The 119,851-nt window shown below is 39.5% G+C and overlaps 3 protein-coding genes across 7 annotated transcripts; 2 read left to right on the top strand and 1 right to left on the bottom strand.

The window, feature by feature from the left end:
- Positions 1 to 18,474: 18,474 nt before the first annotated feature.
- Positions 18,475 to 60,468, bottom strand: LOC131237380 (uncharacterized). Its single transcript, XM_058235103.1, has 4 exons — positions 60,206 to 60,468; positions 38,133 to 38,297; positions 22,277 to 22,761; positions 18,475 to 18,974 (listed from the first exon to the last, which is right to left on the bottom strand). Exons 1-4 carry the CDS (start codon positions 60,453 to 60,455, stop codon positions 18,603 to 18,605), a joined length of 1,272 nt encoding a protein of 423 aa, XP_058091086.1. The 5' UTR covers positions 60,456 to 60,468; the 3' UTR covers positions 18,475 to 18,602.
- A 3,153-nt stretch (positions 60,469 to 63,621) lies between these two features.
- On the top strand, positions 63,622 to 80,823 carry LOC131237350 (protein DETOXIFICATION 45, chloroplastic-like). Of its 5 annotated transcripts, none has more exons than XM_058235081.1 (14): positions 63,622 to 64,045; positions 65,739 to 65,872; positions 66,185 to 66,328; positions 66,471 to 66,649; positions 67,354 to 67,489; positions 68,541 to 68,637; positions 69,601 to 69,701; positions 72,731 to 72,894; positions 74,664 to 74,735; positions 74,921 to 75,037; positions 75,227 to 75,322; positions 75,428 to 75,549; positions 77,836 to 77,890; positions 80,677 to 80,823. In XM_058235081.1, exons 1-14 carry the CDS (start codon positions 63,684 to 63,686, stop codon positions 80,713 to 80,715), a joined length of 1,818 nt encoding a protein of 605 aa, XP_058091064.1. In that variant the 5' UTR covers positions 63,622 to 63,683; the 3' UTR covers positions 80,716 to 80,823. The 5 variants fall into 5 exon arrangements, with proteins under 5 accessions (XP_058091064.1, XP_058091056.1, XP_058091048.1 ...); XM_058235073.1 differs by having other exon boundaries at positions 80,674 to 80,823; XM_058235065.1 differs by having other exon boundaries at positions 80,657 to 80,823.
- Positions 80,824 to 90,040: 9,217 nt separating this feature from the next.
- On the top strand, positions 90,041 to 98,305 carry LOC131237344 (receptor-like serine/threonine-protein kinase SD1-7). Its single transcript, XM_058235053.1, has 7 exons — positions 90,041 to 91,503; positions 92,495 to 92,623; positions 93,859 to 94,055; positions 95,671 to 95,881; positions 96,333 to 96,570; positions 96,673 to 96,823; positions 97,257 to 98,305. The coding sequence occupies exons 1-7, from the start codon at positions 90,066 to 90,068 to the stop codon at positions 97,551 to 97,553; spliced, it is 2,661 nt and encodes an 886-aa protein (XP_058091036.1). The 5' UTR covers positions 90,041 to 90,065; the 3' UTR covers positions 97,554 to 98,305.
- Positions 98,306 to 119,851: the final 21,546 nt, after the last annotated feature.

The raw sequence follows: 119,851 nt of genomic DNA, 5'->3' as shown, positions 1-119,851 counted from the left end.
AAATCCTAGGATTGGCTGGGCGTGCCAAACAGAGTGGGTGATCTGATCGCAATCCCATGGATCTTAAGACAATCCACTGACAACACCATCATTACCTTTAAATCCCATCCAATCCACCCTAATCCGTTGGAATTTGCCTGGGACGTGTTTGGTTCCAGGGATTGGAAGGGATGGGAAGGTTTAATCCCCAAACAGACTGGATATAGCAATCCAGGGATAGAGCAATCCCATGGATCTCAAGACAATCCACTGACAACACCTTCATTACCTAGAAATCCAACCTAGTACCGTTCAATCCCTTCCAATCCACCCGGCCAAACGGGCCCTAAGGGGTTTACGTGACCACACATATTTCCAAACAATGGTTATTAATGGAGGAGTTATTTGATACACTGGCAGCGTCTTGACTTACAGGCACCTAGAAATTTTACACGTGTCATATATTAACTCAAGTTAAACCGACCAAATGGTCAAAACCACTGCTTCTCACAATTAATCCAAAAATCTGAACGATGCAATCATTTGATTCGTTAACATTTGTTTGTTGAAATAGAACCGTTCGATTTAAATGTACACCAATCTGACGGTTAGATTATCTAATAATCTTAAACTTTGGTTTAGGATGCATCTGATATGGGAACCATGATTTGTACAGTTTTATTAGACTTATATGGCAGTTATGTAATTTCTTTCTAAGTGCCTGTGTATCATCTGTGATACACGTCCGAGTATCAGAGTTTTCACTTTTCAGCGATCGAAAGTGGATTTTCCTTGAATCTGCGAGTTTTTGGTAAAGATCGCCACGTCATGCTGGCGGAGCGCTCTTCTCCACCGAAAGTGTCTGAAATTCCGAATTCAGCATAGTAAGTGGTCGTAATCTCCGGCTGACGTCATGAATACGTCATCGGAGAGCGTGTCTCCGTCGACACGTGGTCCCGGCCCGCTTCTGGCGCCGCTTGCCTTCCCGTGCCCCGAGCCGTCCGATTTCCTCGCTGCCACGTGTCGAAAGCCAATTCGGAGTTTTGGACCCTGATTTCGCAAGAACCCGAGGGGTTGACTCGTCAACCCCCAGATTGGGAATCGTCGAATCGAGTGAAATCGGGAGTAACAGACGGCCCTGATTCTCCGATCGAGGGAGCCCAGGAATGAAATGAGGGAAGGTAAGGGACAGCAAAAACGGACGCTTCAAGGGAGTGGAGGTCTGGTAAACCCTCACACTCCTCTCTACACGCACACCTACACGCAGGCGTACGTGCCAACTTGGGCCTCACACGCATCATCCAAACCGTTCATCATGCAGGCCAACCCATCTTTATGGTCTAAACCATGAGCAGCAGTCCACATGAAAAGATAGACATGGCTTAAGAGCCAGATCATCAAAACAGCAGTACAGGTTTGATGAGTTACTCATATGCCACACACGTGGTAGAAGGTTGCACGTGCGCCTGCGTGTGAAGGTGTGCGTGTTGGGTTAGTGTCTTGTGTGGACTTGGCAAAACTCCGAGGAAGAGTAGGAAGGGTGCCCCCAAGTTGGGTGCCTTGTGCTTGGTGCTCTCTCTCTCTTAAGTAAGGTGGGGTTGGAATGTCTACATGAGAATGTGTGTATTTGTGTGAGAAGAGGGAGACACATTGATAAATGTGTATATCTATCCCTTTGACCATAGACCCAAATGAAGGGATTTGAATTCTCTTCAAAGGAATGAATAAAAAACAATCTCTCTCTCTCTCTCTCTCTCTCTCTCTCTCTCTCTCTCTCTCTCTCTCTCTGCCTTTCTACCCTGTCTCCCATAATCCCATCTCTCTCCTGTTCATTACTCATTAATTAAAAATCTTCATTGTCCATTTCATACCATTAATTTAAAACTGTCACCTCCATCCTTACGATTCCCTCTATCTTAGTGTAGTGCTCTCTTTTGTTTATGTAATCCGCGTGCTCTCTCTCTCTCTCTCTCTCTCTCTGTATATCAGTGTGTACATGCAAGAAAAATTATATATAATGGAATATTACCCCACGATATATAAGAAACTCCCTTAAATAAATTAACCACTACTGTACCCAAATTAATTAATCAAAGGGAATTCACTATCACATGTGTAATTTATTCCATGATATCTTTAGAAGTCATCTTCATTACAAGGTGGAAATATTGATACTCCAGCGGAGTGTGATGCTTCATACACATGCAGTCAAGAAATTGCACATTGGCATACTTTAACCCAAATCAGACCATCTGAGTTGTGGGTCCCACTTTAGACATGTTAATTAGTCAAAGTTTAAACTGAGTCGACGTCCAATCGGATTGATTCATAGCTTGAATTTTTATGTTTCCTAGGGAATGTTCAAGTTGGCCTACTATTTTTTGAGCAATGATTAAATTTTATTTGGTTGATGTATTTAATTTTCATAGAAAAGCTAGTAAAAATTTAGATTTCTTTTAAATTCTCTAAGTTTTAGGAGGAAAAGCTGGGGAATAAATTCTTGAGGAATGTAAAAACCAAAAAACAAAACTAGGTTTGAATTAAACATGTCTTTTGTGAAAATGAGGAAATTATTAAGCCAAGAAATATAAAAACCAGCAATTCGATGTAGTACCCATGACCTATTATATCATTGGGTCCCAAGATTTGGAAGTTTTAATTTAGAACCATGTGTACAATTTCAAGTACATGCATATGAAGCATCACACTTACCCAGTCTCAAATTATTCCCAATAAAAAGAAACTAGCACCAGTTCAATCCACCTTAATAAAAGCCTAGCTGGTTAATAAACCTCCTTCCTGGGTTATGACCTGGGATTGTCTTTCCGCGGGCATTTGATGAGGGATTGGCCTGGAAATCCCACAAAAAATCTAGGTCAATGGAAGGTGTATTATATAACATTCAAATACACACACACACACACCAGTGTATATATTTGTGTACATGCCTAAATGTGTGATTGCGTTCATGCACACATGTCTGAACACAAGCCCACATGTGTGCAACTGAGCTTGTACTGCCCCTTCATAGTGGAATGCCGGCGGGCACTCACGCAGCAAATACCAATGCGGCGCCTCTGCTGCAGTGACGCGTGGCCTAGAAATCAACGGAACGAAGGAAAAGCATGGCATGTTGACAAGAATACCAGTACGATCGACATCCCAACCCTAGATTCCGGCATTTTTGTCAATGAAAAGAAAATGAACTTTATCAAGATAACATTCTTTTAATGAATCAAAGCTTTTTGATGGTCCTTGATCTCAAATCTCCCTGAGAATGTACTTTGGAATCCAATGCTAATACTGATTGGTTAACATGGAAAAAACCTTATTAAAATGCATAAAGCAACCATTGGCCGCTTCATTAGGGAGGTATCTTGGATGAGGGTGACATTATAGCATGTCGAAGATTACTTTAAGAGCTTTAGATTGGTTTTTAATAATTATATATATGGACGTTTAATAGCTGTTTAGCATCCAAATCAACGTAAAAGTATTCATTATCACATGCAACTGTTGCTTCTTTCATGTGTTGGAAATCTTGTTCCATGGTAACAGAAGGAAGTGACTTTTGAGACTTTTAAAAGGCTGGTGGTGTTTTCTTGCAAAGTTCGTAATTATTATAGCAAGTCATGTTTATGGTATTTGTTTAGCTTAAACCTGCCCATAGAAAGCTCTACTTCCAATTCATGCAATCATGGAATTGCATGTTTCTATTTCTATTGGTTGTTTACACCACATGAGTTCTTCGTGGTCAAGCTTTGTATTAATTAATATAATATCTCTATCCTATATTTTCGAACTTAAAAAAAAAAAAAAAAAAAAAAAACTATGTGTGGAAATTATCCAATGTAATGTGGGGCCCACCATGATTTTGGTCAGATGCACTCCGACCAAGGGTCACCCTCCGTTTTTCCATGGGCCAAAAAATCAGGCTGATCCATGACTCAAGTAGGATAGAAAGTAAGAAATAGTTAAAGAAGAAAGCCCGCCTAGTGTATATACGGTGTACGGTCTAACCCATGCATATGATACATTTAGGGCAGATGTATCATATCCGTGGGTTGGATGGCATGTGCATGACAGGGTAGCCTTCCCATTTTGCAACATTGGTGGGAGTCTTCCTTGGATTGTGGTCTACCTCACTGACCATTCGGGTTGATTTTTGGGCCCAAATCTAAAAAAGTGATGGAAACTATAATGATCGGAGTGGATCTGATCAAAACATCACAATGGTCTCCACAAAAATTATTTTCGCCATATTTGGGGTGAAAAGGTTTGGATTGAATTATTTACCTTTCATCCTTTTTTTTTAATCCTAATGATGATGATGAAAACATTTGTTGTGGGCCTCACTGTGATGTGTTGATCATATCCAGTCCGACCGTTGAATTTGGCATTGGGCTTAAAATTCAGCTAGATACAACACCCACGTGGGACACACTGCAGGGAATAATTAATAGGGTAAGCTCGCCGTTGGTTGCCAATGGGTCCACCCGTATTTCGAAATGGCCTGATCTTCCTGGCGTAATGGGCAGATGCTTCAAATGAATGGGTGAATTGATTGGATCACACCAACATATCATGGTGTACTGTTGTCCATGAAACCAACGGCAGGTGTCCCTTCTCAAATTTTTTCTTGTGATGTGGCCCATTTGAGTCATGTATCAACGTGATTTTTGCGTCCATGGTCAAATGAGGGCTGATTCATCTAATGGTTGGAGTAGATTTCATGAATCCATCATTGTGAGGCCCACAGATGATTTAATGTAAATGTTTTCACCATAGCTGCAATGAAAATGTTTGCATTGAATAACTTCCCGTATGTGTGGGGGGATCAGGAATTCTTTGCCTCCAGATGTCCGTGACTCGATGTCATTCCAAAAATGTGGCCCACATGATAGATAAGATCAGAATGGTCAATTTAGTATTTCCAATGGTGAATGGACCATGGTCCAAATTAAAATCATAATATTTGGTAGATTGCAGCCCTTTAATATTTGATGGCTTAGAAACAAATACCAAAAGGCAAAAATCACCAACGGTTCGGATTAAGTGTGGAAAGCTGCATTTATTAGATAATATAGGCATTTCACAACTTGGTTAGGGGCCAATCAACAGTTAAAACCGACGGTACGCCTAGTTCAGATCATCATACACCTACCACCTACTGTGCCTCCCAAAGCATGCAATCTGCGCCATTTATATATTTGTATAGGTACGTATGATGCATGCAAGTAGGTGAATGTAGGGAATAATTACAATCTAATACCAAGAACGGTATTGTCAGTCATCCTCAATGTGAATGATGATGTCGTTATGAAAGAAATAAAAGATTTAAAAAACAAAGAAAGCTTTGAAGATGTTTGTTTGAGGGGGGAAAAAAAAAAGAAGAGGAAAGAAATGTAACTTTGAAAAAAATCATGAGTATCAACTTCTGTAATTATTCTAAGTATTTAGTATTATTTAATCTAAAATTAACTTTTCAGACAAACCTCTTAATTTATTCTTCTTTTATAAAGAAAATACAACCAAGATGAGTGTGATCCGTGCCACAAAGTGAGCATGTGTGCAATGAGACAGGTGTGGACACACATGGGTGCATGCATACACATACACATGATAAAGAGGAGAAAAACTTTGATACTCTGGTAGAGCATGGTGGATAATATGCAGGCACTTAAAAAATTATCTGAAAATTGCATAGAACAAGTGATTCAAATGAAACCCTTCAAAATTTGGGTACTAGTTTAGATGTATCATGAAACAAACCATTTGGTAATCTGATTATCAGATTGGTACATTTAGAAGGCGTTTGGAATCGTTACTGAAGATAAGTTATTCATGTCTTAAAAAACTTATTTTGATTTCTACTTTTTAAACTGAAGTGATTAAGTAACTTTAAATAAAAAAAGTCTCTTATAATTAATTATAACCCAAACTTATATCTAAAATAAGTTATTTATGTACTGCTGTAAGCAGAAAAAGTAACTTATTTGGTAGTATCCTTCATGTATGCGTCCCCTTTTCAGCAGTTGCATTCCAGTGGGCCTAGTAGTTTTATTGAGCAGGGCAGAAAAGTGTCTATATGGTATCAAATAACTCCTATGAGAAAAAAAATTCTCTCTTTACCTATACAATCGAGCCCCATCCACACGTGTAGTACCACGTGTAAAGCATCCAATAAGGAGGAAGTACTTGAACTTTACTGTTCTACCAACATAGCCATGCATGCGAGTAGCTATCAAGCCTGCCACTATCAATCTTGCATCAGTGAAACGATCTAGTGGACCAAGTGCATGGAAACCTTCCATGCACCTAGTTGCATTTGGGTTAGTTGGTGTCCATATCACTAATCTGGACTGTCCATTAGGTCCAGTTCATTCTTCATAGTCTGCCTTTAATATATATATATATATATATATATATATATACTGATTGGATGATCAATCCATACAGTCAGTAGCATTAAAAAATGGATGGACATGATCATAGGTAGGTATGGGTCAATCACAGACATTTAGGACCATCTGATCGCTTTGATTTTTGCAGAGAGTGTAAGAAGAGTGGACTGAACATAATGGATGGTCCAGATAGATGAGATGCATGTGAAAGGGTCCATATGCAAGTGGGTGCATGGGGAAGTTTCCATAAACTAAGCCCACTAGATGATGCTATGATAGCGTACCATGTTCTCCACTTCATGAAGTCACAGTACACCAACATCCTCAGAGAGAAATCTCTATCAGTCGTTTGAAGTTAGAACCAAACTATTCATAGAGCCCACTGAGCCAAAAATCTTCTGGGAAATCGGTTTCTACAGAGATTGGATGGTGATGTTCTTTTTAAGTTGATGAATTTTGGTTGTGTGGAGGGAGATCATTGTCTTTGGCTTTTCTCTACTCCTCAAGATAACACATGGATGTATGCAAACGTGGCCTCTGAACGTGCACACTTTCTCATCCTACACCCCCCCCTTTTTTTTCCCTTTCGCTTTCATGGATAATGATCTATTAAAGCCTTTGATTTCTAGGGTAGGCTACAATGTAGGCTTTCCACCATACCTTCAATGGTGGTGATTCATCCACCATACACGTGGCATATGTTTATGTCAATCCGAACTATCCAAATCATGTGCCTCATCGTGTGTGAGGCATACTGTAAAAATTGCACCTATCAGATGATCATAACCCTCTAAAATCACCGATCGAGTTTGGATGGGTGAAAATCTTCTTTTTAACTGTTCATTTTATGCTTTCAAATTAGACCGTAGGATCATCCAATCAGCATGTTTTATGTAATTTGCTCCACTGACACTATAGCCCACAATTTAGATGGTCTAGATTAATGCAAATGCAAACGACATGATTAATACATGAATTACTACTATTTAGAAATGATAGAAAGCACACAAAATATTCTAGTCATTGAAATTTAGAAAGAGATGGGAGCCTTACTTTGATGGGGCTTGGACACCTTTTCTTCTATTGGGTCATTTTAGGTGTGTTGGTACAGTGTCTCTATCCACATACTGTTTGTACACTCATGTCGGTCAAGTGCCCTTAAGTTAGGGGCACTATTCATGTCTTTGTAATAAATCTAAACCTGTATAGAAGAATCTAGAGTCATTCATGTCTCAGAATATATTTTTTTTCCATGTCTAGCAATCAACAAGGCTGGAAAAACAGCTAGACTAGAGTTTGATTCCATGGTTTATCCGAGTAGGGTTAAGTACTAATGATGATAGAGATGTGCCCATGGTTCCAAAGGCCTTATGGTGGCTGATTTTATTATTATTATTTTATTTATTTACAGTGGCTCATCTAAAGCGTTTACTACATATCAAATCCTCTGCAGTGTTACGTGACATTATGATCGGGATGTGTGTGTGGACGCACGTGTACACACGCACGGATGGGAGGTTATCATCATACAGTTAGTACTTAGTGGATAACTTTCAACCTGTCGTGTGCATGCTACATTTAACCTGTCCAATAGGTCAGTCACACCAATGGAATCACTTTATGTAAAAATCAGTCCCATCAACTCATCAGTAGGCCACACCATAGAAAACAACGCATAGTTACCGATAAACAACAAAATACAAGTGTGGTTCACCTCATGAGTAGATGGGACTAATTTTTATACAAGGTGAGCTGAGTCTAAATAATTGAGTGGGTTAGATGTCGCATGAAGGGTAGAAGTTATCTATTGGATGAATGGTAATGTATTATCTAACAGGCTAGGCACGGGGTTTCTATGGAGCTCACGGGAATATATTGGGCAAGGGTGGAGCTAGGCACACTCACATCATAAACAAGTCAGGCTTGATTTTCCTGACTCCGGTAGGAGAATATATTACGGCTATATATTTGCTAGTATAATACCATGTTAAATAATAAGTTGATTTAAAAGCTTGAGCCATTAAAAAATGGTGTATCAATGTATATCAAAAGACTTTAATAGGTAATCTCCGTACATTTCTCCTTGGTAGACAATACATTTCACTAAGGTCATGGTTTTGATTGCCCATATGTAAGATGTGTGTGTAAAAAGATGATTAGGAATGAGACCTATCTGTACGTGTGTGTACACACTATACAATTAAGATTTGCCTTACTGTTATGTGTGCCGGACATCCACAACTGCTTATACATGCGTCAACATATTAGACCTAGAGCACAAAATCCAGCCTAAGCCATGACTAAGTGCATCACGCCTAAGGAGGCAAGTGACAGTGGGATGCCCGTTCTAGGTTTGTGTGTGAGCCAACCGGCCCATTGTGTGCATCCCACCTAAATGGGGTTCCGCTAAATTTCAGGCCATTCCGGAACTTAGGTGGGACCCACCAAGTAATTTTGAATGTTTTAGGTATGATTTTTCCTTATTCCAAATGGTGTGGCCCACATGAGTTCTAGATATATGAATTACTTTTAAGAGAAGAACCAACACATCCATGATTCAGATGTCATATACAAGTCAAGTTGGAGCCCATAGAGCTCAACCTTAAAGGTCGTCCTTATAGTAGCATTTCTCCTTTTCCTCTTTTTCCCCATACATACATATATATTCTCAATGGTTTGAGTGCACCCCATGAGTATCCAAACCTGCCTGACATGGGCTGTATGGCCTATGGGTGCAGCTTAAAAGGGTGTGAGTGTAGGCATGGGTATTTTTTTAGCCTATTAATGAATATACCAAATGTGGGTATACCTCAACCCATACCCAAACCTCATATATATGTGTGTGTGTGTGTGTGTGTGTGTGTGAATTCCACTTACTAAAATGGTGAACCATTTAGATTAAATCTATCAACCATCTTACATAGACATGTGCCCACAGAGGTTGTGAAAGAACCTTCGGACCAGTGTATAATTTATAAAGCTTATCAAAGGCCCTAATATAAATTTAATTACATACCTAATTAAGAGTGATAATTTTGATATTTTGGCCATGTATGATAGTTGCCATGCAAGCACTCAAAATTGTATGCATGACAAATAATATCTCAAATTACACTGAGTACATTGTGGAAATCATTGTAGTTGAGTAATTAATAGTCCCAACTGCAAATTAGTTGAACAACTTAATCTAACCTTTCGTTTGTGGACACTTGGTTGTTGAAATAGGAACATCAAATATTTTTCAATTTTGTTGCCTCAAAAACTTTCACGAATCCGATAAACAATAATTCTATTTCATGAATGGCTAATTACACACACACACACACACACACACACACACACACAGAGGCATGATCCCCTCTAAAAATCCAGGTAGCCGCCTATCGTAAACTGCTGATAAACAATAATTAAACATGCTTAACTTTTGGTTTCCATATCTAATGTTGGCCCCAAAATTTGGAAATCTTATATTTTATTTACTTGTACTCCAATTAATTACACAATTTTACTGTGGTATTTTCTACCTTTTAATCATGTGATGAATCGAAAAGAACATGAAGAATCATTGATATCTTTAAATTGATCAATAGCATGCATCCTATATTTATTTATTTTTAATGAAAAAATCGTAGGTTATATATATATATATAAAATTTTAATCTCTACTATAAAAATATAATCTAGTGAGTTAATGGTGTATTTGTGTGTACGTTTTTTTTTTTTTTTCTAAATCTTAAATCATAAATGGTACCACGACACCTTTGAGGGTACAAGTACGGGTGTCCTCTTCAAATTGACATGAGTGTGGGTGTAGCTTTAGGTGCGGTACCCATTAGTAGGTATGGGAATGGGTACCCCTACACCTAGCAAGAACTTGGTGCATTGGCAATCCTATTAACTTTTGCTATTGGATGGAAGATGTTATATTGGCCGGTTGAACATGACTTTCAAATTTTCACTGCCCTACCTATATTCCATCATTCCACAATACAAAATTTCAAAAGCGTGTTTAAAAATGCATGTTAAGATTCCCGCCCATTTTGGCTGCATTGTTACTACGTACGTGCATTATGCAAGCATGTGAACTTTTCCAAATTTTCTTTAAATAGTTGTTTAAGCCCATGTAGGGTTTCTTCCTTTGCCTTGGTTGATAGACAAACAACAGGCGAAAATAAAAGGTCCATGGTTAGATACATTCCTAATTGGAAAACTCTACACATGGTTTAAGGAATGCACCCTAGTGTGAAAGTTTAACTAGGATTTGCTATCCTTGTTCTGGCTATGTGGAGAAACGCCACTGACAACATCTAGAAAATGAAAAAGAGAAAAAGTGCATGGTCTCCTACATTTGTAGTGGCAAATTGGAAAAAGTTGTATAGATTCGTACACGCATGGCCTAAGGAGTGAACCATCGTGCTACACCTAAAACTGCCCGTTTCTTTCTTTGGTTTTGATTGTGGGAAAAGCTACTACTGACAACACCACAAAATAAAGGTGCATTGTCCTCACATTTGGAGGCCGTTTGCTTTTTAAAGTCCTTTAGGACAAACCCATTCTATAAATTGGTTTACTTGCATGAAAAAAGTTATTAACCTAGCTACTTTGTTTAAATGGGGCTTACTTATTTATGTGTCATGGCTAATCTTTACTTTAAGTGGGGTCCACCATGTTGATGAGATGCTACAAAAATCAGGCATGTCTAATTATTCTATGCGTCATACAATAGAAAATAATTGACAACCATCGAAAATCATGTTGGACATAGGCCTGTGGGGTTCATTGGGCAATCACTAGTGGGTGGGTCCCATGAGATATGCCCTCCTTTTTATTAATCATTTTCCTTTCTTCGTTAAATTTCAAATTCATTTTTGAATGAAGATTTAGATATGGAGATAGGTATAAAACCGGATAATTTCTGACCTCATCCAAACTCTTTATCCTTTCCTGTAAATAGAGAGGGCTATTTTGTGAATAAGATATTAAGTAACAAGAGAAAAGTGAGAGATTGATATTTATCTATTTAGTTTATCCTTGGGATGATCTAAGCCATAAATTGTAATCCGAGGTCATCTATACCGTAGAATCAGAAGGGTGATTAGACTCATCTGCTCCAATAGTGGTTAGGCGGACCGTTAGATCTGGACTGTTCATCTTCAACTTTGTGGAGGTCACATATCATGTAAACCATCAGATCTTGAGGGCTCGTTCTTCTGCATAGACTTTCAAATCCTAACTTCAAGCCATAGTTAGTATAATTGTTAGATCAACCTAATTTTTTGGCCATCCAATTTTCACAATGAGGCAACCCTTCTTTATATAGGTTGGATGCCATACACATAGATGTTGAGCACCATGAGCGACTCTGGTATTAAGCTTCCTCTACAGTAGAGTAGCGGCCTTGTATTTGAAGTAGAAAGTTTGAAAATATACATAAGAGTAATTGAGGGATGGTCTAAAGAGTGCACACTACTGTGAACTAGGGTTTTGTTTCCTGCTGTTAGGATATTGGGGAAGTGCATACTTTTCTATATTTGAGGTTGAAAACTGGAAATCTTTGGCCTTTTGTAGTTAACAGTAAATTTATATTAGAGATTGATTTCTAATACATACGGAATTCGTGTTAATAATAATTTTGTATTAGAAATCTAATATAAAATTACTATTAACTAGAATGAGATGAAGAAACTTCGAAGGCATCTACCAAGAATAGTCTGAGAGATTTTCCATACAAATGGTACAAGGAATGCACCCTAAGGGGTATATCCAAAAAGTAGACTTTGGATATTTTGGGTTGGTTTGGTGGAAAACAAAATCACATAGTTTCATATTTAGATGTGAATTGGAAAAGTTGCAGAGATTTATATAGAATGCACCGGAGATAGAGGACTCCACTTGGACCTGGACATGTAGTACACAAGCTAGCCTGGAATATCCGAGACATCAGAGCCATGCATGGGGTGGGTCCGACTGTGCAGATGACTTGTCACAAACTCAGGCAGGTCCATTAATCAGATGTTTCAACCCTGCATGAAAACAATGGCCGGTGTAGAAAACATGATAATGGTCCACATTCAACTAGTTGTTAGCTGATCTGATTTTTCGAGTCAGATCATCTTGACAGTGGAACCACCTTATGCTTTGGGTGATGTCCTACTCATGTTTCATGTTGGCACGTGTTCCCACATGTGTAAATGTGCATGATGGGCTAGCAAATATCACCAACAAATGGGCAGCTCCACACACAAAAATTCACTTTTATAGTAAATGGGTTTCTTTAATTGATCAATAAAAACAACTCCATCAATACAAAATGTATTTTAACTGGATTGGATTGGAGAAGGTAGAGGAGATAGACTTAATCTCATTTCTTCATTAACTACACTCAATTACAAAAGAAAAAAAAATGATTAAGAAAAAGAAAATTAGATTTAGGTAGAATTAATTTTCATGTTTATTTCTATTTTATCTTTAATGCAATCAATGTCAACCTGTCAATCAACAAGTCGTACTACTTTTTAAGCGATTATTATCGTCTTGCGATGCTACTTTCAATTAGTTAGGGTTTCCAACTACTTGATGTAACACGAAAAAAACCCAGCACTAATGCAACATCCAATCAGAGTGAGAGCAGTGCTAGGATGGGTGACCTATTGGCAAGTATTCATGATGACAATAAAATATCTGTCGATCACAAAAAGTACACCTAGCCAAAAACAGGCTCAGCATTTCATTTTGTTCCTCTAATTTTAGACCATGGGGTCAATGGAAAAAAAATAAAATTAAAAAGACCCGGTTGATTAGACACATTGGCTGATGACCACAGAATTCTGAGTGGGCTCTAGCAGGCTGCTTGTCGGCAAGCATTCAAAGACCTGGCATCGCGAAGTGACGGTCCAAAACACTTGGACACATTAGAGCACATTGATTATGTTTGGTAATGATGATAGATAAGGTTAACTTAAAAGGTTGGGCAGCTTGAAATGATGGTCTTAAAAGGTGGGATGGAATTGAGTTTGTGGTTTTCAGGTCTCCATTAGCGAAGATTCCCACTTATGGTGGTTTTGGGTTTTCCATAATCAAACACTAAAGATGCTCTATCAAGTGTGGAAGTAAGGAGTTCTTGACCAATCCTATATGGATGGTCACATAAGGGGGGCCTTTCGGCCCGTCGTTTCCTGTCGTGGGTTCGGCATGCGTGTGGGCCACTGATGTGTGGCCCACCACTTGACTACAAGTACTCACAAAGTATCATTCCTTTTAGTAGATGATTGTGGTCATATGGAGGAGGCAGTTTTCAGCATACTTTTCAAAGTGATTTCATTGCTTTTTCTTTCTTTCCTTTGTTTGGGAATGAGAGAGGGGGGGCCATCTGAGAAGGTGGCCAGCACATTTATGTAGGGGTTGAGAAAAACATCAGGCATTAGGATATGTGCTTGTTGAGGAGTGTGATGAATACTCGCGCATGTGAGGTAAGTGGCAGGTCTTGCACAAGTCAATGAGATCTGGACCATCTATCAGGTGGGGGCTGCTGTTAGTATATGCTGACTCAGAAATCAAATATGTCCACTCATCTGATGGGCCACGCTTCCATTGATCATTCTCTTCTAACTGACCCTTCTTTTGATACATGTATAGATCACTTGATGATGACCAGAGTGGCCTGATTTTTGGGGCCGACAGTTTCTACTGTTGGGGATTGTCTCATGGACAGAATGGATCTTGTGAACATGTGCCACGATGGTGTCTATGTGGAGGGGCGAGTAAGTTCAGATGGGTAGTCTTTCGAGTACCCCAAGCACAGGATTTGAATGTGTCATTGCCTTACATGGGGATATGATGACCACAGATTCCAATAGAAACAGTTAGGTGGGCTAGAGGGGGAGGGTGTGGACCCTGGTCCTATGGAGGAAACGCTGGCTTGTCTAGATAGTGCTTGAGAAGATGGGATAGGGGGGGATGGGCCTTTGATTTTTTTGTTTTTTTGTTTTTTTTTTTACCTGGATGAGAGAGAGAGAGAGAGAGAGAGAGAGAGAGAGAGAGAGAGAGAGAGAGAGAGAGAGAGAGAGAGAATGCAAGGGGTGGTTTTTGGGTTGGGTCCCCCTTATATATATATATATATATATATATACTACTGTAAATGCATGTATGTCGTGTCCCCCTCCCATTGACCCAATTGGAATGGAAGGGAGATGGTATGATTGTGTCTGTGTAGTATTCTTATGTCCCCCCTCTCAATCTCATAAAATGGAAGAGTGTGTGGGGGCACAGGCCTTTGAGTATGACACCCCCTCAACACATGAATAATTACTTCTAGAGAGAGAGAGAGAGAAAGAGAGTATGCAGTTGTATCCATGTCCACCCACAAGTGTACATACTTACATGTGTAGATGCATGTGTAAACATTGCACACATATATATATATATATATATATATATATATATATATAGAGAGAGAGAGAGAGAGAGAGAGAGAGAGAGAGAGAGAGAGAGAGAAACGACAGTCACGTGTATGGTCGTGTCCATGCACACCCACAAGTAAACATGGTTACAAATGTGGATGCATATATGTAAACATTGCATGTATATGTTGTCACATGCTTGTATGAACTTCAGAATAAGTATTACATTTCCTACTCTAATGTGCATATGTCCACACCCATTTGTTTACATGTTTGGATGTGTGTTGGATACATGTATGTTAGTACAGTATATCTTTCAATTTATTTAATTTTAAAACATCCAACAAAATTGAAACGACACAGAGAAGACTAGCATAACTCTATATAAAAATAAAACATGCCTAGATTTTGAAATATGCCAACGTATGGTTTTGAGCTTACAAATCATTGCGACGGTGCTCCTGCATTCCATCCACCTACCTAAATATAGAAAGAATATTATAGGGAAATGCCGGCATCTGCCCGTTCGCATGTTAAGCTAATGTGCTTGCACTGAAATTCATGTGTATGTGCACGTGTTTTTGTCTCTGTAGAAGCATGCATTCGCATGCAAGGGCTCTTTCTTGCTGGTACACTCGTGCAATTGTAGTATATAAATCCATACGTGGGAAATTTAATAGTAATCTTTCTTAGCTTAAGAACTTCGAATCTGCTTAAAAAGCTAAAGGTGATAGCCACTCATTCCCACTCCACCAACATGTGCCAACATGGCACCTGTGCGTGAGATCCTATTCGTTCATCAGCTGGGGCATGTTGAATAATTTCTGTGGTCTGAAGACCAGGCTGGCTGAGTCATTGGGTGGGTCACACTTGCACATAAACTGGATAATTTAAAAGGAGTAATTAGGACATTATACACATTTAATACATAAGTGGCCCACCCAATGAACGGAACAGCCTGATTTTCGGGCTAGTGAGCATGCTCAGTGGGGCCCACCTAATGTTCATTGCCATGGTCCAAAGATCAGGCTGGTTGAATCATTGGGTGGGTCACACTTGCATATAAACTGAACAATTAAGGGGTAAGGACATTATACATTTAATACGTGTGTGTGGCCCACCCAATGCATGGAATGGCCTGATTTTCGGGCTAGTGAACATGCCTGCTGGGGTCCACTGTAAGACTCTTATCAGGCGGGCCACACATGATCATGGGTTTAAATTTGATCGTTGGAATATGGAGATTGAGCGATTCAATTGCCCCACTACAGTTGTAATCATTGTAAATAGGTTTGGGGCAGGACGCTTGAACCGCAGTCCCTATACACGGTTATTAGGCCTGATGTTCATTGCCATGGTCTGAAGATCAGGCTGTTTGAGTAATTTGGTGGGTCACACTTGCACATAAACTGTACAATTAAAAAGGAGTAATTAAGGACATTATAAACATTTAATACATATGTGGCCCATCCATTGAACAGAACGGCCTGATTTTCAGGCTAGTCAACATTCCCAGTGGGGCCCACCTGATCAATATCACGTGTGACGGTGAATACAACACGCAATCGTGCTCCTGCAAGTAGCTATGCATGGTCTGCCTGAAAAAGCCACTGAAACAATAGCACGGGCGAAATGCCATGTCATGGACTACTGATGACCGTCGGCTGTACTACATGTGGGCCGATATTTTTAAGCTACAATAAGTGACTGTACTTTGCGTATCCTCTTAAAAGTGGAATGAAGACAATCACATGGAAAGAAAAGCTAAATCAAGAAAGTGAAACATATAAACATATGGTCCCATGGCCATTAAAATGGTGGTTATAAATTGGGAGTATCTAGACATGCATGTGAACTGTCATTGCCTCAACATTCTGCCACATGTCAGAATGTGATTGGCCACTTGATCGAGATTAAGCTCCCTTATCCTTTGGTGTTAAGACAGCCATCATTGAAGGAAGCAATCCTACTAAGTACCACTTTGGTCTTCAGGTTGAAGGGTAGTACTGATGGGTCTTGTCACATTCATCTCTAGGGTGACATTGCTAGACGTTCTTCTTTCTGGAAATGACCGATTTGCCCATGGATATTCAGCTAGGTTGGCTGCATTTTTTGAAAATGACATGGTTAAATCAGTCATTTAGCTCTCATTTGAAATTCTAGTTCTTAACTGCCATTAAGCATGCATGTGATGAATTTTATAGAGCATCTTTACTATATCTATATCTACGTCTATTTATCAACGTACGCGGGGAAAGGTATTATGAGGTCACCCACACGGGAGCTTCGCATGAGGTCCAGCTCTGTGGACCCCACTGTGATGTGGGTCCCCTCTAAGTTACAGGATGTTACAAAAATCAGCCGTATCCGGAACTCAATTGGGCCACACAATCTGAAACCATGTGAAATCATGCTGTAATGCAAGCAGCCAGGGGAGTTAGACTCTCCTCATGTATGACATTCATGTTCAGCTGGCCACAGCATCCAATTTATGGGATGCATCATGGATGGGTTTATATCACTAAAATCATACTAATCAAGCAATCCTAACCATGCAATTGGTGGCTATCAACTGGATGGGTAAAAAGTGAAATGATGAGTGGTCCTACTTCCAAGGGCAAACTAAGATGGCTAAAATATGATGTTTTCTTGAAGTTCTTAGTTTATGCTCATTCCACAATTCGGTCGGCGGCAATTCGTATGGCCTGGATTAGACAAACAATGACAAGTGTTCAGCCACTTGTAAAATGGTGACTCATTCTAAGAATTTAGCTCACCAAAAGAAAACTACTTTTTAAGTTAACTATAGCTTCCCTCTCATACAAAGGTGTTGAATCCATGTGCCCAATATCATTTAGTCAATGGTAAATCTAGATCTGAAAAACATTGCAAATGCATCACCTCTATATCCGAAAACATTGCAAATGCATCACCATTACAATATGACCAACCGCTCGACATCCCGGTGGATGGAAAATTGGTTAAAAATTACTGGATGACTACTTAGAACCAGTTCTGTATATTTTCCTGTACCATTGCTCCAAGCTTTTCAAGGTCCAAACATTGGCAATAGATGGTTATGAATTTCCAACTTAATATCATGCTGCCATCCACACCCCTGTACCATTGCTCCAAGCTTTTCAAGGTCCAAACATTGGTAATAGATGGTTATGAATTTCCAAGTTAATATCATGCTGCCATGCACACCCAAGTCATCAACGGCCCAAATCCATTACCACGTACATAAATCAAGGGTTACATAGTGCTAATTAGTGTAACTTGCATTTTCTTTTTCTTCCAATTTCCATTAAAGAAAATAAGAAATTAGACAGCAAGTCTGAATAACTTGGCCAGTCGTGTGTTATGTAAGCTGCTGTCATGCGTCGTAGATTTTATTGAAAACTGGCTGCACTGGGCGAGTGACTCTGCTCGAGTCATGCAAGTCACGTCAAGTCAGCCGAGTTATCGAGTAGACTCGAAAGGTCTTCCCAAGTCATGGCCAGGTCACTGCCAGAACTGAACCTCCTGACTGACTCTGTCGAGTTTGGAGTCATTGAGTTTTAGAACTATGCTTTCAAAACCCATGTGGGCACCCTGTATATTGGGCCATTGCCATTTTAGCAACTTGCCAAATAGAGCCTCTCTCTCTCTCAAAATTCTAATTTGGTACATTCGATCACAGCATATTTCACTGATCTAAAATTGAGTACTTAAGCTTAACTAATGCACACATCACTAGATGGGTCCCACAAAAAACAGGTCTCTGATCTTCTACTCAAATACGCAGATCAGTGATAAAAGCAAGGTGCAGAAGATGATATTATTCAAACACAGAAACAACACCGTTCCAACTGCATGAAGCTATCACATTAGGCATGGTGGGATGGAAAGCAACATCTATACATGCCTGCTCATATGCCTTTATTTTCCAAACAAGCTCTGCAGATCTATAGCTATATAAATATAAATACCCATCAGAGGAACCTGAGGCAAGCTTCTCACCATCCAAGCTGAAATTGCATTTGATGGCGAAGCCGGATACACTATGTTTCTCATACCTCTTGTATTTGTCTAACTTGAATGGTGGCCTTGACGAGAAAATTGCAATGTAGTTTCCGTTTGACTGTGCAACGAAACATGATTCGATTGGATGGTACCTAATACATGGACAGGTATAGGCCTCCACGTAAACCTGATAATAACATAGGGAAACATAAGCGCTGCAAGTTATATTCTACATTATAGAAAGCAAAAGAAATATGATTCCATTTAGAATCTAGTGGTTCTTCGATTCTATTCTTTTGGTTAGTACTGATCTTTGATACTGGAAAAGACCATGTTTGAGTTATACTATGATCACGAGAGATGCACTATCAATTACTCAAAATAATTGGATTGCAATAATTCAATTCAATGAAGAGTAAATATCCAATGTGGATGACAGGTTAACCCATGCCAATCATAATAAGAGATTACTGCCATTTCAAATTCAACTTGAAATGCACAAAACTGCAATGACAGGTTCGGTTGCATCATGAAATAAAATAGCAAATTGCGTCTTTCATATGTAATGCAATTCAATTCAATTCATATACAGAAGAAAACAAAAACATCATACTGCCATAACACTGGAGATCTACAGATTAAAAAAGAGAAATCTTACGATTGAAAGCGACAATACCTGCACCAGCAAACCATCTTGTCTGGTCCTTTATTTTCTTTTCTTTTTTTGGTTGAGAAAAGCTCGACAATTTGCAATGAGTTGAGTAAAAATGACAAGAAAATGAAAGCCACTAAGCCAAGACAGCAACTTTTTTTTTAGGGAAAGAAAGAATTGTCACTGGCATACAATCAAATCTAACGACAATTTTGTGGGCCTCACATGGGGAGCAACAACTAAGACTGAAAACGATGGATGTCACTAAGTCCATGATATTCATTGCCAACTGGAACGATTCTGTATTCTGATAAATAATTACCCAATGAAGCTATACTGATAAAATTACAATGGGAAATACTATTAGGCTGCTTGCATCAGACAAGTTCTATGCAACTTGCTGCTGCAAGCATGTACAGCTACTGGGACTGTTGATTTGATGGGCCGCTGTTTGGATATGAAATATCTTGAAAAGTAAAAGGGGATTGGACTGTGGGAAGATGGTAGCAAAATCAGATCAGTGGCCTGCAAAATGAACAGTTAGCTCAGAGCAACAGTTCAAATTCAACCAGCAAAACTCACAACTGGATGGTCAGAATGTACAATCAATGCGATTTTTGGAATGTAGCCCATTCATGTGGTGGTTCACGATATCAACAGTTCCACCACTGCAAATGTTTGTCACATGTAGTCATGTACTGAGAAGGGATCTCCATAAACTATAATGCAAGCCGCACAACAACAGTTTACAATGATAATATGCAAGTATGCAAGATCTGAAACTGGGGGGGGCGCGGGGGTGATACATGTACCAAATTGGCATTTAGGACATCAGATCCATGCATTAGGCAGGCCCCATCTTGTAGATGACCTGGCCCAAAAATCAGGCCGGTTCATGTAATAGACAAGCACGTGCATACAGTGAATATTTACCAGTGTCCACTAGTGTTGTCAAAATCCTACAATACAATTTGAGTCAAATCTTAAGCAAAACAATTTGAATGCCACATTCGAATCCTATGATTTACGATTCAAATCCCGATTTACTATTCAAATTATACTTGTTTTCTTTTATTTTAAGCTTCACTTGGCTTTCATTTTATGTTTTTAGATTGGTGGGGGCTTTAAGAATCATTTAGAAAGAAAAAAAAAAAAGAATCATTAGAAGAGGTAAATTATTTTATTTGGTTCTTTATAAGAGATTATATATATATATATATATATATATATATATATATATATATATATATATATATATATATATATATATATATATATATATACAACGTTAAATCATAGAGCCTTTTTTTTTTTTCCTTATGATTTCTTACTTCTTAATTGGTCGAAATACCAAAATGATATATGACTTATCTAGGATATTTTTATGGATGGTTACAATCATGTTGACTCATATGCATTGTGGAACGATGGTTAGAAATCAAAAAATATTTTTTCCTCGATCTACAGAATCAAATACCACTTTTCCAATGCAATTCTACATTCAAGAAAGGTAACAAGAACATAAATTATTAAAGGATCCTTGCATGTTTTTTCAGAAAAAAAATTCTTGAAAGACTGAAAAAAAAAAAAAAAAAAAAAATTTATTATGATTTATGATACGAACATAAGAATCATTTCATTTTTAAGTAATAACATGTCATGATAGTGTTGACATTTTTAATTTTTCGGATTTATTTATATTTTGCACATTTTTTAAGAAAATCATTAAAAAAATCTTATGATTTATGATACAATTTGCAAATCGATACGATCAAACCCCTATTATGATTTGTGATATGATAACAATTTTGACAACAATGGCGTCCACTTCTTTTATAAAAGTGGTTTCATACACGTGTGGCCTGTCTGATGAGTGGGACTAGACTGATTTCATGAACATGTAATCTACATGAAGGCCCACCTAATTCATGGGCCTGTCTCCCACACACGTCCAGCCAACTGTAGAGGTGCAGGTTGGCTTAGAAAGCTCATATATGGAAAGGCACATATAACTGCTGCTAGTATAAGTGGTTGATAGTAAAGTACCAAGAAGTGGCACTAACTATTTGATGCTTTGATAAGGATGCCAATTCTTCATACGAGCTTTGTCGGCAAGGTTCGCATCCAAAGGCCCAGCCAATTAACTAGTCCCTTCCAATGTTAACTAATCACCAACCTCCCTACATTTTCCATTCTGAATTGCATGATCCTGCTTATGGGCCATTTGCAATCTGGATCAGTATTTTTACTGATTCAAATAACAGTTCTATGCTCTTAGTATTAGGATTTATACAATGGCATGCATATAATATAACACCACATGTGTAGGATGTATAATAATGATATTCATATTTTCATATATACAAATTACAGAAGCAATTCATATGTAAAACTACATTGCAAACACTTAATGCATTGGAGAGACCTACATGATCCTAACCCTAGTGTAGTGCATCACATACTCGTTCCTGTACACCACATATTTGAGTGACCCACCATCCAGGTAAACTTGGTCCCTTTACCCACCATGTGATGATCCATACCATTCATCTATACAGTAGCACAGTATAGCCAACACGCCAAAGTTCTCATTGATCAGTGATCTTTGTGATACAGAGGAAGGTGAGTTAAAAACTGCTTTATGGACCACCTTTTCTAACTTCATATGGGGAGCTATATATTTAGTGAGGTTTTTGCCATTGGGCACATTGAGGGTGGGAACTTGTATAACAATGATCTAGATCATTACATAGTGAGGCAGAAAGCAATATAGATAGCCTTTTTCCTCTTAAGACTGTCTGCTGGGAAACGAGGGAGAACTTGATTGAATCTCTTACCTGGTTTGATAGAGGAACCTGTCGTTGCACATCCCAAACAATGATGGAATTTTCACTGACATTGCCTTTGGAGACATCACTAGATGAGATGAAATGCTTGGCATCGACACTAAATTCAACATCAAGAATGGGGCCGAGACCTCGGAGATATTCCTGTACCACCTTGCCAACTCTTATATCCCAGAGTCTCAAAAATCCCTTGGACCCTCCTGAAAGGAAGAGATTTGAATTGCCTGGATGAAATCTAACCGCTCCCACAGTTTGATCCTCCTTGAAAAGTTGCATTTCTATTGCCTTCTCAACATCAACTAGCCTCGATGAGCAGTCATACCCACAGGAAAGCAAAGATAAGCCTTGCTGTGACCACCTAAGATCCTTGACTGCTGCATTGTGGAAGGTGAAAATACGTGCTTTCTTCTGACCTTTGCTCCACACATTCCATATGCAGACATTTTGATCCATACTGGCAGATGCAAGAAGATAGGCTGCAAGACTGATTCTGTTAGAAGGCTAAAATTAAGAGATCATAATCATAATCAAGTTACAATATTTTTAAAAAAAGAGAAAAAAAAAAAAAAAAACGCACCAATGATTGCTTTATCCACTCATGTATTTTTAAAAAGTTAAGATGCTTCTCTCATGATAGCTAGATTTTTTTTTTATTTTTTTAAAATTAAATTATATATATATATATTATTTTAAATGCAAAAGATTGTAGGTGAACTGTGTGTCTCACAGTTTCCATTGTTTCCCAAACCCTGCTAACAAGACCCACACATTTAGACTTGCCAGGAGTCTCATCACCCATGCATACCAACCTTGCACATATGTTCAAAACCCCAAGCAGCTCATCATGTGGGCCCCCACCATGTGGATTCCGGGGCTCGATAGTGAAGCCAGTTCCACAATAAGGTGGGCAATGCACTCAGATTCAAGACCTTGGCTATAGTTTAAAGTATGAACAATTCTCTCTTGGTGGTTAATGAATAGAAGAAAGCAGTGAATAATGAGCAGTATCAAATGTCATAAAATGCAAATTTATTGTTCGTGCTGTGATATGGTTAGCATCACAACAAAGCTTAATGCTTCAAGGATAGGCACTCAGGTACACTTACCGAGAAATTTTAACATTTAGGTGCTCTTACCTGGATTTTTAACCTGAAAAGTGGGCATTTTCCCTCATGAACAGGCATTTTGTTGCTGCTACCAAGAATTTTAACTTGCAAAGAGGACAAAATGCCCCGAGGATAAGCACCAGGGTACCCTTAATGAGATTTTTAACTTTAAAAATAGGGCAAACTGCCTCAAGGATAGGCATTTCAGCGCAATTACTGAAATTTTTAATTGGCAAAATGCCTCAAGGGTGTCCTTACCAAAACTTTTAACATGAAAAGTCAGCAAAATACCACAAGAACAGGATTTAGGATCTAGAAAAGAAGGAAAAATGCAACAAGGATTGTCATTTAGGTGCCTCATATGGATTGTTTTACTTGAAAAGTGGTCAAAATGCTGCAGGGATAGGCATCTAAGCTCCCTCACAAAGATTTTTAACAGAAGTGGGCACAGTGCCTCAACAAATGGCTATTCATGTGGGGCACCTTTATGATACCTTTCCCTTGCAAGGATAGCCAGTGCCGTCAACCATTACGATACCGGTCATAACAGTTGTTATGGCCCTCGTAACGGCCTCTTTTTTTATTAAAAGAACAAACTCATAAAACATGTATTTGCCTCGTAACATTGAAAAAAAATAAAAATAAAAAATAAAAAAATAAAAAAAATGAAAAACCAGTATTTGCCCCGTAACAGACCATTACAAGGCTGTTATGACCTTTATAGGGGGGGTGTAACAGGTTGTTAACGGTGGTTACGGGTCATTTTTTCCATAACGGTTGTTACAGCCGTTACGACCCCGTAACGTGTAATGGTTGCCACCGTTACCTTTACATAACGACCTTTATGGCCCTGTAATGGCCTTTATGGCACACCATGGTGCCCCTACCTAGATTTTCAGCTTTAAAAGAAAGAAAATTACTTAAAGGATAAGCTTTTAAACACCATTACCAACATTTTTATCTTGGAAAAGTAGGCAAAATGCCTTGAGGATAGAAATTTAGGTGCCTTTACAGCCATTTTCAACTTAAGACATTGGCAAAATGCCTTGATTGGAATTTAGGTGTCCTTACAAATATTTTCAACTTGAGAAGTGGGCAAAATCTCTCAAAGATAGGCATTTAAGTGCACTTATCTGGATTTTCAACTTAAAATGTGGGCAAAATGGTTCAAGGATAAGCATTTAGATGCGCTCTCCTTGATTTTTTTAAATTGAGAATTGGGCAAAATCCCTCATGGATTGGTGTTTGGGTGCACACACCTAGGTTTTTATTGTGAAAAGCTTAGGAACCACTACCTGGATTTTTAACTTGAAAAGTGGGGAAATTGCCTTAAAGATAAGCATTTAGGTGCCCTTGTGGAGATTTTTAAAATGAAAAGTGAGAAAAATGCCACAAAGGTGGGCTTGTAGGTTCCATCACCCCGATCTATCTAATAAAGTGGGGAAATGCCTCAAGGATAGACTTTAAGGTAGGGCTGCAACTTGGGTTCGGTTTCACCCAAATCGAGTTCGACTCAAATTGTCAAGGTCCTCGAGTTGGGTTTGGGTTGGAAAACACTAACCCAATTTGAATTTGGGTTGACCACAGTGTTTGCGGTATCGATAACATCGGCCAATATTATCAATATCGCAGCTCCGTGAAACAAAACCCCTGTGGAGTATAAAAAATCCCATGTATCGTTAAATGTATCGCACGAAATCGCAGATATCGTGATATATCGCTACTTTTTTTTTGGTACTTTTCCTGTGTATCAATGATATCCATCGATATTAACAAATATCATTGATACCGTCCGGGAGTGTAGGGCTATATTGAGGAAAAAGAAACTTGATTTCTCGTCATTTTCCTTCTTTCTTCCCTCTTCTAAAAACCTCTAGGGTGGATTTCAGTCCATCTTCTTGAATCTTTTGTGAGAAATAAAGTTTTCAAGCCAAAATCAAGATCAAGGTGGATTTAGGGCAAGTTTTGATTCAGTTAAAAATATTAGGGTGAAAAGTTATTTATTTTTTAAATAAAAATATCAGGTAAAAAAACCTATTATGTGCACTTGTTTTTTGTGATGTTATGATTTAAAAATGTGTATTAATGTCTTTTTTAAGAATCCCTAAAGTTTCATTTAAAAACTCAACCAATTTCCCAATGTTTCCCAAAAAGTACAATAAATTTTGTGATACAAACAATATATTCCATGCGATAACTAACATGTATCTGTATTCGTATCCCAAGGGTGCAATACTAATACGATAAACACCGGCTAACCAAATTCGGGAAGGTTGAGAAATTCCACACAAGGTAAAAGGTCCCTTTTTTTGCAGCCATGAGCAACGTGTTCCGTAACGGTAACGGTGCCCATAACGGCCACCACTGTTACCTTTACGATACGGGGCATAATGACTGTTACGGTCCCCCTTTTTTTTTATTTTTTTTTATTTATTGAAAAAACCCTTGAAAAACATGTATCTGCCCCATAATGTTGATTAAAAAGTATGAAAAACCTATCTATGTCCTATAATAAACCATTACGGGGCTATTATGGCCTCTATAGGGGATGTAACGTGTCGTTAACAACAATTATAGGTCATTTTTTTTCCATAACGGCTGTTATGGCCATTACGACCCCGTAACCGGTAACGGTTGCCACCGCTACCTTTACGTAACGGCCTTTACGGCACACCATGGCCATGAGGGGTTTGAAATTGCTACTAGGTGGTTCGAATGATAAGCCACACTCCCAAGGGTTGTTCCTCAATCATCTCTTCTTTTTCTTTTTTTCTTTTTTTTTCTCCCTTTTCACCTTTATTTTTCTCTTTTAGCTTTAAATTTAAATATATTCCATTATTGCTTTAGGGGAAAAAAAAGAAAAAAAAGAAAAGAAAAGAAGAAGTGAGTAAATTACTCAAGATAGGCATTTAAGTGCCCTTGAATTTTTTATTTTTAAAAAAAACTTCAATAGTAGGAAAATTTTCACAAGCATAGTCATTTAGGTACCCTCACCTGTATTTTTAATGTAAAAAGTAGGTAAAATGCCTCTAGGCATTTAGGTGCCCAATAATTTTAACTTAAGAAGTGGGCAAAATGCCTTAATGATAAGTGCTTGCATATTGTTGCCAAGATTTTTAACTTGAAAAGTAGGTGTAAGGGGTCAGCAATTAGGTTACCTTACCTGAACCTCCAACTTGAAATGTGGGCGAAATTCCTCAAGTATAAGGATTTATGTGCCCTTAGATTTTTAACTTGAAAAAGTCAACAAAATGTACTAAGGATACACATCAAAGTTTCCACACCTAGATTTTTGTCTAGAAAAGAGGGGGAAATGTTGCATGGACAGCTATTAAGGTGCCCACACCATGATATATGTCATTAAAAGTGGACAAAATACCTCTAGTACAAGCATTTACATGCCCTTATATTGTTTTTTTTTTTTTTTTTTGAAAGATGAATATTATTGCGGCCAAACAGCCAAAAGGAAACCAAAAACTATACAAAAAGGAGAAGCACAAAGAAATTACAAACCCACCCCCAAACTAGACAGACTCATCCAAAGAAGGAAACAGAAACTACAAGGACCCCACCCAACAAAAAATAAAATAAAAAATGCTTTAGATCCAAAATCAAACCCTCCCTGCAACACTAAACCAAGAAGATACCACTCTTGGATAGACCGAATGACCCTCTTAAGAACTTGTAAGGCATCGTTACTAATATTGTTGAAAATTTGATTGTTCCTCTCTAGCCAAATATACCACAAAATTGCCAGCAAAGCCATTCTCCTTCTTCGCTTTCCAAATCTTCCACCAAAGTCCTTGTGCCAAGCATCGAACGAGGCATCGACTGAACCCCAACACCACCAATAAGAGATTGGCTTCCTTAAAAATACTAGACCAAACAATCCTGGCAAAAATGCAATGCAGGAACAAGTGATTGACATCCCCAGCTACTTGGAGACATAGCAAGCAAGCATCCAGAAGAATTGTGTTGTGCTTCGATAAGTTGTCTAAAGTCAAAATAATGTTTCCGCAAGCGAACTAGGCAAAGGCAGTGATCTTCGAAGGCATCCTATATCTCCAAATCACAAAGGTATGCATTACAACTTTGGTGCAGGACAACTAATCACTTACTCCAAAAGCTCGAACTAATAGAGCATGACAAATCAATCCCTTTATCTCATAGCTCAGGCCCCACATCCCATGGGTTAGGTCCTCCCTCGTGGGCTCCACATCACATGGGTTCTGCCTCACACAGGCCACTCACCCCGAGTGTGCCCCTGCATCCCACAAGCCACCCCACTTGAGCCCGGTGTGATAATGCCCTTGCATTAACCTTCAAAGTGAACCTTCTTCACCAAGTGTGAGTACAACACCCTAACTGAGAAGGCTCCCAACTTTTCGAATCTCCAGCTCAAAACAATAGCCACATCCAAGGACAAGTGCACTCCCTATAATCGAGAAAACAAGGAAATAAGTTGGTCGAAGTAATTCTTCCTTGAGTTCCTCCGACAGGGGATGGACCATCCACCTCTAGAGGACCAGAAATTCGCCACCAAGGCATTACCATTAGAGGAGATAGCAATGAGAGCAGTAAACAAATACCTCAACAGTAATTCCTCAAGCAAAACATCATCCCAGAACGATACTCTTGTACATTACTCACAACAAAACCCAGACCCTCCACATCCGGGGCCACTCTAGATATGCCTTTCCAAAGGAAAGAGGATCTATATTCTAATAATCCTTTCCCTTGTTACTTCGAAAGGATTATTAGAACTCGTGGTCTTCTCAAACAACGACATCATTCTGAACCTCCATCCTTCTTGAACAGATTAGTATTCTTCTTTTCATTATAGATAGCCTTTCAAGCTATAGTCATCCAAGAAGGATATGACATTGATCCATTGGAATGATAGTGTAGAGCTTGCTTTTCAAGGAGCATTTTCTAGTGGAATATGACAAAATGCAATGCCAAGTTGGATGTTCTTAACAAGTTAGAAAGTAACCTAAATTTGACAATTTCGTCACCATCTTATCCAAGATGAAATTTTTACAAAATTTTCCACCGATTATCATTTCGATGACTATTGTGCATCTAGTTTAAATATATCAACTTGTGAATCCATGGTATTTGCGACATATCTGATGCGGACACCAGGCCATTCAAAGTATATCAATGCAGGAGGCATGCGTCACCCGTGTCAATGTGGTTGGATGATGGATACGGGTCGGGTCTCTAGAGGTTGAAGACCTTACATGTGTTCGTGACATGTGTAAGTTGCTTATAGGAGACACTTAGACCGTTGGATCGTGAGGATGGTGTGATTGGACTGTTGGATCGTCACGGCCCACCTTCATTACACCACCTTCACGGCACTATCATCAGAGGCCATTAGGCATTTTCAATTTGCATTTAGTTTATGAACATTTGACTTATTTAAGTTTTGAGACAGTTTGTGCACAATTTTGTGCGAATTTCTTTTTTTTTTTGAAACTTTTTTTAGTAGGGGTATTTTGGTAATTTCATATAATTACGAATTTATAAGGGTTGCCCTAAACCCATAGCATGTGATGTTATGTTTATGAAAGGAAAAAAAGAGAGCTTTTTACTTATGATGATCTCGTCTTCGACTTCCAGTGATTGGAAGAGGGCGTGAGGCCCAGGTAAACGATTTCTCATCCCCTACTTCTTTCTCCTTCTCTCTTTTCTTAAGGTACTCTTTTCTTTAACCCCATTCTCTTCCTTTTCTCTTAGAATATTTAGATTTAGAAGCCAAAGCTTTTTTTTTTAAAATTATTATTTGTCTAAATCATTAGATCTCAAAAGCTTTTCATCCCCCCATAAAACCCATCACCCAAATCTAAATTTGAAGAACCACCATTTTTTTTCCTAAAATTTCCAGATTTCCCAATTCAGGAAATTCCTATTTTTCTAGATTAGAAAATCCACTTGGATCGTTAGACGGACCTATTGCAAGATGAAAGTTCTATCTTTCGCCGGATCCAACTAAATTCAGATTTTAAGATTCAATACTTCGTGTTTGTGATGGATGGCCCTAATCAATGCTATATTAACCTTATTTTTTTCTTGTGTTTATGATGTATAAAGCAGGCTGATATTTATTTGTTTTTTAAGATTGCATGAATCTGCCCCTTTCAAATACCATGCTCATTTAAGGTTGGATTAGGCCGTCCTACATCAATTTTGGTATCAAAGCTTAGGTTCTTGCATTGGATCGTCTTAGATCGAGTTATCAAGAGTCTAGATTTTATTTTTTTTTAGGGTTTCATGCATCGCATATAGAGTCTAGATCTGAAAATTTTAGACTTGCAAAAAAAAAAAAAAAAAAAAAGTCTAGATCTGAATTTTTCCACATTTGCATCATTTTAAAAGTTAGGATCGTCGGTGTCCATAGTCTTGTGTCAAAACAATCTCCTAGAGTCGTGTTTTAGGAAACCTAAGTTGAGTCTTATTGTGTATGCCCACTCGGACTGGTAGAGGATTTGGTCTACGCCCAATTTTTAATATGGAACAGTTAACTGAGATGATGAACACGATCAACTAATGTTTGGCAGCCATTGAGGCACAATCTAGGAACACAAATACCCGTATGGATCAGATAGAAGCATCCCTAAGAGAAATCTCTGACATTGGAGGGGATGAACAGTCTCAGTAGAGGGAGTAGTTGAGGAATGAGTAGGAAATCTTGGTAGAGGTCGTGGGGCACGTGGCTGAGGGGTAGGATGTGGAGGGGCGCGAAATCCGCAGCCCGTTGTCAAGTATCAAGACCGTTATGATGTCGATGAGAGGGTCTCAAAGAGTGTTAAAGTAGATGCTCCTAGTTTTGATGGGCGTCTTGACCCAAAAGCATTCCTTGATTGGTTAGCGGATATGGACCATTATTTCGAATGGTACGAGATGTCTGAGAACCGATAGATGTGGTTTGCGAAAATGAAACTTGTGGGTCAAGCTAAATTGTTTTGGACAAATACGGAGCGTAGGATCGAGAGATCAGGAGGTGTCCCAGTCGCACATTGGGTAAAGATAGAGTTATTAAAGGAAAAATATCTTCCCCTCTCTTACCGTCAAAAGCTCCTAGATCAGTGGTAAGCATTACGCCAAGGATCTATGTCGGTTGCAGATTACATCACAAAATTTGAGTATATAATGCGGTGTGATATTCAGGAGGATCCCTTAGTGGCGCTGGCGCGTTTCAAGGTGGGTCTTCGCATGGATTTGCAGCGTAAGCTTATGACCCATGCGGTGAGTGACTTGGATCAGGCTTACCAAGTTGTACAGGAGTTAGAGCTTTACCTAAAGTCTCCTGTCACGAGGCGCTTTGAGTCCCAAGACTCTACTGTTAGATCTGGTTTTCAGGGAACCAAACCTAACATTGGAAGTCAGCCTAGGGCGCAGGCTAGTGCACCACCTAAGCCTAAGAATTATAAGGGCAAAGGTGTCCTTAGTGCCAATCCTGGCAGTGGTACTCACTTGAGATATTATGAGTGCGGAGGTACAGGTCATTTCGCATACCACTGCATGGCAAAGACTCGCGGGAAAGCCCTAGTCATAGACGAGTCAAATGAAAATGCGGATGACACGGGTGATTATGAAGTTGAGGAATATCACCCACAGATAGGCACTAGTGATTATGAAGAAGAAGAACCAGATACTGCACTACTAGCTGTAGTTAGATGTGCTTTGGTGCAGGCCAAGGAGAGTGATGATTGGCGCAGAAGCACAATTTTCTACACGTTTATCAAGAGCGATGACAAAAATTACAAAGTCATTGTGGATAGTGGTAGTTGCACCAACGTGGTCTCAGCTAGCACAGTTACTCGTTTGGGTTTGAAGCCCATCCCTCACCCTCAGCCCTACAAGGTTTCTTGGGTTGACACGTCTTCTATGCCTGTGTCCCAGCAGTGTTTAGACCCCATCTAAATTGGTTCATATAAAGACATGTTGTGGTGTGATGTTTTACCTATGAATGTAGGTCACATCATTCTAGGGAGGCCGTGGTTATACAATAGAGATGTCACGATTTTTGGTCGCTCGAACGTGTGTACATTCACGCATGAGGGCAAGAAAATCAAGATTAATCCGTTACCACCCAAGAGCCACATGGACAAGGCTAGGGGTGTGAAAACGAGTGAGTCAAGGAAGGATGTGAGGAAATCTATTCTGAAGTCTCTACATATCATAAATGCAAAAGAGTTTGAGAAAGAGACAGAGGATGATTCGACGGTGTACGCCCTAATGGCTAGGGAAGTTACACCAGACGTTCATGTAAAGTTATCCCCTGAGGTGACTTCGGTTCTTGAGGAGTATAGTGATGTATTCCCTGAGGATTTATTGGATGCGCTTCCACCTATGCGGGACATCTAGCATGCCATTGATTTCGTCCCGGGGTCTACTTTACCGAACCTTCCTCATTACAGGATGAATCCTGCAGAGCATGCAGAGTTGTATAGACAGGTAAATGAGCTCCTGCAAAAAGGTTTCATTCGTGAGACCATGAGTCTGTATGCCGTACCAACGCTATTAACACCAAAGAAAGATGGTACGTGGCAGATGTGTGTGGACAGTAGGGCCATTAATAAGATCACAATCAAGTATCGGTTTCCAATACCGAGGCTTGATGATATGTTAGACATGATGGCCAGATCCACCATTTTTTCCAAGATAGACCTCAAGAGCGGGCATCACCAGATACGCATACGCCCTGGAGATGAGTGAAAGACAGCCTTCAAGACGAAGGATGGGTTGTACGAGTGGTTGGTCATGCCCTTTGGCTTGACTAACGCACCTAATACTTTTATACGTGTGATGACCCAGGTTTTAAGACTCTTTATGGGGAAGTTCTTAGTGGTTTATTTTGATGACATACTTATATATAGTACCACTAAAGAGCTGCATCTCGACCACTTGAGGCAGGTTTGTAGTGTCCTGAGGGCGGAGAGGTTATGTGCTAACCTCAAGAAATGTTCGTTCTTGTCTGATAGGGTTGTCTTCTTAGGGTTCATAGTGTCGTCTATAGGGATGCGAGCAGATCCAGAAAAAGTCAAGGCCATAGTTGACTGGCCTGTACCGCGGAACATACATGAAGTGAGAAGCTTTCATGGCTTAGCCACATTTTATCGTCAGTTTATTCAAGGGTTTAGCACTATTATGGCTCCCATTACTGATTGCATTAAAAAGGGAGAGTTCATATGGTCTAAGGCTGCAGCTAAGGCATTCAAAGATATTAAGGGTAAGATGATAGAAGCTCCCGTCATGCGTCTTCCGGATTTTTCTAAAGTCTTTGAAGTAGCGTGTGATGCTTCGGCGTAGGTATAGGAGGAGTACTAAGCCAAGAGGGTCATCCAGTTGCCTATTTCAGTGAGAAACTGAATAAGGCAAAACAAAAGTATTCCACCTATGACAAAGAATTTTATGCGGTTGTGCAGTCGCTACGTTATTGGCGTCATTATCTTCTACCGCAAGAATTTGTTTTGTTTTCTAATCACGAGGCTTTGAGGTATTTGAATTCCCAAAAGAAGCTTAACCCAAGGCATGCCAAGTGGGCAGCGTTTCTTCAGGAATATTCATTTGTTCTGAAACATAAAGCCGAGATCGAGAACAAACCAGCCGATGCCCTTAGTAGGAGAGTGACATTGCTCAACTCCTTAAGTGTAGAAGTTGTCGGGTTTGAGCAATTGAAAGACGAGTATCCCATGTGTCCAGATTTTGGGGGAACATACATGTCACTCTTAGGTGCCCAGCATAGTTCGGGTGAGTTCGTGCTGAAAGATGGTTTCCTTTTCAAAGGAGACCGACTTTGTATTCCCCGCACTTCCCTCCAAGATTTCCTTGTTTGGGAGCTTCATGCTGGAGGTATTGCTGGCTATTTTGGTCGAGATAAGACCATTGTTGAGGGTCAAATATTGCATATCAGGCCCAGTTGTTGCCTAGATTTATGAACATGGTACCGTTTAATAGCCCTTTTTAATCATGTTTTTGTTGCAAGGTGGAATTGCGAGCTGGGACTGGATCGGGATGCTAAAAGCATGGAATTAATGTTCAGAATGCACCAGGGCAAGGGACGGACTCCAGGGGACCAAGATCAACGGAATTTCACACCAGGGGTCCGCGAAAATTGAGAAACTGAAGCTCAAGCGGCCTGAAAGTCAGCCAAAATGCAAGATCACTGGGTTTCCATCATCTGTTTGGCTCAAAAATTCATACATGGCCTAAGGACCATAAATTAACCATACACGTCAAATTTCAGCCGTTGGATCGTTGTGGACGTGGCCTAACGTTCATATTAACCCATGAATCATCAACCTGGGGCCCACTGGATCTCTGGATATGCTTCCAACTTGGGCTCAACCCCTTAAATTAGCTGAAAGAACGGATGGACAGATTAGATTTCTCAAAACATCATGGTGGGAGCCACTTACATAGAGTGCGTGTGCTCAGCACACGTGCACTGGAGGTGCGCCGGATTGAGGAGCCCAGTCAAAGTCGGTTTTGACCGACTTCCTTCTCCAAAACGGAAACTGCCGTTACAGCAAGATCTCCTGTCATCGTCGGTTGACGCTGTGGGCCCCACCCATTGTCCAAATAAAGAATCCAAGCCATTCATCGGATCCATAACGACCCGCTCACCAAGTCCTAGGCGACAAAATTCCAATATACAGCGGATATTGATCTCTAGCTGCCCAAACGTGTGACGGACGGCTGAATGAAATCACCCCTGGACCGCACCGATTTTTATCCAAAAATAGTGAGTCCCGCCTGTTTTTTCGAGCTGATACGAATAGACGGAGTGGATCTTTCAAAACACCAATAAAGTGGGCCCCACCAAGCGTCAGCGCGTGCTCTGTTACGGGCGTCCATGAAAACCGGACGCTGCTCGGCTTTCTCGGGCCATTATACGTCCATGGTGGTGGTCGGACGCATGATCCAGACCGTCCAATATATCTGGGCAATGATCTAAACCAAGGTGTAGGTGAGATTGCTCAGTATCACGACAGGGATCGCGCTCCATCTTGCTGGACGTTGAGACAGTCGCTGCACAATTCACTTGGTGGACCACCTCAGCTGCCGGCCAAAACGGTCAATCTCAGACCGAAATCTCGCCATTAAGCCGATGGACGGTGTTGATTCCTCATGCAACACTGATCATGGGCCCCACCAACAACGAAGCTCGGTGCGCAAGCCTGGCTTGCGCACGCTGCTGCATAAGAAGTCCCACCAACAACAGCAACATCAAACGGATTTCTCTAGGGCCCTGGGGCTATAAGAAAGAGGGAGGAAAGCATTGAGTAGGGGGGCTTTTTGCTGGACGTCAGGGAAGATCCAAAGGGCTCGGTTTTGGAGATGAGAAAGGATTGAGAAGGAAGATGGACGTGGCTGAAGGTGGAGCAAGGCTTGGGCTGGACCTGAACCTGGTTTTTTTTCCTATTTCCTTTCTCCTTCTTCTGTTGTTGATTTTGAATTTAGCCCATTCATGTGTGGCTAAACCTCTTAGCTAGGGCTAAGAGGTGAAGCCTGTAGCGAGATGGGAGATTCTATTTTGTGCCTTTAAGTTAAAATTCATAAACTGAATTTGATTTAGTTGACTTTTAAAGGAATATTTTTCTTAGTCTTTAACGGTCTGTTGTGACTGAAATTACAATGGGTTTGCAATGGCTTTGAGTATTCCTTTCCCCTTTTTATGTTTATGAAGTCAGGAAGCCCTGTTGTTCATCATTGTTCCATGGGCATGGTAGGATGACAGTATCCTTCCTGATTTTCATACATTGTTGGTTGGTTGGTAATTAGCTTAATTCTGTTGTTTACTTTGTCTCCTGGGCATGGTTAGGTGATGGAATCCATTCTAATTCATATACCTTTCATCTTGTGAAGACTAGATCAAGCAGGTTCAGTTTGATTTCCGTGATTCTTGATGCAGGCAAAAGATCTCCCTGATCCCTACAAGTGGATCCTCTGAATCCCTAGTTTCCTTCCTCTAAATTCCTTAAGTTTTACATTCATCTCTCACCATTATTCATCAATTTATATTTGATTTAGATTGCATCTTAGGCTAGTTCTATTTCTATCTAGTTTCAGGAAACGTACAAGTTTCAGTCCCTGTGGATTCGACCTCGGTCTTACCGAGTTTATTACTACATCACAACCCTATACTTGGGGAGTGAACAACCATTGCCCTAGTGGAGGATCGATTTTATTGGCCAACTCTCAAGCGAGACGTATCCAAAATTTTAGGGCAATGTCGAACATGTCAACTGGCAAAACAGAAGAAGCAAAATACTGGATTGTACACGCCATTGCCAGTGTCACACGCACCGTGGCAAGACATCAGTATGGATTTCATGCTTGGACTTTCCAAGACAATTAAAAAGCACGATTCCATTTTTGTGGTCGTGGACCGTTTCTAAAAAATGGCCCACTTTCTCCGTTGTTCTAAAACCTCAGATGCATCCAACATAGCTAAGATTTTCTTTGAGGGGGTGGTTCGATTACATGGTTTGCCTAAGACCATATTGTCTGACAGGGATGTCCGGTTTACTAGTTATTTTTGGAAGACATTATGGCATATGATGGGTACAAGACTCCAGTTCTCGTCTACCTACCATCCTCAAACTGATGGCCAAACTGAGGTTGTGAATCGAAGTTTCGGAAATCTACTACGATATTTGGTGGGTGAACACATTAAAACTTGGGACTTAGTCTTGCCAGTCGCTGAGTTTGCATATAACAGTTCAGTTAATAGGTCTACGGGTATGAGTCCATTCGAGATTGTTAGTGGTTATAAACCTAGACTACCCATAGATTTGTTACCTATGTCAGACCTCAGAGTCAGCCGATGCACTTTTCCCATCACATTCATGAGTTGCATGCAGAGATTAGGAGGTGGATAAATGCTAGTAATGAACAATACAAAATTTCAGCTGACTTACATCGTAGAATTCAAGAATTTAATGAGGGTGATTATGTAATGGTTAGGATAAGGCCAGAACGGCTCTCACAAGGTACCGTTAAAAAGTTACAAGCACGCAGTGTATGACCATTTAAGATTCTGAAAAAGATTGGGTCCAATGCGTATGTGATAGATCTTCCACCTCGCATGGGGATTAGTTCAACATTCAATGTGGAGGATCTAATGCCTTGTTCAAGCCATCCCATAGACCCTAATTTTGTTCCAGACCATTGGCCACTTTCTGAATTTTCTTCCCAACCTACACCACCTATGCCTACTATACTTGAGATAGAGAAGAAATTGAAGGAATTGTGGATGAGCAAATTGTTTCCACTCGGGACGGTGGATTTCAAAGGTACTTAGTAAAGTAGTAGAACAGACCATCATCCGACTATACATGGTTGACAGAAGCAGAGGTACAACGACTAGATCCAGATTCGTTAGAAAAGCACAAGAGTTTTATCTCGTCGGAGTCGAGATCTTCTCAACCGAGGGGAGTTGATGCGGACACCAGGCCATTCAAAGTATATCAACGCAGGAGGCGTGCGTCACCCGTGTCAATGTGGTTGGATGACGGATACAGGTCGGGTCTCTAGAGGTTAAAGACCTTACGCATGTGCTCGTGACATGTGTAAGTTGCTTATAGGAGACACTTGGACCGTTGGATCGTGAGGATGGTGTGATCGAACCGTTGGATCGTCACGGCTCACCTTCATTACACCACCTTCACGGCACTATTATCGAGGGCCATTGGGCATTTTCAATTTGCATTTAGTTTATGAACATTTGACTTATTTAAGTTTTGAGACAGTTTGTGCACAATTTTGTGCGAATTTCTTTTTTTTTAAAACTTTTTTTAGTAGGGGTATTTTCATAATTTCATGTAATTACGAATTTATAAGGGTTGCCCTAAACCTATAGCATGTGATGTTATGTTTATGAAAGAAAAAAAAGAGAGCTTTTTACTTATGACGATCTCGTCTTCCACTTCCAGTGATTGGAAGAGGGCGTGAGGCCCAGGTAAACGATTTCTCATCCCCTACTTCTTTCTCCTTCTCTCTTTTCTTAAGGTACTCTTTTCTTTAACCCCATTCTCTTCCTTTTCTCCTAGAATATTTAGATTTAGAAGCCAAAGCTTTTTTTTTTTCTAAATCATTAGATCTCAAAAGCTTTTCATCCCCCCATAAAACCCATCACCCAAATCTAAATTTGAAGAACCACTTTTTTTTTTTTTTTCTGAAATTTCTAGATTTCCCAATCCAGGAAATTCCTATTTTTCTGGATTAGAAAATCCACTTGGATCGTTAGACGGACCTATTGCAAGACAAAAGTTCTATCTTTCGCCGGATCCAACCAGATTCAGATTTTAAGATTCAATACTTCGTGTTTGTGATGGATGGCCCTAATCAATGCTATATTAACCTTATTTCTTTCTTGTGTTTATGATGTATAGAGCAGGCTGATATTTATTTGTTTTTTAAGATTGCATGAATCTGCCCCTTTCAAATACCATACTCATTTAAGGTTGGATTAGGCCGTCCTACATCAATTTCTCCCTTTGAAATCTATCCCATTGAAGCAACTTGCTCAGAATCCAACAATGAAAAAAAGATGTCGCAGATAAAAGGAGCAACGTTGAGAAATGAATACTTATTCTTCATACCTTAACAAACACAATGAAAACAAATGTAGCAATGAAAACTACACAATAAAAAAAGAGAAAGAGAAGAAACAAACAATATTATAAAAAAATAAAAGCAACAAAAGTTAGGAGCCCATAAGTTCTCACCATGAGTAGGTGACCATTGTATGGCATTGACAGCCTTTGTGTGGCCATTTAAAACTATAGAGAGTCGATCTGGAATTCTATTGAGGTGTGCATGAACCTTTGATTGACACTTTAATGACGAGTAAACATCATGTGGGAGATCTGAATCTGAGATACTGCCCATAGCTGAAGAGAAGATTAAAAAAAATTGAGGCAAGCCCCTGAAGATGTTCTAAGCAATGGAGAATGAAAAAATTAAACAAGATAACACAAGTATATTAGATACTAGATAGTTAAATCCAACTTTATATAGGCAATAGAACTCAGCATATGATTCCATTTTATTTGACATGATAAAGAAAAGGGAAATTTTATATAGTAAATTAACTGATGAAAAGATCCTTTAATACATGACATTTAGAATTTTTACCAATGCATCAGTGTGGACAACCAGATTGAATTGACAAGGTCACCAAAATATTTGTTCACGTGTGGATATACATATACAAGCAATGTTAATATCACATGCAGAATATTGCAGGCAAGAACTGAATTTTGGACTATGGATCCTTGATGGGACCGTCAGATGAGTGGCCCATACTTTTTGCACACATTCCGTGTGTCCTGAAGAAAGTATGCGTGATTTTAGGATTCCTCCAAGCATATTGAGCTCTAACAGTTAGAAAGGTAAACATGGAAAGTTGAGTTGTGACCTTGAATTATAAGAATAGGAACTACAAAGTATCTAACATGATGTGCAAAAGCTATGTCCCACCTTCCTCTCTCCCTCCCTCCCTAAAGTGGTTGCACAAAATGTGACCAATCATGAATGACCTCCCGCCCTCAGCCTTCCATTAATGCTTTAAAATGCAGACTGGACCAAGCAATGAAATCAATCTGGACTAGAACCGTCCATCAAAACAGGCCGAACCACCTTTGGTTGGCTATGGGAATAACTGTTTTCTAAAAACGATGCAACCACATCTATCAAAGAATGAACCCACACCTACATCAAGAACCAAACTCCCTAACAACAAATTAGTTGTTAATTAGCTGTTCTTTATTATAAATAAGAAAGACTTCTGGAACAAAACAGGCCAACCAGGTCTGATCGATTGGATCAAACTGCCCACAAAAAATGGGTCGACGTCCGATCTGGGTTTTAAATATTGTTGTCCCTACTTGATACCATTGGGTTGAGAAAAGAAAATCATTCTTCCCCTCCATAAGGGACCAAAAGACTAAAGTTGAACTTCTACTCAGCCAGTCCACTTCACACAAATAGTTTAATCTGAGAAAATTATTCACTAACATTTGTTTAAAAAATCTCAAGTTTTTGGTAGATTAGAGAGTAAACAAATATAAGTATTTGTTGATATAAATAGGCAGTTGGCAACATAAAAGAAACAATCAAGCTTATACAAAGGCTCCCCCCAATATTCAATGAGAAATTAGAGTATGTGAAAAATGGAAGATGCCAAAGGAAAGGAAAAAAAAAAAAAAAAGATGACTTGACAAGAAACTATGTAGAGGAACTAGTAGGAGGATGTTTGCAATGTTAACAAGAAGGTAGAATGAGGCAGGAGCATATGTTCTACAAAAAGACCCGAAAAGGGTAAATGAATATCTGCTGCCAGCCCAATCCAAAGATGTTAGGCTAATGGTGAGACTTAAAATATGGAAACTTGAAGCATTGCACTACGATGAAGGCGACGGCCGAAGGTAATGCCGACAATGATAACAAAGACCTCGAGGACAAGACCGATGATGAAGAGAAAGGAAAGAACTCCACTGATATCGCGATCGCTGATGATGATGGGGAATGGAAACAGATTCATCCTAGAAGGCGCAAAAGGCCACAGGAGGACAACGGAATAGGAAAATACAAATCATTCCCTACCATTTTCGTAAAAGGCTATCCACACAGCTGGTTCCCTCTTAATCTTGAGAGAATCTTCGGACGGGCGGGTGCCGTCATGGACGTTGTGATGCCCAGAGACAGAGCGACCGGACGATATCGAGGATTCATGCGAGTAGCAAAACAGAGTTGGCTAGAGCTGTAGCCATGCTTCACGGCGTCAGTTTCAGCGGAAAGAAGATGTTGGTTCAAAGGGCTCGATTCGGGCCTGCTCGGGGAAAAGCTCGGTCCGATTCTGCTAGAATATCGACCCTCAAGCGACCTTTCATCAAATCCTTCAAACCTTCCAACCGTACTCCCCATAACTAGGGTTTATCCTTTAAAGAGGTGCTTCTAAATTCCTCTTCGGCTTCCTTGCCTCAACAATCGCAGAAAAAACTCTCTGGGGTTGCAGATGATGCTCATCATACTGATAAAGTGAAACAACCTGCCGCTTCGGAGAATCAGCTCTCGTATGACTTTCGTATTGCTCAAGATCGCTTCGATCGTTCACAGTCAGAATTGCAGAATACTGTAGTGATCTCTACAAAACATGAAGCTTCCATCTCGCAAGTTCGCAGATAGATCGAGGAGTGCTGCGGCGTCCCACCCAGTTTTTACACCATTAGACCCATCAGTTACGATGATCTTTGGATCAATGTTAGCCCGGGTGTCATTTTAGATTCTTTCCTCATCGCTGGGAGGCTTCATACGGACGGGCCAGTGACAAAAGTTCAAAAATGGGAAGAATATTCCACGTTCGGAAAGGAATCCTTCTGGATTCTTATATGGGGAATCCCGTTGGAGTTTTGGTACGATGAATTTTTCGTCCAAGCTGCTTCGGTTTTGGGCAGTCTGATTGAGCTGGATCCAAAGACGAAGATCGGAGCAGAAATGGCAGTGATTCGGATGCGCATCCGAAGAAGAAAATGGGAACCTTTTCCATCTCATATCAGGGTTGCAGTGGACGATAGGATCATCGTCCTACCTGTCCAACGAGAAACGAACGGCAAATCTTACCCCAGGTGGGGGGATTACTGGAGAACGAAGGAAAAGCTTTACAAAACCACAACGATCCCTCCTGAGGAAGATGGGGTTCAGTTACAGTGCACCCGCGGACCACGAAACCATTTCCGTCTCCCGCCAGACTGTTGCCATCATCCTCCGTCCTCGACCCACGTCCCGGTCACAACATGTGTCTCTAATAAGGCTCCATCCCAGCTGTTGGATTCGACACGCGCCCACCCATCCGCGCCCCATATCTCCGAAGGTGAAGCCGATCTGCATCCCGCTGAAACGTATCCCTAGCCGAAGATTATCGAGCCACGTGTCCCTCATCCGGACCGTTCCCAGGATTAGCGACCGACGCGTCCTTCCTTCGCTCTCGGGCGATGCACGCTCTTCGGCAGTCGCTGCAGGCATTTATGACGGACCTATTTCGTTATCTCCCAGCGAGACGCGTGTCCTGCTGTTAGTTACCCTGGCAGCGGAGATCGTTCCCCTCTCTCCTCACCTTGCGACAGGTGGAACCTCGAGCCCTGTGCAACCTACCCTTTCAGCCTTCCAAGGAAGTTGCAATCTCGAGGCGTCATCGTGCATCCTTGAGACGTCGACACGTCAACCTTTTCATTTCTCTCCACACGTCATTTTCGACAATCAGGACTCCCCCCATGTAAACCCCTCTCAATCCCTTCTTCCTTCCCCGCCTTGCCCTATCTCCCAGCAACCTGACCCTTCATACCTGTTCCCACCACATTCATCCTCTCGATCCGATCTTCAAATCATGCTCTTCCCTTCCCCCCAATCCGTAGAGCCCTCACACGTCTTGGATCTTCCTGGAAATCATAGCCCTTCGATCTATGAAGACAACCTCGCTACGGCCTTTGCTCTTCCCTTCCCCCCAATCCGTAGAGCCCTCACACGTCTTGGATCTTCCTGGAAATCATAGCCCTTCGATCTATGAAGACAACCTCGCTACGGCCTTTGACAATGGATCTTAGACCCCCCCCCCCCCCCCCCCAATCTCGGTCCTGCGGTCCTGTCCAGAGGATATGCTAGTTTGCTTGTTTCAAGAAGAATCGGAAAAAGGGGTTATCGATGTTGCACCCCTTCAGATGCGAATGGGTCCTTCAACTATCCAGATGGAGGCAGGAGATAAAGACCGGGAAGATATCCAGAAAAAATCTCGATTGATGAAAAAAATCCAGAATAAGAAATGGATTCGGGATGCTATCGGTCACGTCAGAAGAGCCGTTGGACTCTCTTTCGGAGACTGTCCAAAAGAATTTATCGCCCTCTTCCAGTGTGTGGAAGCACGGGGCCGACCCCTCCCAATTTCAAAATCATCTAAAAAGCATTCATCCAAATCCATTGCCAACAGAGATCTTCAGCCTAATGAAGGAGTTTCAAGTATTCTACAAAGTTCCAGCAGGGACGCAGATTTTCAGGGTGGTCGGGGCAGCATGATTAACCCATGAAGATCATCTCATGGAATATTAGGGGACTGGGCTCGAAGCAGAAGCGGAGCCTAATAAAGCTAACGTGCTCTAAATACAGGCCAGATGTTATCTGCCTCCAGGAGACAAAGGTGTTCAAATTCAACGATTATCGAATGGACTCTATTTGGAAATCAAAGAATATTAAATGGGAGACTCTGGATGCGAATGGCAGTGCTGGTGGAATTCTAGTGAGGTGGAATTACGGCAAATGGGAGCTCGTCTCAAAATGGTGCGAAGCTTTTTCGATCTCTGTCGTTCTAAAAGACAAAAATTCTGAAGTGCAGTGCCTTATATCCTCAGTATACGGTCCAAACTCTGACAACTTAAGAAATGACTTCTAGGATGAACTCTCTAGTAACAGATCGAATTTCTCTGGTCCTTCGTGCTTTGCCGGTGATTTCAATATGATTAGAACTCCCGAAGAAAAATCTCATGGTAATAGTTTCTCTCCTGCCATGAGACGTTTTTCTTCCTGGATCGACGATGAAGAACTCGTGGACCTTCCCCTCCTTGGCTCTCGTTTCACCTGGTCTAACGGGCGTGCGTTCCCGACTCTGTCCAGGCTCGACAGATTTCTGGTGTCTCCTGAATGGTTGGACGTCTTCCCCTCTGTTTCCCAATCTGCCCTCCTGAGAACCACCTTCGACCATTGTCCGATCCTTCTATCTACTAAGGAGCTTAATTGGGGTCTGAAACCTTTCCATTTCGATGCCTCCTGGGTTAATATCGCTGGTTTCCAAAACATGATCATTGAATGGTGGGGGGATATCAATGTTGAAGGTTATGCCGGTTTCAGACTTTGTTCTAAGCTCAAGATGCTGAAAACTAAAACTGTTCAGTGGAAATCCCAGGCTCTTTCCTCAAGACAGTCTGAAACTGCAACTCTACTAGCTTCTTTACAACAGATCGACTTGGAAATTGAAGGTGGCAAGTCATCTCATGAAGTTCTAGGTAGAAGAATCTCTATTATTCAGGACCTATCAGCAAGAGCTCTTGAAGACGAAATTTCTTGGAAACAGAAAGCTAGGGCGAAATGGATCAAAGAGGGAGACAGGAATACGAGATACTTCCATAACTTGGCCAGCACGCATGCCAGTCTTAATAAGATTACCAGCATTGTTGTTGATGGAACACGGGTGGAAGAGAAAGATGTAATCGTCGAGGTTGCTATCTCCCATTTCAGATCCCTTCTCAATTCGTCCCCCCACAGACGTCCCGGAATCGACAATCTCCATCTTAACTCCATATCCCCTGAAGACGCTATTTCCCTTGAAGCTCCTTTCTCCCCGGAAGAAGTGAAGCTGGCTATTGACTCCCTCGGGGGTGATAAAGCTCTTGGACCCAATGGATTCCCTATTCTCTTTTTCCAAATTTTTTAGGAGACGATCCAATCTGATATGATGGACTTCTTCGAATTCCATGACAGGGCTAGACTTTCAGCTAACCTCGGAGCCACCGCAAATATCATGGGGCCGCTTCCTTTAAGGATTTTCGCCCGATCAGCCTGTTGGGTGGCCCATACAAGATTTTGGCCAAAGTCCTTGCCAATCGCTTGTCTAAGCATATCAGCAAAATCACATCTTGCAATCAATGTGCTTTCATTCCTAGGAGGCAAATTATTGACGGTGCACTTATCGCCAACGAATGTATTGATGCAGCCCACAGATCGGGTCACAAATTCATCGGCTGCAAGTAAGACATCGAAAAAGCATATGACCATGTCGATTGGGAATTTCTGCATCATATGCTCCTCAAAATGGGTTTCGGGCCTCTTTGGAGAAAGTGGATTGGGGAGTGTATCTCATCTGCCCGATACTCAGTTTTACTTAACGGATCTCCTTTCGGTTTTTTCAGGAGCTCTCGTGGGATTCGCCAAGGGGACCCTCTCTCCCCCTTCCTTTTTCTCATCGTCGGTGAAACTTTCCCCAGAATTCTCCATCAAGGGCAAGAAGTTGGGCTCTTAGCTAGTATACCTATACAGGGCCTTCCCACTCCCATTTCTCACATTCAATATGCAGACGACACTCTCATTTTCAGCGAGGTATCTCGGGACAAAATTAGCAATCTCCGAACTTCCATTCTCTATTTTGAAGCCGTGTCGGGCCTATCTGTCAACCTCACTAAATCGAAGATTTTTGGCATAAATTTGGAACGGGAGGAAACTGATAGATAGGCTGATTTCTTCGGTTGTTCGGCGAGTTCCCTCCCATCCACGTTCGTTGGCCTTCCTTTGTGCATGGGCATCCCTCCTAAATCTGCTTGGGACAAAGTTGTTTCCAGATTTGATTCCTTTCTGGCTAATTGGAAGTGTCGCTTCCTCTCATTCGGTGGTCGCATTACTCTTATTAAAGCGGCCCTTTCGAATCTTCCCATCTATTTCATGTCCCTCTTCAAATGTCCTTCCTCTGTCCTAAAGGCTATCGGCCACAAAAAAAGAGACTTTCTTTGGCACAACAAGGGCGAGAAGAAGTAGTTCCACCTGGTTGATTGGAAATACGTTTGCAAACAGTACAACAAAGGTGGGACAGGTATTAAAAATTTGAAGCTCATGAACAGGGCATTACTGGGTAAATGGATTTGGTCTCTAGGGAATGAAAACAGCAGCTTGTGGAACCAAGTTATCAAAGGAAAGTATGGTCAATCGGTAGGTGGTTGGTGGTCGAACGCATCCCCTCGTTATAAAGCGTCCGCAATCTGGAAAGGCATGATCTCTATTCAAGACCAGGTCTTGCAAGGGGTGGGGTTCCAGCTTGGAAAGGGCTCGAAGATTCGATTTTGGCATGATTGTTGGATAGAGAGCATCCCGCTTAGAGATAAATTTCCCTCAATTTTTTCTGTCGCTTCGTACCCCGACGCTATGGTAGTTGATTGCTATTCTATGACAGATGGAAAGCTGGTTTGGTCAATGGACTGTAAGAGAAACCTACAAGATTGGGAGGTCCAAGAATTCGTGGACCTTCTTGAATGTATCTATAGGGCTCATCCCAACCCTCTGATTGATGACTCTCTGCTCTAGACCTTGTCCAAGACCAGCTTATTCTCGGTTCGCTCCCTATATCTACTTTTGGACAAATCCCCCCACTCTTCCGATCATCATTGTACTCAAATCTGGAAATTCCCGGTCCCTCCCCCCCCCCCCCCCCAAAATTCATAGCGTTCGGCAGGTTGGTATCTCTGAAAAAAATCCTGACGGTGGATAACCTCAAAAAGCGAGGGATGTGCATTGTGAATATCTGCTTGTGCTGTATGAAGGCGGAAGAGTCAGTGGATCATTTGATGCTCCACTGCCCTTTCATTTGCTCTATTTTGGTTGACGTTCGCTCTCGATTCGATATCAGCTAGTGCCCCCCTGAATCCGTTTCCTCTCTTTTTATGGACTGGCATGGGGTGAATCTCAATAAAAGTCGCTCCATATTATGGAAGATGGCTCTTCTCGCCATCTGGTGGTGTGTTTAGGTGGAAAGGAACAGTAGATGCTTTTGGGATACAGTGAATACCTCGGGCTAGGTCTTATCTAGAGCTAAATCACTAATTATAGAATGGGCTACCCATGTTGAATTTACGAAGAGTTCCGATCTTTTGTTTCTTGGAAAGTAGCCTTTGTCTGCTATCTCAGCGGTATTGGTTGCTGTCCTTTTCTCTTTGTATTTTCCTTTCCTTTTAATTTAAAAGTTTTCGTTATCTTTCAAAAAAAAAAAAAAAAAAAAGAGGAAATAGCAGCTGTAAGTGTCACTAAAACAGCAACATATGAAGAATAAATAGCAGGTTTATACTTTGTTACGAATAAGCTTTACTAGTGAAGTGCCATGTTCTTGCAATCAAAGAAGAGCTTCACATAATGATTGAAGCAACTAGGTGGTTGGAGACGATGACCCCCCACACATAATCAGTCGACAGAATTGAAATTGAATAATGCATACCACATACTTTTCTAATAGAAGGAAGAGATTTGGTTGCATGATCATATTTGATGGTTTGATGGATCAAGGTCTTAAAAATCTTTGGAATGATTTGTGAAACAAGATTCATAAACCCGGAAATAAAAAATTAAAAATTAAAAAAAAATGATGCTGATATTGATGAAGATCACCATTGGCTTTGCCTTGCTTTCAACAATTTGGGGTTGGTTTGATGTGGCATGCATAGTGGAGCATACCTACAAGTGCAAGTGACATGTGCCGTGTGCAAGATATGGTGAAACCCTATGTGTTTGACTTGGCAACAAGGTTTCAAATAACGGTATCAGCTGGCATATCAGCTTAGGCCCAAAAACAATGTGATACAGGGCATATCGGACCTGTATATGCTATGCATTCAAAGATATATGCCCATACCAGGTATGTATCGTCTTTAACAAGCATCCATGTTATAGACCTATATATAGATGATATGTAACTACAACAGGTATTTATGATCTACAACATGTTTTCAGGCCTATACATGACTAAAAAATGTCCCATACCATCTCATACAACAAACATGCTGAAATTTTTATTTGCTTAAAAAAATTGAAAATTTATTAGGAAAATAGGAAAATAATGTAAAACACTGGCAAAATATTAGGAAAATAGGAAATAATGTAAAACACTAGTGCATATCATTTTTGTATGTTTTAACATGTATTCAATGGTGTATCAGACTATTCTTTAATAAAAATGTTGTCTGCCAACCTGATCTACTAAAAGTGAGGGTAACAGCACTTTCAACAAAGGGAAAGATAAAGGAAAATAGGTCACCGCTAATCCGATATCATCTCGTATTGCAGACTAATCAATCATACTGCCCTCTTACTCTGGCTCAGCAGAATTACCATTCATAACCCTCTTCAAATCTCTCAGAATAGGGGCAGACCATGAAGAAATAGCCAGTATCGACTAAGACATAAGATAAGGAAGAAATCGCAAGAATCTCTAGTGCAGTTCTCAGGCTATGAATCATCATTTCAATTCATCAAATATAACTCAAATCTTGTGTATTAATCCCCAAAATAGGTGTAGATCTAGTACAAAATGAATTTTTACGCTTCCTCCATGGTTAAAATGAAGAAACAAGTTAAAAAAATAATAATAATCTGAAATGGGCCCTTTATGGCTGTACTGGCCTGTATTGGCCATATCGGCCCCATGTCTGTGCTGATATAATATGGGGTGCATCAGCTTATACAGGCTGATACAGACCTTTTTTTCCTGAAACCATGCTTGGCAATGAAAAATCTAGCTCACCAACATATTAACAGGGGTTGGCCAGTACAAAAAACAATATTGTAAACGATTTTCAAACCATGCTTGTCAATGACATGTGGTTAGAAAATTGAAGATTCCAAGGAGGGTCAAGTCATTCTTCATTTGGAAATTTGTTGAGAAAAAACATATCATTGCATTTCCTAAGCATGCATGGGAAAGGGTTCATGGGAAAAGGATGACAAGCTTGGGAAGTTTCACAATATGTTGTGAGGAAAGGGTACTTACTTGGGAACTTTATTAGTGGATGTTTTTCAAAAAGTTCTTGACATGGTGGGTAGCTAGAGGTCATTTGCTTAAATTGTGTGGTTTTGATGATCACACACAGGCCCAAGGTAATTCTTGAATGTGCGTGCATTCCTAGGGAAATAATATGATGTAAATGAGGCTCCATGGATAGTTTTATATAGTGTCCAAGGGGAAAATGAATTGGATCACCAATCCTCATTTGACCTAGTAAAGTTCTGTATTTTGGTAGAGCATTGCTCCCTTATAACAGCCCTTGCAATGGGTAAGTATCTACAAAGTGAAACATCTTTCTTCCCTTGTAATTTTTCCTCTTCAAGCATTCTCTCTTCCTCTTTCTCCATCAGCTTTTAAATGGTAGATTGGTAGAAGTTCTAGGGTCAACTGCCCACCAGACATCAACCTTTCTCTTTTAGCGAGGCTCTTCGAACCCACCATGGAAGATAATCTCACTGATAGCATTTGAATGTCATTCCCTCCTAGTATTTACTACCAGCCCAAATATTATATGCAGGCCCTAGAGGCAAGCAAGCAAAGTAGGGTCAGTTGATAAGGAAATTGCTAATAATGAACCCCACATACACAATGAATGGTAATCCTCGAGTAGTTAGCTGCGAAAATAGCTGGTAACTAGGTATATGACTATTATCATGGCTTACTACTAGCAGGACCTGCCAGGTAGCATCCCTTCATGATGCTATCACCATCACCACCCCAACAAGGGAGGAGGAAACAGAGCAGGCTATCTTTCACTGCAAGCTAGAAGGAATAAACAAGGACTAAAGCCCAACTGATGACATCCTCCATATCCAAAAATATATGGGCCACACCAACAATCAACGTCACAAGCCCATGGGTGCACAACCACTACTTCAAGCTTCCCCCATGGCAGCCACAACAAGAAGAGTAGAAGGTAAAAGAAACCTTTGCAGCTGAGTTCCCACACTTCTAGTAATAAACATAGACATCCAAGTTGGAGGCACACAAATGTACCGGCAACCAGTGTTCGAAATATCGGTATTGTGTTACGTATCGCACCCTTGGGATATGGACACGTATCAGTTATCACATGGGATATATCGGTTGTATCGCTGTTGTTGGAAACATTGGGAAATTGGACGAATTTTTCAAGGAAACTTTAGTGGTAATTAAAAAAGACATCAATACATGCTTATAAATCAAAACATTACGAAAAACAAGTGCAAATAATAGGTTTTCTTTGTATGGGGTCCTAATCTATATATTGTTTAACTGAATTGATGCAAGTATATTCAAAGTCGACGTGTGGGAACACAAGCAATACATTCAAAACCAAAAGAAGAATCACTAGATCAGGTTACATAGATGTTCGATTTTATGTTTTGACACAAAGATTGCAACCGATTTACGAGAAATTGGAAAATTTTTATTTCTTTTCAATTTTCTGCAACTCGGCCCATCTCCTCCAAATCTCGAAAGCTCACAATCCATGACTTTTCATGCCAAACATGAAAAATCATGGATTTGTAACAATTTGATATGATTTAACATGATATTTTTTTTTTATTTTTTATTTTTAAAAGGATCAAAATTTGAAAAGTGCTCACCGGATTGAACGTGTGGGATATATCCCACTACACTTGCGTTTCGGCTGATATATCGTGGGATGCAAGATATATTGTGGGATATATTGGCCGATATCGTTGATACTTAAAACATTACCGCCAACAAACCAAACGTGGGGCGGTCATGCTCAAGCAATTGGTTGCAGGGAATAGTACGGAGGGCAGCAATACATGTTTACATCATTCACTTCTTAAAATTAAATTATATGATGGGATGTTGATGGAGAGGGATCATATGGTGCAACTTCTCATGAAAAATCATTGTGCCTACAGGGGAACAATATGTTTAGTAATGCGGATGACACATTTATTTTTGAATCAAATCTGCAGCGCCTTGCTTTACCATTCAAAGACATCAAAAAGTTGAGGACCACACATTATGTCTTGGGCAAGGGAAAACAATGATGAATTTCATCTACACACAAGGCTTGTACATGCAATACAAGAGACAAGATGGAGGGGAAGGAACAATTAAGGCCTAGGCACAGGTTCGTAACGAATTTCTTGTACCTCTTGAGCTCATGCATGCACAAAAGGCATCGAGGGCCATGTTTACGTCAAAGGCCTAAAGCAATAACACTTGGGGAAAGAAGCACAGTAGCTGATGATAGCTACAATGTATTAGCCTATCCTTACAGAGATGTGTTGTCTATTCACCAAAGATCATCCAACCAGTTGTGCAAGTCCTAATTCTTTAAGCAGGTTGATAGTGATGAAAAGCTTGTCATGAGTTGCATTACCAAAACCATGACATCGGCCAAAGAAGAGATGTGGATTTCCTTTAACAATAATCAACAAGCAAAAGCAAACAAGAACATAGCTCACAAGATGAGATATGCTGATGCAAACCCGAAAGGGAAAGCAAATAAATCAATAAGAAAAATAAAGAGTTGCGGAAAAAGATCCAACAATCCTCTAGCCGGATGCTAGAGATCACAAATGCAAGACTGTGAGCAAGCTCAACAGTCCTCGAGTCTAGAACTAGAGATCACACCCCCCCCCCCCCCCCCCCCCTTCAACAGCCACGGTAGAGAAAAGAAGAAAATTTCATAAAAAAAATATTGATCAAGTTGTTCTATTCCATAGGACAGAAGTCTTATTTATAATCAACCTTACAATCTGTAATAAAAGAGATGAAATCTAAAAATCTATAAAATAGGAAAGCAGCTAAGTAATTATTCCCTGCCTAAAACTAAAAGATATGAAAGAAAGAGAAAATTTCCTAATCTAGAAATTTAAAAAAAAAAAAAAAAAAATGGAAAGTGAGGATGGTTAAAAAAGGAAGGTGGTCCTTTTCTTGTACACACATGTAGAGCGTGCACGTGTGGGATGCAGGACGATTGCATCAACTCCCCCCGACTTGAAAAAACTCAACTCCGTTGAGTTAATGGCAATGTACTCATAGAGCTCTAGGTTGATGCGCTTGAAATCCTCTACTGAAATTCATGTGCTTTTGAACCTTGGTCGACCCTTCCATTTGACAAGAAACTTCTAATACCCCCCTTGGCATGTGGAAACTATCTGATCATCCAACACGTCCTCAATGATTTCTTCGTGCTGGCGTGGTACCTCAAGTATCTAGATAGCCTGTTCTTTCGTGCTCTCGTTTGTATGATGTCCAATTGTAAGGTCTTCCACATTAAAAATAGGGCTGATCTTCATTTCAGGTGGCAGCTTGATTAGGTACGCATTATCACCTAGCTTCTTCAAAATGTTTTAAGGACCTGCCTTTCTGGAGTGGAGCTTTGTATAAGAGCCCGCCGGAAACCACTCAAGCTTAAGTCGCACCATGACTCTATCTCCTTCTTGGAATTGTGCAAAACGTCGTCAAACATCTGCATATCCCTTGTAATTTTCATTACCAAGGGTGATCTTTCGCCTAACTTCTTCATGTATCTCCTTAACATGCTGTGCAAAAGCTTTGGCATCCTGGCTCGATCGAGTCACACTGGGAAGTGGGACTAAATCGTTAGGTTGTCACGGTCGCATTCCGATCGCAATTTCGAAAGGAGAGTCCCGTAGTGCAGTTCATAGAACTATTATAAGTGAACTCAGCTTATGGTAACACGATGTCCCATGAGCTTATATGATCATCAACCAGACATCAAAGTAGATTCCCAAGGCTACGGTTTACAACTTTAGTCTGCCCATCTGTTTGCGGATGATACGCACTTAAGAATTTCAACTTAGTTTCCATCTTAGACCATAAGGTGTGCTAGAAGTAGCTCATAAACTTAATGTCACAATCAGATACAATGGTTTTACGAACACCATGTAGATGAACCACCTCTTTAAAGAAAACACTGGCGATGTGTATGGTATTCGATGTCTTCTTACAAGGGATAAAATGAGCCATCTTTGAAAACCTGTCAACTACAACATAAATAGAGTCATAGCCACGTTGAGTCTTAGGCAATCCTAAGACGAAATCCATACTGATTTCTTCTCATGGAGCATCTGGCACGGGTAATGGCGTATAAAGACCAGTATTCTGCTTACCACCTTTACCAAGCTGACACACTCGACATCGACGAACAACAATCCCAACGTCTTTCTTTTAACTTGGCCAGTAAAAATGATCTTCAACCAGAGCTGTCGTTTTATCGATACCAAAGTAACCACCTAGGCCCCCTGAATGAAGTTCTCATATAACAAGCTCTCGCAAAGAACTCTTAGGAAGACACAACCTCATGTCGAAGAATAAGTACCCATCATGCAAGTTATACCTTGGGTACTCGATGCCTGCACAGAAAATGAGTGTTGAAAATACCTTTCCAAAATAATCATCTGTGGCACAATCCCATTTAAGTTCTTCAAATCCAACAACGGAAACTGATAAGGTAGACAAAAGGTGCGACGTTCAACTGAGGGCATCTACTACCTTCTCTTCAATATCGGCGCAATGTTTGAGGTTGAAGGTGAACTCTTGAAGATAAGCACTCCATTTAGCATGCCTAGCTCATGCAGGAGCATTTTCACACTGGGCTCGAGTGGGGTCGCCTGTGGGATGCAAGGGCACACTCGGGGTGGGTGACCCATGTGATTTGGGGCCCAAAGGGGAGGTCTCGTGTTCGAGACTCCTCACCAGGAGCGATTAATGCACATTTCACACTGGGCTCGAGTGGGGTAGCCTATGAGATGCAGGACACACTTGAGGTGGGCAACCCATGTGATTTGGGGCCCACGAAGGGGGTTCGGCCGAGGTCCTAAACCCATGAGATGTGGGGCCTGGGCTATGACATAAAGGGATTAATTCGTCATACTTTAACAGTTCGAGCTTTTAGAGCAACTAGTTAATTATCTTGCATCAAATTGGTATCAGAGCAGGAGGTCTCGTGTTTGAGACTCCTCACCGGGGGTGATTAATGCAAGAGCATTTTCACACTGGGCTCGAGTGGGGTCACCTGTGGGATGCAGGGGCACACTTGGGGTGGGTGACCCATATGATTTGGGGCCCATGGGGGAGGTCTCATGTTCGAGACTCCTCACCAGGGGTGATTAATGCGCATTTCACACCGGGCTCAAGTGGGGTAGCCCGTGGGATGCGGGGACACACTTGGGGTGGGCGGCCCATGTGATTTGGGCCCACGAAGGAGGTTCGGCTGAGGTCCTAAACTCATGAGATGTGGGGCCTGGGCTATGAGATAAGGGGATTAATTCACCATACTTTAACAATTCGAGCTTTTAGAGCAACTGGTTAATTGTCCTGCATCACTAGCACTCAACTTCTTCTGAGAATTCCAGTAACTTAATGCCTCGTGATCAGAACGGAGTACAAACTCTTGATGAATGAGGTAATGACGCTAATGCTTCAAAGCTTGTACAATAGCATAAAACTCCACATCATAAGTAGAATACTTCTTTCGTACTGCATTGAGCTTCTTACTGAAAAAGGCCACCGAATGTCCTTCCTAGCTAAGAACACTTCCTATGCTTACGTGCGATGCGTCACGGGCAACTTCAAACACTTTTTCGAAATCAAGAAGTCTAAGAACTGGAGCCTCTGTCATTTTCTGCTTGATTTCTCGAAATGTCTTTGTTGCTACTTTAGTCCACTCAAATGGATTGGACTTCATACATTCAGTAATTGGTGCCATAATGGAACTAAAGTTCCGAATAAACCTTCGATAAAATGTCGCAAGCCCATGAAAACTACAAACCTCATGAATGTTTACGGGATTAGACCATTCAACAATAGCCCTTATCTTCTCTGAATCAACATTTACGCCTTCTGCTGAAATGACGAACCCGAGAAAGACCACGTTAGAACTCATGAAGGTACACTTCTTCAAGTTGATGTAGAGTTTCTCATGGCGCAGTACTCTCATCACTTCGCGAAGATAGTCCAGATGATCTTCTTGTGAACGGCTATAAATGAGGATGTCATCGAAGTATATGACGACAAACTTGCCAATTAATGGTTGTAGAATTTGCGTCATCACCCACATGAATGTGCTAGGTGCGTTCGTCAAGCCAAATGACATAATTAGCCATTCATACAATCCATCTTTTGTCTTGAAAGTAGTTTTCCATTCATCGCCAGGACGAATTCTTATTTGATGGTACCCGCTTCGCAAATCAATTTTCGAAAAAATTGTAGCATTTGCCAACATGTCTAGCATATCATCTAAGCGCGGAATGGGAAAACGGTAATTTATTGTTATCTTGTTGATGGTGCGACTGTCAACACACATTCGCCAACTGCTATCCTTCTTTGGTGTTAGCAACGCTAGCACAACACAGGGGCTGAGACTATCACAAATGAACCCCTTTGTTAATAATTCTTCCACTTGTCAACGAAGCTCTACATGCTCTGTCGGGTTCATTCGATATGCTGGGAGATTTGGTAATGGCACTCCAGGTACCAGATCAATAGCATCTTGAATGTCACACATGGGCAGAAGCTCACTTGGTAGTTCATCAAGGACCAAATCCTGAAATTGGGACAGAATGTCTAGAATCTCAGGTGGTTGAACAACAACATTGTTAATTGGATCGATCTTGCATCCTGCCAGAGCATACGTGATTCCACGTTCACGACTCTCCTCCATGAATCGGGCCATGCTCAACACTGTGGAAGCCGACTTTGCCTCTTTAAGTTCGTCATCTTTCATAGGGTTAAGAGTAATGAGCTTTCTTTTGTATATAAAGTTCTATGTGTTCTTGCGACCCTTGTGAGTTACATCCCTATCATATATCCATGGATGCCCCAGTAATATATGTGTGACCTTCATTAGAATGATGTCACACCAAAGCGATTCTTCATAATGACCCAGAGAGAAGTTGACTAAGCACCTCTTAGTCACAGGGATGAACGTGTCATTCACCCACGCAATCTTGTATGGCATGGGAAGCGTTTGAGGTTTCAGTTTCAACTTGTCCACCATGCTTTGTGAGACCACATTCAAGCCGCTGCCTCCATCAATAATGACCTTAACAGCCTTTCCACCACACGATACTTCTAACCACCAATGATAACTTGTTTTCGTTTAGGCCATCGAGGCCTTCCTCAAGTTTATGCTCATCATCTTCTGGATCATTTGCATGTTCATCTTCCACTTGATCTGCAATGAAGTCTTCTGTCTCACAAAATTGGAGATTGTGAGAGGGACACTCAGTCATGTGATGTCCACGACCACCACACTTAAAGCAATTGTTAGTCGACTTCCCTTGCATTACTACAATAGACTTTCCCTTGGTATCACCATTTCGGGGAAGAGGATTGGAAGCAGGTTGGGTGGAGTTCTGACCGATTTTGTAATCCCGAGGTAAGTTAGTGCGGGGCACGAATGGTTGTGGGCGCAAAGTGGAGCCACAAGTAGTGGAACGAGTGGATGCATAACCCCCACCTTGAAGGTTACCGCTACTTATCATCAACTTCTGGTCCTGCACTTTTCGGGCCATTTAATACACCTTGTCTACGCTGTTGAGCCAAACGGTTATCAACTCTCTTTGAATCTCAAACCGTAGCCCATTACAATAACGCGTCATTTGTTGTCTTCCCGTTTCTGTTAAGTGGCATCGAATGACTAAGTCATAATAACGTTGTGTGTACTCCTCCACGGTCTCTCAATTTAAACTCATTATAAAATTCCTGTAATACTATACCGATTGAGGTGATTCTTTTGGTTTCATTTGTATGGTTTAGATTTAGTTATTACATGATAAGTGAGGCCAGTTTCTTTTTATATGCCTCCTAAAAGTTGTACATTTTATGATGATCCAACAAAGTTTTAATGATGGTAGTATCCTCCCACCTTTCTTTAAAAAGAATGAAAAGAAAAGGACGTCAAAAAAATACTAGTAAAAATGGAAAGCGGATCGCATTCTACATCTCCTGTATGATAGTATCCATTGTATTAGTTAAGGTGGTCCTTTTGGTTTCATTTGTATGGTTTAGATTTAGTTATTATATAGTAAGTGGCGCACCACCAGTCTTGAGCTGCGCCTTTAAGCTTCAAGGTAGCGAAACGCAACTTGACAATTTCTTCCGTTTCATACCAACGAAAATATTGCTCCATTGACTTTAGCCAGTCATTGAACACTTTGGGATCCAAATTACCATCGTAATCTGGAATATCATTCTTGATATGCTTGGCAAGATCCGAAGTGTGAATATTCTTCCCTCCTTCGGGACAAATTGGATGATTCCGTCGGAGGTTGTTTATCCCTCTGGCTCTTGGTTGTGCATAGCGATGTTGTTGGGCCCCGTAGCCAGGCTCATATTCTTCATCTTGAAAATTACCATTCCAAGCAAGATGCCTTGAGTCAACATTTCCGGACTCTAATTCACCATCAGGGTCATCTATAGATATTTAGCGGTCTGGATTGATTCCCTTGCTTGTGTTTTTGAGAATAATAATATGTCCTTCTAAAGCATTCATTCTAACTATGGAATGGGCCTCTAGGTCATCCATTCGTTTTGTGATCAAATCAACCACTTGTTGCAAAGTTGTGACAGTTTCTTCTTGAGGTTGTGTGGCCATCTCAGGAATGCAAATCGTCCCTCTTCTAGTGTGGCGGATAAGACAATGGGCTTTGGCAAGCAAGCAAAATAAAATTTTCTTCTCCTTTTTTTTTTTCTTTTCTTTTTTTGTTAAGGAAATAAAGGAAGGGCAAGGAATTGATCTGTTGGGATGGGATTATGATGTGGTAGGATTGGAAGAGCTTTTCTTTTCTTTTCTTCTTTTTTTTTTTCTTAGTTTGAAAAAAAAAAAAAGAGAGAGGAAAGAAAAGAGAAAGACGACGGGGAAGGATGAAAGGTTAGATTGAGATAGGGAAAAAAATACCTTCTAGTTTTCCCGGGAGCAGAACTTGCTCTAATACCAATTTGATGCAAACCCGAAAGGGAAAGCAAATAAATCAATAAGAAAAATAAAGAGATTGTCGAAACAGATCCAATAATCCTTTACCAGATACTAGAGATCACAAATGCAAAACTATGAGCAAGCTCAACAGTCCTCTAGTCTAGAACTAGAGATCACTTTCTCTCCCTTCAATAGCCACCGTAGAGAAAAAAAGAAAATTTCATTAAGAGTATTGATTGAGTTGTTCTATTCCATAGGATAGAAGTCATATTTATAATCAACCTTACAATCTGTAATAAAAGATATGAAATCTAAAAATCTATGAAATAGGAAAGCACCTAAGTAACAAAGCATTCTATAATTAAGAAAATGCCTAAAATAATAAGATATTTAGATAAGAAAATATTTAAAATTATTCCCTGCCTAAAACTAAAGATATGAAAGAAAGAGCAGATTTCCTAATCTAGAAATTTAAAAAAATAAAATAAAATAAAATTAAAAAAAAAAAAAGGAAAGTGAGGATGCTTAAAAAAGGAAGGTGGCCTTTTTCTTGTACACACATGCAAAGCGTGCACGTGTGGGATGCGGGACGATTGCATCATATGCTACTCCACTTTCCACAACATACAATTAGTTTCTTTTTTATGGGTCGTTTGGATGCCTATAACTTCTCTAAAATGTGAGTTACAAGTGGTGTTTGGAAGGGTATTTTTAGTTGTAAGTCACTTATAGGTATTTTTAGTTAAGTTACAGCCAGTAAGCCACTTATAGGTAAATCTTACATGAAAGTTACATGGTTGGGAGCTCTATCTTCACTAACCTCTAACTTGCTTAAAGGCCAATGGTCTGACTTTTTTAAGGGGGGGCGGGGGGGAGCACCTACATTATAGCAAAGCTCTAGCCATTGAAGAAGCTCCAGTAATCTCTCTCTCTCTCTCTCTCTCTCTCTCTCTCTCTCTCTCTCTCTCTCTCTGTGTGTTTGCAATTGCCGTTGTGCACCTCTCTGTAGCCAGTTAGGGCAATAGGGTTTTTTTTTTCCCTTCTTCATCTGTTCTTGCATTTGAATCAATCCCCAATTCGATGAGGCCATGACAATGGAGCCCACATAACATATGTTTTGTATATCCACATTGTCCATCAAAATTTCCAGCTCATTTTAGGGCATGGGCCCCAAAATGAATAGATTTAATTTCAGGTGGGCCACACCATAGGAAACCGTGTTGATTAAACGCCCGCCACAAAAAACTTCCTGGGGCCCACCATGATGTTTATTTGATGTCCAACTTGTTGATAAGGTCACATAGACCTCGATGAAGGGAAAACATAAATATCAGCTTGATCCAAAACTTGTGGCCCATAAGAAGTTTTTATTAGTGGGCATTCAATCGTCACTATTTCCTACAACTATGTTTCTACATTCTTCGTTGTTTCTTTAGTTAATGTGTAATTAATTCTCTCTCAATGTTGTTTTATCACTTGTTTCACTTGGTTGCTATCTTCACATTATCTTCAATGTTTGTACTCAATAGTGGTTGGACTATGTCAGGATGTTTTTAAATCTGACCCACTTTTATGGCCCACCTGATGATTGGTTTAGGCTAAAGAATCGGCTCAAATATTCATCTACATGGGCTTAATAAAATGGCATACTTTTTGCTAAGTTTTCTTATGTGTCAATCAAATTTTGGAACAATTCCCTACTCCAAGGTTTTTTTTTTTTTTTAATATACAACTTCTTACTTGTAACCATTGTTCGAAGTATTAGCATCGCTACAAATTTCGCTGGCCAGAGATACAGAAACAATATCGATATCGCCGATAATATCGCTAATAACCGGAAATGTGGGGAAACATGGGGAAAATGGTGAAATTTTCAATGAAACTTCATGAGATGTTAAAATGTATATATTTGCATATTTAGAATTTTTTTTTTTTTTAAATGCAAAAAAAATGCATACATAACAAGTTTCCATTTAATGGGGCCTTAAAAGCATGTGTTGTTGTAAGAAATCAGTCCAACAATCCCATCCAGCCTATTTAACCATCCAAACATCCATCAATATTGCAAAATATCAACAACATATGATATTTGACCAAGAAATCATCAACAATTGGAAAGGATTGTGGTCTCAATATCGCGCATGTTGCAATATCGATAATATCGAGATATTATTAATATTATCAATGATAAATTGAACACTACAAACAACCATGTGCCCATAAAAAAAAAAAAAATTTTAAAAATTTGAAATATATTCTTTTTAACAAACAAATTTCTAATGATATCAATACATTGACGATATTATTGAAATATCGTCAATACACTTATGATACAAGCATTACCTAGAATTTACACAATCGAAAATATTGGCGACATTGATGCATTGGCAATACAAGTGACACCTAGAATTTACATAGTTGAAAATATTGACGATTACATTAGCGATATTGATACATTGGCGATACTTAGCGATACATTGTTAATACCTAAAATTTCTGATACTACCAACATTATCGGTATCGCTACCAGTGTTATCAAGATCGCTGAGCTGGAGATAAAGATAATATCGGAGATATTTCGATAATATCGGAGATAATTCGAACATTGCTTGTAACTAACTTATAGGTCACCCAAACACAAAATCCAACTTCACTTGCAACTTACATCCAAACAAGATTACCTATAAGTGACTTTCACCTATATGTTACTTACAACTTAAAGAACTATAGGCATCCAAACGCACCCTTAATGCCATCATGGACATTAAACCAAAACCAATCAAGAGGTTAGTGGTTCCAAATCTAAAGAGGGTTCCGTTGATTGGTCGGAGAAGATTGTTGAAAATCACCATCTTCAAACAAGAATTTCAAAACATAAAGAGCTCTATGAAATCTCAAAGAGGGTAATTTTGAAGAAAAAAGCTATTCTGTAGTGAACAAATAAGCAATGGAGAGAGAATCTTGAGGGTCTTTCAACCCTATCTACACATATCACCGAATTTGTATAAGTTACATAGACAAAGGACATTTACACCCTCTGTTCTGATACATCCACCCCTTTCCTCTACAAAGGCATAAGCACAAGACAAAGAAGGAGATGAGGCAAATGATATTTACACCCCTTGTATTTGATACACGCATACTCACTACTTCTGCCAAAACCATAGATTCAAACAAAAGAAACTACAGACGATGAAGGGTGTAATTATCAAAAATAGGGATGTAAATATCGGCACCATGGAAGAAAGGCAAAAATCGTCATTAAAAAAAAAAATAAAGGAAGGGCAAGAAAAAGCGAAAACCAGGCGATGTGATGACCGTGGAAGGAAGGATCGGATCGGGAGCCGTAGTCGATGCCGAGATCGCTCGCTCTCGCTTCGACACGTATCGCCCTGGGATTGGGGCTTCTTTCGGCCCATTGATGGAGAGAGCGGGCGGACCAAAAATCGGCGAGTTCTCGTTTCTGAGTCTCTTCCTCGGCGGGGAGATGGCGAGCTTTTCATCTTCGTCTTCGTCGGAAAGAGTGGCATAAGCGCTGGTGAGAAGATCCATCCACCTGAAAAGACAAAAACGATCGCATTTGGCCAGTTGAGAGAATCAACGGCTAAATAAGGCGATTCGCGCGGGAATGGAAGGGACACGGCTTCGGTAGATCCCTGACTATGGGGCCTACCCTGACGTATTTTTCTTATATCCACGCCGTCCATACGTTTTCCCAGCTCATTTTAGAACATGATCCTAAAAGTACAGCATATCCAAATTTCAAGTGGACCACACCACTGTAAGCAGTGGCGATTAACCATTAAACAATTTTTGTAGGCCACCAAAGTTTTGGATCAAGCTGATATTTCTCTGGTCCCTTTATGCAGGTCTTTCTGATATTATCAACAGGTTTGATGGAATTTAAAAATTCTGGTGGCGTCCAACAAGTTTTAATCGTGGGCGTCCAATCACCACTTTTCCTGTGGTGTGGTCCACCTCAGATTTGAATCTGCAGCATTTTTGGGATCATGACCTAAAATGATAGGGCGGAAAACGTGCAGGCGGGGCGCAAATGTGCGAGATCCGTGTCATCTGTTAGGAAGGAGGACGGAAGATCTGATGGTTCATTGTCCCCGAGTCCTGATTCGTCATTGGGCCAGTGACACGTGGAGCTTTGATCAAGTTTCCTCTCACTTTCGCACGTGCTAGTCGAGGTATTCTCACGTGAGATGACTGGTGAAAAGACTCAAGCTGCTAGTTCGCTTCTCCTCTGTCGCGACTCGCAGAGGTAACATGCAGATTGGTCTTATCATCTGAACCGTCTATTTCGTCCTTTGTAAGCTCCATGAGCTGTTGTAAGAAACCATGATCTTGACGAGAGGCCACAACTTAAAAAATTGGTGATTAGCACGTGTGCAACTCTGCGTGGGTCCAAAGCAACACATGTGCAACACATGTGGTGTGGGCAACTAGGGGGTAATGTGTCATTATCCCCACTGTTTCCTGTGGTGTGGCCCATCTGAGTAATGGCCATAATTCAAATTTGGGTTCATGACATAAAATGAGCTGTAAAACTGAATGGACGGCATGGATAAGACACATGATCATGGTGGCCCCCACAAAGTGTACTCCGTACGCAATCCGCGTCCCTCTGAAAAAAAAGGATTCTCTGTTAGTCATGAATAAACAGGTCTACACCGAATAAAGACTGTCTATAATCCTTCGCCCACCCATCTTGCGAAATTCTTCGGTCGAGATCGGACCGATTCGCTGGCCTTGAAACCGACAGAGTGGGGCCCGTCGAATGAGAGGCATCAATCTTTACACGTGTGCCACGTAGCTACGTGCGACACGTAAGTGCACTGCACACCCTCGAGTGTCACGAGTTGGAAGGACCGCACCCATAGGAAGCCCGCGAACGGATTTCATCCGTATCCGTTCCTCCGTTAACTGCATGGATTTCGTTAGGGTTTTTCGAATGATTTTCTTCCTCGTTATCTAGAAACTTATAGAAGGTAAAAATTCTCTCTTCCTTTACTCCTCGAACTGGTCTCTTTCTCTGCTCTGAATCTTCGTATTTCAGCTTTTTTCTTCTTTTTTTTTCTTCTTTTTTTTTCTTTTTTTAATTTCTATTGAAGAAATCATTCATCTCCTTTTTCTTGGATGCGTTTGGATGGATATATCATAATGGCAAACGTTTCTGATCCCGCAAGAAACAGTTTTTAAATTCAATGGAAAATGGCTGAACTTCGTTGATTCTGGTTTGCTATCAGCACCGCCAAACACGCCGCTGTACTTGAGACGCGATAATGTGGGATTAGGTTTGCGTTCTTGTTGCGATAATGCAATCATCCAACGCTACACAATAAAAAAGAAAAAAAGAAAAAGAAAAAAGAAACAAAACGAAAACAGAGAACTGATTCTGTTCCTCCACATCTTGCTCCATTAATTCACTCCTGCAGGTGAAATTTAAACCATCGGAAGTAGCCTGTTTAGTTCCGTGAAGCGATGGCTCAAATGGATCCAACCAAGGGTTCCTCTTTTCACCCACAAATTCAAACGGACGGTGGTAGATGTGGAGGGTCGAAAATTTCATGCATCTGGACACGCTGAATTCAAAAAGAAAAAACAAAAACAAAAAAGCTTTCTAGTGTTACTTTAAAATGTAGAATTGGGTTCCTCTACAAGTCCTTGTAGACGATGATTATTCTACAAGGGTTGCTTGTGGGGCCCACTGTGGTCTGTGTATGGCATCAAACCTGTCCGCAGGGTGACGCCACCAGGACAGTTGGATGCCCCCAAAAATCAGGCTGATCGAATTGTCATGTGGGCCACAACATGAATTATGAGTTTTTTGGGTGATCGTCCTTAATTTTCTCTGGTGTAGCCCGCCTAATGATTGGGTAAGAAATATTTTTGGGTCATCCCATCATTATGGTGGGTCTGATTTGGTGCATGGATTGAATTGCATACACACAATAGTGGACCCTACATGGTCAATAGTGTATAAGCAGGTGAATGAATAGGTGAATAGGCTTGTGAATAATTTTTACATGTAGATGAATAGTCTTTTACACTTGGGTGAATGACTTGTAGGATAAGCTGATTTTACAGGAATTTGTGGAGGAATTAGCCATGAAAATTTTATGTGATAAGTGATAACTTATACTCTTCAGCTCTTATGAATGGTTATGTAGTATTATGTCTATGAATAACTAATTTGAAAAAGGATATTGGGGACCTGAATTGGATATGTCGATCTTATGGGGCTTGGACCATTAGATAGATGGGCCCTACGTTGGATTCTCAATGAGTTGAAATATGCCCTGGACAGTCAATTCTGTCCCATTAAGAACCCATGACTGGACTGTAAGAAACTACAGACAATAGATTCAATGGTCCTAAAGTCTGTTGATTGGACAGTATGGATCACTGATTGCAATTAGAATGATTTTTGGGCGATGGGCAATCCATGGTGAGGTCTTCTATCCACCAGTTTTATTGTTTAGAATGGGGTCTTTGACCCAATAGTAAAAGAAGATAAAGGGTCAAAACATGGTGGCCAAATGCTATGTTAATCAGATGCTTAGGGTCATCCTGCTTTCCATATGCAATCCAATCTGTGGCCCTCCTATCCAATGCACGGTAGTCCGCTAGCATGGTTTGTATGCACTCTGCTAGATGATTCTCTTAGTGAAATGAAAAATTGGCCCTATGGTTTCTCATCTTTCTTCTTCTTTTCTTTTGTGCGGTGATACCTTAGGTGGGTCCGTCAATCTGAAGCAATAATTACTTACAATGGAGGTTATGCAAATACAGAGCTCACTCTCTAATGGATTGGCAACTAATATGTGTGAAGGGAAGGCAAAGAAGAAAATGACTGGATCCTTTGCTACTCAACCTTTAGTTGAAAGCAATTCTCTAACTCTAACATCTAAGAGTGGAATAAATGCTGCCAATGTCATAAGACATTCTCATCTGTCAAATGAGTGTTTGAATTCGAAGCTGTTCTTTTCAACTGAGACTGCCTGCAGAAAGCGTGTTTTGCATGTGATCAATTGTCACTCTTCATCAAGTTATGGCATAGACGCACATGATGCAGAGGACAGATTCACTCCAAAGAAAAGCCATCTTCTTGGAATTTTGATTAAATACATTACGTAAGTGTTGAGACCCACAATTCAGTTTCTCTGCTGCATAAACTGTTCAAAGCAAAATCATGTTGTTCATGCTTTCCAACTAGTGGTGGCTCGTGGGTGAGGAGTTGGCAAGACCTCCATTTCCGCATGGGGATATTTTTATCTGGAAACCTATCTTCCTCATCTGTTCACCAGTTGTGCTCATTGCATCTCTACACAAAACACAGAAAAATTATGTGATATGTATCGGCCATTTTCAAGTTGACCTGATTACTGCTAGTTACAACTTGGAATTTGGGTTTTAGCCTATAGCTCAATGAAACGCGCTTCTCGCTTCAACAGGGGTCTTGTGTTCGAATCCAACTTACCTTTCAAAAGAAGGCCTGAAATTTGATCAGATGTGCTCTTCTACATCATTCTTTTAGTTGGTGTTTGTTTGTATCAAGGATATGAGTTCATATCACTTTAGCTTAGAACATATGAGAACCAATCATGTACAACTGGTTGAACGTCAACTTAACCTACAACCCCTTTTTACAAGCATTTTGCCCAGCCCAACATTGGACACTAAAGGCATATAAGAAATGATTTGTTGCATGCAATTGGCTATAGGTGATCAGTTCTTCCATGCGAGAGTTGATTATTGCCAAAAGGAACTTACAAATAAATAAGGTTACTATGGGCTCGATAGGGAGCTTGTAAATGGAGTTAGATGGGAAATGGAATTGGAGGAAAATGAATTGGGAGTAAATGGCTTACACAGTTTTGTTTGGATGGGAGTAAATAAAATGCATTTGATATTTAAACCACTGTACAAATAAGATATTTAACAGAATTATTACAATAAGCCCATTGAAATATATATACTTTAGCCAAAAAAGAGGAAATTTTGAGCCTCGAGTGGGCCACAACCATAAGGATCACAAACAAGCAACTTGCTAACGTTTTTTAACCATCCATTTATATGGCCAACCTTTGGACAGTTTGGATCATTTTATTGGTATGATTTTAGTGATGTAGTCAATAATTAGATTGTTTTGGAGCATCATTAGCATTCCACATGTATGGTCGACATGTACATGCAACACTTTTGTTTACTCGTGTGACTCTCCAAGTAGCTCAAAAGAGCATTTCACCCCATTTACTTCCAAATCCTCTCTTACAGAGAGGATTTCAGTTGCAGTCCCATTTACTCCCATTTCATTTCATTTCCATGCATTTACTCCCATCCAAACACACTTCAACTATCATTTACCTCCATTTACTCTCAATTCCCCCCACTTACCTTCATTTACTCCCATCCAAACAACCCCTATAGAATTATAGGTACACAATGAAAATGCTAGGGAAAGGGCATTAGGAAATATGCTAGTCAATCTTTGTTGCCTTCTATACCATTAAAAAATAATAAATAAATAAAAAAGAGAGAGAGAGAAAGAATGTTGCCTTCTCTGCCAGCAATTTGTGCATGCACCTGAGGCTAACTCTTCGGAAAAGTAATACATGTTTGCATGCTCTTGAGTTTTGACAGCAAGCTCCCTTCTGTAGCAATAGAAATTTTGATTTCTCTCTCTATGTATCGCTCAATTCTTATGTTGACACAATGCTTCTTTGCATCTCTAAAGATATGATACATCTAGTTCTTACTGATACTGTTCCTTTTAAGTCATGTTATTATTCTTGTTGACTAACTAGCAATTCATTTTGTCAACAGTGAGTTACTAGGTGGTGGACCAGGTCCTGGAAGTGTCAAAGTTGAGGTCTTAATGCTTGCTTTACCAGCAATTGCTGGACAAGTGGTTGAGCCCTTGGCACAACTGATGGAGACAGCTTATATTGGTAGATTAGGTAATCTCCCCACATTCAGCTTAAACAGAGATGTTGGTTCTGTATGCCATTTAGCTGGTTTTAATGATGAGAGATACTATCCAAGCACAGCTTGATAACTAAACAATGGAAGCCCTGCCAACCACAATCTGGCACTACACGCATATGTAGCTTTTATCAAATTTTCAGTTGATTGAGTATAGCTTATCTTGTTTGATCTGCACCATTGTTCTGATGTCCTCCTGAAATTTCTCTCAGTGTCTGTTACTTTCAGTGTTATTTATTCTTCACTTCATGAATCAAGTTAAATTCTGTGTTGGTTGTGGTTGAAAGGTCCTGTGGAGTTAGCTTCAGCTGGTGTTTCAGTGTCAATCTTCAACATTATATCAAAGCTATTCAATATTCCTCTCTTGAGCATCACAACATCCTTTGTGGCTGAAGATCTTTCAAGAAATGCCAGCAGAGAATCCATCACAGGTGAAGATGATTATAGTGGAAGGACTTCCAGAGAATTCCTAACAATGAACATTTGAAGTGGAGTTTCATGTTATATCTAGCGCAAATAACTTTGGCATAGTGGTAATATTTCTCTTTCTGAATTTGACCGATTGTTCTACAGATAGGGGTTTTCTTGAAGAGAACAATGAGAGAAAATCACATTTTGATGATATAATGGAAAGAAAGCAACTACCCTCTGTTTCTACTGCCTTACTTTTAGCATCTGGAATCGGTATCATTGAAGCTTTAGCTATGTACTTCAGAGCTGGAATGTTTATCAACATGATGGGCATATCATCAGTAAGTCATCACTTGCATATTTTGAGCTTGCATGCATTTTCTCATCCAATTACATATCATGTGGAACCCCAAGGATATGCATTTTCTCGTCAACGTACCCTACAATGTAGAACCCTGCTAAGATATTTTTGCATGAAGGATTGGGAATTCTCTTCACAGCAAATATGTGAATGTGGCATGTGTTTGCAAGATCCGTGTTGTTCGTCATGTGCCCCTTTGTGGGCATGTGTCTCAAAATCCTGCCTGCTCAGTGACCAGGTCAACCACATTTGTTAGATAAAAATGGACAGTTAAAATAAACTGCCAAAGTTCCACAAAGTAAACATTTGGCCACCTGATTAGTGGACCAACCGATGTTTGGCAGGTTATGTTCATGGAGGGGCCCGTCTGACGAACGTCCCGGATTTCGCACACGTGCAATATGTAAGCATCATGCTAAAGGAGGATTCTCAACCTTCGTTGCATGAATGTACTTCGCATTTTGCTATCATATATTCTCTTGCTAAGTATTTGTATTAACACTCCGATAGAAGTGCTTTACTATTTTCTAGTACATTTTTCTCCTTCCTTATGCTATGTTCATTTCTCAGTTTTAAACATTAAATACTTCTTCTTTTTTTCTTTTTTCTTTTTTACATTTGTTCATATACATGGTTTTCTATTTACAGGGGAGGACTGTTTCCTAAAATTCATTTTCTGAACAGGCTTCACCTATGTTCAGTCCAGCACAACAATTTCTATCATTGAGAGCTCTTGGTGCTCCTGCGGTTGTAGTTTCTCTGGCCACACAAGGCATCTTCCGTGGTTTTAAGGATACAAAAACACCTTTGTTTTGTGTAGGTACGTATCATGCTAATTTGAAGCTATTTATAGAAGTCTGGTGATTACATCTTCTTTGTGCTTTCTTTCACACAGTTAAACATTAGGAACATAGTTACCAGGAAAATCATTTTAGATATTCATTCTCACTTTCTCAGAGTCACACTTAGTTCTTTGAGACCCATTTGTTACAATGGAAACCCATTTACTGACAAAATGCAGTAAACCTGTATACAAAGAGTAGGACATCCATTTTCATGAAAAAAAGTCAACAGCTTCCAAAAAGCTCAAAACATGTTTTCGTAATTTCTGAAACTTGTTTTCTATTAGAAACTTACTGTCCTTATTTGAGTTGTATTGTAAGATTGTATGCTTGAGGGTGGCATATGTGATGTTCGTGAGAAAAGAGGAAAAAGAGTTCATTCGCATTTAAGAATGTAGCTGGTTAAGATTGACCACGGTTCTACATTTAATGTACACATGCGGTGCCTCTGAATATGTTAGTGCCCTTTTCTTTGACCATATTTCACTTTACTGCCCTTTGGGTTGTGCATTTTTAGTAGGTGGGTTGGGGGTTGGTACTAGTTGGGACCATGTTGGCATGTGGCCATTGTTAATGTGATAATCTGCCATGGCCTGTTCCAGGGCCAGGGTAAAAGAGGACGGTTGAGGTTTAGCAAGCAGATGATCATAGGTACACCTGGGGTGACTAGAAAAGTAGCATTGCCATGGCTGTTGCTAGTTCTCTTATTTGGACGTGGAGGCCTTTTGGGTTTTTGTTTAGAGTTCCTCTTTTAATAAGGTAACTTTTCCTATTAACATGACTTGAATACCTCTATTGGATAATTATTATATTTTAAAATGTTTTCAATATTTTCCTTTCCAACATTACCCTTAGAAATACAGAGCAACAACTAGGTTATATTGGAAATGGTCGTAACCCCATCTCTGCTACTCATAAAGTGGTACAAACAAAAAGGCATTTTGTCTTTTAGAATACAATTAATTCATATAGTTTCTGTCTCTTTTTTTTTCTGCTTTCTTACTAACTCTTTCATTTGTCTATACACAGGAGTGGGTAATCTTTCATCCATATTTTTACTTCCTGTACTAGTGTATTTCTTTCGCTTGGGTATCACCGGTGCTGCCATTGCAACTGTGTCATCTCAGTATGTACTTCAACCAAAATGTCTTGTTGTTTATCTTGTTCATTCAATGTCCAATTGCAAATTGCAACTCCCATAGCTTTATTGGTTACAAGAATGGATGTGTGCTCTAATTTGTTATTGAATCTTGAATAAGTAGGCTTTTTTTCTTTTTCTTTTTTTTTTCTTTTTTTTTTACATTAACTCAGCTTGTAAATATATAAAGTAGTCTGAATCTTTAGATAGTTTGTGAATCTTTAATGATTACCTTGAAAAAAAAATTATTTTGAAATGCAATATCTTTATCTGAAGATGGTTTATTTCTCTATGAACAAAATCCTTCCATCATGGAAGGGGAAATAAAATAAAAAAAAAAATTTAAAAATAATAACTATTATCTGAAGTTTTTGTATGGTATGTCTGAGGTAGAAAGAGCTTTATCCACATTGGATGGAGTAAAAATGCATGTATTCAATACAATATTATAAGATGCATTTTCTATGGATATTACTATACTATACTACTGGAAGAGAATGAAGAAATGAAAACATATGATGTGAAGATGAAAAGAACTGCACAAGAATAGTAAAAAGGTTATGAAGAAATGAAAAGAATTGGACAATAATAGTAAAAAGTTACTAAAAGATTTTATCTCTGAGCAAGTTATTGCAAAACTACGTTTTACAATGGAGGAGCTTGGGATCCATAAATAAATCACATATGGCATGGCATCCTTGGCCTTCATGGTTTTCCAATAGGAGAAGTTCTATCTGTTTGTATTGAATGCATATTAGATGGCTCCCTGGTGTATGCACATTAAACGCACTTATTCACATCTCCCTATGCATAGGATATGTCTTTGTATACTCACAAGTAGTATTTATTCTATAGAGTATGTGCTTTTCATGGACTTCGTTGAACTGTTTAATCTTTTTCAACCCATTCTACATGCATATTGTTTGATAATCTTCTGATCAATTATTTCAGGTATATTATGACATTTTTGCTCATTTGGTTTCTTAAAAAGAAGGCAGTATTATTGCCTCCCAAGATGGAAAATTTGCAGTTTGCTGGCTATATAAGATCTGGTGAGTGTACTTGTGAATACTTGGGAAGAATGAAGTCTTTAACTCTCTTCTCTGGATACTATTTATGTTTGCATGTCAAAACTATAATTCTTTTTAGGTGTTTAAGTGGGTTAGATAAGCTTTTGGGGATTATCTTTGTTACTCTACATAATGGCCAAGCAAGCAACACATTGATCTTGGGGACACTTTACCATCTCCTTTCTTCACCACTCTTTGGATTATATTAGTTGGATGGCTTTAAGTGGGTGAAGTTCTCAACCACTTTTTGGAAGATTGAGATCTTTGGGCTTGATTGAGATCAGTGTTCGAAGTATCGGTATCGCTATAGGTTTCGCTGGCTAGGGATATGGAAACAATATCGATATCACCGATAATATCGTTGATAACCGGAAATGTGGGGAAACATGGAAAAAATGGTGGAATTTTCAGCGAAACTTCAGGAGATGTTAAAATGTGCATATTTGTATATTTAGAAATAAAAAAATTTGAAAAAAAAAAAAAAAAAGAATGCATACATAACAAGCTTCCATTTAATGAGGCCTTAAAAGCATGTGTTGTTGTAAGAAATCAGCCCAACCGTCTCATCCTACCTATTTAACCATCCAAACATCCATCGATATTGCAAAATATCAACAACACATGATATTTCACCAAGAAATTATCAACAATTGGAAATGAAAAGAAATATTGTGGTCTCCATATTGCGCATGTTGCGATATCGATAAGATCGAGATATTATCAATATTATCAATGACAATTTGAACACTACATACAACCATGTGCCCAGGAAAAAAAATTGAACAATTTTTTTTCTAATAAGCAAAATTTTGATGATATCAATACGTTGGCAATATTATTGAAATATCGTCGATACACTTATGATACAAGCATTACCTAGAATTTATATCATCGAAAATATTGGCGATGTATTGGCAAAACAAGCAACACCTAGAATTTACACAGTCGAAAATATTAGCGATTATATTAGCAATATTGATACGTTGGCAATACTTAACGATACATTGCTAATACCTGGAATTTCTGATACTACCAGCGTTATCGATATCGCTACCAGTGACCAGTGTTATCAGTATCGCTAGGCTAGAGATAAAGATAATATTAGAGATATTTCGATAATATCGAAGATAATTCGATCACTGATTCAGATTATGGCAAAGGATTGTGAAAATGGATCAATTACCCATGATCTTTTTTTTTTCTCTTGACCAATCTTTGATGGGGTATTAGTTTTATGGCCCTAAGCAGCGTTTTCAACTAGTTTTTGGATAATTGAGATTGTCGGGTTTCGTTTGAGTTCATGGCAAAGTATTGTGAAAAATGGATTGAATATCCATGATTTTCTACTTGTTCTTTTTTCTCTTTACTTTTCCCCATTAGTTTCTAGTATTTCCAATTTGGATTATGGAATCTGAACACCACAATACTGAGAAGTATTGTCGTTTCTTTCTTGTGTAAAAACCTCTTTCACTAGTAGTTAGGTTTGTGGTTTTTTTTTTTTTTTTTTTTTGTTTAATCTTATTTGACAGTACAATGTTCATCAATAGTCTATTTTAGGTGGTTTTCGATTTTTCAAATCCCTTTGTAAATACCCATAAATAAGTCATTATTACTGCTAACGTATGTTTGGAAATTAGTGAGTATTTCCACCTTGAAACCGGTCCAGAATTGGCTGACATAAATTTGAGCCGCACCATGATGTATGTCCTTATCCACACTGTCCATCCATTTTACCAGAACATTTTAGGGCATGAGCCCAAAAAAATGAGGCAGATCTAACGCTGAAGTGGACCACACATCCACCGTCGAAAGTCGTTTCCTTTCTAGGGCCCACGTTGATGTTTATTTGTCATATAAACTGTTCATGAGGTCACACAAACATGGATAAGAGGAAAACACAAATATAAGCTTTATCCAAAATTTATGTGGTCCCCAAGAAGTTTTCAACTGCAGGCATTCAATTCCCACTTTTTCCTGTGTTGTGGTCCACATTAAACATGGATCTGTCTCATTTTTGGGTTCATGCCCTAAAATAAGATGGCAGAACGGATGGACGCTTGTTTATGCCACATGCATCACAGTGAGCCCCAAATTTTTTTTACACCAATCGGTTTTAGCTTCAGACTACTTTCAAACAACAAGCTGTCACCGTCTGCATTAAGAATGCTATCGGAATTGTGTAGGTAAATAATTATTACTTATTTACAAGGATTTACAAAGGTAAATTGAAAAACAAACAGGCCCGTAGAAATACTCCTGAGTAGACTGCTATACAGGATTTTGGTCATGTGTAGTCCATTTTTAATTATTATCCAAACCTTAACCTGTAGGTGATGCAAGACAACTAACCGCTTGCTCTAAAAGCTCGAACTGATAGAGCATGGTGAATCGATCCCTTTATCTCATAGCCTAGGCCCCACATCCCATGGGTTAGGACCTCTGCCGAACCCCCCTCGTGGGCCCCACTTCACATGGGTTCCGCTTCACACAAGCCACCCGCCTCACACGGGCGGGGCCCACCTCATGCGAGCCACCCACCTCACACGGGCCGCCCACCCCAAGTGTACCCCTGCATCCCACAGGCCACCCCACTTAAGCCTGGTGTGAAAATGCCCCCGCATTAGTAGGCCCCTACCAAGATGGGGAATGACCCACCAATGGCCCTGGTTGGTACATCTAACATTTCATCCTTGGCCTGCTAAGTGACAATTAAGAATGAAATTAAGCAGATGTCTGCAGTGAAGTTAAAGTCACCAAACAATGGGTATATAAAAGCTTCTAATTTGAGAGCTTTCTGGTGCATCCACCATGGTGCACGTCAGATCGATGGTCTGGAACACCAAACCATGGGGCCCACATTTGTAGAATCCTTCACTGCAGAAGCTATGTTTGCTGCTGAGCTGTTGAGCAGGACGATATAATTCCTAAGGAATGTGGAATGTCTTAACCTTATACTTGTTCACAATTGCACATTTCTGCATTTCCTTGACACATTTAAGCTTCATTTTTAGGTGGTTTTCTTCTTGGGAGAACCCTATCAGTGCTAATTACCATGACGCTGGGCACATCAATGGCTGCTCGTCAAGGGCCGTTGGCTATGGCAGCTCATCAGATATGCTTGCAAGTGTGGTTGGCTGTATCTCTCCTTTCAGATGCTTTAGCTTTGTCCAGCCAGGTATGTGGTTTATTGCTTTGAGTCTCCTTTCAGTTACAATCACATCCAGTCTATTGTTCTTTCATATCTAGTCTATCCTTCTTTGTAGCATTCTGTTCTGTTTACATTCTTGCTGAACTTCTAATTGTCAAAATTTCCACTTTATGTGAAGTGCAGTCTTCATTTTTCCTTTGTACAACCAGCATCTAAATTTTAGTCATTTACCAGAATTATTTCTTTGCTTTTCCTAGTATGAAAATGGAAAAAATAAAAAATGGAGTCTGTGAATCAGACTACAGATAAATAAATGACAACTACATTATGAATGAGACATTATTGGTGTTTGATCAAAAGAAACAAGAAACAGTTCTCTTTTGTTTGACCCAAAAACGGTATCATCAAAAACTTTACTAGTTCTTGAAACATGGACAGATTATTCACAGTTCACACTGACAATAGTTAATCAATCAATAGCCCAACTTTGAGGATCTATCTCTTCAGTTTCAGAAGGTGACAAGCCCATGAAGAAATACCAACTGATAAATGCAAAAGGGATCCCACAATTTTCCACTCTAACACCTCCAAGAATGGTTCCAGTCTTTGAGACATTTTGTTGGCTCGTTTGTTATGAATTTCATCACAACTACATGAATGCCTTAAGTGTAGGTGTGAAAATTTGACGAATAAAACAAATAACACAACATACAGAAATTGCAAGCAATGAAATAAAAAACTAAAATGATTTAAAAACTCGTTATTGCTCCTCTTTAAGTTAAGTGGTTTGGCTTGCTGAATTCCATACCTGCTTTTAACTGCTGAAATCTATCCTTCGTGAGAGCTTTGATAAAGAAGTGAGTTTCTGGTCACTGACTACATTTAGAACTGGGATATCTCCAACTGCAACTTTCTTTCGGATAAAATAATAGATGATTTTTATATATTTAGTCTGCAGATAAAAAATAAATAATAAAAAAAATTGATTCTGCAACGTAAACTGTACTCAGATTATCAAAATGAAGAAGTATGAGCTTAGATAGCAAGACCTCAATAACTTAAAGAGGAGGTGGGACCTATATAAGTTCATCTATGGTTGACTGAAGGGCATTAAGTTGTTTCTAGTGCTCTCGGAGATAAGATAGGTAAACACAGTAGCCTACTGCATAGGGTCTGTTATTGTGAAGCTGTCCCAGCTAGCATCAGAATAAATTAAAGAGCACGGTTATATTGGACAGCACCCTTTAATATCATAAGGTCCTGTTGACTGTACTGAAATGAATATATGTCAGTCAGTGCATGCATTGATATACCAGATTCACTGACAAGCTCAAACCCAGTCAAGGTAAAGATACTGATAGCACCTAGAATATTTATTTTATTTATTATTATTATTAGTTTGTTTTATCTGTTGGTAGAAAAGCTCTTGCTTCATTTTTATTGATCTCTGACTGCCAAAAGGCTCTAAAACTCCCAGCTATTGCAACAGCCTGAATGATAAGAAATCAGTATATAGAGTTTTCAAAGAAGTAAAGAAAGCTGTTTTTCCATCTACATACTTTTTTTTTTTCTCGGTTTGGGGATTCATATATATGCCCATCCTGGTTCATAGATCCTTCTATTACTACTTTGGCAATACATTAGTATGAAGCCCTTCTATCTCATTACCAAAAATTGAAAGGGCGTCTTTGTCTACAAGGATGGTTATAAAATTAGCTCCCTCTTTTTATTTTGATTGTGAGTATTATCTTTTATTTTCTGTTCATGCAACTAAAAGATTGCTTATTTACTCCTAGGCTCTAATATCAAGTTCCTATTCAAAGGGTGACTTCAAAAGAGTGAAAGAAATTACCTTTTTCGTACTAAAGGTGATCGCTCTCTTATGCCTATTCACTTTATTTAGAATTTATGCTACAGATCAAGCATCAAATTATCTTGTTTTGTTCCCTTAATTTATATTCTTTGGTTTCCTTTTCCATTGTGCGGAGTGCTGCTATGCATTTGCTTGAGTATGTAGTATATCTGAATTCACATGTTTCTCTGTCATACTCAGACAGGACTCTTCACTGGTGTTTGCCTAGCTATAATACTTAGCGCATGGTTTGGCTCTTTTGCTGAATTATTCACCAAGGACATGGATGTGCTACAAATTGTTAAATCAGGAGTGCTGGTAGGTTGGAATTTTTATAAACACAACCTCTATTTCTGCTTTTTTTTATAATACAATAAGCAGAAAGAAAGCGAGTATGCATTGCATTAAAAGAGAGGCTGTAGATATAAGTTTTGTTTTACTTTCAACTTTGATTATATTCTTTTGATTGAGTTTTTATTTTGCATTACCATTCAAAAATTTTCACAGTTCGTGAGTGCCAGCCAGCCCATCAATGCTCTGGCTTTTGTTTTTGATGGTCTACATTATGGTGTTTCAGATTTCTCATATTCAGCTTTCTCCATGGTATGTTCTATCTGAAGACACCCTGAACATATATATGTGTCCTCAATTAGATTGTTTGATCAACTCCAATAGCTGCCTCTAACATGGATTTAATTGACTGCGTAGATGCTGGTTGGAGCAGTATCTTCTGCATTTTTGTTTTTTGTTCCTTCAGTTTTTGGTCTTAAAGGAGTTTGGGCAGGTTTGGCTCTTTTCATGAGCTTGCGAATGGCTGCAGGTATTATGAGGTAATGTGCAGTTTCTTTTAGTTTGGTCTCACTCTCAAGTTCTGTTTGTCAGCAGGGTCCTTCTGTCTTCAGCCTTAGTATATGGCAATGAACATTGCTCATTTCCATTGAGTTTTGTGCAGCCAAGAAGGACCCTTCTTTTTATTTTTCATGTCCTTTTACCATAACTTCTTGTTTTCTAGAAAATTTTCATAAACTGAGTCCCCAAGTGTTTAATCGATTCAACTGAGTTGAACTTCATTATCCAAACAGCTTAACCTTTTGAGTTGATTTTGACCTTTTGTACAGACTAAAGCTCTTCTTAGGGCATAAAAATTCATTCGGTCCAATCAGATGCTATTACCATCTAAATCTCAACTAGTCTTTGAAGTATCGGTATCACTATAAGTTTCACTGTCCGGGTATACGGAATCAATGCCCATATCATCGATAATATCGTCAATAACTGGAAAACAGGGAAACGTGGGCAAAACAGTGGAAATTTTAAGTGAAACTTCAGCAGATGCTAAAATACACATATTTGCATATTTACGAATAAAAGAATTGCAAAAAGAACACAGATAATTAGTGTCCATTTAATGAGGGGCCTAAAAGCATGTGTTGTCGTAAGAAACTGGTCCAATCATTCCATCCAACCATCTCACCATCCCATGTATCCTTCCAACCTTCCATTCGAATATCCATTGATATTTCAAAATATTGACAACTTACGATCTTTCACCGAAAAATTGTCGACAACTGAAAAGGAAACGAAAGACTGTGATATAGATATTTCCCATGTTGAGATAACAATAATATCGTGATATGAACGGTATCAGTGTCGATAATTTGAACACTAAATACAACCATGAATCCGTAAAAAAATGAAATGGACTTTTTTTTTTAATAAACAGATTTTTTGCAATATCGATAAATTGGCGATATTATCAAAAATATCTTCAGATTTTTTTTCTTTAAAAAATAATTACTATTATAGCCCACAATGTAGCGGTTGAATGGCTGGCCGTTATCCCATCTGTCACCGTTATTGAATACCTTGGGCATACTAGATTCCAACAAAGGTGCATCATCAGGGACCACACAAGGACGATAAAACAAATGGTTGGAAGAGAGTTCTCCAATGCAAGATATGTTTTGATTGTGAATAAGAAAATCATGGCTTTGTTTAGATCCTTGCTATAATCGTGGTCGACCATCAAGAAAATCCTCAACTACAATGATTCTATCAAGACCTTTGAGGACTTGGAACTTCAGTTGTCAGTTTTCCATGTTTCGGCTCCCCAATTCAGTCTCTTTAAGTAGTTGTATCGCTCTATCCTCAAGGGGGTGTTTGTTTTTCCATTTTCCACGGTAAATGGTGGTAAATCAACAATGATGACTTCTCTACGTCGTTTGGAAAAGAAGGTAATAGCCAAGAAATTACGCCTTGAAAACTAGGATCGCATACAGTGAAACTGGACAAGGATTGCATGAGTAAAATCTGTGGGTCCCACCGCGATGTATGTGTATGATGCACACCGTCCATCCGTTTTACCTACTCATTTTAGGGCACGAGCCCAAAAAATGAGGCAGATCATAAGCTCAAGTGGACCACACCACAAGAAACAAGGGGGATAATGACGTTCATCGTTGAAAGAAAAAACCTTCCTAGATTCCACAGTGATGTGTATCCGCCATCCAACCTGTTCATAAAGTCACATAGACATGGATAAAGGGAGAACACAAATATCATCTTGATCCAAAAATTTTGTGGCCTTCGAGAAGATTTCAACGGTAGGTGTTCAATTCCCCTTGTTTCCTGTGTTGTGGTCCACTTGCACTTTGGATCTGCCCAATTTTTGGGCTCACGCCCTAAAATGAGTTGTTAAAACAGATAGATGGCGTGGATCAGATACATTCATCATGGTGGCCCCCACAAATTTTACTGATCTCGTGTTTTCCCTCCACGGGATTAGCATCAGCACCTTTCAAACGCCATATCTGTTAACGTCGTAGGGGGCGGCTGGCATGAATTCCTCAAGTAAACAATAATTACTTAATTACCACTATTTACAGGTATTTCCTAGTAACCAAACACGCCATAAACTGCAACCAGCAGAGTCACCATTTACCACCACATCTTGTAATGCACACAGCCCATTTTAGTTTGGTCATTAACATATTTTGTAAATTTTGTATCAATCCCTTTTAAAATCTTGAAACTGTTTATTTTATTTCTTGACTTTTAAATCTGTGAGATCATCGTATACATGTTTTTCATCTTCATCATGTCTCCCTTTTTTTCAGATTAGCATCAAAAACCGGTCCCTGGTGGTTCTTGCATGACTCGCAGAAAACTCAGGTTGGTTAACAAGCACATTTATTTGATCGTTTACCATTTCTTTATCTTCTTTACTAGTATCATGTTCAGAATAATATCAACTAGATCTTTCAAAAAAAAAAAAAAAAACGAGAAGAGGAAGAGTGGGATCCTACTCCTTCCGCATGTTTCAACGTTGCTGGCACATGCGTGTGAGATTCAGGGTGTTCATAGGTTGGCCCCACCGGCCACCATTCTGTTTTGTGGAATCAAAATCAGGCTGGTCCAATAATCCAATTGGCCACATGTTCGTCAAATGTGTACGGTGGATTTTCTTTTCTTTTGTCACATGCGCCCCACCTGATAAAGGACCGGCCTCTTTTTTTTTTTCCAAGCCACACATAAGGTGGGGCCCACCCAATGAATGCCCTGGATGCGGCACATCCACAATATGCCCAATTAGCACGGTGGTCGGTGGGTCACATCCACAATATGCCCAATTAGCATAGTGGGTCTTCTTCTTCTTCTTCTTCAAATGAAAATGGTCTTTACTTGGAAATTAAGTTTGAGGAGCATCATTTTGATTGGAGACCCTTGATGGGGCTGGTGGGTGTTTCATGCCTGAAACCCATGTAGTAGAGATCTAGATCCCTTAAAACATACCTACATAACTAGGAGCAAGAAGATCAAAAGCTCATGATGACTGTAGTCCCTGCTCTTCCACGCGAGTAAACTATGCATCCCCACCCCGCCTACCTCTCTACACTACGATCCTGACCAGAAGGATTGCTTGATGTTGGATAATTAGTACACTCTAGAAGGTCTGGTCAAGTGGTAAAAAGAACCTACAGGTTTTCGTGGAGAGATTTGCTTGAATACATTGCTATGTATTGCGATCAATGTTTTAAATATCGATGATATCAGCCGATATATCCCGCGATATATCTTGTAACTCACCGGTGCGATACGAAACGCACAGGTAGGGCCGATAAATCGCACATGTTCGATCCAGTGAGCATTTTTAATTTTTTATCCTTTTTTTGGTTGAATTTATGTTAAATTAGTGTCAAATGGTTACAAATCCATTGGTTCTTCATGTTTTACATGAAAAATCATGGAGTTGGAACTTTGATTTTGATATTCTTTGGTTCTTCATGTTCTCCATGTTTTTTTTTTCGAAAATTTCCTTCAACCAGCTGTCAATTGAGATTAATTTTGAAGTATTTAGGAGTATTTGATGAAATGATCATCACATATACTCTAATTTTGAAATTTCAGTGTAGGTGGTCCGATTTGGGAAAATTTTGGGGATTTTTGGAATTTTTTCCATTTTCTCCCAAATTGCTTACAATGTTACACTCCAAACATGAAATCAAGCATTTATGAGGGCTGATCTACTGATTTGTTGAGTCCTTGTCAATTTTTGGAAAATAAAAATCATTTTTTAATTAAAAATTATTAAAATGTTTTTTTTTTTTGAAATTTCCCTTCAACCAGTCGTCAATTGAGACTAATTTCAAATTAGTGTTTGATGAAACCTATACAAAAGAAACTATTATCTGCGCTTCTTTTTTTGAGATGTTATGATTTAAAAGTGTGTATTAAGGTCTTTTTTAACAATCCCTGAGGTTTCATTGAAGAATTCAAACATTTTCCCAATATTTTCCTATGTTTCCCAAGAAGTGCGATAAATTATCTGATACAAACGACATATCCCGTGCAATAACCGATATGTGTCATATCCTAAGGATGTGATACGTAATGCAATACTGATATTTTGAACATTGATTGCAATAAGATATGTTGGGACTCAAGCCGTTGAATTTGGGTTTTCTCAAAGATCCAAACCATTTATTTGATAGGCCTCCCCTTGGATGGGAAAAAAAAAAACTTACGGATTGAATATTTCTTCAAACCTTTGATTATACAGAGGCTATGCTGGTCATGTTCAAAGCAAAAGAGCCAAATTAAGCGATGTTTTATATAATCCAATTGGGAAGTTTTATTTGTTGTTAATCCACCGTACAAAATGAGAAACATCTCATAAATTGTGTGGATCATCCAAAGATAAACCAAATCCAGCAGATCGTATTGCAAGGGGCCAGGATGTATCCAAGCAAACCTGTTGCTGGGAATCAATAGTCATTGTCTGGATGGGGCCTCAGATGTTGTGTATGGCCCTGGTTCCAGCACCCAGTGAGGTTCCCTAGCCCGATCAGTCTATATTTGCACGGACTTCTAACCCAGCTTCCTTGAAGCTGAAATACTTGCATAACTATCATGAGGAAACAATAATAAATGATTACATCTGAGATTCATTTTCTCTCCCATTCTTTCCAATGGTTATATCAATGTATATATGAGGCTCATGTCCATACATCAATCGTTGGAGGGCAGTATCATGTAGCCTACTTTGTTCATTAACATCTTGCAAGACCACACTTTCTTGATGAGAAAGGAAGATTGATGAAATGGATATGAATCAAACGGAACTTTGTATGTATGCTCGTTTTAAGGCTTCACAATGCCACAATCTACTCATTCTGATGATCTGCAAACAAGCTTATTAATATTATTTTCCTCTCATGATGGGCCAAGGAAGCCTAGATTTCAGCATCTGTTCTCTTCCCGGTCTTCCATTTTTGTTCATCTGGTGTGGCATAATGATCAAAATTTATAAGAATAGACTGCCTTGAGTCCATGTTGAGTCTGAAGTTGCCATCTTCCACTGTATTTATCCATTTCAGTCATATTGTTACTGAAGCTTAGCCACTGTAATTTACTGAAATCATGTTAAGTCATGGTTAGTTTTCTTTTGATTGTAGCAGGATTTGCTGTTTTCTAATTTCCAGCATGAAAGTTGCTGACGTTTACCATTTAACAGGTTAGTGGTTGAGATGAGCCAAAGCAGACTTATGTTAATTTCAGCCGGATGAGGATTATATAGCTTTTGAACTATAGACGGCAAGGTTTTTGGTTTTTGGTTCTTTTTTTTTTTTTCTTTTTTTTTTTTAAATCATTATTTTCTGCTCCAGTGTTGATTGAGTTGAAAATGAACCGAAGGACCATGATTTCTTCATGACTACTGTAGAGCCCTGCTAAGTGCACTCAAGCATTGTGCACTTATTTTTGTACAGGACTCTTGCTTCTGCCAACATGGCTCACGAGGGTGAGATTGACATATGAGAAAGACTATCATCTTCAATTTCCATGATGGAATTGCATCCTTTTGGTCAAGTCCAGTTGTCCTTAGAAGGGAAAAGGCCAAAGAATAGAGGGCCTGGATGTTCATCTTGGAGGTCTTCGAGGACAATTTAATCTCTAGTGTGGCCTCTGATATGGATGGTATATGATCTAGGATCATGATTACTTGCTGTTGTGCAAACTTCCGTTTGAAGTATTTATATAAGAGGGTAGGTATCCAATGATAAATGCTAATATCTAAGCTATCAAGCATTCAATACCAGCACGTGGCAGTCCTGTCTAGGATCTGGACTGTTCATCTTCTACTCTAGAGTGCACACGGGGAGTTTGTGACCTAAGCTCTGTGGGGCCCACTGGTGATCTATGTAAAATCACTTTGTCCATCAGGTTTGCCAGTTCATGTTAGGACATGATCCAAAATTGAGAGAGGTTGAAAGCTCAAGTGGGCCACGCCACAGCAAACAGCACTATTTTTTATTTTTTATTTTTGAAAGGTACGTAATGTCCACCATTGAAACCGTTCTCGGGATCACTGATGTTTATACGAAGTCCAACCTGCTTGAATGGCAGTTCTCAGTTCTAACCAGGAGGATGAAGGGAAAGAACAAATATCAGCATGCTTCTATGGCCTTCCGAGAAGGCTTGAATGGTGGCATGTCATACCCACTGTTTCTTGTTGTGTGGACCTAAATCTTTGAGCAAAACCAATGAACAGAGCAGACATAACACTGACATCGCACAGCTTAGGGTCACAGACCACTCCGCATGACCCCATTGCAGGATATTGGCGTCCTAGTCCGAAAGCAATAAATAAATAATTTAAATAAATAAATAAAAAGTCACACCGGTCAGACGATCCTAGCGCTTGCTTGGAAGATTCTTATTACAGACCATTTGCAATCCCTCGGGAGTTCTTTAATGGCCCGGCTCATCTGACTGGTTCGAATTATGGGGGAATGACCCATCGAAAGGTAGGAACCCCAGAGATGAAAAGTAGGGATGGTGAATGCTTGATAACATTGATGACAGTGGATTGGCTCTGTAACGTCTTCTAACAATGAGGTCCACAAGTTCATGGGTCTCATGGTGTGATGGATATAGTGGCAATTGATAATCTAACCATCCACCGTGTATAGAACGATGACGACCTTGTTTACTTCCTCCAAGCAGAGGTTGAATCCTCCACAAACGTCTGGAAATTAAATCTTTTTTTCTACAACGCTCAAAGGTTATGGACATGCCTCCAGATTTATTCACCCATCCCATAAGTTATTCGACAATGTATGTATACCAGCTGTGCATGAACAAGTGTTGTGTGCATGCCATCCAAACTATGTTTAAGTGAGTCCCATTGATGTCACGTCTATACAATCATTAGGTGGGCCACACTCAACAACTTCCAAATTCAAGTACTCTAGACCACGTGATGGTTGGCCGGGTCTCAATTTCTTGGTGGGCGACCCGTGGACGGGTTAGATTTGACATACAAGCTACAGTCATCTATACAATCATTAGGTAGACCACACCATAGGAAGCAGTGGCGATAATGATTCTCACCGTTGAAACTTTTCTAGGGCCCACCGTGATGTTTATTTTCCATCCAACCTATTGATAAAGTTACATAGACCTGGATGAAGAGAAAACAAAAATATCAGCTCCATCCAAAACTTCTGTGCCCCCAAGAAGTTTTCAACGGTATGAGTTTAATCTCAATTGTATAGCCCACTTGATCCTTAGATCTGCCTCATTTTTGGGCTTATATCCTAAAATGATAGGAAAAATGGATGAACGGTGTGGATAAGACCCATACATCATGGTGGCCACTCAAAGCTCCTGCCGTTCCCAGCTGGAGACGTGCGGGGTTAGGACGCAATCCACGTCCCACAAGTAGAGTGTAGGCAAATCTTATACTGCCAACCATGCAATTGGAAACGGTCACCAAGGATGTACCTGGACCCGACTCTGTGAGGCCCACCGTGATGTATATCTTTTAATCCAGGCCATCCATCCGTTTTGCCAGATCGTTTTAAGGCATAAGCCCAAAAATGAGGCAGGCCAAGCTTGAGTGGACGACACGAGGAATCAGTGGGAATAATGACACCCACCATTGAAACCTTCTTAAGCCTACTAAGATGTTTATTTGCCTTCAAGTCAGTCACGTCGACTTGGACCAAGGGAAAACACAAATAACAACTTCATCCCAAACTTATGTGGACTTCAAGAAGTCTGCAATGGTAGGTGTTCAATCCCCACTTTCCTATAGTGTGGTCCATTTGAGCTTTGGATCTATCTCATTTTTGGGCTCATGCCCTGAAATGATCCGTCAAAACAGATGGGCGGCGTTGATAAAATAAAATTAAAAAAAAAATACATACATCACGGTGGGCCCCACAAAGTCGGTCCAGGCCTTCGTTGGGTGCTCAAGACATCTCCCCCTCGCACACTAGTTCGAGTTATTGTCATAGATAACAAACGTGTCATAAGTGATGTACAAAATCAAACCCGTCCAAAAGGTCGGCCCACCTGATGAACTCCTGATGCAAAAATTTCAGATCAATCTACTTATCTATGGGCCACACCAATAAAAAAAGTGAAAAATGGTGAACTACAATTCTGGTCCAAGGCACATGTGTGGTGCCATTCTATTGGACGGGTTGGATGTCACACCATTTAAATGATAAAACTATCATTCAATTAGTTGTATTTGGATCTTATTGGAGATGATACCGATAAATCGTTCACCATGTATACATGTCCACCAAGTCAAATCATTATTGTGGGGCCACAATCAAGACTTTCGTGTGCAGTAAGTTCTTGGATGGTAGGTGATACTCACCATGATGTTTCTAAAGCCCATTCATCCATTTTGGGCAATACAAGAAGTGTAAAATGGGAGAGATTTTCCTACCGTTGAAGCCTTACTGGGTTCCACCTTGATATTTTTATGCCATCTAAATCATTTATAAGTTCATCCCCACTAGGATCAGGGGCGGCTCTAAGGGGTAGGCAGGTGAGGCAATCACCTAAGGCCTCTTAATTATTAAGGCCCTATATTATAGCAAAATTAAAATTTCTTAATTATAAAGATTGTATATTATAGCAAAATTAAAATTAAAAAGAAGAAAAAAAGCATAAAATTTTTGAAATAAAACTTATTGAAAAGCCTTCAAAATAGGAATATTTAAAAATTAATTTACAAATTTAACTCTATTATCTCTTTTCAAAATAATAGCACCATTCCCATTAAATTCTTCTCCTAAAACCTAGGACTACAACTAACTACTTTTTACTAATTAAGTTCTCAAAAAATTAAATCCTAACATAAATTTTCTAAATTAAATTCTAATGTCATTTTTTTAAACGGTACAGTGGCACACCAATGTCTAATTGAACGGTTTAGCAATTTTATCTATCGAAACTGATTTATTAGGTAAACTTGAATACAAAAGTTTAATTAGTAATTTTGCATTTGAAAATGTAATAAGCAAATTTATGGTTTAATTTTGAATTTATTATATTTTTTTATTTTTTAAATTAGAAAGCCTTATTTTTATGATTTGCCTAAGGCCCCCAGAAATATCAAGCCCTGCTCCTGACTAGGATGAAGTGAAAACACGCACTTAGACTTTTGTAGTCATATATATGTTTAAATAATGGTTTCTGAATATCCATAGTTTCCTTCTACGAAGATACACTCGAGTTTTTTGGATCCACTTGAGTTTTTGTCTCATGTTGGAAAATAATTTGCAAAGGTAGATAAGCAATTTGAATATTTCAATAAAACCGTGGTGGTGGAGCAATTTAGAAAACACGGAAATCTCTGTTTGGCTCGTGATGATGAGTAGATGAGGATGATTTTTTTTCTCGAAACATGGGCTGGCTGGATGGACGGTATTGTCCAACCACTTCAAATCCACTCCGTCCATCTGTTTTGCGTGTGACCCCGGTGTGGATCTTCCTCAGTTTTGGATCATGCCCTAAATCAATGATCCAAAATTGTTGGACGGTATAGATAAAACACATACGTCATCGTGACCCCACAGAGCCGTGTCAGTAAGGAATCCGCGTCCCTCTTTTGCCTCATTACTTTTCCACACATGGATTTCTTTATTTGACTTGGGAATTGTCTTTTCCTACTTCAAACATCCCCTTCTCATTCAAAGATAATAGAGCAGCCTCACTTATTAGAGAGCTTCCATGCTCTTTCCCCTCATGTTCCATCACAAGATGATAGAGGCCGTTCATTCATCAAGTAGGTCCTGCTAATACGGATACAAGGATGGTTTGGCCACTGTAACATAAAACTTCTGGACCAAGTGATCACATGGCTAGAATCATCAAATCGAACTATCTCTTTAGAATCATAAGAAATACAAAGTGGGGTTTATTGGCATTTTTATGCTATTGATTGGAAGATTTAGATAACCTGATTGGAATGATTTTTACCCATTGGCCTACTTCACCTGTATGAATGAATGAATGGTTTAGATTGACAATATGTCACAACCCATGCTATTTAAAAGGTCTAGGAACATTGCTAACATCCTTGTGAAGGTGGGCACCTTAATAAAACCCATATTAAAATTTTAAAATTATTCCCTGATAATAAAAATTTCGAGTATAATATAGATAACTATATTTCCAAGGCTTGACCTTGTTTCAACCTCTAGTTTTGGAGAGACCATGGCCTTCAACTATAAAGAAAATGTATATAAATGTGCTAACAAAATCCAAGTGTTTGATAGTAACCACTTGTGAAGTAGTTTGGGATTGAAGGGTGCGTGGTGTACGTAGTATGTGTTTGATTTTTGTGTGGGAACCCTATAATCAAGCTAGGACCTTGTAATCATGCTTTATTAATGGACCTAAAACTTTTGGCTCTTGGATTTAAAGATGAGCTATTCAACCTTTACTTTTCAAGGTTCTAAATTCATCTGCACAGTCGTCATATGTACAACAAACATTTCTTAAGACGGCCTCTAGAATAGGATCCATAATATTATGAACAGATCAGATCATCAATCTAAAGGTGAAAAACCATCCCCGATATGTTACACATAATTGGAAAACCAAAAGCTCAACTCCACTAGATATTCAACTAGGTTGAATAAACTCAAACCAACATGGACGCAATGAGTAATAATTATAAAGTAAAAATACTAGGAATAGTGGTTGATATTTAAATTAGTTAGAAATAGTGTTAAGTGTAGGCGTTGGCTCTATATATGTGCTTCTAAGCGGGTACATGCACTTGAGTTGCTGCATATATCTCGTGTTGTTGTTATGGCTTAAATTTGTTAATGGGTATGATGTGAACTCAAGATAGTATGTTCAAATGACTTGAAGGCACCATTAGTCGATGGAGGTCTGAAATCTACGGCTGGGTAAACCAATAGAATCACATTGGGTTAGCGAATTGAAGAGTTTCCAACTTTTGATGACTCTTGAATAAGATCTATGACTGAAAATTCCAAGTAGGGAACTTATTGATATAAAAAAAAGGAATAGGCATTGAAGAGAGTCAGCGCCCGTGCGTGTATTCTCTACTTTACAAGATTTAGAACTTTTAAAGAATTTTAGAATTGAAAAAAATTTTTATATTAATTAATTGGTTAATGAATTTTCGAATTTGATGAAATGGTCATGATCATCATGCCTGACGGTCTTTCACATTTTAGGATGAATTTGGAGGAGATTTTAGTATAAGAAGGAAAGAAAAAGAAAAAGAAAAAGAAAGAACAAATGCAGTACATGAATGATATGATGACATATATAAAATATTAATAACTAATATACCACTATTCTCTTATATTATTATTAATGAGATTGTAATGTCAACCTAATGTGAGTTCAAGAGAATATTACCTAAGAGCTCTGTTTGGATGCCGGTAACTTTTCTAAAATGTAAGTTACAGGTGACTTTGTTACAGTCGGCGTTTGGGGGAGGAAAGTCACAGGTGACTTTCTCTCAACCTATAACTAAGTTACAGGAGAAAGAGCCGAAAATCTTACATACTGGTCTTACAGATTTAATATTAGAAATCGTTGGGAAGAATCGCACTTGCATTGAAGTGAAAATCGTTGGGAAGAATCGCACCTGCATTGAAGAAGCGTACCTACCTTCTCAGACGGAGTGAAGGCCTCCGTTTCCCTCTCTCAGTCTCATTCTCCCTCTCCCAGTCTCCTTCTCCCTCTCCGATCCAGCTTCAGCAGGGTTAGAAAACCCCTTTCTTTCTTTCCTTTTTTTTTTTTTGGTTTTCCTTTCCTCCACTTTTTTTTTTTCATCGGGGTTGACGGAGGCAGTTTGGCTAGAGGCGTGAGTAACGTCTGATGGTCTGTGAGGTCCACCATCCTGTATTTGTTCTATCCATGCCGTCCATTCATTATTTTGGATTGTTTTAGGGTTTGATTAAAAAATGAGGCATATCTAAATCTCAAATGGACCACACCACACAAAATAGTAATGATCGAAAGTCCACCATTAAAACTCCTTGGGCCACTGTAATGTTTGTTTCACATCCAACCTGTTGATTAGGTTAGAAAGACCTGGATGAAGGAACAAAACAAATATCAGTTTGATCCAAAACATCAATGGCCTACCAAAAGTATTTAATGGTGGGCATTCAATCAACATTGTTTCTAGTGATTTGGTCCAACCCGACCCTAATCGAAGTCTGCATAGCTTGACCCGAACTCGAACAGATCCGGTACCGGATTTGAGTCATCTAACTCAAACAGATCCGAATCCCTAGTAGTCTGAACCAATCCGATTCCGACTCGGTCAGAAAAACTTAGTCGGATCCGATTGGGCGAGGTTCGATCGTCCATTTTTTCAATGGTGTGGAAATTTAGCGTCAACCACTCAAATGATCTGAAAAAACTGATGGACGGTGTGGATAAACTAAAAAAAGATTTAAAACGGTCCCAAGTAGTTTACCAAATGGAATAAAAAATCTCACCGCAAAAGCTTCCTGAAGAAGCTTTACTTCATGACGGCAAGCAGATTGCCTAGTCTAGTAGTCTGTACAGTAAGCGTACTGAGTAAACTCAGTGGGCCCTAGTGACATTCATTGAACATCGACCGTTGAAAAATTCTTGGGGACAATATAGGGTTTAGATCAAGCTGATATATGTGTTTTCCCTTCATCCATGTCTTTGTGATCTTATGAACAGGTTGGATGACAAATAAACATCATTGAGGGCCTTAAAAAATTTCCAACGGTTGAAATCAATACTTCCACTTTTTCTAGTGGTATGGTGCACTTGAGCTTTGACATCAAAACCCATGGAAAATCGAATGGACGGCGTGGATGAACTACATGCATTCGCGGTCCAAAACGATCGCTATGTTCTTAGGCTATATAATAGCTGCGAAGACGAGCACCGACGGTCATTGAGCTCCGTGTATTTAATCAAAGGAGATCAAAGTGGCCCCACGGGCACCGTTTCTATTTTTAGATCGATCAATCCATCGATGTGGACCACACCATAAATAGGAGCGGAGAGATTTTCACCGTTAAACAATTGTAGGCCCACCATAATGTTTATTTTCCATCAATCTGCATAAGGTCACAAAGACCGAATGAAGTGGAAAAACAAATTTCATGTTGATCCGAAACTTCTGTGAATTCAAACTTTCTGGTAAATGTTCAATACCCCACCGCTTTCCGTAGTGTGGTCCACTTAATAGTTCATCTATCTTATTTTTGTCTTAAGCCTTAATAAAATATTGCCAAATGGATGGACGGTTTGGATGTAACACTTCCGTAAACAGCTATCCACCGTATAACAGTGTATATCTCTTCGACAGAGAATTCTCTGAAACTCAACTGCAGAAAAAAAGGTATTTAATCTACCGTAGGATATGTAAGTAGTTTTTTTCTTGCCTTAATCTTCAAGAGAAAGGGAGAGAGAGAGATAAACAGAGATAAAGCGAGATAGAGAAAGATAGAGTTTGGGGCTCAAGTGTATATTGAGCGGGTTTTTTTTGGCGCCAAATGAAAAGCCAAAGATACGGAGATATTTTGTAAAATAGAGGGCTATTGACATTCCGGGTCGGGTCGGGTCGGATCATTTCGGTCCGGATTTTCGGATCGGTTCTGTCCGGATTGTTCATTTTGTATAAGTGAGGCTTGTTGGTCAGTGCAACTTGTCCCCGCGTAGGTCCCAAATCTGTTTTAGCATATGGTTTTTTAAACACTCCCAATTTCTATTTGCATTGAGATTCTTCACGTCCTCAGGTGTTTTGAAATTGAGTGCCCACTGCATTGTTAACATATCTATTTTCAAACAGTCCCAAGTTCCATTTGCATCTGGATTCTTGCCTGTTGTCAAATGGTGAGAAATCGAGGGTACATCGAAGTGTTAAGATATTTGGTTTTAAACAGTCCCTTGATATTGATCCATTTTAATAATGTCCCACTTTGAGATTTTAACTGCTAATGTAGAATTTGGTGGAAGCAACTTCCTATGCTTGTGATTTCTCTTTAATAGATCCTTGCTAACAAGAGTCACTCCTGTGGGAAATTTTTGCTTGGATATCTTACCTCTAGTTTTTTTTTTTTTTTTTCTATATTACAAGCATTTTGAAAACGTGAGCCCACTTTTATGGCCCACCTGTTGATTTGTTTAGCCTAAGAATCAACCAAACTATTCATTTACATGGGCTTGATAAAATAGAATAATTTTATCCAATCTTTTTTACGCGTTAATCTGATTTTTCAACGATTCCCTATTTCAAGCTCTACTTAGCGTGAATATGTAACTTATTACCTATAATAAAGTTACAAATTATCCAAACACAAAAAGTATACTAATGCTAAGGAATTCTCCAATACCCACAAAAATGTTCAAGTAATAGAGCCGACTGGCAAAGGAAAGAGATCAAGGAATGAAGAACCTCGTATGCCTAGCAAAGCGCCAGATGACCGCGCTCTCTGCAAGCGTCTTAAACTTCGTTGACTGGTATCTAACAAAGAAAAAGTCTCGTTGACTTCTTCTTGAGCAGGCAACTATGGTCATCCGATCAAAACCAGCGGTAAGGATGAGATGTATATTTATGGAACGTGTATGGCGGAAGAGCTACGGCAGACCCCAAAATATCGAATTTGTTCAAGACACATCTCATGGCTGCCCTGTAATTGCATTGGTTTTTCATTGCTCACTGGTCATGGCCAGCACAAGAAAGATCGCTAGGTGGTTTGTTCTTCTTCTTCTCTTCATCTTCCCAGCATTGTTTTCGCATGCGGCGGAGACGGCCATCAAACTAGGCCAATCCATAAGAGATGGGGAGACCCTTGTCTCTACAGGCGGCGTCTTCGAACTCGGATTCTTCAGTCCCATCAGTTCGAAGAATCGCTACGTTGGAATATGGTACAAGCAAATACCAGAACAAACTATAGTGTGGGTTGCTAACAGAGATAACCCGATCACAAACAATTCGGGAATTCTCACAATCAATGACACTGGTAACCTCGTGATACTCGACGAGAGAAGAAGACCCATCATGTTGACGTCCGTCTCATATCCCGCGACGAATTTGAGCAGAGCGACGCTCTTTGATGATGGGAATTTCGTTCTCAGGAATGATTTGGGTGAAGTCCTTTGGCAGAGCTTTGATCATCCTACTGACACCCTTTTGCCAGGAATGAAAATTCAGTTCGTTCGAGAGACAGGGCAGAATCTGTCATTGACTTCATGGAGAAGTTCAATAGATCCTGCTTCCGGTTCTTACTCTCTCCGAGTGGATCCAAATGGGACTTTACGGTTCTTAATTGGATTTGATGGTGGCGGCATTCACTGGAGCAGCGGAGAATGGAATGGAATGGTTTTCAGCTTAGTACCGGAGATGACGAAAGTCGATGTCTATAACTACAGCTTGGTTGCAAATGAGAATGAGAAGAAATTAACATACTCTGTCTATGATTCTTCCATATTTTCAAGGCTTGTGATGGATTTTTCTGGGCAGCTCAAGCAGCTGACATGGTCTGCAGATCAGAAATCCTGGAAGTTGCTTTGGGCTCAACCGAAAGATGAATGTGAGATGTACAATTCCTGTGGGGCGAACGCTATCTGCGACGTCTCCACTCCGTTTCGCTGCAATTGTTTGAATGGTTTTGTTGCTGATTCGAACACGTCGTCTCGGAGGTGCTTGAGGCAGGAGAAATTGATGTGTGGGGATGAAGATGGGTTCTTGAGGATGGTGAGAGTGAAATTCCCAGATTGCTCTCAGTATGAGAGGAATTCAGCAAGAGCAGGCGTCGAGTACTGTGAATTAAGGTGCAAGAGCAATTGTTCTTGTATGGCTTATGCGGCCGCTTATAGCAATGGAACTGGTGGATGTCTGTTCTGGAGTGGAGACCTGATGGGGCTTCGAGATTCTCCTCCCTACTACAATGGCGACCGTTTCGCTACAGGAGGTCTTTATGTTCGTGTAGCTGCGTCTGTACTAGGTATGTCATCTCAGTTTCTTCTAACCTTCCTCTAACTCAGTGAGGACTTTCTGCAAACACTTCTCTCAACCTTCCTCAAAATTCTGTCAGGATCATTAGGAATCTATTTTAGAGGATTTTTGGTGTCCATAGTGATACAGAACAGAGGAATTGGATTAGTGCTTTCTTCCTCTCTTTTTTCTTGGTTCTGGCCTCTTGAACAGTTTTGGGTGTTCACCATCATGGTGAGATGAACTGGTCCTAGAGATTTTTGGGCATCAGCCATCATTGGATCTGGTCATTTTCAGTGTTCACCATGCTTTAAAGACTTGTTTGAGTTAACTTGGAATTGATGGATGTTATGATCCCAAGGGTTTAATAGCCTAACTTGATGCGTTGCATCAGTCTTGGGGCTTTTGGCGTATTTGCTAGGTTCTTAACAATTGGCATTAGAGCCAACACCACTGTCTTGTGTTCGAGTCACGGAAGGGGTGACCTGTGGAAAGTGCAACTTGGACCAAAATGAAAGCTGCCACAGTGTGGAAAGGGCTACCTGAAAATGAGGCCAGAGTGAGTGCCCCACCATAGAGTCGGCTGCCGTGGACTTCAGTTACAGAGCAAGGTAGAATGTTACGATCCCTAGGGTTTAATAGCGTAACTTGATGTATTGGTTAGGTTCTTAACAACGGGACTTGGGTCTTCTCAATACCGTGACTCTTGTAAGGTGAGGAAACTCAGGCTGATTTGGACAAGTTGCTTGAGGCTCGTGCGAGTCAGTCCGACAGACAAGTTGCTTGTTATAGAGAGCCAAATTCTATATATATATATATATATATATATATATATATATATATATATATATATATTGGACAAGTTGCTTGAGGCTCGTGCGAGTCAGTCCGACAGACAAGTTGCTTGAGATTTTGTGTTTTTGTTTTGCAATTTTCTTATGATTTCGTGCATTTTCGCCTCCAAACCCGATATCGACTGAAGGAAAAGAAAATGATTTCAGGTGAAAGGAATAATTCAGGGAGGAAGAGGCAGATAGGTGTAATCATCCCAGTAACAGCTTCTCTAACACTGATTTTCGGAATTGTCTTCTTGTGTTATTTATTGAGGTGGAGAAAGCTCAAACGTAAAGGTATTTCATCTTATCTCTCACAGTTAGAGGTTGCAATGGGCTCGGTCTGGGGCAGGTAGGGGTGAGCCTGAGCTTGATCCATTCTTTATTGGGCCTAAAATTCAGTAGCCAGACCTGATTATTAATTGGGTCCCGAGTACAAGTCGTGCTGGACTCGGACGATTCTCAAAATCATACCTAGGCTAACCACAATTGAGCCTCTACTACAAATCCATACAAAACGCACTCAATGGCTGAGACCCAAAGACGGAAGGCCAGACATGCCCTTTGCCACCACTAGTACCCTTCATAAGCTTTAGTTCTGCTAGCCATGGATGTGTCCTTACATCCAACACAATGCCAACCTTGCAATGTACTACATTACCGTGAGACATCAGTTGGGCCATGTGTGTATATTTTATGTGGACCATCCACTATTAGATATAGGGTGGTTCACTTGATGATAGGACAAGCCTGAGTTTTTTTTATTTTTTGAATCACAACCCTTCAAAATAACTGCAGTTATCGTTGTACATAAGGTAATGCAGACTGTGAAGTAGGGGTTGCAATGAGTTGGGTTTGGGTTAGCCCATGGTCAACCCAAGCTCAACCTATTTACTAAATGGTCCACCAATTTCAGCACAAACCAGACCAGTGATACAACCTGACTCAGTAGTAATTGAGCATAGCTCTACCAACCTAGCCTGATCCAGCAGGACCACTGAGGTTTAAGATTGGAATACAGATACACACAAACATACATATAACCATGTGTATGTATCTATACTTTATTATTGATTTTGGGCAGGGTCGCATCAGGTCATCTCACCCAGCCCATCAAGCACAAGGTTTGAAATCATAACATATAGCTCACCACTGATACTGCTATTAGCCCTATCGTCCTGTATTACGCTGTTTTGGGCTGGTACAGGGCTGATACACATGTATTGTTGATGGGTGATATAAGTATGTATTACTAGATATATACTGGTTTCAAATGATACTTTAAACCTTGATGGAGAAGCTATATGGGTGGGCTGGATTGGGTAAAAGATCAACCCAAGCCTGATCGATAAATGGGCACATTTTCTAACCCAAGCCAGGTCAGTCGACTTGGGACTGACTGGAACCATTGCCACACCTGTTGTAGAATGACCAATGGTATTATGATGTTTTAAAGGCCTCTACTTACAGATTCACAAAGAAGAGTAAAAAAAAGAAAAGTGAAATTATCCGTTGTATTGAAACCAACCCAGGGAAAATGGATCAAAGGGTGGAGATATTATCATTTAATCAAGGCACTAACGCATCAGCAGCCAACAAGTTAATGGGTCAGGGTCGAACCAAGGGTCCAGATCTTCCATTATTCAGTTTCGCTACCATACAAGCTGCTACTGACAACTTCTCTCCTGTGAACAAGCTTGGGCAGGGTGGTTTTGGACCTGTTTACAAGGTAATATCATTTCCTTTGTTACAAAATTCTGATTTGAGAATGTGATTTGAGTGATTTTAGAAGAAAAAAATTGGGTTTTTCTTTTCTTAAAATTTTTTTTTTTCCGAGAAATGTTCAGTGCTTCTTGTAAGCATTATTTGGAATTTCTTTAAAGGGTTTTGCTAATGATCTCCACCCTCATAGGACATTAGCAATGTCCCCAAACCTTTTAAATGATTAGTGGGACACAAAACGGTTCATTCAATAGTATCATAGGGAGCAAGCCATGGTCCAAGAATCAAAATGATGGATGATCCTAACCCTTTGAATGAGGCCAATTTGTTACGACCATCCATTTTTTTATGAGCCATAGATCACATGTTTAGAAACTCGACTGTCTATTCCTCACGCTATTGATCGGATGTTTAGGATCATCCGATTAGCTTGATTTTTTCACGACGGCTTCCTCTTAGCTGCTTGAATGAATGAAGGCATCCCATGTGTCAAAAGGTCCGGGAATGTCTCCACAAAGGTGGGGAGGTTAGCAAAATTCTTTCTTTTATATTTTGAATATCTAGGCTTGTTTAGGTGCCACCTAAAATATGAGTTCATCTCATTTAGTTAATTTATTAGAGATCATATTTCTTTTTTGGTAAGGACTAAAAGTACAATCATGATCTTTAACACATAATCACGATTAACTAAAATGAGATGAACTCATTTTTAATCCGTCTTACTGAAATCGTCCGAAGAAAAAAATTCATGAATAATTAGTGTTTTTTTAATTAAAAAAATCCTGAGAATATTTTAACAGACGTGATCAGAAAGCGGGGTCCAGGCAATAAAATGAAAAATAGGAATGCCACATGCAGGTAGCACTGTCCAAGCATTGGCTAGTTCTCTCCTCACTTATGGTGGATATGGCAAGTGTGTTAAATGATCGGGACTGTAATTCTGGTAGGCCACCATGTGGATGGCATGGATCTACGACGTCTGAGTCAAATTGGACTCGGTTGAGTCGAATCTGGTTCAGCACAACAAGTCAGCAATGAAAATCTGCCTGACTCTTGGCCTGATTCAAAGGATCATCCCCTGAATCAGCTGAGTCGCGACTCAACTAAGGACCGAACAGATCAGTGCAAGTTGCGAGTCTTCATTCGATGATGGATAGGCCATGTCCTGGAAGAAAAGCGATTGGACTATGGTATCTATCTGTTCAGTGCCTTCAAAAAGAACAGTTGGATCAGAACTAGAGGGTCAAAGTTGTCCTGTCACTACAAATTTTGCCCGTATTCCATCAGTACAGTGGCCCACCAAATCAACAGTCCCAATCACCTGATACTTCAGGAAATTACATAGAACTTGTATCCAGCAAACTGCATATTAGCATTCCACAATGAGGAGAACCTGCATGTTAGCATTCCTATGGTAGGTCATTCAGAAATATCCATCATAGTGGACCCTACCATGGATGCCCATTGGGATGAAAACCATACCATGATCATGGACGGCCCATATTCGTCCTAAATGGACCCTACCAAGGAGGGAATTGATGGTTTTGATTTTCTTTTCAAGGAGGAAAATATACAATCAATGTTACTGACATGCAATTAAAATTTACAAATGACCATTTCAGGGTAAGTTGCCCGAGGGACAGGAAATAGCAGTGAAAAGACTTTCAATAAGTTCTAGACAGGGTCTTGAGGAATTCAAGAATGAGGTTATAGTGATTTCCAAGCTACAACATCGGAAACTTGTAAGGCTTTTGGGTTGGTGTGTATGTGGAGAAGAAAAGATACTAATCTACGAGTACATGCCCAATAAAAGCTTGGATTCCTTCCTCTTTGGTTTGTGATCTTCATGCTCTCAACCTCGTTTTAGGTCGTTTGGGTATTGGAAAAACAGCCCACGTGGAACTGAAATCCATAAGCAGATGCAAATTGTTGCATTTGGGCTCTTGCAAATACTTCGAATTGGTTCTGTTGAAATTCGTTTCCACCAAAGGGGATGTTTTGAAATTCCTTGGGAGGTGCTAGCTTGAAAATTCCAAGAGAAAAGAATTCCCCTCCAACGGTCATATTTTCAAATTTCCTCTCTAGTGACATTCATATTAAAATCTCTGGCACTTCTTTTCCAATACCCAAATATAGTTTATTGATTCATAGAATTGTATTCAGAGCTCCCAAACATGAAAACAAAATCTCTTTCTCAAGAATTTTGTTTCATGAAAACAAATTCTTTAGATCCTTTTAAATCCTCACATGTGAACGAGCCCATACATTATAAACTTTGTGACAGATGAAACCAAAAAATCAGAATTAGATTGGGAAAAACGCGTTCGAATCATTGAAGGGATTGCTCAAGGCCTCCTTTATCTTCATCAATACTCAAGGTTAAAGATAATTCATAGAGATCTGAAGGCAAGCAACATTCTATTAGACAGTAATATGAATCCAAAAATATCAGATTTTGGCATGGCAAGAGTTTTCGGTGGGGACGAATCCCATGCAAATACAAACAGGGTTGTTGGCACATAGTAAGTAAAAGCCACTTCATCCAGAAGCACCACGCGCATGCTTAATTTTCCCATATGGGTTCATACATATTTAGTTACTAAGAAATTTTTGGTTGACTACAGTGGTTATATGTCTCCTGAATACGCCATGAGAGGTGTCTTCTCTGTGAAATCCGACGTATTTAGCTTTGGGGTCTTACTGCTAGAGATTATTGGTGGCAAGAAGAACTCTGCTTCTCATCATTTTGATGGCTTTCTAAACCTTCCTGGACATGTAAGTAGCTAAGTTAACGCGTAATTCTTCACCTGGGGAAATAATGTGCTAGTATTGGCAACACCGTAAATTACCTTCGCGCCGGGGCCCACGTGCTATCTGTATGCCATTTGAGCCAAGTTCAAGGTGCGCGCCATAGAGAACTGTTGGTTTCTTGCTGGGACCAATCTTGATCTGTGTGTGCAATCCAACTCATGCATCAGGTGAACCCCACCATGATGATAGGATGTCCAAAAATTAGGCCGAGCCAATCATCTGGTGTACCTGACCATTTGAGTTTGTAACTGATGGACAGCTAGGATAGCATACATGTAGCACATGACTGCACGTTTGCTTGACACTACTATCATGGACAACTTACTTTCCTTTCTTTTAATTTTAATTTTTAATTTTTGTAACAATGAAATGTAGTGTGGATGAAATGTAATTTCAGGTATGGGAGTTGTGGAAAGAAGGCAGGAGTATGGAGTTCATTGATCCAATGCTCGTCGATTCCTCTCCTACCAGCGAGCTTGTGAGATATGTCCATATGGCCCTCTTGTGTGTGCAAGATAGTGCCACAGATAGGCCCACCATGTCTGACATCGTTCATCTGCTTTCCAACAAAACAGCTACAATGGCTGTTCCTAAGCAACCTGCTTTTTGTACTCGGGCTGTCACTGAAGCAGATGTAAGACCAAGAACAACTTCTGTGAATGATGTAACAGTTTCTGAGATTGAAGGCCGATAGTGGACGTGGGTTGGGTACTTTCCTGGGTCCCACCTCTAACAGCAACTTGTCGACCAATCAAATCATGCCATGTCGTGCCTATGCCAATGTTGGCAAAGGTTAGGGCAGCACCCAATCCTCATCCCTGAAAGTGGCCCGTGACCATCTGTTTGTCAAACCAAGCTTACAGACTGTCCTTCCACTTGGACCATTCATGCCAACATGCCACATGTATATGACATGAAGCCATCCAAAATGTGGGGCCCCCATCATGATGCTCACCTGGCACTTGTGATTTCCAAACATGCTGTGGATATGGCTTAAGGAACTTACACGTGTAATTGAAGTGTTGGACATGATATGAAGAATGTCAGGTATCAAAACGTGGCAGAAGAATCTAGCGGATCCACTCACCAAGCAGCCCAAACGTGTATGTTGAATCAGACCATCCCCATCTGTTCTTTTCATGCTGCAGGGCCAGCCTAATGAGGGGTTTGATCTGATTTTTGTGCCAAGTGATCTTCATGGTAGCAGCCGGCCTTTTCGATGGCTCAAATGTCATACACACATGAAGACTTTGGCACTTCTTTCTCGAGCCTTACCATCCATTGAGATTGAGATGTGTGTGAACATAGCTTGTGACGTAAATTCAGATTTTTCTTTTTCTTGTTTTGATGAATATGTTACATCAATACACCATGTGCTTCCATTCCATGTTTTTAATGATATTATATTCTCATCTTACCGAAAAAAGTACAATTGGATTAATGAAATATGATTGTGGATAATTTGAACCGGAGTGCGTCAAAAATGCCTCACACACACCTAGGGTTTATTGAATTAAAAAAAGAGGAGAGTGGACCACTAAGGCCCAAGTCCACAGACAAATAACAATGGTCCAGACCCAAGCACATGTACTGTTTTCTATATAATTAAACACATATACTCTCTTGTTCATTGGATCCCAAGTGGGTCAGGGTTTAATCTGTCTTGTTTCTGTTTTCTTCAAGTCAAGTTCTTTAAAATCAATAGTAGTGTTTGGATGCATTATCCAATTAGACTGTGAACATTGTTGCAGTAAGAAAATGACCAAAATATAGCTCCTTTAGCATTCTTATCGAGGGTCTATGCTTAAATTGCCATTACATTGTATTTAAGTTCGAGTTAAAACAATAACATAAACCAACCTATTTTTGGAAGAAAAGGGAAACCTATAAAACTACTTGTTACAGAGAACATCTTGTGTTTGCATCGAAACATATAAATGTTGACTAATCTCGTTGATGTTGAACTCAATAAAATGTAATGGCTGAATAATTAAAAAGTAAGATTATTCAAAAATACACATCAAATGTGAGGTTGCATTTAATTTCTAATAGTAGATTCATAATACAAAAAAGTGTTTGTGATTGTTGCAGAAGATAGCATTTTAATTGTTGCCATTTTCTCTTGATTAAATTGATTTTGGGCCTGTTTCGATCTTCATATTAGTCATTATGATTGGCCAATCCATAGATTGAGGAGTCCACCTACCATCTCCCAATCCCCAAAGCAGGGTTTAGAAACTTACCACTCCCTTATCCCTCCACCCCTCACATATGCTTCCTTTGATCTTCAACAGAGGCCTTTGATCCTAGTCCTAGAATCATCCTCATATTAGTCATATTAATGATGTTTGTGGGTCACTTCCTCCTACTTAAAATAAGATCCAAGAGTCCAATTTCTTGGACCCACTTTCCAAACTGTCCATTGTGATGGACTATACATGGAGAGGAGAAATGATCACCTGCAACCGGTCCTTGGATTAACTTAAAATACAACCCATTTTCACAAGAATCTTGCCCTTCAAAAATGTCTTATAATTTTCTAGGGCAAGTGAAACAAAAGTTCAGAGGAATTACTACTAGATGAGTAGCATCCAAACTTGAAATGGGAGGTCTGAGTACTGAATACTCTTCCAAATTAAAACTCAATTAAGCTTGGCTACTGCCCATAGCCATTAAGTTCAGCCCAAGCACAGCCCAAAGCTAGTCAGGCCTGAAGATTTGATGGGCTAACATGGCCGATTGCCAGCTTGGACAACATAGTTTTCTCTTTTGTGCTTGGAGAGAATGACTTGAAGATCCATTTAGTAGCATTTATAGATTCCATGTAGTGTTGAGAATCATTTCCATGTCCTAATGTAATTAGGATACTTAGTTATTAAGCAAGCTCTGGTCAAATCAAATTAAAAAATTTACTTCTTAGGGTTATATTATGTTAGTAGGATTAGGAAATGAGGAGCATTCTTATATGATGTTAGTAGGTTATATGATTCATACAAGCTAGCTGGCAAGTACATTATCTCTCTCTCTCTCTCTCTCTCTCTCTCTCTCTCTCAAAAACACACACGGTTTTATCCTTTAGTATTTCTATCCGTTTCTCTTTAGGGGTTGTTTGGTAGCTTGTATCAGGTATGATTTGAAATCCAAATCATAATTATCACGGAATGTGAATTGAGTCATCAGTTGTGTTTTGCACTCCAAATCCAAATTACAACTTTCATGGAATGTAAATTAGAATCCTTAGTTGTGACTGGCACTGCATAGATGGAATTCAATGGAATAAAAAATTGCATTTGATAAATGGAGTGAAACTACTCATTTTCGAATAGACTTAAGTTTGGCCTGGGTCCATGACAGGGCAAAATAGTCTAGCATGAGACCAACCTGAAAATTTTATGCTGAGGCGAGCCCAAGTGTTCTCTGATGTGGGAGAGAGATTTCCAAAGACAGGAAGTTGCAAGAGAAATGTGGTGGGGTAGCGGCTTGGAAGATGAGAGAAGGAAGTGTGCTGGCAAAGGAGTTAGCGGCTTAGGTGGGCCCACAGTAATGTTTATGTGAAATCCACCCCAACCACCAAGTGTGTCACCCCATTTTAAGCTGAAGTCCCAAATATCACCTCTATCCCTGATTTAAGTGGACCACACGATTGGAAACAGTGTAGAGGGCAATGCTTATCCTGCATACTATTTTTCTTGGTATGGACAGATAAATCACCTATGGGGCCGAATTTTAGGATCGATAACTAAATTTTGGTGTGGCATCTAGTGATTGGAGTTGATTTTATATAGATATCATGGTGGGCCTTGCAAAAATCAACGGTGGGTCTATCTCCACTCCAACAACTAGATGACACAGCAAAGGCATGAGGACCAAAATTTATGCCCATATGTGATTCAAGTGGACCACACCAAGGGAAACAGTTTGGAGGGTGAATGTTGCCCTGTACATTATTTTCAACTATGTGGTCCACTTAAATCACAAATGGGCTGATATTTGGGCCATGGACCTAAAATGGGGTGATGCACCTGGTGGTTAAGGTGGATTTTACATAAACATTATGGTGGCCTCTACCTGAGCCACCCATCATTAGTCCCCACTTAAGCATTAAAAAAATAATAATAAAATAAAATAAAATAAAATAAATAAGTAAAATCGCTTGCGAACCTAATGGGCTGGGCCGGACTGCAGGTTGGTTGACAGGCTATTGTACACGGTCCAAGCCTAGCAAGATTGATAAGTGAACTTGAATTTAAGCTCAAGCCTGGTCCTTGGGCCTATACTAGCCCAAGTCTAGCTAGCCCAATGTGGGTGAAGCCTGAAAGCCCAATGGGGCCAGCCTGGTCCATTGACATAGTACCAAGCCACCTAACTGCCTGAACCAAACCAAACCTGACTCAACGCGACCAAACCCAATATAGATTAGGGTTGGAGCTACGGTACATGGGTTCAGCTCGGGGTGAGGAGGTCAGGTTGCCTTACACGTGTGATGCAAGTGGCCTCTTTAACCTTTGGCAATGTAATTTATGGTAGGATCTAATAATAATAATAATAATAATAATAGTAGAAACTTAGTGGCGTTTTGGACTAAGTGCTGCCAACATGGTAATCTTCTTTCTTTTGGATTTTCTTTTGGATTTTCTGTTTTTCTATAATAGGGCTTTCTTGGATTTGTGGGAAGGAGGGAAAGAAAAGAAAAGAAAAGAAAAAAATTGTATTTTCCTGAAAACCTTATTTTCATAAAAACGTGGGAAAGGAAATTCTATTTCTTTTGAATTTTCTCAAAATTTTTTGTTTTTCTATCTTAGGGGGCTTTTCAGATTTGTATTTTCCACGAAATCTTATTTTCAGAAAAATGTAGAAAGTGAAATATTATTTCTATTGTTTGTTTATCAAAAATATTTTCTTGAAAATTATTGATGTTTATTTTCAAATCATATATTTGATAAAATAAAATTCTCTCCAAAAAAAAAAGTTACAACTTCGAGTCCCATAGTTTTAGGATACAATGGGAGCTCCACTACATGGTAGGACCTTGTTGTAACCATCAACCAGCTTATATGCCACAAGAGATTCATGAACTCTTAGCAAGTTAAAGAAAGTGATCTTATCAATATTATTCATGTGACATCCACTCCATCCATTTATTGCAGCTTCCCTATTCATTTTATAGCTGAAGGGTAAGCCAATCCAAAACTCAAGAAAGCCACCATGTGATTGAAGATCGGATCAACCTAACTCCAAAACAATGCACCTATATAGGGGCAATTTCCCTTTTTTTTTTTTTTTTTCTTACACACACACGCACACACAACACACTCACGCTGGTGGAATTTCAGCACCTATGGGTACTCAAACCCTTGACCAGGAGTTGAAGCTCCTGAGTGTCTACCACCCGAGCAAGAGTAAGGACCCGGCAATTTCCCAATTAGCAGCTCTTAGTTAAAAGGAAAAAAAAAAAAACTAAAAAGAAGAAGTGCACATTGTGATCATGAGCCAAAAAAATAATATTGGTCTACTGATCCGGTGATAGATCACACTTGTGTAAAAATGATGGATGGTTGTGATCATAGAACATGCATTGGATGCCATGCCTATGTGTCAAGTGCCTAAAGTGGGATGTTTAAAATCAATAATTAATATTGCTTTGCAAAATGGAAGTAATCCTCGGCTTCAATGACTTCGATGGATATCTGATATCCACATACAACTTATGTTTATCCTATCCAATTAGTTTCTTGTAGAGAGGCCCACTTAAGTTGTGGTTGGGTTGACTCTTTTTTTTTTGTCCTGTTGCCTAAGTCTGAGGGATGATCTTGATGGACGGAGTGGATTTGACATAGAGAACATGGTGTGGCTAGGTGAAGCTCACTTAACAAAAGTTATTCAGCCCCCTTGCATTTTCTTCAAAATCGGAATGTGAAGAGTTATTTCAGTGGGAGCCGATTATGTGCATCTCGAGATCTTACGTGCATGTATTAGATACCCACTTATTCATCCATTTTGCAAGGTTATTTTAGGGCATAGGCGAATAGATAAAAAAAGATTAAAATTTTAGGTGGCCGATGCCATAAGAAACTGTGGTGATTGACTAGTAAAAACTTAATGTAAGCCATAAAAGTTTTGGATAAAGTTAATATATATATATATATATATATATATATATATATATTCCCTTTATTCAAGTTTGTTTGACCTTATCAACAGGTTGGATGGGAACTATATGGAAACATTATGATGGGCCTTAGAAATTTTTTAATAATAGGGCATTCAATTACCACTGTTTCTTACAGTATGATTCATTTGTGATGTAGATCTACTTTATTTTTTGGTTCGTGCTATAAAATGACATGAAAAAATAGATAGACAATGTAGATATAACAACATACGTCAAGGTAGGCCCCATGATAGTAGGTGCACCATCTTGGGTGAGGCTGAGCCACACCTAATCGCTTTGCTTGGGCAAATAAATGCCCGTTCCCAAGATTGTGGGTGAGAAAATAAAAGAAAATTTTTACTAGAAAATTGATTGCATGGGATATTGAATTTCACTTCCCTTCTTAAAGTTTTCAACCGTAGGTATTCAATTCTTGTTGCTTTCTATGGTGGGGTCCACTTGAGCTTTACATCTACTTGATTTTTTGGCCCACGCTCTAAAATGATCTCGAAAAATGGGTGGACAGTGTGGATATAGTCCACACATCATGGTAGGACCTACACAATTTGCTAATATTGAGTGGAATTGGCACGAGACCCAATGCAATCCCATATAATCTAATTCCAAGCTTTTCCATTCTTCCCTAACATTAAGTGGAATTGGCACGGGACCAAATGCAATTCCATCCTACCTAATTCCATTTAATACCATGCGCCAAACGCCCCCTAAGTGTTTACAAACAACAGAAAAATGGTTTATAGAGAAATTCTATTTCCTTTTGTCTTACCATTTTGCTGAATTTAAATAAGTCTTGAGAAACAACCTCTCTCTTAAACTCAATGGATATATATATTTTTTAATTCAATAAATTATGGTAATATGATTCACCTTACCTAACCCAAAGTTATAGGAATCTCCTATAACCCCAAGCTCTTTGGGGCCAACCATGATGTTTGTATTATCTCCACTCCATTAATTAATCCTTCTCGCCAGCTCATTTAGGACATGATCTCAAAGATGAGTAAGATCCATAACTCAAATAAGCATCTTTACATGAAATAGTGAAAATGAAAACGCCGACAGTGATGTCTATTCATAAGGTGATTTTTGCTTAGACAGAGAAAAAAACACAAATATAAGCCTAATCCAAAACTCCCAGTCTCAATGAAGCTTTCAATGATAGGCATTTAATCTTCACCGTTTCTCCTGATATGCCCATATGAGTTTTGATTCTCCCTCCTATTTGGATTAAAGACATAAAACAAGTCAACTGTATATGTGTACTGAGTGGACAGAGTAGGAAAGTATATAAAAAAGAGTGCATAAAATCATGATGATTCTGACAGAGGTAGGAATTCCTGTAACGCGGGGTTGTAGGCCAGCTGCATCCATGATAATCTGTCTACACTACACATGTGAAATCAATCTGGATATGATGTTTATCCTTGATTTTTGAGCCAATGACTGCTTAGAGAAGGGTCCAACCAATCAAAGAGCTTGGACCTTACACAAAAATTTCAACGGTGGCATGTGTTGGGCACCCGTCCATTGCGGGTCTCCAGCTATTCTCTCTTTAAAAGAGAATACGTCACACTCTCAGGTGTCACCTTCGTTGAAACTTAGATAAATTCATTTTCATTCCCTTTCATGGTGCGTGACATGCGCTGAATAATATCTGTTGGTGGTGTATGAAGATTCGCAAGGACGTATACATCATATACATATCTAATTCCATATATGGTGGGAGTACTTAGAAGGTTAGGTGGTACCTATTACATTCACCAAAACTCATGACCTGACTTCATTTTTATTTTTATTTTATTACAATCTTAAATAGCAGGTTTTGTTCACTTGCATCCTAATTAAAGCACGTTAACTTGTTCTACATTCGAGCTGTGGGGCCCTCCCCATCTATGTATGTAGAATCCAAACCGTGCAATGTTAGCAGAATATCTTAAGAATCGTCCTGATATACGGATGGGGGCACAGTACAGGGAGCTATGTATAATCATGCCTAGAACATATATATTGATGTGGTGTGGCCCATTGATTTTCTTTTTTCAAGGCATGACTTTGATGTAACCTTAATCCTGGTGTTGGTGACCTGATAAATGGTTTGGATGGTACATTCAAAACATAATGGACCCCATATTCTATCTAGAGGTTTTTACGGTGAGCATTACACTCTCTAGTGTCATCCACCGCTCCCTGTGGTGTGACCTAATTGATTTATGGATCAGGATGGACCTATGGAATCTAGACCCAAATAACTGGGTGCACCAGATAAACGGTTTGGATTCCACGTAAACATTGTGGTGGGACGTCCCACACAGTTGGAACACTCATTAGCTCAAAGGCTGGAATTCCAGCGCTTGTACGCGAAACCCTACAACTACATCTCTACGTCAAGGTTTGATAGGCCTACACGCATGTATAAGGCATCCATTTTCATACAACCGAATCCGCAGGCAAGATCCGGTCCATTCATCAAGTGGGTTTGGCCATGGTCATGATCCAGCCCAAAAATGAGACCATCCAAGGGTTAGGAAGATCTTGCCGAGTTATTGCTAGCCGTTCGTTTGTTTCATGAAATCTGGCCCACCTTGTAACTGGTTTGACGTGATTTTTGGGCCAGGCACCTACTTGGTAGGACCCACCTGATTGCTGACAGCGTGAATCTTGTACCGGTGTGTGGCTAATTCAACTGCTTGAAGATTGGATAATCCTATAAAATAAAAGGTCCCAACTAGCCAAAACAAAATGCTGGATTTCATACGTATATTAATTTCACCAAATCATATATTAAAATAGCAGTTATAACAAACATGTTTTATTCTATGAAAGGGATATGATGCTGAGGCAATGACTATTTTTAAGTACAGAAAATACCTAGGTATTCACAAAAAATAAAGGAAAAGTGACCAAACAGTCCCATTTTCAACCTTAATTAGAGTGGATTTAAGACTCAGGCAACTCGGACCCAATCTTCCGAGTTCACTCAGCCTGAGTCCATATTAAAGAATTTCACATTCATGCATTTGTAAATATGTTGTGTGCATATATATATATATATATATATATATATATATATATATATATATATATATATATATATATATGCGCTCACCTACACACCCTTTCGTATGGAACTCATGTTGATCTTTTTGAGAACCCATCATAAGTGATGTGACTCTAAAATCTGAACGGGTCCACGTGAACCAGTAATTCATGAAAACCCCCCGGCCTAAGTTTTACTTTAATCCAAAACTTTGGTGGGCCATAAAAAACAAAAACAGTTTCCTCCCTTGATTTGCATTTTTCTTTGCTATGGCCTGCTAGAGTTTTAGATCAGGGTGAAAATTGGTCCCCTGGGGTTTCATGGGATGCCGCATCATATGGACCGTTCGAATTAAACGCCCATGACACGTGTGCAAAGGTGTGTGACACACACACACACACACACACACACACACGGCCACTAAAGTTTTGGATTAGAGTAAAAGTTGGGCCTAGGGTTCCATGGATGCTGCATCATGTGGACTGTTCAAATTTTGGACTCACATCAAGTACGATGAGTTATCAAAAAGTTCACATGGGTTTAGTGTGAACTAGTGTGTGTGTACCATGGGCTAGTTTTTAGTTTTTGTTCACACGAGTTTAGTGTGAACTAGTGTGTGTGTACCATGGGCTAGTTTTTAGTTTTTGTATGCCACCCACTTTTCATTTTCCATTAAATCTGTGAGCCACAAACAGATGTCAGGAAAGCTACTCTCTACCTTTTTGGTTTTTTTTTTTTTTTTTTTCAAATGGGTTAATGAGAGTTGCTTGACCACCTCTCACACAAGTGTGAAAATGGGAGGTGTTTTTGAACCGTTCATTAAAAAAAAAAAAAAACACATGTATGTGAAATTGTAGGTATGTTGGATAATTGAGTAGGCCACATCTCATATTTAATTATAGTCATTGGTATGTTGTCAACAAAGTGCCTGTCGAGAGAGAAACGTTAAAACACATTTTTAGTGGCATCCAAACACGCCTGTCCACAGAGAATCATTAAAACACATTTTTAGTGGCATCCAAACACGGTATCTTTGAGAGTGCCGTTTGTTGGGCTTGTAAAGGTCTCAGGCCCAAACAAATAATGTTTGTTGGGCCTACGGGCCGGGCCTTTTCAAAATTTATCATTAGCTTAACCTGTCCCTGCCCGGTTGCAATCCCTACTAAAGCCTAAAAAGATTTCCTTTCTAAGAAAAATATTCCAAGATCTCTGTTTCTAAAGAAGAAAAATAGGGCTGATAGTGGGTAAGCCCGATAATAAGGCCCACACAATATTGGGCCTGAAGCTGTTCAAGGCCCAACAATTGCCAGCCTAGGGAGAAGTTAGACCAATGTAAAAAAATAAGGGTTTTTTGAGCAACAAAGTCCAAAATGGACCTTTTGGCTAATTATTCTAAAATTAACTCAAAATGGTTGAGATATTTTTAGCACATTGGACGTATAAGATTGGTCGTGGCCCGATTCATGCGTCCCATATAGTGGTTCCCTAAGAGTTAATAAACTATGATTTTTAGTCTATGAAAGCAGGTTAACCCTTTCACAAATTATAATAGAGCAGTTGAGACCTTTCCTTTGGTTTTGATTTGGATTCTTGTTTTTGGATCGAAACAGCAGCAATTCATTTGATATGGTAAGAGCTTATAGGTCACGTTGTTCTTTCTAGCGGGTGCACGTGGGAAAATGGCACGTGTGCATGATCTAAACCACTCATTCGATTTGGAATTTTTTGTTAATTAATCTTAACTGTCCACTTATTTTGTGTGGATGATTGGACCTGATTTTTTTAAGACTAGGCATATAAACAATGGGGCTCCTCTTATTGCAGCTTGGATTTTCACACGTGCCATGCTGCTACGTGTGAGAGGCAAGTGCTGAGGAAAATTAGTCTCCCGAGTTCGCTTACAATTCCTCATTTGTACTCACAACACCCAACATTCTTAGATCACAAAATACCGAAGTTATTTGTTTTCAACGGTTGGATATCAATTTCATGCATTCTTTATTACTATATGGGGCAAGTTAACCATCCCAACTGCTTTAATAATTATGTAATAATGCAAATTTCGTTCCATTGGGCCCACATGCACAGACGGTCAGATGATCTGGATCGTGTGCATCTGTTTGTTGTCATCTTGGATAGGTCAACGTCCAAAAATAATACTGTTTAGATTATCCTGACTACTGATTTTTTTTCATTTAACTATGGACCGTTGACAACTGTTTTGAACGATCACTGTCCAATGTATTTCAAGGACTGTCCCATCCATGGCAGTACCCTAGATGGACAAAGATGTCCTGTGAATGGTGAAAGAGGGCTAATACATATGGTTCTGTCCAATCCATCATTGATTGATTTGATCCAGACCGTCCAATCCATCAAACATGAGTTGGGTGGTTGTCAAAATTGCTCACATTTCTCCTAACCTTTCCCACCTTCGAAAATTGGTGGTAGTCCTAATAGTTACGAACTTCCCCACCTTTGAATTTTTGGGTGTGGATCATCCAATAAGTGGTCCACTAAATAGATAATCCAGGTCCACCAAAGTAGACCAATAAATGGTTTAAAGGGCTGAATTGTACAACACCCACTCATGAGCCATGATAAGAAAAAAAAAAAAGAAACCATCTTTAAGCTAGCAGCTTTTGAATTTTTCAATGTAGCAATTCAACTTTAATACTCATAGATATTGTTTTCCCTCTCTACTGATAGAAGAGGCCTGCTAATTCCACATCCGTGTAGGACCCGTATACACCCACACGTGGGTGCATGTGTTATGATGTTACACGTGTGTGTGATTCAAGCTTTCCATCATGTGCACTATACTTCGTAAATCTTCTAGCATAAAATTCAAGCAATTTCTCACTTCAAAAAATATCTTATAGAAAACTGAAATCCAACACACGTTTCATATATGCATGTGTGTCCACATGTGGATGACTACGGCTCCACATGCGTGTGGAATTAGTAAAGATATTTCAAAAACACCAGCCGTGTGGATTCCACGTATTGGAATTTAGGATGATTCTATCATTGAATAGACTACACATGTACATGGATTTTGGACCATTTGTGGACGACTTTTTAACTAACTGTTCACACATTCCACGCTCATCTATTTTGAAAAGGTGCGTTCCACTTGAGGACCAGCTCCACACATCAGGGGTCTCCTGATGAGCGGCTCTAATCTTGTAGACATGTTCCTAAAACCCAGTGCTTCAACTATACTGATCGTTGATCGGAAGGGCCCCACGATGGATTGACCATGCCATAAGATTTTCCAGATTAGGTGATGCATTGTGGGTCTTTTTCAGTTGAAACTTGAAAGTGGACTATTAGACCAATGGTCTAGATCATTGAACTATGGCCCTCACTTGTGGAGAATACGAACCCGAGTATTCTGTGTATGTATGTCCTCGGGTGGAGTACCATACGCTTCCGCTTTAATCAAATTGAGACAACCATAGGGAGCTCTAATTTTGCTAAATTAGAGCTTTTAAAAAAAAAAAAAAAAAAAAAAGGGTGTTTGAAAATGCATTGAATATCTTGATTTTATGATTTCTCATCGCATTATCATCTATTTAAGCTTAAGGAGAAAGCCATCTTGGTCCAGATGAAATGTATCTTGATGCGCAGCACATGCATGTTTTCAATTCTCACAAAGCCCATTATCTGGTGATCCAGACCATTTATCTATTTAGGCCTACCATGGATGGACGGCTCCCAAAACATCTCCTCAATGGGACACCCTTTTAACCTTTTGATTTTGGCCTAAAAATAGACGGTTCAGAAGATAAGCATCCACGTTTAGCAAAACAAAAGACCCCGTGATAATGAATTAGGGGGGACATGGCCCCATTTGCTAGAATTGAAAACCGGCACACGCTGTGAAGATGCGGGCCATCTTATCATTCAATTCCTCTCTGCCAAAACCCAAAAGACAAAAGCTATGAATGTGTGTGTGTGAACGGTGAGTGATTTGATAGTCAGTGTGTCACTTGATACGCATGCAGGCACTTAGAAATGGTATAGTGGCAAACATAAACTCAAATTAAACTGACTAAATTGGTAAACCAAGTGCTCTTAAATTACAATATAAAAATCAGATTGGTTGAACAATCCTAACCTCTGATTTGTGGACACTTGTTTTTTTATTTTTATTTTTTTGAAATAAGACCTTAGGATATTTTTCATTTTTTAACCGTCAAATAAATGTCCAGCAATCTAATCTCTGAATAATAAAATAAGAGTAATTTTTTGTTCATAGTACATCTATATCAGTAGCAATGATTTGGACAGTTTAATTTGAATTACTTGCATTCAAAGTACGCAATTCTCAATAATTTCTAACAGACCGTGTATCATCTATCACACTCTGCCGGAGTATCAAAGTATTTCTTGTGTGTGAACAAACACAGGTTTGAATGAGGTTCCTTAACACAATAGCAATGATGGCTACACAGAAAGACGATGCAAAGAGTAGGGTCCAACCCATCTCGCATCTCTATCTTACCATCATGAAACCAACAACAAACCCTTTGCATAATTCCATGAGTCAATGGCTTTTGGAGCCATTTAACCAATAGAAAAATCACCCACAACTCAAAATTCATTGTATATGATGTGACGCAGATGTCACGCCCGTGCGGTCCGTTGCGTTGCACCGGCCCACACGTCATCAACACCTCAAAAGATCGTGGCCCACGTGTCAAAGTCTCAACGAATAATCGGCCCATTTGACATCTGAAGGAAGGTGTGCAATGAGGGGTCTTCCATGATTATCATGGTAAGATATTAAGCATGGAATTAAGAATAATAAGGCGGTTTTTCACAGAATCATAAGAAGACAAGGAATGACATATGTTTCAATCCATGTCCTCAAAATGTTGTGAGATTTTGAAGGTGAGGTGTGAAATGTGGGACCCATGTATGACTAAAAGGAATGTTGCATCAACATGGGTCAATCATCCATGTCAACCCACTCAAGAAGAGTTAGCTTGATGACATGGCAGAAGTCTACAAATCCAATGATTATGGGACCTGTCATTCTAATTTTATGGACAAGGGCTTCTTTTATGGTGGAAATGTAGCCCTAGATTCAACCCCAATGAATTTAAATGAGTCAATCTAAAGAGAAGAACAGATAGAAAACAAACCCTAAATTCAGAGAATGTATTTTGTAGATAGAAAGGAGGGTCTGATAATCCAAGAAAACAGATTAAAGACATGAACCAAACTCTTATGAAGGAGAGGATAGTTACTGGCAATCAACCATCCTCCAACACCACCAACAAGCACCCTATATGTGACGGTTAGGTCATAATATTTATGACAGATCTGAGCCGTTGATCAGGTGGGTTGCATGGTTACAGTACCCCACCCTCAAAATCAGAAGTTCATCACTTCTATGACCTTTTGATAAAGTGGGTGGTGAAAAAATGGCCTAATGAGCGGTCCACAGTCGACTTATATACATGAACCACCTGATTGATAAAACAGACTGATTATTGGCCTAGAGAAAATCTACCATTGGGCCCACCTGATGAACAGACCAGATCTGACGCATTTACTATATGATGGCATATGTGGGAGCTTCTTTCTGATATTTGCAGGTAACACTATATAACTTTTTTAAAAATAAAAATAAAAATCTTTAGATAAGCCTAGTGGAAAAGTAAGCTTGACTTTTGTTGAGCATGCTCAAAAATTTCTTTTCTCTAATTTTTAAAAGAGAGTCCATCCAAAGGTGATTGTAACATGTGGTGTCAAAATTCCATTTGAACATGTTAACATGAAAAATTAGAAAACTCAATGTGGCTTTCAAAATCCGCTTGAAATGTTTGTTTATTGATTGACCAAACGACTCAACCATAACCTTTAAAAAGGTGGAATAAGATACTTTAGCAAACCTACAGCTAGGGTTTCTAAATTCAATACAATAGGGACATTGTCGGTGTTTTAGAAAGAATAAAGGACTAATAATTCTACTCCAGCAGGGATCCATTAGTATTTTACAAGTGCTTTGCCTCTAAGGATTTCAATTTATTGAAAGAGAGAGGTCTCTCTCTCTCCTCCCCTCTATTATTGCATTTACCTAAACTCATGACTTGGATAGCGTAGTGTACCACACACCACCAAAAGCGGATTAGGTGCTGACCTGGCGTCACCCAAGATGGTGTAGCCCTTACTGTAGGGTCCACCTTGATGCATATATTCTATATCCACTCCATCCATCCGTTTTATCGGATTATTTTAGAGCATGAGCCTAAAATTGAAGCAAATCCAATTCTCAGGCGGACCATACCGTAGGATGCCATGTTTATTGTATACTTTACCGTTAAAAACTTCCTATGGCCTGCATGCTTGTTTGCTATCCAACTCATTCATAAGTTCATATAAACCTAGATTAAGGGAAAAACCAAATAGGCTTGATAATTTAAAAAAAAAAAATGGTGGCTCATTTAAGGTTAATCACCACTATTTCCTCTGGTACGATCTACCCGAGAATTAGATCTGCTTCATTTTTGGACTCATGCTCTAAAATAATCAAGCAAAATGGATGGATGGAGTGTATATTGAATACCTGCATCAAGATGGGCTTCGATAAAAGCCGCACTGTCTTGGGTGAAGCCGGGGCTGCACCTTAACAGCACCCCACACATACACGTTGGTATTGTATGCTGCTGGCAAAGCTCTGTGGAATCAAGGATAATTTATGTAATTTCTCCATGCGGTCTATCCATTTTCCTATTCATTTTAGAGCATGAGCCCAAAACCACCTTATATCAAATCTTAAGTACACCACTCTAGAAATAGTAGTGATTGAACACCCACCACTTAAAATAATTGCTAGGGCTCATGCTCATTTAACATCCAATTTGCAATTAGGTTACGTATCTTAAGTACACCACTCTAGAAATAGTAGTGATTGAACACCCACCACTTAAAATAATTGCTAGGGCTCATGCTCATTTAACATCCAATTTGCAATTAGGTTACGTGAACCTGGACAAAGAAAAAACATGGATATCAGTGGATCCAAAACATTTATGGCCATCAAAAAGCTTTTAATGGTAGGCGTTCGTTTACCACTATTTTTCATGATGTGCCCACATTAGATTTGGATTTGCCTGAGCTGGCAAAATAGATAGACGATGTTGATGAAACACAATACATCATGGTGGGCCCGCGGAGCTTTTCTATCACTATATACCCACATCACTGCGTGTGCCACACTAGGCAATCCAGAATCCCTAAACTCAAAGAGTAAATATCATTGTACCCTTTTTTTTTTTTTTTTGTTCTTAGAAAAGTCAATTGAAAATGATAAGCATTATAGTAAGAGAAAGATATAATATGTTAAAGATTTTCAATGATGCTTAGAGTGTTTTTTACAAAATCATAGCTAATCGGATGACAAAATAATGAGCAGTTGAATGGACTTCAAAAGTAAATCAAGCGACCAAGCGTCATCCAAAATGTCAATTAAGCGGCCGAGTGAAATGCGGTTGAGTCAGTAAGGAGGTCTGGAATAAATACTAGGACATATGGCAAGAAAGTTTCCAGAAGGTCGTGTAGTGTTGAAACGATAACAATGATATTATAAGAAGCATCCAGAAGATCAGTAATACTGAAATGATTATAATAACTATTAGAATGTGTAAAGTATCTAGATAGCTAGGTTAAGGCTATAAATAACAAAAGAAATTAGTAAAAAAAAAGGTCTCATATTAACCCAATCAAACCAAATTTATCTTTTAGTTATCATTTCTATTATCTATCATTGTTTATGTTCTGTAGTATAATCATTTACTTTTACATGTTATTTACATTCATTAGTATAATTCATATCGTTAATCAAGTAGTTGTCAATTTAGTTGTAATTTAAGTCTGCGCACATATGTTAGATTCAATTCAGGCATCAATCAAAGTTCTCTATTCAGAAAGGTGTTTTACCATTGTTCTCTACGATCGACTGTAAGTAGACCTATACACGAACCTAGTTAACTCGGTTAACTCACTTGACTCGACTCGAAAAAGCTCGAGTCAACTAGGTTCGAGCCAAGTCGAGTTGATTTTTGGAAGTTGAAAAAATTTCGAGCCGATTTCGAGCTTGTCCAAGCTTAAATAGACTCATATCGAACAGTTCGGTGACTCGGTTATTTTGATATTGGCATTGCTTACCAAGTGTTTGATGAAATGACTCAACGAAGTAGTGTTTCGGGTAGATAAATTCTCTATAGGATCGGCTGGTGGCAAGGGAGGTATGATACGAAAAAAAATAAACTTTTTTATGCTATTTATCTAGTGTTTGCTGAAATACCTGTAAACTACTGCTGCTGTTTTTCATACTGTGAGAAATCGAAAGTTCATTCCATGTGTTTGAGAAAATGTCGCAGAGGCTTAAACGCGGCTCGATTTGACCCGAGCCGCTAACTGAACAGAATCAAGTTGGTCAATCGAGCTCGAGGACCGAGCCAAATCGAGTTTGAGCTGGGGTCAATTACTGGCTGAGCCGAGTCGAGCAGTGTCGAGCTCGACTCGGTTCAACTCGTGTGCAACTCTAACAGTAAGAATCCATTTTTTATTATTCTTTTATCCATATTGAAAAGTCCTTTAACACGAAAGGCAAAAGTGTAACCCATTATCAAAGGATGAACCTTAACCTCTGACTATCATTTGATCATTTTAACATATTGTATGAGTGACTGAATAGGCCACTAATTTTATGCGATATCAATTACATATTATGTATCAGCCTATTTTAGTGCTTGGGGTTATAGTTGTTCGATTTGAATTGAGTCGCACATTCAATTCTCACATGCCCGCATTTATCATGCGGTTAAATCTTCGAACCACAACAAGTTTTACTCCATTTTTAAAATGGTAGTGACCCTTCAAACACACGTCATATAACACGGAGGTAATCCAAATTGTTAAGGCACATCTCTTAGTATATGCTGGATATCTGATGTGTATAATATAGCATTGATAATATTGTATTTATACAAGTAAAATATTATCTTAATAGATTTATACAGTTATATGTACGACTGCCATTACACTTCCTTATACTAAAGATGGATATCCTGCATATTTTAAGAGGACTACCTTACACAAATCACTAACCCAACTATGGTTTGAGCATAACTGAGAATTTGCACGGAGTATAACAAATAATCCATCTAAATTTTCTCCTTGAACTTGTACCACTCAGTATTTTGCTTTTAACCATCCATTTGATAGCCAACAGTCGGATGGTTATGACTGCCAGATCAGTGTGATTTTGGATGTAAGTTCCATCTACAGTGGGACCCACAATTTGGATGGTCAAGATGGATAAACATCAGCGCCACATGTGAGGAGGACGAGTCACCACCATTATTTAAGGATGCAACACTAAGCAAACCATGATGGCCCTAACAAACAGATGAAGCAAATTGTTGTTGGGACCTATTTTGTTTAAATAATCTTTGACTGTCCATATCAACGGCCATTGATAAATGGTTAAAATTTCTTAAGTTTGAGTGACGTTTGCATGGTAGCCCATGATATGTGTGTTGGAGATAATGAACCGTCCGGATCAGTGAATTAGACTGTCTAAATGTCCCAATCCGACTATGAGCACTATAACCTATAATGCTTGAGAGCGCTACAAGTTATCGTCCTCCTAGTTTCATTGGTCCACTTGGACAATCCAATCGGTCAGTTTGAACTGTCGATTAGGTCAAGAACCTAAATTATCGACTACAATCCCAAAATCATACTAATCAGATGATCTAATCCATCCTGGATTTGGCCTTATTATCTTTAGCCATCCTTTTTCTAAGCTATGAATTGGACGGCTGTGATTGTCTACCAAAAGTAATTCTTTAGAATCATAAGCAATCCATGATCGGCCCCAACAAATAGATGCACCAAGGATCTATTTAGTGTAAACAATCTTGAACGTCCATATTAAAGTCTATCCACCAATGGTTAATATTTGTTGAGTTGGTGTGACATTTGCATGGTACCACATGAAATGTGTGTTAGACATAATGAACAGTCTGGATCCGTGAATTGCACTGTCTAAGTTCCCCAGTGCGACTAGGAGCACCGTAACTTACAATGCCCTGAGAAAAATCCATCTCTCTCTCTCTGATTACTATTAGATTACCTAAGCACATCTTTATCTTTTATAATTATTGTTATAGAAAAACCCACATCCTTATTAGTGATTCATATGGTAAATTAATGTCTATTGATGGCACACATGGTTTATGCATCCCATGTTATTTGTATGTTACACTCAACTCCTTTCTTTTATAAATTTTTTAATTCATGTATCCTTTCACAATTACCAGTCGTTGGATTTACTTTGGACGGTGAAGATGATGGGCGGTGTCTATGATGCGTGTTCTACTGAATGTGGTTGACTAATGAATGAGGACGCTGGATTGAAAAAACTGATGGACCAAAGGCGATGTAGAGTTGTGTCCTTTTCTCCCCACGCAAAGGACTCTTACCACATGGTCAACCCATGGCCACTCGCTCGTGTCTCACCTTTTGTGTGCCTATTCCCTCGTGTCTTTCCCACGTGACATCCTGATACTTTCAGCGGCCACTGCCCTCTGTCCTTCCCTTTCGAAGTACGCGTCCCCTATTTTGTCCTTTTCCACTCTTTATTCTTCAGACCTCAGTCTTACATCACCCCTACATCACACGTATTTAGCTTCTTCCTACGTAGCTGTAGAGGCCTGGTGGCCCCAGACGTGCCAGATTGGCACGTGTTTGATATCTTAGTGATAGGATAAAGGTGCGTTGCACCGTGAAGATGAACTGGCGCAAAAAATAGCCTGGTCCATTCATCATGCAATATCCATACATATATTTTATTTTGATTGTGGATTGTTCGAAGTTTTTTTTTAACCATGCATTCATTTCATATAGGATAACCCACCTTATGAATGGACCAGATTGATACTTTGATCATCCCATTACATTTTGAACGGCTCAGATGTCCCATACTCTTGCCAGGTTGAGATGCACATCGTCTGTAAAGGTGCAAGCGGGAGGGCGCCCATAAGTGAAAATTTCACTCCGTTCCAGTAATCAGGTGGGCCACTTAAAACAAAAGGAATGGGCGGTTTAGATACAATTCTCAATGTTTCACGTTCGACCAAAATGTTGGTCTTTCTTAATTATTGTTACCATCTACACTGTGGAAGTGGCCACTCTATGCACGGCTCAGATGCTTGCACGCTTACCAGGCTGGCACTTTACTGAATATGAAAGGTACGTGTGGAGAGATTTCATCTGGGCCTAACAAACCTCGTAGGCATGAAATTGGACGGTTAAGATTTGCTTAATTTCTGTTGTAAGGCTTTACAACTGTTTGGTTCGATGACATGGCATCATCACCGCTAGATGATGGCCAACCATATAATGGCCCAGATCGAGCCGAACCAGTTCTTTTTTTCTTTTTTTTTTTGAATACTAAAAATGTGCGTGCGGAGGTAGACATAGATGTCAGATATTCCCACGTGTTACGCGTTTATTATATAGGACCTTACTAATGAAAACTTAGCATTTTGGGTTGGGGGCGGATTAGGTGAGTCCCCGGATCCACCAAGGTGGGTGGGACCCCTGACTGTGGGGCCATTGTGATGTATGTGACTAAATCCACGCCGTTCAGTATTGAAAGCTCATTTTAGGGTATGATCCAAAAGAAATTGAAGCAGATCCAAATCTCACGTGGACCATAATACAGGAAACAATGGTAATCGACCATTAAAAGCTTCTCGTGGGCCACAAAAGTTTTGGATCAAGTTGATATTTGTGTGGTATCTTTATCCATATCTTTGTGACCTTATCAACAGGTTGGATGGCAAATAAACATTCCTGTGGCCCCAATGAATTTTTTAATGGTGGGGATTTAATCACAACTGTTTCCTGTAGTATGGTCCGCATAATATTTGAATATGCTTCACGTTTTGGTATAATGCCCTAAAATGAGCTTTCAAAACGGTTGGACGGTGTGGATTTAAGGAACATACATCACTGTGAGCCACACAGTCAGGGGTTCTACCCACCTCGGGTCTCACCTACTCCGCTCACCCTGTATATCGTGTGTGAACGCGAATTGCCTGTGCCGCCGGCCAATAGTGATTTCCTCTGTGGGGCCGACCACAATGTCCTTGAGAAATTCACTCCGTCCATCAGTTTTGCAAGCACACGATAGGATAGGAACCCGAAAATCATGCACTCAGATGGACACACGACAGGAAAGAAAGGGGATTAAACGACCACCATCGAAACCTTTCTGTAAACCATTATGATGTTTTTACGTCATCCAAACCGCTTATATTGTTATTCGCACTGGGATGAACTGAAAACACAAATATTATCCTGATCCAAAACTTTTGTGGCCCCCACTAAAGTTTCAACGGTGGGCATTTCTATTCTCACTGTTTTCTGTCGTGTGGTCCACTTAAGTTTTAGATCTTCCTCAATTTAGGTATATGTACTATTGTGAGCTTGATAAACTGATGGACCGAGTGGATTTCTCACTGATATCGCAGTGGGCCCCACACAGCTTCCTCCTCCAGCTACGTACTTGCGGGTAGGGTATGGACATTGCAAGTGGGACGACTAGGGACGGTTCTGGAAAGTCCATAAGATATGGTTGTGCAACCGTTAAACACATGCCACCCATTCCATTGTTTTGATAAGCTAAAATATAGACCCGTTATCTGGGAACCAGTTGCTTGTGCAGTTCCTGTAGGAGGAACCTACGTGGGCCCACAACGATTTCGTGAGAAATCCACTCCGTCCATCTGTTTCTCTAGCTCATGTTAGAGTATTAACCCAAGAATAAGGCAGATCCAACATGTTGTGTATATGATCTGCTTTGTACAGGGGATATGGGACCAAGGAAACCAGACTTGCTAATTTGGATGAAGGACATGAGCATGTGAATTTTGTAAATTTATTAATTTGTTAAATTCATGAAATTTCATTGGATTTAGATTTAATAAATTTCCGAGTCTATTATCTCAAAATTAAATTACATATTCGTAGCTTTTGGCAATGTTTATGTTGTAATATATCTTAAATCTGAGTCCTTTCGTAACTGGGATGCGAAAGAGTCCCTTCGCAACTGGGATGCGAAAGGGAAGCTGCCTAAACTATAAATAGGTGTTCCTAGGGCTTTTCTAGGTGATGAGAAATAATTCTAAGGCTTTCTAAAGGGGTTCTAGGGAAATCAAAGGGTGTAACAAGGGTGAGATTCGAGGTTATTCAAATCAAGTAAGTCTTTTCTCTTTGTAATTTCTATTTTCATAGTGGAGATCTGTCGCTTTGTGCCATGGTTTTTTCTCGTAAGAGTTTTCCATGTCAAATATGTGTTCTCTTGTGTGTGCTTGGTGTCATTGTATTGCTATCCTAGATCTAAATCTGTGTGATTCCACAGCACAAATCCCAACAGGTGGCATCAGAACAATCATTGGAGCACAGATCTTAATCTGCAGGATTAGTAATAATGGGAAGTACTAGGTATGAGATTGAGAAGTACTCAGGAAAAAATAATTTTGAGTTATAAAATATCAAGATGATGAATTTCTTAATCAAGAAAGGCAAAGATGGTGCTCTTGAAGAGCGAAAGTCTACTATGACTGATGATGAATGGAATATTCTTGATAAGAAAGCTTTATCATCGATCCGTTTATGTCTCAAGGATGAGGTTCTCTACAATGTCATGAAGGAAAAAACTGTGATTAAGTTATGGGCAAAGTTAGAGGATGTC

This window comes from Magnolia sinica, chromosome 1 (assembly GCF_029962835.1).
Source record: "Magnolia sinica isolate HGM2019 chromosome 1, MsV1, whole genome shotgun sequence".
Taxonomy (NCBI): domain Eukaryota; kingdom Viridiplantae; phylum Streptophyta; class Magnoliopsida; order Magnoliales; family Magnoliaceae; genus Magnolia; species Magnolia sinica.
The sequence above is the reverse complement of the archived record's forward strand: the minus strand, read 5'-3'. Positions and strand labels throughout refer to the sequence as shown.

Excerpts from the sequence above, each read along its gene's own strand:
- LOC131237380 (XM_058235103.1), bottom strand. The coding sequence starts at position 60,455 with ATGGATCTTCTCACCAGCGCTTATGCCACTCTTTCCGACGAAGACGAA. Across the intron at positions 38,298-60,205 it reads CACGGTCATCACATCGCCTG|CTATGGGCAGTATCTCAGAT; the intron begins GTTTTCGCTTTT and ends TCTTCTCTTCAG. Across the intron at positions 22,762-38,132 it reads ACAATGGTCACCTACTCATG|CCTATCTTCTTGCATCTGCC; the intron begins GTGAGAACTTAT and ends TCAGTCTTGCAG.
- LOC131237350 (XM_058235065.1), top strand. The coding sequence starts at position 63,684 with ATGGAGGTTATGCAAATACAGAGCTCACTCTCTAATGGATTGGCAACT. Across the intron at positions 66,650-67,353 it reads ACATGATGGGCATATCATCA|GCTTCACCTATGTTCAGTCC; the intron begins GTAAGTCATCAC and ends TTTTCTGAACAG. Across the intron at positions 69,702-72,730 it reads TGCTGGCTATATAAGATCTG|GTGGTTTTCTTCTTGGGAGA; the intron begins GTGAGTGTACTT and ends CTTCATTTTTAG.
- LOC131237344 (XM_058235053.1), top strand. The coding sequence starts at position 90,066 with ATGGTCATCCGATCAAAACCAGCGGTAAGGATGAGATGTATATTTATG. Across the intron at positions 96,571-96,672 it reads AACAGGGTTGTTGGCACATA|TGGTTATATGTCTCCTGAAT; the intron begins GTAAGTAAAAGC and ends GGTTGACTACAG. Across the intron at positions 96,824-97,256 it reads TTCTAAACCTTCCTGGACAT|GTATGGGAGTTGTGGAAAGA; the intron begins GTAAGTAGCTAA and ends ATGTAATTTCAG.